Source organism: Balaenoptera ricei, chromosome 15 (genome assembly GCF_028023285.1).
Source record: "Balaenoptera ricei isolate mBalRic1 chromosome 15, mBalRic1.hap2, whole genome shotgun sequence".
Lineage (NCBI taxonomy): Eukaryota > Metazoa > Chordata > Mammalia > Artiodactyla > Balaenopteridae > Balaenoptera > Balaenoptera ricei.
This window is the reverse complement of record NC_082653.1, coordinates 38,333,445-38,469,487: the sequence shown is the minus strand read 5'-3', so window position 1 is coordinate 38,469,487 and position 136,043 is coordinate 38,333,445. Positions and strand designations below refer to the sequence as shown.

The 136,043-nt window shown below is 40.7% G+C and overlaps 1 protein-coding gene across 1 annotated transcript; it reads right to left on the bottom strand.

The window, feature by feature from the left end:
- Positions 1-28,243: 28,243 nt before the first annotated feature.
- SNAP25 (synaptosome associated protein 25) lies at positions 28,244-116,293 on the bottom strand. The gene is made up of 8 exons (XM_059897125.1): positions 116,190-116,293; positions 57,664-57,799; positions 55,705-55,746; positions 47,720-47,768; positions 40,740-40,857; positions 36,632-36,757; positions 33,613-33,757; positions 28,244-28,584 (listed from the first exon to the last, which is right to left on the bottom strand). The coding sequence occupies exons 2-8, from the start codon at positions 57,733-57,735 to the stop codon at positions 28,516-28,518; spliced, it is 621 nt and encodes a 206-aa protein (XP_059753108.1). The 5' UTR covers positions 57,736-57,799; positions 116,190-116,293; the 3' UTR covers positions 28,244-28,515.
- Positions 116,294-136,043: the final 19,750 nt, after the last annotated feature.

Here is a 136,043-nt window from a genome sequence, read left to right as displayed (position 1 = left end):
TATCCCCATATCCCCTCCCTCTTGCATCTCCTCACACCCTCCCTATCCCACCCCTCTCGGTGGTCACAAAACACCGAGCTGATCTCCCTGTGCTATGCGGCTGCTTCCCACTAGCTATCTATTCTACATTTGGTACTGTATATATGTTCATGCCTCTCTCACTTCGTCCCAGCTTACCCTTCCCCATCCCTGTGTCCTCAAGTCCATTCTCTACTTCTGCGTCTTTATTCTTATCCTGCCCTTAGGTTATTCAGAAACTTTTTTTTTTTTTAGATTCCATATATATGTGTTAACATACGGTATTTGTTTTTCTCTTTCTGACTTACCTCACTCTGTATGACAGACTCAAGGTTCATCCACCTCACTACAAATAACTCAATTTCGTTTCTTTTTATGGCTGAGTAATATTCCATTGTATATATGTGCCACATCTTTATCCATTCATCTGTCAATGGACACTTAGGTTGCTTCCATGTCCTGGCTATTGTAAATAGAGCTACAATGAACATTGTGGTACATGAATCTTTTTGAGTTATGGTTTTTTCAGGGTATATGCCCAGTAGCGGGATTGCTGGGTCGTATGGTAGTTCTATTTTTCGTTTTTAAAGGAACCTCCATACTGTTCTCCATAGTGGCTGTATCAATTTGCATTCCCACCAACAGTGCAAGAGAGTTCCCTTTTCTCCACACCCCCTCCACCTAAATAGACATTTCTCCAAATAATATATACATATTGCCAACAAACACATGAAAGTATGCTCAACATCACTAATCATTAGAGAAATGCAAATCAAAACTACAATGAGGTATCACCTCACACCAGTCAGAATGGCCATCATCAAAAAATCTGTATAATCCCTTTTACTCAAGTTTAAAAAAACAAGAGCTAGGAAGGGAAATGTTTACAGTTCACAACTCCGTTTTGAAAAAAGAGAGAGTTAAAGGACTTGGCTATTGAAAAAAATTTTTTTAATGTATTTATTATGATTATTATTTACAAAATCATATTATACCTGCTGTTTTTATCTAATTTGACAATCTTTATTGTTTTTAATTGGATTTTTTCTTATTATTGAGGTTTAAGAATTTTTTGTGTATTTTGGATATAAGTTCTTTATCAGATATGTATTTTGCAATTATTTTCTTCCATTCTGTCTTTCATTTTCTTAAGTGTCTTTTATAGAACAGAAATTTTAAATTTTAATAAGATCCAACATATCAGTTTTTCCTTTCATATATTGTGCTTTTGGTATTGCATCTAAACACTCATTTTCTCAACCCATAGAGATTTTCTCCATTTTCTTCTAGACGTTTTAAAGTTTTTCACCTTACCTTTAGGTCTATGATTCACTTTGAGTTAATTTTTGTAAAGTGTTAGGTCTATATCTAGTTTCCAATATCACTTATTGAAAATACTGTTCTTTCTCCATTGAATTGCCTTTGAGCCTTTGTCAAAGATCAGTTTGCCTTTGTGTGATAGATATTTGGCTATATTTTGTGGGTCTATTTCTGGGCTCTTAATTCTATTTCATTGATCTATGTGTCTATTTTTTTTTACTGATACCATGCTGTTTTGATTATGGTAGTTATATGGTAAGTCTTGAAATTGGGCAGTTTAAGTCCTCCAACTCTGTTCTTCTTTTTCAGTATTGTGTTAGTTATTCTAGGTCTTTTCCTTTTTGATATACATGTTAGAATAAGGTTGTTGATATCTACAAAATAGTTGCTGGGATTTTGATTGGGATTACAGTACATCTATAGATGAAATTGGGAAGAATTGACATCTCTGGCCAGGATTGTCCACCAATGACCCATGGGAGTTGGTTGATGAATGCCCAAGCTTTCCCATTGCTCAGGTGTGACATCTCTGTGCATGTTCCACAGAGCATCCCAGAGGTCCCCAGAAGGATCAAGCACCAGTTGCCCACAGTGGCAGCTTCTCATTAAGATAGCCTTTATTGAATATCTTCTCTTCCCTGTTCACTTTCCCATTCCTCTACCAGTTTTTCTTGTAATCACCTCCCAAATAAACTACTTTTCCTCAAAACCTCTTCTTAGGGTTTGTTTCTGGGGGATACAAACTACGACAAACCTGTGATAACACCCATATACTAAAAGGCAGGCTCAAATAAGACAACTCCATTTCCTACATGTACCCAGTTTCCAAAGCAGTACCAGGCCTAATCAATTTAGATAGAAATTGCACAGTCAGATAACTTAATGCCTACCCTGAGCATTCAAATTTATTCTGCAAGAGATAGAAAACAAGTGCCCCTCTCAAGTCTGCTCTCTCTCCAGAAGGATAAAAGGATAAAAACACATTTAATTTCAACAAGCATGCATACGTGAGAAAATCTACTTCAAAATAGCTAAAATGGTAAAATATATGTAGCTATTTTAAAGCCAGAAGATTTGGATTCTCCTCAGGCAGTTTTTAGCTTCTAGGGTTTTATGGCTCACTAGCTTTAGGTTAGAAAATTAGAATTGCAAAGTATGTTGTGGTTTTAGTCTCTGCCATTCTTTCATAGTTTTGTAATAGAAGGGTTTGGGGGAGGGGGGATATGGGAGGTGGGGATAAAGTTAGGGAGGAAGGAATGAAACGTACCAGGAGAACTTGTCCAACTATCTGTCTTAATTTTTAACAGTCTTCAAAGCAAGTCATGCACGCTGAGCACTGCAGAAACACCAGACGTTTGTTGGGGGGAAAAAAAGTCTTCTGGGAATGCACTCCTTGAGGAGAGAAAATGGCTTCATAAAGGAATGATGCAAACACTATATGCATTGCCCTGCCAGCAACTTCTCTCTTTATTTGCAATTGCAGAATGAAATATCCCCGACACCAAAGCCTCAGTCAGCTGCAAAAACAACGTGTTGTAATATGATATTTATTTTTGCTGAAATGGAGCCACAGCCTTGCCATTCCAGATTCTGCAGCTTTGCAAAAGCACCCAGAGAGGCTTCGCTGACCTTGGGGGAGTGCAGAAGGCTAATGAAACATCCTCACTTTTGCAATTTAATTTTTCTTCAAGAATCCAAGCCAGAGCTAGACGAATTTCCATCTAGCTTTTGGAGGGAAAAACAAAAATGAATTAATTAAGATTATCAGACAGCCTTTACAAAATGTAATATCAGCCCTTTATTATGATATAATATCAGCCAACACTTGCTTCACTTTCCCTGTGAGGAATCGGATTGGAGCTGCTGATCATGGAAGAAGTACTCTGTTGTCTCAACCCACACATTCAAGCAATTTAAATCTAGTCTCCCAGAGACCTGACATCATAAAGGGGAATTATGTTCAGGTCTTCTAATCTATGAAAACATTACCTCAACACTGTTCAACTCAGTCACTATCATGATTTTGCTCTTTCCCTGAATCACCAAAATTCACAGAAGAGAAATTATTGCTCCACTATTTCACCACCTAATATTTCCTTAATTCTGAGATCTGCTGCCATAGAACACTTGAATGATGCTGTTGTTTGGAAAGCCGTCAAGGGCTTCACCTTCTCCAATCTAATAAACATTTTTCCGTCCTGATGGACTGCACCATTGGATACTGCTTAACTACCTCTTCTTTCATAGTGAAGCCTTGTGTCTTCTTGCCTTTTGTTGACATGGTGCTTCTCTCTTCCTGTGCATCCTCCCAGCCCTCCCTTGTGGTCATTCTCCAAAGGCTCTTTCTTCCAACCTCCTATTCTTTATATTCGATAAGCATCCATTCTCATATTTTTAGTCATCACCTCCCTGATGGCTGGAGCTTCAGCAGCAATCTTGAATGATGAAATGCCCTTGAGGATGGAATTCCCCAGTAGAGGATGCTGAAGAGCACATTAGAAGAAACTTGGCACCCTGATGACTTTGTTGGAGGCAGCATATTTGTTTGGCCTTGCATACCTCCTGATTTCTTCTACATGCTAAAATAAACTCTATGTGTTTAAGTCATTGTTAATTCGGATTTTCTGTTATATGCCACAGAATCTAATTTAGGTAGTAAAAATGGATATAATAATGCCTTCTCATAAAGTCAGTGTAAGGTTGACACGATATAATATAGGTCATATGCCTGGTTCTTGTGCTTAGCGAGGCAGAGCCCTATGCAGTCAAAACATTGTAGATATTATTATTATAAACTCTATGCCTACACTCGCAACTTCATAATGACCATACCACAGAACGTCAAGTACATTCAAAACAAATCCCTTCCAAATCCAACTCCTCCTCCTGATTACTTTATTCTTTGGTTTATGACATTACTAATCTTTAGTTGTAAATCAAGGTTTTGATTCTCTTCATTCTTTTCCTCCTAATGTAGAATTAATTGCTAATCTTATTTATCTAGTCCTTCAAATTTTCTCCAATTAATTTCCTCATTTTTCTATTTCCCCTGCAAACACCCTAAAAAGTTGAAGCTTTTTTTTTATCACCTACCCAAACTATTGCAATCATCAACTCAGTTGTTTCCCCACTTCTTGCATTATCTTCTTATTCCAAGTTATCTTGTGGAAACCCTGAGATGACTCTTCCAAAAACACTGCTCTAATCTTGTTACCCTCCAAAGAAAAACCTGAGTGGCTTGTCATTGCCCACTGTGTTAGACAACACACACCTCAGACTGGTGTTTGAGACCTCAACCTATCTTCTGGTCCTCTTCTCCGTCTCCTTCCATGCTCATCAATCTAGACTCTTTGATTTTCCTTCTGCTTTCTTAATTCTGTCCTTTGGTTCACACTTCACTCACTCAGAATGTCCTCTTCCTATTACACTCCCTACATTTCAATATCTTACCTAACTTTCAAAGCTTTATGGAAATACAGTCAATCGTGGAAGTCCTCCTTCCAAAATAAATGTGATTTTCCCTTTACTCAAAGCACTTTGTATCTCTCTTTGGTGCTTGTGCTCTATTGCTTTACAGCAGTGACTCTCAAAATTTAGACAGCATCATAATCACCTGGAAGAACTGTGAAAATAGATATCTGGGCCTGACTCCCAGAGATCGTGATTCAGAGGGTCTGGGGTGGAGTCTGAGAATCTGCATTTCTAACAAAGTCTCAGGTGATGCTACTGCTGCTGGTCTGGGGATCACACACTGAGAACTGCTTTCTCCTTATCTGTATCTCATTGTCTCTCTACATTGTAAACTTCTTGAAATCAGACAATATGGTTTATTCTAATGTAGTATTTCCTGAGGCTCCCAGCACACGGTAGATAGTAACTTTATTTAAATGGAATCGAATAGAACAAGAAGCCAAGTTTCTGCTATTGAAGTTGGCATTATTTGGAGTTACATTCAATTGTTGGTGTCCATCATCTAAAAAGAGCACATCTATGTACTTTTGCTGAGAGCATAGCCAAATTCTTCCTGGTCTTTACTTTTTTCTTGGTCTGGGCAAGTGTGCTCATAGCATGTGCTTGGAGGATTGTTAGGTATTAAAGGCAATGACATGACATGGGATCAGGGGAAGCAGTAGTTGAAGGGCTCCCTGAAAGGAATAGGATGACAGAAGTTCAATATTTGGGAAATTAAGTGTGAAGTTTGCTATGGTAAAGTAACAACAGATTTCAAATCTATAATTGTACTTGGGGAGAGGCGTGTTAGAGACCCCTTCCTTTTACTTTTCTTCCCTCTTATGCTTTTAATGTTTCAGGAGCCAGTCACTGTGAATTCAAGTTGCGCTTCTAATTGCCCTTATTATTATTCTCAGAATGTTCTTTAGAACCAACATGATTTTTAGGAAAGGAAATTAATTGCTTTTCTTGGTTTGGAAATGTAGGTAACTAGGTATTTTGGCAAATTCATGTCCTGTTTTCCTCCTGTGTGTAGATAACAGACAGATAGTCTCCTTCTGCTGGTCTATCCAGTTATCCAGTTAAGGGCATTTTCTGCAGGGGGCGTGAGAGAAAATTTTGCATATGGAAAGTGTTTTTGAAATGACAAGAAAATAAAGGACAAGTCAGCCAGAGAAACAAAACTTCCACAGCCATCCCCCAAAGACCTTCGTCCTTAACTTTTAATATTTCATGTCATACTTCTCATGAAATAAGTCCTACAGAAAAAACGAAGGATGGATGGAGACCATTACAAGAAAGGATATATATCAAATAAGGATATTTTTTATTTTAAAGAAGCAATTCAGTTATACCCAGATGGAACATTAAAAAAGTCACAGCTATGCATCATCATTTTTCAGCAACTGAACAGATGGTACCTTTTCGTTTGCACCGCGTGCCAACATAGTCAGTGCGTTCGGCTGTCTGCCCCAACCGCATCATGATTCCGAGTTTGCATGTAAGAGGACATGTTGGTTAACTCAGAGACCGCTTGGGAGACTGCATTGCCTGGGGCCTTGACATTACTATTTTATAATATTTCCTTCTTCAAGGAAGCAGATGGGATAGTCAGACCATGACTTTTATCTACTGTTCTTGAGCAAGGCGCCCCAAGGCTTTCTGCCCTTTCCCAGAGACAGGCCACAGATCTACAGTGATGGAGAGAAGCAGTCAACATCGGCAGATCTTCTGTAAAAAGCTCTTGTTTACTTAAATGTCCTATTTCCTTGCTATTTTTGTTTCTAGAAATTAGGGAGATGCTTATCCTTTCTTGTCCCAATAAGGTTAAAAATTACAACTGATGTCATTAAGGGCCCACAATTTATGTCCTAAGTAAAAAAAAAAAAATCCAAATAAAACAGTGACAATACACCACCACCACCACCATCATCCCACCTGACTGTTGGAATGGTTTGCCTGGGGATAGTGGTAGAAATTCTGCTTCCTCTAGAGAAATTACTACAGTCTTTTGGGGGATGGGGGGCCCAAGAAAATCCCACTCAGGGAAGGCACCAGGTAAATAATAACTGAGAAGAAAAAAAGGGAGAATGAAATTATTTGCCAGGCTATCTCATGCTGTCCCTCAATTTCTGCTTCACTGTGATAAAATAAAACTGGCCAGAAAGCAGAGAATCCTGAATTTTAGCATACCCTTGGGTCCTAAGGCATTTCACAGTCTAGCATTTACTTAATCACTTTAATTCTTTGCTTCCTAAGTGATAAGCACTTAACATTTTCAACATTTCAGGACTATGTTAACCACTGCTGTCTCCTGTTCCTAGCTGTTAATGTAGAGCTGCCAGTCCTTTGAAAAGCTCTGCCTTCCTATTCTTCAGCCCTTCCTGTGTCCCTGCCGTTGGCCCTGTGGCTTTACAGCTCCTTCCCTCCAGAGGCTGAGCTTGTTTCCGTGCCCTTTGATTCTGATTTATCCATGTGACCTGCCTTAGCCAATGGGATATTAGCAGTTGTGACTCAAGCAGAGGCTTGAGAAAGAGCTTCTTCCTTTCCATTGTGGTTTGTGTCTCTGCTGTCTCCATGAATGCGTGCCCAGGCTATCTTGCTGGAGAATGAGAGATGTATGGAGTAAAGCTGAGTTGTCCCATTTGTCCCAGGTAAAGAGAGTCTAGATCAGCCAAGGGCCAGTGGACTCTAGTACCAATGCTTTATCTTTCAATCCATTGTCCAAGTCTGGTTTTACCTCCAATGTAATTCTCGAGTTTGCCCACTTTTCTCCACCTCCACAGTCATTGCCCTAGTTTAAAGCATCTGCACCATATTTTACCCGGATTTTGTAATGGCCTCTTAGATGGGGCCCTGCTTTCCCTCACCCTTCCCCACGAGGCTGTTCACACTCAGCAGCCAAGAGCTCTTTTAAAAACACAAATCAGAGGGTGTTAGTCCCCTGGGTAAACCCTTTGATGAATTCTCCTTGCTCTTAGAACAAAATCCAATATGTTAACACAACTCTCAAGGTTTGCATACTGTGCTTCCTCATCTTAACTTATAAAACCCTCTTCCATCCTCTTACTAGACTCCTATTCTACTGATCTGCTCATTTTTACCCTGAAATGAGCCAAGCTCCTTCCCGTTTTAGAGTCTTTGCCCGTAATGCTCCCTCTGGAATGCCCTTTCCCCAACAGTTCGAATCACCATGCCCTCCATCAGTTTCTGCTTAAACATACCTCCTCCTGCAGATCCTCACTGTCCTTTATCAAACAAGCCCCTCCTAAGTCACAATCAGACCATTTAGATGGTTTCTTTCATAACATTAATCGCAATCTATAATTATTCTATTTATGCATTTGATTCTCTGTTGGCTGTCTTCTTCTTAGAATGTACGTTTCTCATAGACAAGAGTTTGATTTTCTTATTTTCACTGATATTTCCAGCATCTCACCTATAATCAGTGCTCTGTGTATGTGTGTATGAGAGGTTAAAACTGGAGGACTCTCTCACACACACACACATACGATATACATATAATAATTATTTGTGTGTATATGTTAATGAGTATTTTATCTTTAACTTCACACACATATGTAATGCATATGTGGAACACACATATGTAATGTATACATTTGGGTATAATGTACATATCTATGTAATGAGTCCTTTGTTTTTAACCCGACACACACACACACAGACACACACAGACACACACACAATTTACTCTTCAGAATCTTGAACTATATAAAAATATAAGTTGAACATCTTTTTATAGCAGCAGATATAAGCCCACCTCATTCCTCAGGTTGCATAGTATTCCTTTGTACCACGGATGTACCACAGTTTATTTAGCCAGTGTGAGCTAGTACTAAGATTGTTCCCATTTCAGTGATGAGGAAACAGAAGCTGAGGGAAATCATTTGCTCAAGCAGCCCGTGTTAGATGTGGGGTCTGAATCCCAATGGTGGAATGGGGAAGTGCGGGCCTTGGCCTAGCACTCCCAGGGCATGAACACAGTTGGAGGCAAGTTTGTTGCGGGTGGGGTCAGTTCCTGTTGCTGTTGCACTTCTTTGTGGCTTTCTGTTGACAGTCCTCTCTCCAATCAATCCATCGCCCAACAAGTTGAATGAGAGATATATGCCAGTGGTTTCCAAATGTTAGTGCCCATAAAATCACAAGGAGGTCATGTTAAAACACAGATTGCTGGGCCCCACCCCAGAGATTCTCACTCAGCAGATCGGGGCTGTGGGCTGAAATTCTGCGTTTCTAACAAGTTTTCAGGTGATGCTGATGCTACCAGCCCATGGACCACACTTCGGGTATGTGAAGTGCTCTGTAAACTCTAAAGCCCACACAAACTCAGGTGAATGTGAACTTTGAGTCTTTATTAAGCCCCTACTGAGTGCCAACTATGGTGACAGGCATTATGGGGAAGAAAACCCTACCATGTGGGGCCTCACCACAAAGACTTAAGAATTCAGTTGGTGAAAACAAAACGTGTTGCAAAAACATAAATTTTCAGTGCAAGGAAGAGTGAGATAAGTGCCAAAGGAATAGTCTTTAATTAGAAACCAGTTCTTGGAAAAAGAAAAGACACTCTACTTTGTACAGACCGTCAAATTTTTGGCATCCACTTATTGAATATCAATTTCAAAACTTTCTTCCCTCATTTTAGTGAGTGCAGAATTAGCATTCTCCCAGAAGTCATTGACAGCTGTTTTGAACTTCTGCTTGCTGACCTGTCTCTTAGCTAAGATTGTCCTAAGATCCACATCACCACAAAGGGAAGCTGTCTTAGGTAGAGCCTGAGATGAGGATTCTTGTGCAAGTGATTTATTTAGGGAGGGCACTTAGGAGGAAACTGTGACAGGGTGAGGGGAGCAGGACAAGGCCAGGCAGGAGTGGAATAAGGATGTGTTCTCATCTGTAGCCTCAGCCTGACACCCTGGGGAGCTCTGGAGCATGAAGGGCACCAAGAACTGTCCCACTTTGAGTCAGGGGGCCACCCTTAATACCCCAATGTCAGTCAGGCATTGACAGTGGATTGCCCTGGGGTGGTGTGGCATCATCTCCTGGGTGGGGCATCTCCCATCAACACTTTCAGTAGGACCCTGCAGGCCCAGGGACACCTCCACTGAGGTTTACTGGCCTCCTGAATTTCCCCGATTTCCACAGTCTTTGTAAATACATGCTTTTCTTGTCTTATTTCACAAGCATGTATTGCCCACATATTCCAGGCACTGGGTATTTGTGAGATCCTTTCAGGGCCTTAACTTCTCTGTTTCAAAGCCCACGGTGATGTTAATTGATAATGAAACCTGACCTGGTGGCTACAGGGAGAACCCTGGACTTCTCTCTCTCCAGGGCCGAACATCTGTAATTTAGCCAGTGTGGGATTTAATGGCCTGCCTTTAGTCTAGCCCTCTCCTACCCTACTCCACACCGTTGTCTGGAGAATCCCCAGTAAAGAAAGTCTGACCACTCTCATGTAAAATCTTTAAGGGTACCCTATCGCCCTCAGAGTCAAGTCCAACTTCCCTGTTCTGGTCTGTAAGACCCTTCATGCTCAGATGTCTGCCTTCCTCATCTCTCACTCATTCTTAAGCTCAAGGAATGCAGAAATATCCACTCACCAGGGTCTTTGCATGTCCAGGTATTAGGTTGTTGTAGTACAGGGAATAATGGTTACTCAAAGATGTTAAGTACCAATCCTTGGAAATTGTTAGTCTTAGTTTATAAGGAAAAGTGTCTTTGCAGATATGATTGTTAAGGATCCTGACATGGAAAGATTATCTAGATTATTCAGGTGGGCCTTAAATGAAATTACAAGTGTCTTCGTAAGACAGAGGCAGAGGGAAATTTGACACCGTGAAGACAGAGGCAGAGATTGATATGGCCCTAAACCAAGGAATGCTGGCAGCCACCAAAAGCCTGAACATAATGTCCCCTAGAGCCTCCATAGGGAGTATGGCTCTGTCAACACCTTGATTTCAGACTTGTAATCTCCAGTACAATGAGAGAATAAAATTCGGTTGTTTTAAGCCACCCAGTTGTGGTAATATTTTAGAGCAGCCTGAGAAAACTATTACAACTGTAATATTACCTATTTATGGAATGACCTGCCCCCCCCCCCCCACTCTCTCCCATAACACATAATCCATCAGAATGATTCCTATCTCGGCAGCTCACATGCCACCTCTCCAGGTAGGCTCTTAGACCTCTCCTCCAGGTCCCATTCTGAGTAGACACGTCTCCTCTATTTCCCACAGTTCCTTGAACAATCCCCTCTTACTATTCTTGTCCTATTCTTTTGTATGACCATCCCTAGGTCAATCTCCCTGTTAAGTTCTGAATCCCCAGGGACCTTATTAATTTTTGTATTCCCTGGGTTTGGTACAATGCTGAGGGCAAAGTGGCATCTTGGTGAATGTATGTTTCTTGGCATGAAGAGGGGGTAGATGCTGCTGTTCAGTGGCTGAAGGGGAGATTTGGGGATCTGCAAGGCCTCACATCATTGGCCAGAGCCTGCTGTACGTAGGTGGGTGACAGCTCCCCTGGTGGAGTCAGCCACACGCAGGCTTCTCACCTGTGCACCTGCCCATCAAGACCTCCAGCTCAGCCTGCTCGGATGCTCTCTGAGGCCTCTGGCCTGGGATACTCCCCTCAGCTTTGTGTCTGCAGAGCCTGTGTTTATTTTCTGCTTTGCTCTTTTTATATAATCCTCCTCTGTCCACTTACCTTCTCCTGCCTCCCAAACAACTGTGACTCACAAGCACAAACGTTGCTCCCTTTTCCCATTATTTTTAGGAGTCTCACGATTTCCCTCATTATCACCTTTGGGCTAGAACAGGAGTTGGCCTGTAGTGTTTTCTGTCTCAGGGCCAAGCTGGGGAGAACAAAGCAAGTGACAGTTCAATAAACTGGGGGTCATGTTAGTGTTCTAGCAATCCAGTTGTTCTGAGGAGGTAGCAGCTAAATGTGGAACTTGAAAATTAGGAACTGGGCTTCAGTCAAAGGGATAATGTTAGAGTTTTTTCATTTCTCCTTCTACAAATTCGCTGTCCAACTCAGACTTCCTGGACAGCATTTGCAGTCAGATTTAACAGTTTCTCCTAAAACTTGATTGTTTTCTATTAGCCTCCAAGGAAGGTAGATAGTTATTTTGTCCTTTTTTTCCTTTTTTTAAACATTAGGTAAAGGGCTTCCAAGGAGAGGGTTTCATTGTTGTATTTTCTCCCCTTTATGCTGTTTAAAGCCATTGCAATGTTACAATTTGGAACCTGGTCTTTGGGGGAAGGTTCAATAATTTATTCACAAAATGGCTGAATTTGTTATCTGTTGCTGTGTAACAAACTATCCCCAAATTTAGCAGCTTAAAGCAACAAGCATTTATTACCTCACAAAGTTTCCTAAATCAGGGTATATTCTGGCTCAGGGTCTCTCATGAAGTTGCAGTCAAAATGTTGGTTGGGACTGCAACAGAGCAGGACCCTATGGGCCTTCCTGGGACAGACCCTACCCCCGTATCTTCTGCTGTAGCTCCTCTCTGAAGTACCCAGGTAATAGTATCTCATTCATATTTCTTGAGTTTTTCAGATGCTAAAAACCACCACCAAATGGAAGAAATTAAATACTTGATGATCATGAGCACATAACCTCCAGACCTTCTGGTGCCTAAGGATTAACAATGTTAACTGCTCTGTTACCACACCATCAACCAATCAGAGAACTGTGCATGAGCAGATCACATACCCTGTGATGCTCCTCCCTCACCTGGCCTTTAAAAATGCTTTCCTGAAATCCTTTGGAGAGTTCGGGGTTTTGAGGGGCATGAGCCACCCATTTCTCCTTGTATGGCCCTGCAATAAACTTTTCTCTGCTCCAAACTCCAATGTTTTGTTGTTTGGCCTCACGGTGCATCAGGCACATGAACTTGGTGTAGGTAACAGGACTACTGCAGTCTTCAGAAGGAGCTGGAGTATCTGCTTCCAAGAAGGTTTTTTCATGTGCCCATTGGCTGGAGGCCTCAGTTCCTTGTCATGTAGACCTCTCTATGTATAGGGTTGCTTGAGTGCCCTTATGACATGGCAGCTGGCTTTTGCTTCCAGAGCAAGTGATCCAAGAGAAAGAAAGGAAGAAGCCACAGGTCTTTGATAATCTAGTCTCAGAAGTTACACACTGTCACTTCTGCCTTATTCCATTCCTTAGAAGTGAGTCACTAAGTGTCCACTTAAGGGGAAGAAAATTAGGCTTCACCTATTGGAGGGAGCATCAAAGAATTCACATATATATTTTAAACCACCAGAGTGGCTTTCCTTCAAATAGCTCCAGAGAAGGCAAACAAATCCTTGTTACCCTGTGGATAAAATACCACTTGGTATTTGAATGTTCTGCTGAGAGGTTGCAAGAGACTTGGAAGTCTTACATAATAATCATTGGAATAGTGAAAAAATAATACTTATGATAATGGGTGAGAGGGTATTCTGTTCTTTTACGTATGGATAACTGGAAGAATTTGGGAAGAGTAGGGGATGCCATTGACTTCAATTTAGTACTTTCTGTTTAATATATTCAATATTAACTAGTTATCTCATTGTGGTCTTCCATTCGGCAATTCAATACCAAGGGCCATGATGAATGAAACAAAATCCCTGCCTTCAAGGATGAGATACAGATGGAGCAATGCTACCCCAGCTAAGCTGTCCAGCCAAGTGCAGCCCATATAGAACCCTATCAGACCCACAGATGCATGAGTGAGCCCAGCAGAAACCAGCAGAACCACCCAGCTCAGATCTGCTGAACCCGGAAGAAATGTGAGACATTAATATTTATTGTTGTATGCCATTGAGTTTGTGTGACTGTTTGTTACACAACAATAGTAATGGATACAAGTTTATAGTGTCATGAAAGAGACAAACATAAAGGCAAATTTTGCAATGCAATGGATGCATGTTATACTTGAAGATTTAATAGGGTGCTCTGAGACGAGTGAGAAGGTAGTGCTTAAATCTACCTCAGAGTGGTGAAGGCAGTGGAAGACTTCAGCTGATGCCTGAATGAAGTTCTAAGGATGAGCAGGTGTTTGCTAGAATGGGTTGTGAGACTGAGGTGGGGGTTGAGGAAGCACATCCTTTTCCGGTAACTGCAAGCCTCTTAGTAAGCTAAGGAGCAATAATAATAAATTGTTCCTAATTATTGGCAGCCACTGGATCGTGAATAGCTTCATATGTCCTGCTAAAGAGTTTGTTCTTTATCTTAATGGTAACCAAACCACTGAAGGACTGGAGATGCATAACATGAATGGATTGATGGCTTTTTAAGCTCGTTCTGTGAGTGGTGTGGACCCAGGCAATTCTTGGGGAGGCTAGTCTTGAATCTGTGTTTTTCCACATGTGGCCATAGGAAAGAAGGGGCAGAGGAGGAAGATATTAGGAGGCGGTGCAGACAAGGCTTGGCAACTGATTTAATGAGGGCATTGTATCTGGCTTCAGTCCTGAGGCAGAAAAGTTTGGAAGTGGGGGGCGGTAAGCATTTCAGTATGGGTCATGGTGAATTTGAAGTGCCTGTGGGTGAGCTGGAAGGAGGTGTTTAGTAGGCAGGCAGAAATGTGATTTGGGGCATCAGAAAAGAAGCTTGGAGTTCTAGTTTTAGGCATCATCTGCATGGAGGCTGTAGCTGAAGCTATTATAGGCAAGGTTGGGTTTATGCAGAGTGAGAAGCAAACCAAATTCAGTACTTCAGGGAAACACTAACACCTAAAAGATAGACAGAGGAAGAGAAACCGAAGGAGACTGAGAAAGAAAAAATTCAGAGGAAAGAGGTTTCTTATAAAACAAGGAAGGAGTTTTGAAGTTGGAGGTCAACAGTATCAAATATCCCAGAGAGGCTGGGGCATGGAGGATTGGAAAGTTTTCTCTTTGTTTTGTGCCCAGAAACTATGATGAACTTCATGGTGACCTTATCAAGTGTTGAATCAAAGGTCATGAAGGGTGAGAGAGTAGTACGAAAATGGAGAAAACAATGGCTGTTAACTTTTCCTTGGTGGAAGATCCATCCATGGTCTCTAGACCTCAGCTCTGATTTCAGCCATGGAGGGGTAGATAGTCCTGTGCAGTCTTTGACTCATCTCTAGCAGGCAGTGTCTTGAAAACTTTGAGTTTTCCCTTCTGTCCAGGGCTTCTCCAATGCCATGAGCATCAGTGAGAGCATGCTCAGCCCTGTACATGAAAGCTTGGAAGTATGGGGGAGTTAACACCTCTGTGGGGGAATCAACAATCCTCCACCTCTGTGGATGTGAGCTAATGAATAAATGATTCTGTCTTGCATTATTCACAGTAGCCAAGATATGGAAACAACCCTAAGTGTCCATCAGCAGATGAATGGATAAAGTAAATGTATTGATAGTATTTACACACAATGGAATATTATTCAGCCATTAAAAAGAAGGAAATCCTGCCATTTGTGACAACATGAATAAACTTTGAAGATATTCTGTTAAGTGAAATAAGTCCGACAGAGGAAGACAAATACTATGTGATCTCATTTATATGTGAAATCTGAAGAAAAGCTGAACTCATAGAAACAGGGAATAGAATGGTGGTTGCCAGGAGCTGTGGGTAGGGGTAATGGGGAGAAATTGGTCAAAGGGCACAAACTTCACAATTATAAAATGAATATATTCTGGGGATCTAATATCCAGCATGGTGACTATAGTTAATAATACTGTATTATATATTTGAAAGTTGCTAAGAAAGTAAATCTAAAATGTTCTTAAACAAAAAAAATTATAATTATGTGAGGTAATGGATGTGTTAATTAACCTTATTGTGGTAATCATTTTGCAATATAAACACATATCAAATATCACCTTGTACAGTTTAAACTTACAAAAACTGTTGCATGTTAATTATATCTCAGTAAAGCTGGAAAAAAAGAAAAGAAAAAAGAATGCTCTTGCCTTTCCTCTTTAGACTGGACAATTCTGAGAGGCATTCTGTAAAGTTTTCAGAGGTTCCCATGGAACTGAGCTCCATTGCCCAGAGCAGTGATCTTGACAACACATGCTTTGTATTGGCTTTTCTTCCTTACCAGATCCCTCACTCCTGCACACTGGGATTACCTCCCAAATAAAGTGTCTGAATCCAAATCCCTAACTCAGGCTCTATTTTGGGAGAATCTAAATTAAAAAAGAAATATTTTAGACTAAAGATTTAAGGTGAATATATTGATATCAATAGGTACTCACTCACTACACCCCCTTTCCTTAAAGCTCCTGCTGCTTAGGTGGCCATGTTTTGTGTCACATGACCTAACTCTCAAGCAATAGCTAATTGGAGCAAGAGTGAGCATTTGACTGAGCTCAGCCTCTCCAAACCAAATGTCAAAGAGTCAGCAACCTATGATGTTGCTTGTTGTGAAAACAAGGGAGGAGCTAATTGGATTCCCTGTTATGGGAATCAGACTGAAAAAGATCTAGGGAATGAAGAAGTGATGAGAGCAGAAGCTGAAAGGTTGAGATGGATGAGTTGGACGTGGTTGGTCCCCTGCAGCAGCGTTATGAGAGAGCAAAAGCAGTGAGCTAACAAAAGAATATAAAGACAGACAGAAGGGGAGCTTCCACAGGGCTCATCACTATGCTCCTTCTGACAACTTCAAAACTGACAACTTCAGTTTTTCTCTTGAAATGCAAGGTAAAATCATGCTAGGAGAGAGGAAGCGAAAAGGGTGGTTCAGAAGGGGTTCCTTTATATTTGAAAGACCCTTACAGCTGAAGGGAGAGCCAGATGAAGTTGGGGACTCTATGTTGTTGTTTTTATAACTCTTTTGAAACTTCTTGTTGAGGTGTATAACATACATCCAAAAAGGTGCACACATATCATATTATACAGCTCAGTGAATTTTTGCAAACTGAATACACCCATGTAACCAGCATTGATGTCAAGAAACAGGACATTATTAATGCCCCAGAAACTTCTCTGTGTCCTGGTTAAGTTACTAACCCTTCACTCTATGGGTAATAACTATCCTAACTTCTAACCCTATGGACTGATTTATTCTGTTTTTGAACTTTATATATGTGGAATCAAACAAAGTGTTCTTTATATTTGGCTTCTCTCACTCTGTACTGAACTAATAAGGTCTATGCACCTTGCTTTATCATGTAGTTGTAGTTTGCACATTCCCATTGCTGGAAGAATTCCATGTGTAAACAACCATAATAGATTTCTCCATTCTATTATTGATGGGCATTTGAGCAAATCCCACTTTGAGGCTATAATGAATACTTTCTGCTATGAACATTCTAGTACATGTCTTTGATGAACGAAAGTACATATCTGATGGGTAGATACCTAGGAATGGAATTGCTGAATCATAGTGTATGCATATATTTAGCTTTTGTAGATACAGTGATCCCTTTGTGTCCCTGGGGGATGGGTTCCAAGAACCCCTTCGGATACCAGAATCTGCGGATGCTCAAGTCCCTTACTGATAGATTTGTGGTCGGTTGAATCTGCAGATGCAGAATCCCAGATATGGAGGGCCAGATGTACTGCCAAATAGTTTTCTAAAGTGGTTGTACCAATTTACACTGTCACCTGCTGGGCATTAGAGTTCCAGCGGGACCATGTGTTTTTATTGGCACCAATCCAGGTATTTGCGTGATTTTACCCTGTGTTCCAAAGGACTTCGTACAAGTGGGATCAGGCAGAGGGCTGCATTTATCCAGAGTTTGGGGTTTATAGTCCAGGGTTGAAGGGCAGAAATTTACAGATGTTGGCACAAGAGTGGAGGAAGTTGTTGACCAGGCCTCTTGGTGACATTAGGAAGTTGGACTTAGAAAAAATGTAGGAGAAGCAGCTAGAAGTTTAGAAGAGTTTGAAGGGCATGTACAGATATGTAAGAACACGAGAGAATGGAAGTGTAAAATTTTTGGTCAGAGGTGAATTTTTCTCTGAACTTTGGAGCAATATTGGATGAGACTGAGGATGAGAGAAGCTTTGCAGTGTAGAAGCTTATAATCAAGGTCACCTTGATTGCTGTGAGAATAAAGGTAGAGAGAAGGACCAAGGACTGCAGGTAGGGTTATTTCCAGAAGATGAAAGAGAAATAGTAACAAGGAACTGAGTCCATAACCAGCCCTTGTCCTCCAATCCTTTGGGTAGTATTTTTATCCAAAAGTTCTCTTTCATATTTCTTTCTTATTTCCTTTTAACTAGTTATGTCATTCTCTGCTCCCCCACCCCCATTCCCTCAATCTCTTCTGTGTTGTCATTTTTGCCAAAATCTCTCAATACTATCTTCTTTGGTGTTCCTCTTCCTTATCTCCCTCCTCATGCTAAACTTTCTGGCCCTTTGCCTTTGGGTTTCCAGGACTCAAAAAACAAAAACAAAAACAAGCCTTCCCTGTTACTTTTCTGTTATCATCCAAAACCTTTGATCCATCACTAATATTTAGAACTTTATTTTTTCCATTTATTCTTCAGTTTGTCCCTTCTGTTGGTCCTCCAAATTATTCTAAAACAGAAGCTTTTAAAGGTTTCATCTTATGTTGTTTTTACATTTTCTTTTTTAGCAGTGGAATCTCTTTCATACAAAATCTCATTTGAGACCCTACATATAAAGCAGGGAAATATGGAGCTGCTATTATGCTGTGAATGGCACCCTCTAGAGTTGAGCAGTATGCAAACCGCACAACTGTATGCAATGCACATCAGATGCTTCTTAAACATACCTTCCAACTCTTTTGTCCCTGTCTCTTATCCCAGCCACAGCAGTAGTGACCAGTTTCATGCAGATTTCAACCAGTCTCATACACGGATGAATTGACAGTACCCACCTCAGTCCCACCTCTCACTTCTGCCTGGAGGTCTTTGATCTTCTAGGGCAGGACATCCTTGAAAAGAGCCCCTTGACATTCAGGTGCATCACCCAGAAGTATAAGGGAGTTGATGCCCTGCCCTGTGGCTACCCTTAACTAAAGGCAGATGGAAGCTGATGGGTAAATCTCCCCAGCTTGCCCCAGGAAGATGGTCCTGATGTGCATTTCACAGGGCTTCTCAGCTGCCCCATGGGAATCAACACCCAGGTTCCTGTATCTTGGCTAATTCCATATGGCTCCCCCTCCTTTGCTATTTCACTCTCTTATCCTTCTTTCCTGCTCCCTGAAATCACACTCCCAGATAAACTACTTAGACTTATGCATCTATCTCAGCTTTGTTTTCTGAGGAACCAACTTGGAATGACCCCTAATTCAGTCCCTGGAGGTTGGGGACAGCATTTCCAAGGCACTCCCTTGTTTCTTCTTGGCTTGAAATCACTGCTTTGGAATAAGATTATGTTGAGATAGTTGGTAGGGATATCTTGACTGAAGAATTAATTGTTCATTGTTCTCAGAGCTGAGTGGGCTCTTCATATTTAAGGTGCAGAAATGAAATTTCGGAGGCCAGGAATTCCAGTAGGCCATCGTCATGGTCAAATCGATAGGTATGGAAGGTAAAGTGGATTTTCAATGGAGACATATAAAAGCTCTAGCCCCTTAGAAAATCTCTTTGTCCTAGTTGGGGGTTTTGCCTTTAATAACAAATGAGGGTATGGGTTTAGCTCTGTAGAGCTTTCTATCCCCCCAACCTCTGAAAGTTCAAAAACACACACTGTTAGCATTTTCTCATCTTTCCTAAACTGGCGGTTGTCTTGGTTCCTTTAAAGAAGTTAAGACAGTGCCTGGGAAGACAGTAGTCACGTCCCACACCCCCACTCCCCCAGACAACCAGGATACATCTTGTGTGTACTTAAGCTGTCTCTGACACACATAATTTCTTTTTCATCCCTGAGTAATCAGTCTTTTTTATCCTTTTAGCAAAGAGAATGGTATATTTTTGTGCAGAAAAGATTGGGAGGAAAGGAAAATTAAAGAAAGCACCTGCCCTCCTCCTGAGAAATTTCCGTGTAAATTCCCACAAAATAGCAACAAATAAAAGATGGCAGGGAAAAAACCACAGACGTTTCTAGAATAAGGATATTTGTCAGGTGCTGGTTGAGGATCCAGTTCTATTTTGAACATTTTAAAATGTCTTCTTTCCAGTTCTGGTGTTTAGGGGTTAATCATGGTGCTGAAACCCCATTGCTTTGAATCGGAGGGATTAGTTTCGTTATTTTGGGATTAAGGTCAGTCTTATCAACTGGCTGCCACATCCTGTCAGCAGTGCCCAGTCCTACAATCACTCTGCTCGGGTTCTCAAATCCTCGCTTGGGCTGCTGCCTGCTGAGCCCTACAGTTTTTCTTTTGAATATGACTAAAGGGGAAGAATATGCGGGTGTGCTTACTCTAAGGCACACAGAGGATCTACCCTGATCTTTTGTTTCCTTGAGACGATAAGGACACAGAGGACAGAAGGAGAATTCCATAGGCCTCTTGGTGGGTGTAGTAGATTGATTGCCAAGATAGACATATAGTTCACCTCTCTCTGCATCCCTGTCCTTTGCAATATGACTTTAAGCCTTTCCCAATAAGAAGTGTATTTCCTTATCTCTTGAATCTGAACTGATCTTGTCACTTGCTTTGGCTAGTAGAATGTAGTAGAAGCAATGAGCCTAACCTCAAGAGGTTTTGCCTACTTCCACTCTTTTTCTTGGACTTTTTCTGATTTTGCCCTGAGAGTAAATCTTGGTTGACTTGTTGGAGAATGAGAGACCACAGAGAGAAAAGGGGAGGTTCCTCAGCAGACAGCTGGCCAACTTGCCCAGCTGACCTGCAGTTGACTGTAGTTATGTGAGGAGCCCAGCCTAGACCAGAACTGCCAGCCAAGCCCAGCCCCAAATGCCAAAATGCAGAATTGTTAGCCAAATGAATATTTATTAAGTCACCATGTTTGGGGGCAGCTTGTCATGTAGCAATAGCTAACTGTTACAGAGGTTCACAGCCTCCGCCATATTCTTTGGCTCCTTTGCCTGGTTTCCCTTATTATCATTGATAGTATTGGCAACAGTGATAATAATAGGTAATATTAAGACAGAACTGTAGAGTGTACAATTCATTTGGGTCTCACAATAACATCTAAGGGATGCCTTTTATTTTGTCTCTTTTTAAAAAAATTTTCAAATATTTTGGCTGTGCCACGTGGATTGTGGGATCTTAGCTCCACAGCCAGGGATCGAACTTGTGCCCCCTGCATTGGCAGCACAGAGTCTTAACCACTGGACTGCCAGGGAAGTCCCCAGGATGCCTTTTATTTTGGATGTGAACAATGGCAAAAACAGTGCTAACACTCTTGACTTTTATTACCTTTGGGTAAAGGCCAAAGAGACTGATGGAACTTTAATGGTGAAAAATTTAGCAGACTAACTGCTACAATTCAGAACGTGGAGATAACTGAAGAGTTTGTTGGTAGGTTTAACAAAGTATGAAGCATCTTTGATGTGAAAATTAATTTATTTAAACTTAAGATGAAGTCCAGTGAGTACACTGTGTGTGCACATATGCAATGAGTGAATTCTCTAACCAAAAGTGGCAAGGGAGGCCTGCTTTCAATCCTGGTGGTGCTATGTTCTCTTTCACTTGTCATCTTGTGGCACATAAGATTTACAAGGCATTTTAATGAACATGATCCCACTTGATAGTCTCAGCCATCCTGTGAAATAAGTAGGGCAAGCATCATTATATCTGTTTTGCTTAGACATATATAGACTAAGGCCCAGGCTAGTCTTAAGACTCCTGATTGAATTCTCTTTCCATAGCACATCCAAGCTACCCTTCAGTTTATAACTTTGTGAGAGGGAGCACATTGTCTTTTACTATAAGTTTTCATCCCTCCAACCCTTGTTTGGGGAAGGTGGGTGCTACACGAGGGGCAGAAGCCAGATTTCACAAATGAAGAGCCATGAGTTCAGACAATAATTGGTACTGCTTTGCATGCAGCTCCTTGCTCACCACTGAGGAATGCCAGTTTCTAGACACATGCAGTAGGAATTAAGGGGCATTTTATTGAAGAAGGATGGATCCAAAGAACAGTGGCAAGTAAAGAATGCTGGCAAGTGGGTGGTAGGCAGCGTATTTCTCTATGGAAGTGTTTTGGAGGAGATGATCAGAAGCTGGCATGAATCTCATAAAAACATGTTGTCGGGCTTCCCTGGTGGCGCAGTGGTTGAGAATCTGCCTGCCAATGCAGGGGACACGGGTTCGAGCCCTGGTCTGGGAGGATCCCACATGCCGTGGAGCAGCTGGGCCTATGAGCCACAACTACTGAGCCTGCGCGTCTGGAGCCTATGCTCCGCAACAAGAGAGGCTGCGATAGTGAGAGGCCCGTGCACCGCGATGAAGAGTGGCCCCCGCTTGCCGCAACTAGAGAAAGCCCTCGCACAGAAACGAAGACCCAACACAGCCAAAAATAAATAAATAAATAATTAAAAAAAAAAAAGTGTTGTCTTAGGTAGGGCTTCCCCAGAAGGGGACCCTGAGGCAAAGATTTGGGGGCAGGTAGTTTATTTGAGAAGAGATTTCAGGAAATACAAGTAGGGAGGTGGCAAAGAGGCAGAGAAGAGAAGACAGCCAATAAAGAAAGTGACAATTACCAGGCAAGATATCATGTGAGGAAGGTGAGATTAGTTCTACTGATGAACTCTGGGAGACTATAATGAGAACACACACCTCAGAGCCATCCCAACCTGGGGCTGAAGAAGCTGAGGAATCCACTCACCCAGCCCTAATCATCCTTGGTCGAGGACTGCTTCCAGGGGCATTAAAACTTCAGCACTTCTGGAGAGGGTGTGGAGAAAAAAGAACCCTCCTACACTGTTGGTGAGAATGTAAACTGGTACAGCCACTATGGAGGTTCCTTAAAAAACTAAAAGTAGAGCTACCATATGATCCAGCAATTCTACTCCTGGGCATATATCCAGAGAAAACCATAATTCAAAAAGAGATATGCACCCCAATGTTCATTGCAGCACTATTTACAATAGCCAGGAAATGGAAGCAACCTAAATGTCCATCAACAGACGAATGGATAAAGAAGATGTGGTACACATATACAATGGAATATTACTCAGCCATAAAAAAGAACTAAATAATACCATTTGCCACAACATAAATGGACCTAGAGATTGTCACACTGAGTGAAGCAAGTCAGACAGAGAAAGACAAATATCATATGATATCGCTTATATGTGGAATCTAAAAAAATGGTATAAATGAACTTATTTACAAAACAGAAATAGAGTCACAGATGTAGAAAACAAACTTATGGTTACCAAGAGGGAAAGCAGGGGAGGGATAAATTGAGAGATTGGGACTGACATATACACACTACTATATATAAAATAGATTAACAAATAAGAGACTACTGTATAGCACAGGGAACTCTACTCAATACTCTGTAATGACCTATATAGAAAAAGAATCTAAAAAAGAGTGGATATATGTATATGTATAACTGATTCACTATGCTGTACAGCAGAAACTAACACAACATTGGAAATCAACTATATTCCAATAAAAAATAATTAAAAAGAAAAAAAAGCTTCGCACTTCTGGCGTTCCCTGCCCCAAGGCAGAGAATTGCAGATTCTTCACTGCAAATCGCCTTTTGGGAGTAGAGGTAAGTGCTCAGAGGATGTGGGCAGGGCACTAACGACATCTGTTAGAAGAACTGTGGGTCAATTTCTCCAATTTGCTTGTGGAAAGAGAATCATGAACTCAAGGCAGCAACTCCCATAAACAGGATGGTCTTGAAGCTGTGTTATGGTGAGAGGCTGGAGGAGCTAAGGACTATGTGGTGGGTGGGAACGTTAGCTGGTGGCGCCCTGCCTGGGAGTGAGGCTCTAGAACAGCCAGATTCCTGGGATGTTTTGGCAACTTGTTCTGGAAATAACTGAGAGTACTAGAGTTAAATGACTTGTTCATGGTTTACTTTTTCTTAATTTCCTTGTTTCCCCTACATTCTAGGAGATGTATTTGAGTTTCCAAAACCTAGTTGGAGAGCCTGAGGTATATGACTAATGTGCTTGAAGGTAAATTCATAAGTTGGTGATTGGATGATGACCACTTAGAGCAAGAATTTCCAAATCTTGGATCATGAAGTCAACACTTTTTACTCTTCTAACAACATTTGACTGAATACTCATCTCTTGCACACTGTTTGTTTCATCCTTTGAACTTGCCTTCATGTTCATAGGGCCAAGGATTTCACAAGTTTCTTCTGGACAATGTAGGAAATACTTAAAACCAATATTGATTGAGCTGTAGAGGAGTACACCAGTACTATGAAATGAAAAGATACAGGTAGCTTGTATGTTTCTTCTATCACTCCCAGCCTCTGCTTCCCAAATGGCTTCACTCAGGACATATCATTTTAGTTACTCCCAACATTGAACTTCACCTTTTCTTCCTGGATCACTCTATTTCAAAATAACACCTTCTCTGCCACCTCCTACACTCTTTACCCCCCAGTATATAAAAATATACTGCTTTATATTTTTCTGGGGCAGTTACCATCTGATACACTTCATATTTTAGTTGTCGGTTTATCTGGATAGATAAAACCCCCAGCTTGAGTGTAAGTTCAATGAATCAAGGGAATTGCCCCTGCCCCTCCCACTCCCAATACTCAGAACAGGACCTGGCATAGAGGCTCAATAACCATTTCATGAATGAATGAATGAGAGGTAGGTTTACCAAGACCTTCTACTAAGAAGCCCAGCACATTTGTCTTTACTGTTCTTTGTGAAACCAAATGTCTCTCGGAGTTTCCTGACTGGCTGAATTGAGAGAAGCACAATCCTGGATTTATCTTCCAGGCCTCTCTACAGCTTTGGAAACACACACATCTGGCTTGAATCATGCCTCCATCACTTTTTAGCTTGAACAAGAGAAATCTGGTTCAAATAATCTATTAATTTCTTCTTCTGCAAAATGGGGCTAATAATGTCAAGTTTGCAGAGTTTTTAAGAGTGTTTAATGAGTCAACATAAATGAGGCACTTCACACAGCACCTGGAATGTACTAGCTGACCACAAGTATGATTTTTCTTCCATTTCTCTCAATTTCCATTGCCGTTATCAATGTGCTGACAAATCAGTGACACAAAGATTGGGGCAAGCTGGTCAAAGCAGATGCTGGGGGAGGATGTAGAAAAAGGAAAACCGGAACTAGAAATGGAGAGGCAGACAAGAGGAAAGGACTCTGTCACTAGGACACAGGACCACCTTTCACCTTCTGGTGTTTTGTCGAAGGCTCATGGATGAGAGAGATAGAAGACTTAGGCTTCGCAGTGTTCCACCTTGCTCCAGTAACTGTATTTCTACTGTACTTTCTGAGTTGGTGCATTACACAGATCTGATTCATTCCTGGGGAATATGTCTTCCTTTAGCCAAATGAAGCTGACTGCATTAACGCTGAGGCTAGACAAGCTCAATTATCAAAGGAAATATGCTTCAGAATGAATTATGTGATGGACTTTAAAGCAGGATACCCATGTCTTACTTTTCATGTATCCAGTGTGGGATTTTAATTACTCAAACAATGTGGAAACACACTCACTCACCTCACTGAGAACAGATGGAGTTTGGAAAAGAATTTTCTAACTCGGCCCATACACCAACCCCTTAGCAGCTTCAACATACACGGTATATTTATTCATCTCCATCTTTGAGCATCCTCTCTATTACCTTAATTTTAAGGAATAAATGTGTTGCTGGAGTTGGTCCTTAGAATAACTTCTCTGAGCACCTGGGTATCTCTAGAACCTGTTCTGAGGTTTGGGAACAGGGTAAAGAACTGCAAACATTTCCTGAGAATGATGAGCTTGCCATCACTGTTTTTACTTCTTAGCTGCTCTCACCAAACCTCCAGAGTTACTGGTGAAATGATCTGGCAGCCAACCAGAGCAATCAGGATACATTTGTCTGCATTGCCGTTATGGGGTAGGAGAGAGAGACAGAGGAGGTGGCAGAGGTGAAAGAGATAATAGTGGTGTTGGTGAAGGTGGTGGAGGAGATGGAGGTGGAGGCAACTGTGGTGGTGGCAGTGGTGATGAAGGAGATGGTCGTGGTTGGGAAGGTAGCAGTGATAAAGGTGGAGGTGCTAGTTAAGATGGTTAGAGAGGTGGCAGAGGCAGTGGAAAGGTCAAGGTGGTGGTAGCCGAAGCAGTGGTCATGGTGGAGGTAGGAGGGTATAGGTGATGGTGGAGGTGATGGTGGGAGAAGTGTTGGTGGCAGAGGCAATGATGGTGGTGAAGGTGGTAATGTCAAGAGCAATGAAAACTTATGTCTGCACAAAAACTTGAGCATGAATGTTCATAGCAGCATAACTCATCATAGCCCGAAAGTGAAAGCAATGCAAATGGCCATCAGGGGATGAATGGATAAACAAAATGTGTTTTCCATACAATGGATATTATTTGGCCATAAAAAGGAATGAAGCTCTGTTAGATGCTACAACATGGATGAACGTTGAAAACATGATGCTAAATAAAAGAAGCCAGTCACAAAGGATCACCATTATATTGTATAATTCCATTTATAGGAAATGTTCAGAATAGGCAAGTCTATAGGCAGAACTTAAATGAGTGGTTGTCTATGGCTGAGGGAAGTAGAATGGGAGTGATTTTATTAATAGGTGTGGGGTTTCTTTTTGGGATGATAAAAATAGTCTAGGGCTTCCCTGGTGGCGCAGTGGTTGAGAATCTGCCTGCCAATGCAGGGGACACGGGTTCGAGCCCTGGTCTGGGAAGATCCCACATGCCGCGGAGCAGCTGGGCCCGTGAGCCACAATTACTGAGCTTGCGCATCTGGAGCCTGTGCTCGGCAACAAGAGAGGCCGCGATAGTGAGAGGCCCGCGCACCGCGATGAAGAGTGGCCCCCGCTTGCCACAACTAGAGAAAGACCTCGCACAGAAACGAAGACCCAACACAGCCATAAATAAATAAATAAATAGATAGATAGATAGATAGATAGATAGATAGATAGATAGAAATGACAAAATTTAATTAAAAAAAATAGTCTAAAATTAGATTGCACAACTCTGTGAATATACTAAAAACTATTGGATTATACATTTTAAATGGGTGAATTTTATGACACGTCAATAAAGCTGTTAAATGAAGTGGGGGCAGCAGTAGTGGTGGTTGTGGAGGGCTAAGTTTGGTGGGGATACTGGAGAGAGGAAGGAAGATGAGAGTTGATTGACACCTGATATACCTCAATCAATGTACGGCCAAGTCTGAGTACCACGGATATTTTTCCCATGGAATTTTTTCTATGCCTTCTGGTTGAACTACATTTCCCCCACAGACAACACTGAATCTACACACAAGCATTTCTGAAACAGATTATAAAAATCAAGCCAAGTTTCGGCTGTCATTGGATCGTGTCTAGAAGGGACACCTTTGCTTTTTCCATTCAGTGTCTTCAGCACACAGAACTGGCTTCTTAGGAGCAATGGGATAGTAGCCAGATTTCTTCTTCTCATGTGAGTGCAAACTCAGATGGAGGTCCGTGAAGAAATTAAAACAGACATCTGGAGTCTATAATTTTTAATAATTTTAAACTAGCTACAAAATATCAATCACATCACAAACTGACAGAGGAGACAAGGGGGAATTTAATATTACATGCTGTAATGATATTTATCTCACAGTTTATCTATATTTCATTCATTTATATTATTTTTTAAAGGTTTCTTTATCAGCTACTAAACATCTCAGCAATTTGGTGTGCATAGCTCTAGATTAAGCAACAGAGAATTGTACTGATAACAAATCACAGGGGAAATGGTGATTAATAAGAGTCAGCCTTATAAAATTTACACCTCCACACTGTTTCACAGCAAGGTTGCTTTCTCCAAAACAGAGCCTTCAAAAGCAGCAAACAAACCCTATATTACATCCATTTGACATAGTTTCAGTCAAACATATATTTTGCTGGAAATGGTTAAATGGTGAGCGTGTTTAACCCATCTTTTTAAAAAAAATTTTTTTAAAAAAAGGATGATTATGATTAATAAGTCTAAATATTGACAGAAAGAAAGTGACACTATTGCAGTTTTGCTGGTATAACTTAATCTTGACAGTGTCTCAATACTGAGCATGCTTTGTTGTTGTTTTGCTGTTGTTGCTGTTGTTTTATGTGTGTGTTTTCTCATCAGTATGCTACTGTCATGGAAATATTTTGTTTAAGTAGGAATCTAAAAATCTATTTAGTTCTCATGCATAAATGCATAAATCACATCACTTTGAGTGCAATGCCTGTTATGTAATTCCACATTGTCTAATCATGAAATCATAAAGACAGATGACAGCCGTGAGGAACCAAAGACAGCAAATTTTGAGAGTTTCAGAGCCTGACACCCAAAGAAAGGACAGTGGCAGTAGCTCTGTGGAATGTCACAGTTTTACAAGAACAATACTGTGTATTGAAAGAATCAACAGCACATTGAGCATTCCTAAATCGTTGTCATTCAGTAAACGCCACTGAGGAGAGAAAAGGAAAAAATGAAACCCAGGACATCTTACGTAGGGAGTTAGAGCCACCAAATGACCACTATATACAGCCTTTGGGAAAAAAGAGACCCAGAAAGAACAAAAGACACATAGTATTGTTGGGCTGATGGATGACACAAGACAACATTCACAATGGGGGCAGATTGATGTGTGCATGTGTGCAGACCTACTAGGTAATACCATGAGAAAAGCATGAAGGTGCCATCTTGCCCGACAGCATTTGGAAGAGGACACAGGTGGGCACATTTAACCACTCCCCAGCATCTTTGTTGCACGTTGGTTGGCCTCATCAATTCTGGTTTTGTTGGAATCAGCCTGGAGAAAGGGGAAAGAAAACAGAACTCAGTTTACCCATTCACATTCCATTCATCCTTCTGGGTCTAGCTCAAATTCCTCCTGTTGGGTGAAGGCATCTTGAGACTTCCCTGATCAGAATGAACCATGCCTTCTTTTGTGTTCCCAGAACCATTGCTTATGCCTGGACTTGGACATAATCACAGAAGCTTGATCTTAGTTCTCATGACTCTTTTCCCTACTATGGAGAGCAGAGTTATATCATTTATCTTTCTCTTCTGGAATGACAACCAGTGACTTCTATGGCAGGCATTCACATCTGTTGGATTGAGTTGAATTCCTGCCATTTGTACAGTTATTAGCAGTGTCACTTTGGGAAAATTACTTAACATTTCAGGGCCTCAGCTTTCTCATTTATAAGCTGGGGATAATAAAGAACACTGCTAATGAGCACAGTTCCACTGATTCAACTTTGACAACATCAAGACTGACATCAACTATGAGGTATATCTTGTTATTAGCTCCTTTTTCCAAGTGAGGAAACTAAGCAGAGGGGATTTAGGCAATTTGTCTAATGTCACAGAACTAATAAATGAGGAAACCAGAGTCAGAAGGCCAGCACCCTGGAGTCAGCGTCCACACTGGTAGTCACTATGTTAGTCATTTTACTATTTAAGTTTGCTATGAGGATGAAATGAGTTTATACACATAATATGCTTAGAATAATGTTTTGCAAAAATTAAGGGCTCAACATATCGTATCTTGTAATTATTGTTATTGGGTGAAAACGTGGTTTGCTTTTAAGGATGTTTAATAATTTTTTAGCCCCATTTCTGAAGACTTACTCTTATGAGTTATAACTGGCTTGTTTTAGCAGGGGAACATTTACTATCATTTTGTGCCTTGACTGACCGCTTCACTGCTTGAGTTACCTTTTGCTCTGCATGCATCATGAAACCCAGGTCTGCTACCTGGATATACCTTTAAACTCCAGAAAATAAACTATTCCTGACACCATTGAGAAATGTATGAGTCAGCAAGTAGATGGGAAGACAAAAATTCTTTTTAGGCTGTTGTTTTGCTCTATTATGATTGGTAATGTTGTCTGTCCCTCTCCAGCCTGGGAAGAGGGGAAGGAAGCTGAGAGGCAGTGTAGGGAAACTGGACTGTTTTTATATCAACCAGTATTTACTCAACGGTTACTGATTTTGCGTCTATGACTGTGCTTGGTGCTTTCCAATCTCCACCAAGTTGTGTCTTCTTTATTCAGTTTAATTGTGAGTTCCCAGGACACTAGAGTTATCAATATTCAAATAGAAATTTGCCAAGTTAAAATAAAAAATAATTCTAGATTATTCATAACTCTGAATTATCTGGCAATGGCTCCCCACCATCTGTTTGGATAATTAAGAGTTGACTTCAAAACAGATAAGATAGAACACTAATTTTCCTTGATTGCCTTGATCTATAGATTCATATTTTTGACCTTAGGTTCCTAATTTGGGAAATGGGTATTCTCTCCAATTTTACTTGGCTCTTAAGTATTCCCTCTTCAGCTACAGAAATAATGACACTTTGGTACAAAGGAAAATTAGAGGCTCAGACCAATGTGAAATGCTCCTGAAGATTGGATTATTCCATTTTTCCAGACTTAACTTTGAGAACTGTTCAAATGAGAAAAATCATCCATTTAAAAATGGATAGCATTTCTGGAGGCAAACATTCTAGGATTTCTTACATTAAGAATGCACTGGCAAGTCTTCACATGATGGTACAAGGGATATTTTGAAGCAGAGCATGAGGTTACTCTTTGGATATCCTCAAAGGATCTGGGAGGAGCTGGAACAGACCTATCTTTAACAACCATCTGTGATGTCCTCCTGAATTATTTCTGAAGCATATCAAAATTCGGGCCCATACAATACAAAAGTGCCATATCTTTATTATATTATATAACAGTAGTGCTTTTAGAAAAAACTCTTGAGATAATCTTATTTTAGATGTCTTCCTGGTATTTGGAGAATGTGTCTGTGTTTATTCTACTTATATGCTTTTTAGGACTTTATTTATGCAATATATCCCATTCCAACTTTCATATTTCTATGTAGAGAATCCTAAACTTGCTAATATACTCAAGATATGGTACATGATTTGCCCTTGTGAGAAACCCAGGATGCCTACCAAAAAAGCCAGTATGAGAGGTAGAAGGAGCTGTTTAGTTCACCCTTCTGAACACTCTGGAAATCTCAACTTCAGATCATGACAGGTAGATTTTAGGCCACAGCTCAGACTTCCAGAAGTGGATACTCACTACCCCACATGGCAGCCTGTTCTGACCCTAGATTTGCACTGTTCTCTTATTATCTTTCAGGTGAGGAACCAGGTCATGAAGCTGGTGAGCAGGAAAACCTTGCTGGTACTCAAGATCTTAGTTTTCAAATTCCATGTTTCCTTGTTGATGAGAGAATGTGAGCAATGCTAAAGCTTTAACTTCACTCTATTTCAATGTATGCATAGCATCTTCCACTGACAACTTTAAATCCAAGTTTGAACATCACTAAGTTGTTTCCTTAGCAACAGTTCCCATAAAGATCTGATATAAACTTGCCCCATTTTAATAGTTTTCTAAGAGAATCATAGCTTTTTAACCTTAGAAGATTGTCTATATATAAATATCCTAAATCAGAAAACAAGGTTTTTAAATAGACAAAGTAATTTCTTGACAGTCCATAGGGATGTATTGAAAATTGGGTTGTTTTGGACTACCAAAACTTCACTGCTAACTGAAGTGATGAGAAAGGATCATGACTGATGAAGTTGGGTGAAGATTGCTGTTGGGGTCCCGAGAGAATATGGGAGTAACATCAGAAGATTCTCTTTTGTTCTACAGTGTGATTTAATCTTAGATATGCAGGAGACCTTTGCACACCATTTCCTCTTATCAGAAATAAGAACTTGCACAAGGTAGAAGTCTACTAATAATTGTGTAGCTCATGTAACATGTATCATTTGGAGCAATGCTGAGTTGAAATGGGCTTTATCTCAATCATATCCACATTGTTATTTTGAGGGGAAAAAAGGCTAGTTACTCAATGGGAACTAGACCCCTACCTTACTTCTTAAGCAATTCAGCATTCAAGGATGATATAAACTGTAATGACTATTTCCTATCCACTTGTCTGACTTTTGATTAAACCTTATAGCTGTACATGTCTTTGCTCTTGTAGCAAACTTGGCCCAGAATGAAAGGTATTCTCCTAAAGAAGAGAACTAGAAATACAAAGTGGCAGAATTAAGATGTCACTTGCCTTTCCAGGAAAACAACTTGTTTAAGCCCAGCTCTATCAATAAAGTTTTGACCCCTCTTTTTTAGTAGAACTTCTCCTTCTAGGACTCTAAGTGAGTTAGAGATATATTATCTCCCTACATCTGAGTCAATTGGGTCCTTTGATAGAAAATGACTACTCTTCATTTTTTTAAAATCATTTTCCTGTTGGAAGGTAGTTCAGCAATTATTTCTCAGTTCATTTTTTCTGGGCCGTAATGGTTAGGTCCATTTCTGTTGGCTCCAGTGCTTTATGAAACTCTCAATATTGTTCTGAAAATCTATTGATTTGCTTTAAAAGCTTTAAAAGCTTTAGCGTATCAAAAGCTCTTAACAGTAATAAGTATGTCATGACTTGTAAAGTAGGCAGAGCGCAAGTATTTTGTCAACTAACATTGACATCTGTGTAGCTCAATATTGATTAGCCAAAGTGTTATGCAATCAAATATTTTTAATATAAAGTGCACAGAACACAATAGGGCAAAACGTTCCCTTTATGTCTACTCATTCCTTTCTCAAGTCAGTGGAGAATGCTTAGGTACTAAGAAACTGAGTATTTAGCCTTATGATTCAAGAGATCTCAAAAACCACCCTTCTTCCCCCTACCAAAGTGGAATGATTTGTTGAAAAGAAACTCAGGGTTTCAGGCTCAAAACTTCAATATCTTCCAAGGAATAAACTCACACAATATAAGATTAGCCAAGTAGAATCGATTATAGATGCACAATTACCATTAAACCCATAATGTGTCTATTTCTCCCTGTTGGCATTTGGACACCTTTAAGAGATTATAAGCAATATTTAGGAGTCTACTGATTGGGGAGGGGGTGGAATACAAAGACATAGAGACTGAATCAGATTTGCATAGTGTAGAATACCAGGTTTGGGTGCCCCAAATCTTTATATAATAGCTTTCCAGTGTTTCTTTCTGTTTCCTCCTAATCTCAAACCCAAACCTACCTTTTTCCATTCTACTGTCTCCACCCTTCCTTATGCCTCTTGTTGACACTAGGGGGCTCAGTCTTAGCATGACACCTGGTGTCCTTATGTGAACGCAGCTTCATCAGATTATGTTCCCTACTTTGAGATCTGGACATGTGCACTGCTGAACTGGAAATGGAATCTGGGCCTTTTTGAACTGTCATTAAAGCTCTGGCACTTATAAAATCAAAGCTCATATTCATCATCTGGCTAACCTAAAATAACTATTCTTTCATCCATTTCCTGATTCTGTTCCTACATCATCTCCACTTGACAAGCTCCTAACCATCCTTTAAGACTCAATTCAAATTCAACCTTTTTTTTGGAGATTTTCCCATTCCCTGACCCTTGAAATCTTTCCTCATCTAACCTGATTTAGCATTTGATATGTGGCTTTCTTGGCAAATTATATTTTCATCTGAAGCTCACTGCCTTCTGTAGGCTGTGAGTTTCTTGGCAGTTGGGATGATGTCTTTCTCATCTTAACATGTCCTTTGATTCCTAGCACAATGCCTGAAGTAAAGGTGCCTCTGAGGAATATCTGCTAGATTAAATTCTACCCTGTTATTTACTTATCTGTTGCTGGATTTTTGTCTTAGAAAATTAAGGGGAAAATGTCTATCTACCAACGCCTGAATCCAAAGTCATGGTTTGAGGGTCTTGTTATGCCCTTCGCACTTCCTCGGTGGTTATTTCAGAGGAAGTGATAAGCAATGGAAACTTGCTGAATGCCACATGCTCACCTTCTCCATGATCCTGTCGATCTGGCGGTTCTGTGTATCGATCTCATTGCCCATATCCAGGGCCATGTGACGGAGGTTTCCAATGATGCCGCTCACCTGCTCCAGGTTTTCATCCATTTCATTTTCTCGGGCATCATTTGTTACCCTGGGCATCAAAGAGCAGTTTTTAGAAGATAGGAAAAAACTCAAATACCAAGGACCCAAAGTTTAGGGAAAACCTGTAGACCTCTAGGTATCAATCCTATCCTTTTAAAATTTCTATTCTATACAAGAACACATGTTAGCTTTTGTACATTGGAAAATGATGTTTTAAAGTGCATTATTGAACACTTACATTTCTATTTTTAAAGAAGGCATATTAAATAGATTAATTTATCTTCTTCTCTTGCTTCCACCAACACATCATTTCCTCCCTTCATATGTTTATCCCAATTTTCATTTTTTTAAGGGTAAAATCAGCTGGGAGGATTAGTTGGGAGGATTCCAGGTCAGAGAATGGAACTAGTTAGAAACTGTATTTTTCTTTCTGAAATGTCAGTCAAAATCTCCAACACTCAAATTTAGAATGAAATAAAAGCTACTGTACTAAGTCAGAGAATTTCTCCACTCATCTTCTTCCCCATTTGGGACCAACATCAATGGGAAGAGTAATGAGAATTACAGTCTTCCCCTTAATCCTGTTTGCTCCCAAGAATTCCAAAGGGAGCAAGATGACTGCTTGCTTGTTCAAGATGATTTTTACTTGCTCAGATTTCAATGCTATGGGGTTTTTTGGTGGCATTGTGAATGGATGATTTCAAGGAAGAAAACTGTGATAAAAGATTATTGTTTCAGTTTGAATGGGGAGGAAGGAGTTGGCTCTCAAAGTGCCTTATCCAAAGTGTCTTCCCATTTTTTTCATAGCTCAGCTTGAAAGTTAAGAAGGCACTAGCTCTTTACTGTAAACGGTAGGTACTTATTCCAGAATGTCTGGCTAACTAATATCTTTCTACAACAGATGGTGATGGGCTAAAATATGTTCAGAGGGGTTAAAATCCATCCCCCATGGTAAATCCCAATGCAGACTGCCCCTCTAAGGTTTTTAAAGCAGTCCAGGCCAGATAATATTAAAGGGGAACTTCCTAGATTTCTTCTGTAGAAAAGAAGCTTATTTAAATGATCTTCAGCAGCTAAGGCATACTTCTGGTTCCAGGGTTCCCAGCCCTATTTGCACATTAGAATCACCTGAGGAGCTTTAAGAACTACTGATACCTGGATCTCATTTGTAGAAATTCTGATTCAGTTGGTGTGGATTAAGTCCGGGCACTGATACTTTTTAAAAATTGCTCAGGTTATTCTAATGTGCAGCCAGGATTGAGGACCCCTGGTCTGGTTTCCGTTGGAGCAAATAGAAACATGAATAGAATTGCCATCTGTTATTTCTAGGTAGACATCTAGACCTTTATACACAAATGGTAGTGACTCATTTGAATCTGGGTTATTGGTTGGCAGTCTCAGCTACAAAGGACTGGGTATGGATGGCTGTACAAACAGCAACCCTAGTCATTGCTGAGTCCTAGTGTAGTAACCTGTAAAAAGTTATAGTTTTTTCCCTTTTCTTTTTAACAACAGGGATATTTGTTCTTATTATTATTTTCTGATCTCTTGAGAGCTTAGTTTTTTTTTTTTTTAACTTTGGGTTTATTTATTTATTTATTTATTTATTTATTTATTTATGGCTGTGTTGGGTCTTCGTTTCTGTGCGAGGGCTTTCTCTAGTTGCGGCAAGTGGGGGCCACTCTTCATCGCGGTGCGCGGGCCTCTCATTATCGCGGCCTCTCTTGTTGCGGAGCACAGGCTCCAGACGCGCAGGCTCAGTAATTGTGGCTCACGGGCCTAGTTGCTCCGGGGCATGTGGGATCTTCCCAGACCAGGGCTCGAACCCGTGTTCCCTGCATTGGCAGGCAGATTCTCAACCACTGCGCCACCAGGGAAGCCCGAGAGCTTAGTTCTGAGTTGGCAGATCTGTGTGACTTGAGATTTTTTAATAGATGTTTAAGTTAGCTTTTGCTTCCAGATCTCAAAAGAAATGATTAATAAGAATTCAGGTCTGCTCATTATTCTCTATTTGTACCCCCAGATCTGTTCTCTGGCTTCTTTGCTCTCTGCCCAGAGAGGCTGACCTCTCTACAAGCTTATCACCCAGGTTCTCTTACTCTGCCTTCCAGTAGGCTTTGTCCAATGGCCAGTGAGAGAGTAGAGGACAAGAGACTGAGGAGTTGGGGCATTTATTTCCCTTTCTAGTTTCCTGTTGGGTTTGACAGTGGCTGCATCTCAACCCACAGCGCCTGCCCATAGCCACAACTACAGTTGGGTTCTGGTGACAGCTCTCTCCTGTCCCTTCAGGATTCTTCCTGCTATTCCTAGTTCATAAGTGCTTCGCCATTCCTTGTTATTGACCCTGCCCACACCTCTGTAAATAATCTCTTTCATAAGTTCTGTCCAATTAAACTCACGGAATGAGACACCTGTTTACTGCCACACTGATGCTGGATGCGGTCACGTGACTTGCTTTGTCCAATGTAATGTGGGCAAAGGCTTGATAAGTGCTTGCTCATCAGGGCCTGCCCCTTGGGTTGCTGCCACCACCATGCAAGAAACCTCGGCTCTCCTGCTGGAGAGGCCACATAGAAAAGAATGGATGTCCCCTACCCACAGCCCCAGCCAACCACCAGACAAGCAAGTAGGGCCATCCTGGATCATCCCGCACCCAGGTGCATGTAATGAGTGAGCCCAGGAGAAGCTATCACAAGACCTACTCAGCCAACATAGAGGTTCAGAAGTAGAAAAATGATTTTTTTTTGGCCTTGACACGCAGCCTGCAGGATTTTAGTTCCCCGACTAGGGATTGAAAGCAAGGAGTCCTAACCACTGGACCACCAGGGAACTCCCTAGTTGTTGTTTTAAGAATCACTCAGGTTGGGGTGGTTTGTCACTCAAAAGTAGATAACTTACATAGCGCCAGCTGCACAAGGCTCACCTGCGGATGAAGCCACCACTGATGGCCATCTGCTCCCGTTCATCCACCACACGAGCAGGCTGGCTGGCCACAACTCCATCCTGATTATTGCCCCAGGCTTTTTTGTAAGCATCACTTGATTTAAGCCTATGCAAAAAAGAGGGTGAGTGACAAGCAAAGGGGGCAGAGCATCAAGCTCACAACAACGGTTACCTCTTCAAGCTAAGAACTGAACCAAGCAAATGAGTTTTAATTTGAGGCATTAGAGAATACCGATATATCATAATCTGGACCCAAAGAGTTGGCCACCACCATGCCTCAGCTACTCAGGATTTCATTTCCAATCAAGTCAATTGCAATTGTCAAGATGGCAACCTTTGCCCGCGGGTTGTTCTTGTTTTGGTTTGTTTTTGTAGTTTAGTTGGATTTAAGACAAGGATTAAGGTAGTTAGAGAACATTCAGTTCTATTTCAGTGACACAGTTATATTTTGAGACACAAAACACACAGAAAAAACATACTGGCAGACAGACACAAAACAAGACTGCCAAGTAGAGTGTGTACATCACACCACAGGAACACACTGTCATCAAGAAAAACATACTGGACCAAGTTTTTACACACCATCATGCAAAGATTCCCTGTTTAATTGTTTTCCCCCAACGCATGTGTGGAAACCAGCATTCCCACTCTGCATGGAGAACATAAAAGATTGGTGGTTGGCCAAGCGTGATGGTCTGTGAGTTGCCTCTAGAGTGATTTGAATTAGATAATATATCGGTACTTCCAAACAGTTACCATACATCCAGAATCGATGTACAAACCTTTGTCCACAGAGACAAAAAGTAAAAGAAGCATAGTGAAATGAATGCAGGAAAATAGAAGAGAGAACAAGCCATCTAGCACCAAAAAGGGAAATCCCTCTACATCTTCTTCATGCACCAGCTACAGGCATGAGTAGAAAGTGAAGCATTCTCATTTAAGCCAAACTACTCCAGAAGTTGACCATTCTCAAAAAAGGCACCAGCAGGACAGTAATAGCCTTCATGAGGATTTGAAACGCAGTTCAATAGCTTCTTTGTTGGGCTGAGGGGCAGGATGGGAGTGGTTACAGACTCCTACTTCAAACTATCCTGGGATGTGGTGGGGGAGAGTGGTCTGGAACTGGTGTGGTCTCCGTAGGCCATATTTCACTGAGCTGCCTTGGAGAAAAACTTAAAATCCAGGCATACCTGTTGTGCCCAATAGAAACATGTGCAGCATATTTTGGTGGGTGTGTTGTAATTGAGCAATCAAAGATGTTTTTAGGTTCTTTGCATAGTAGAAACCACATGCTTTTTAGTCCAAGAACAGAACTTCCTTTGGTCCCATTTTTACATTTTCTATGATGACACCAGAATTTAACCTTTTTTTTTCTTTTAGTGGAGGACCATAGCCATTTATTAAAACTGGCTCTAATACTAATATTTGAAGATTAGGGACCAAGAAACCTTGGAGACAAATTGGAAAATTGTACAAATGGAATTTCAGCAACTCCCACAATCTAGTGTATAATACCACAGCCTTAGAGCAGTCAGAATTCACTGCTCTAAAGAGCCAGGGGCCCACTTAGTGGGATAGGAGCCCAAAACTAATTTAATGGAGTTTAGAGTCTGGCTTTGTTGTTTTTGTTTTTTTTTCTTTCAAATCTCCGTCTCCTCCTTCCTCACATTAACAGAAGTTATATGGACCTTGTGATGCTTTCTGCTATGTAAAATGTCTGGTATACCATCTTTGGCAGAGTCAAGGGGGTGGGAAAGGTTGCGTTTCTGAACGAAGGCGAATCACTGCACCCACAATGCTGCACATAGACTCACATAACTGCTGGACATCTACCATAGTCCTTTGAAACATGCCGAGACAGGGCGAAGCCCTCAGAGAGTCCAGGGCACCACCAGCCACTGCGTTGTGACACATGGTTTTTAAAGCATTATTTACACACAATAGGGAACACTTCAGTCAAGCTTTGAAGCTCAGTTAGGGTCTCTTGTGCAATAAGGAATTAGTGCCAACTGGTATGTGGAATTCATAGGGGTCGTCATTTCATCTGAACACTAGAATCCATCCCAGGGAGGGAAGGGGGCCTGCCTCCACCTTTTCTCCACACGCAGTTGATGGATGGGGAAAATGTACCTGTGAAATTCATCACAAAGCAGGTAGACATCTCACCTGGGGGCAAGTGGCCACTGAAAAGGATATACAGTTAAATCTTGACTAACTGGAATGCTTAGCAATGTCATTTTGGTGAATTATTGGACTTTCTTAATTAGCAGTGGGCCGTGGAGGTACATTTTATTTCAAGGGTGATGGTTGAATATCTGTTAGATTCTTGAGCTACTTTCCTGACTCAGAGTGTTAGGGCATTGAACATGATCAAGTCATTCCTTGGTTATGGTTTCTCTTGATGTGTCTGATGGCCTTTCCTCTGCAGTTCAGCTCTTACTGTTTGGTTCTATTGGATGTAGAAGTTATATAGAATGGAGACTGAGTGAAAGAATGCAAACTGCCTAGATTGACCTTAAAGAGAAACACTTTAATATCCTTGATGGGATTTGTTCTCTCCTTGTTCATTTGTCTCTTTTTGCTAAAAGTGGAAAGGAGCAAAACTATAAATATACTCAAGGGTTCCAGTTAGCTAGATTCCAGTTAATCAGGCTTTACTGTAGATCATTCTTAAAAAAAAGAAAAAAAAAAAGTTTAAATTTATTTGTAAATCGAGCCCCTCCCCCTCCTAAGCAGGAAGTGGGATATTTTAAATCAGCCTCAAAGTTTAAAGGATGTGAATGGTCATATAATCAGCTAGAAATGACATCAATTTCTATTCTAAAAGCTAGGATCAGGAGAGCTTTTAGGAAAAAGGCTTCTGTTCAAAGGGAAGTGGGAGGGGTGAGGGGGATCAGGTAACGGGTTTAATTTTCCAAATGCATGTTGGACAATCTGCTCATGCATTTTTTTTTCACTGCTAGTCAAAGGAGTCTACCTTCCAGAACCCTTATTTCAGGTTCCTTCTGTTGCAAACCTTTATAACCACATGTCACATTTCTGCTACATTCCAAAAAAGCATTGCAGAACCTTAACAGTTGAATGTTTTGTGATGTTGTGCATGCAAAATCTACACATTTCAACATTTCGGCCAGTGTACAGGGAGGTCTTCCAAGAGGAAGAATTGGAGAGGGAAGGGTCCAATTTGGCTAAGGCTTGAGCACTTCTTGTTGAATGACTCACTGCCTCTGCGTTGGGTGCAGCTGCGGCATCTATGGTCTAACCACTGACACGATTTGGCAACTGGTGGGCAGTTGAAAGGGTGAATCGCTGTCATACTTTCTAACTTATGAAATGCTTGTTTGGGCCAAATTAACTGTTATTTTTGCTTCTGAAAAATCAAACCTTGATACGTGTTTCTCATCTTCTCAACTTACCCACAGTCTTTTCTAAATCTGCAATTTTGGCTTTTGGGATTTAGAGAACATAAAATCCCTCTTTTATGGGATTTTATGTTCTCTAAAGCGCCTCTTTCTTGAGATTAGTCTCTGTCTCGAGGTACACTTTCTGGAAAATGTTGAAACGTTCATCAATAAAAGTTGCTGACAGTGAAGCTTTCACTGTAGTATGCCTGATTTTTAATGCATCAACAGTAACTCCCACTAATATCATCTATGCTATGAGATGAATGCATTGGAGACGGTATTGATCTGTTCTGCATGCCACATACTCATCCTGCCTTTGCACCCAGCAGGAATGAGCTTGTCAAGGCTTGGAGATGGGCCTTGGGAAACCAAAGCTTCAGGCAGGCAGGCAGCACCTACTTGTTACAGGGACACACACAAAGCCCGCAGAATTTTCCTAGATCCGTCAAATTCTTTTCTGCTTCTTTCATGTCCTTATTGATTTGGTCCATCCCTTCCTCAATGCGTTCCAGTTGTTCTGATTAAACACAAGTATTTTATCCCCACAGAATGAAGCAGATGAAAAAGGACAAAGAAAAAAAAGACAAAACTTCAGACATTCACTTTGACATTAAAAAAGAAAAAAAAAAAAAAGAAAGAAAGAAAACTGGACGCCACAGATTAGAGCTGGTACCCAGTACCTACTTGTTACAAGGACATATGAAAAGGCCACAGCATTTCCCTAAATCTTTTAAATTTTTCTCAGCCTCCTTCATGTCTTGGTTGATATGGTTCATGCCTTCTTCGACACGATCGAGTTGTTCTGGTTAGGACAAAGGGATGACAGTGTGGAATGAATTTTTTGGGGGTTTCCAACAGAACATGAGAAATGTCTATGTGAAACGGAATTTGAAAAAGAAGGAGAGCTATTACAATGCATTGTCTGAGAGGATGCATTGCTGGAGTCGGCTGTTGCTCCCCTATGCAGCCCGGGGTGGAAGGAAATGAACAAAAATGATGCTCAAATAGTTTATAGTGCAGACATGATGGGATGGGGTAGGTAGGCCTTTTAGATTCTGAGGGTCCAGGAAAACAGCACAGCATATTCACTTACTCAGACACCAGTGAAACCCAAGAGAAAGAAAACAGCATGTTAGTTTATGTTTTAGGCATTCATATGTAATGCTACTAGAGAAAGTGTCTGCTTCAACTTTAACATGTCTCAGTCTTTTGGTTTTTAAGCATCCTCAACCAGCTAAGGGTAGAAAATAATCCACCTTCTTCTTTGGGAAAAATAACAACTACAGTGATAACTAGCAATGGATACCATATATTTTTTCCCCCTAGCAGTGGCTGTCTAGTCAAAGGCAGGCCATGGACAGCTCTTGGTTTTGAATACTCAATTAACACAAGCTCTAAGAAAAGCAACATCAGCACAGCAATGTTATAGGTAGTGGAACATTTAAATTCCTTTTATCCTATGACTTCCTTGTAATGAAAGCTTTGGAAGGCATTTCACTTCTCTGCCCCTGATTTCCCATTCTCCACAATGGGAAATGCTAGACCCCCAACCCCAGGCAGAGCATGGGGAAAATGAATGCCTGGGTCTCTGGAGGAAGGTGATGGATTGGAATGTAAAACAGTACCAAGTCTTCACTGCCAGGAAAGCTGGCTTTAGTGTACCTAAGACATAGATCAATACCCATAAAAAGGAATAATACTTCTAGGTCACCAGGGTAACATACACCAACTTGATTAATTTTTCAAAAGTTGTGTCATCAAATTGAGTAAACTATAAGTTCCATGAAGGGATTTTTAAAACAGCTTTTAAGACCATTAAGGCAGCAATGGGATGTCTTGGCTGTCTATTTACAAAACCTAATTACATTTCTATTCCTCCTTTCATCTATATTTTCATGCATGTATGCCTACGCCTCTGGGAAGGAAGGCATGATTAGAATAAAACTGGTAAATACATTTCCAGTCTAAGGGCATACATAATCACTTAAAAACAATTTCACATTAAATTGTCATTCCAGTAGAAATTGTCATTCCAGAAAACTAAGCTAGGTTCACTAGTGGCCCAAACTGGAGAGACTATCCATTTGGAAAATAAGAGCCTATTATGTTCTCTTGTGGGGCTGAGGAATAGAATTCAGCTTATTAGGAATCTGCTATCTCTGCTCTGCTTTTCAAATGACAGGGGAAAACAAAATGTTTATCCAACATAGCCTAGCCGGAGGAAATAAGGGTGTAGTGCTGGCAAACTTTTGCTGAATAAATATAGGTACAGTAATAGCTTAAGAGAAATCTCTAAAGGGGCTAAAAAACAAATGGATGACAATTCTATACAATCCAGAGAATTCTGTACTTTTCTGAAGACTTCATTCCAGTTTCCTTTAAGGAATGCAATAAATTAGTCTGTAGATCAAATTAGCTATTAAATGAGGGGATTGGTTGGGGGGAAAGGAGCCCAACATCCTCAAAACAAGGACTATGTTAAGTACAGACAGAATAGGGACGCCAAATTCCAATCGAGGAATTGCTAATGGATTCCTGGAGAGCTGGGTTGAGATGAGATTGAAGCATCTGGGTTCAGAGGGAAAACTTGCTGGACTCAACTAATGACAGCTGACATATGCAGAGGTTTTGGCATGGGGACACACATTCAGGTGTTTGCCTTTCCTAAGGAATTTCTCTTGAGTTAATATTTTCAGCTAAGATAACTTTCTGACATTTCAGGATCCCCACCCACTGTGTCTCCAGGGATTAGAAAATAACATAAATAAAAGTGAACTGGCCCACAAGTGTTGAATTTCTGAACCAGAGAATTCAAATTAAAAGATAAAAACAAACAGGCAGGTCCAAATCCCTATTTCTGAGAGCAGGTTTCGGCCATGGTTTGCCAGTTTGTTCAGCAAAGATCATAGCAAAGAGGAATTCTGGAGTTCTTTCAGAAAAGTTGATTCAGAAAACTATTTTATTGCTTCAATATTGGTTGAATGTTTCATTATACACAATTATAAGTCAAATCCTTAATTAAAAAAATATTGTGGGACTTCCCTGGGGGTCCAGTGATTAAGACTACACCGATTCCACTGCAGGGGAAACGGGTTCGATCCCTGGTCAGGGAACTAAGATCCAGCATGCCGCATGGCATGGCCATAAATAAAAAAATAAAAAAAAATTAAAATTAATAAAAATATTAAAAAAGAAATTAAAAAATATTGTGGAACCATTTTGTCACAGATATTCTGACAATAATATTAATTTTTTTTCGGTTTTTTTGGTTCCCTCTTTGAATGGCACATAGCAGGTGCTCACAATAATGTCAATTTTAAGAGTGTTACTGAGTTACGTTTGTGGATATGTTTGGTGTATTGGGACTTCACAGCACTTAAATGATTTCTGTGAAGATTTTTCTCAGGAAATGCTTGAAAGCAATCAATATCCTCATTCCATTCTGGCGTAGACAGCAGCATCTCAGAGGCTGATGCAATGCAGTGTCTAGGGTTGACTGCTCCTTACCTCCCTATACTTACTTTCTGGCTGTTTTCTGTTTACTCTTGGAGACTGGGTGGGAAATAAGATTTTGGATTGGGGAGGTATTCCAGTACATCACACTATATGTTGGGGCAAGAGATTGTTCTTTCTTTTGCTATGATATTTGGATGACTGGTTATTTGTAATGGATCCACCAACGGCAGGATGCTCAGGGATCTAAGTTTAGACATCTTTTCTACTAATATTACGTAAGTAAAGCAGCATGGGCCATTAGAATCCTAAATCTAGTAAAATAAGAAACAGTAGAAGAATAGCAAGAGGTCAATACTATTGATTGACCCAATGTGCAAGGCTTCATGAGTGTAACCAATTACAAGATGCTGCCTACATGATTTTCATTTTCCTTAGAATTGATGAACATATGGAAATTCATTTAAATAAATTTAAATAGCCACATTACTAGGGGCTACCATATTGGGCAATGCAGCTTTAGTCATTCATAAGAGATATTGGTGAGTGGACTTTAGCAAGAGGGATGTTTTCACAAATGTTACCCTGTAGTGCCATGAACCCTTTAAGAAAGTTGGCAGGCTCTGTGGATGAGGGTTTACTTTGCCTTTACTCTGCCAGGCAGTGGTCAAAGATTTCACTGTTTAGTTTGTAGCTGTTCCCATGGGATTGTCCCAAGAGCAACATTTTCAGCATCGAGACAAACATATAACCCAGCAAAGACCAACAAGGGAACAAGAGATATGGAAGTGAAAGGTTAAATCATCCCACATTAGGGTTAGAGGTTTTTCATGGGGATTTCTCTTGGAGACAAGAAAAGTCCAAGGACACAGGACATTTCAGGGCCATCTGTCATGCTCAGTGCTCCTTGGTGTCTCCTGACACCTGGGTGTAAAACAAGAATCCCATAAGGAATTTCCTAGCACAACCATTTAGCAGGACAACCTGGATTGGCTCTTTAGGCGGATGGCTGTTTCTTGAGACTTCTGTGCAGTTGCAGTCAACACTTTTGGTGTTCAGGCAAAGACAAAATTAGTAGAGCATAACTGGAGAGAAATTTTAAAGCAGTTGCTGATCTAAACAACTAAACACAGCATATGCAGTGTCAAAATGCATTTTCAATGGCAGTAAAGATAGTTGTTGACTCATCAGTCATTTCAAAAGTTCTAATCTCTTCTTACAGTATAAATGGAACATGTAGCATTTAAGACCAGGCAGAAGCTACCCACTTTTGAGGGTTTACAGTTGCATGCTTCTCATCAGTATCAATTATTCACCACGCATCTGGTAAACCCAGGTTATCCTAGGAAATATGTTCAACCGAGAAGTTAGCATTTACTGCTGTGTGGTCACAATTGAAATGTCTTAGCTGAGAACATTAACTATCTTGTGGGGGAAATCTGCAATTTTACTTCGTTTCTCAGAGAATAATGTAAAGATGTTCCTGGGAATCATTTGTGTTTAAGAATAATATATTTTTGTATTTTTTTGGAGATTTTGGCAAATTTTGCCTGTAGATTTTCTTCATCAAAGTACAATGAAATTTGAAACTCAATATCTTATTCACTTTCTTTTTGACTTCAGATTTGTATATGTTATTTTTCATGTCAATGCTTTATAATTAGGGGAGAAAATGGTATTATCCTGAACCTGTCTCAAACTTTTTCTCCTATTGCAATGCTCCTTTTCTACTCCCTTCACATGCAAATTATTAACTAAAAGAGTTAATAAGATAGAACTCCTTATTACCTGAGTTTATATGTATCAACTTAGCTCTGGAAATGAGGTACCACTCTTCTGTATGGGCATCTGCTGCCTAATTAAACAAATTTTTTAAAAAAGCAATGATTTGTTGTGTCCTGAGTTTCAAAGTCTGGGGCATTGTTAGACACATCAAGCCAGCAAGTCTTATGATTTACAGCAAATTCATCTGGAGAGTTCTGAAGACTGCCACAGCTATTGTAATTCCTTCAAAATACAACTCCACTACGCTCCATTATTTTTGTATTAATTTTGACAATTTATATTTTAAAAATGGGGGGAGAAGTATTGGGATTGATGTTCAATTGTTTTTTAAAAAAAAATTTCTTCTGATTTAAAAAAATTAGTCGGTGTATATTTATTGGAAAAGTTCAATACAAATAAATAATATAGAAACAAAGTCTTTATATAGCAGCCATGAGGGTGTACCCCTCAGGTCTCCCTTCAAGAGGGACCCTGTAGTTAGCTGACACCTCCAGCTGTTGCACCTATAGGATCCACTACATTTACATGGAAGCCATGCCCTCCCTGGGATGCTTCTAGACAACAGCTGAGCACAATTTACTAGAGCGGAGGCATCCCTGCCCATCACAGGGCTGCTCCATTGGGTTGTCTTTGCTCCTGCGCTGCCTGTCAGTCTGGCTGAGACTTTCTCAGAGCAGCACTACAGTATGAGACTCTTCCTACCCAATCCTCCTTCTGCCCCCCTCCCCTCTCACAAGTGTCAAGCCTGCATCACAGTCCAAAGACTCTCCTTGCCTACTCCTGCTTCCTCTCCCCTTCACCCATCGCAGACATTTCCTTAAGAAATCTCACACACTTCTAATTGATTCTTAGCAGTTGCTTCCCAGAGGACCCCAAATAATACACCTTCCTTCAGTCTCTCCTTGCCCTTGCTGTAACTCCTCAGAAGTCAGTAAAAATTGATCTCATATATTGTAAAGGTTGCAGAACATTTTATGCAGAATTTCTTTCCTGACCATATCATAATTGATTTGATCAGTCTCCCCACTGACAGACATTTAGTTTCCAGTTTTACACCATTACAGGTAAGGCATGTATATTTTTCTTCATGGAGTTGTCAATGAATATCTGCAGCGTATAATTCTATGAGTGGAATATCTTGGTCAAAGATGGGTGCACATCAAAATTTGGAGATATTATCAAAATACTCTTAAACTTTGTACCGATCAACAGTGCCCATCTGTAGATTGAGGGTTTCTGTTTTCCCAACATATTCACAGCATTGATTATTATCAATTAAAAAAAGTTGTGCCAATCTGCTAAAGAGTGGCATCTCATTACTGTTGTTGGGTGAAGCATGGTTTCATTTGTCTACTTGTAAACTGATGATTTACATGTTACATCCATTTTTTCTTGTATGTTGTTGTCCTTTTCTTTGATAAGTGCAAGATCTCTCTGTATTTTAGGGAAATGCCTTATGTCTGTTATCTGTAAGGCAGTTTCCCACCCCCCCCCCCCCGCCCCCGCCACACACAGTTTGAGGTTTATTCTTGGAGTTTGTTTATGGTGTTCCATGTTGTAAAAAATTTTATATTTTTATCTTTGACAAAAAATTTCTCGTGATTGCTAAGAGTTTTCTAATGTCTTCATAAGATATACATAAAGAGAAAAAATTCTGCTAAATCTGATTATTATGATAAGAATTCAGAATAGAATCGGGTAACTAACTTGTGGCTAGAATTAAATAAAGCATAGCTGTATGACAGTATGTATAACTCAAAGAAAAAAAATTTGGTATTACCCTTCTAGGTTCCACTGTAGACTAAATATGCTATACTAAAATGTTGGTACTCTGATGTTCACTGCTTCTAGTATTTCTGTAATAATTAAAAGAAAAAGTTCAAATATTTTAAGTGGTTCAATTTTCCATTTTACAATGATTTCCCTCAGCTTATGTCCTGTTAAAAACAGCTTCCAGTTATTCAAGGAATTCCCATAATGACTTGGAAATCAATATTGCCAGATGCTGAATTAGGATGGTCAAAAGAAATGGACAATATGGTATACTATTCTCTCATTCTATTTAGGAATTATCACATCATATTTATGGGAAAGATTGGGGATGAGGAGGAGAATTCTCAAACTCTCCAAAATCTTATCATTAAAAATTCAAACAAATGACTTCTGCCTTCAAAATTCTATTACCCCAACACATATAACAGGGAGCGTAGTACCATTTATTCAACCATGAAGATCTCAAAATTTCCATACATTTACCAATCTTTTCAACAGAAAAAGGAGAAAAAAAGCAAGATAAAAACTGTAGAACTCTTACACACATATATGTGCATAACACACATCAATGACCACCTGTAGATGCACAAATCATTTTTTAATGGACTTTATTCAGATGAGGAATTGTTCTTACTGAAGAAATCTGAACTTACCTCCTTGTTCATCCAACATAACCAAAGTCCTGATACCAGCATCTTTACTCTACATTCCAATAATGGTAGCAAAGTGGAAAAAGAGTTAGAGAGAGAAAAGAGAGAAAGAGAAATCAGTAAGGGGACCATTAGCCCTAGAAATGGAAAATGAAGAAGGACCAAAGGAAAAAGAGGGAGGAAATATGGCAAAGAGTATTAGGGGCTGGGGAGGAACTCAGAGAGGTGGGTCACCTGTGGACTTGCTTCATCAGTGATTCTCAGATAGAAGAGGGGGATGTAGCTCAGTCTCCATGGGGTGGGGCTCGGGATGGGGCTTGGCACGGACTTGAAATACACATACTTAATATTATAGTGAGATTTTATATCTGGAAAATAAAAAATGCCTATAGTTTTTGTAACACCAACCACAGAAAGCAAATCTTTCAAAATCTTCAAGACTAAATCTTCTCTGGCACGATAGATCAGAAAGTTTCCATAGGTGAATTGGGGAGGGGTACTCCACTGAAAAGATGTGTAAGAATCTTGGGGGTGGTGGTGAGATTTTTAGGTTTATCAAAAAAGATGACAGCTTCACAAAGGTTGAGAAACATAGCTCAAAAGGAAATTCAATCTTCCATTTCTTTCTCTATGGAGAGAAGTTCTGCAAGATTTAGAAAAGGGAATGACAGATGAGAAATAAGGGCTTTTTCTAATGAAATCTGAAATTCTGCACAATAATATGGTGTGAGAAAATAATTCATCCACAAGTTTTACTGCAGTTTTTTTGTTCACCCCTTATGATCTAAATAAACCAAACAGCCCTGAACTATTTGGTGGAGGGTAGTGGGAGTTGGTGGGTGGGAAAAAAGGAGCAGAGATATTTGCATTGCTCATAATCATCATTTCCTGGAATTCTAACTAGTTAAGTAAAGACCTTCTGTTTTATAGGGTGATTATTAATAGGTATTAAATGGCAGTGCTTACAGTTTGGATTAATTGTTTTTTCAAGAAAAGCTCATGGTGGTACCTAGAATAAATTCTAAAATACATCTCTCATGGCCCCATTTATTTTCGACTGACTTACATTAACCTAAGAGAGAGATATTAGTGGAGGTCAACAAAAGTGTTTTGTTTTGTTTTTTTTTAACAGTATTTCAACAATTTAATTCCAATAGTGCCTTTAAAAAATAAAATAAAACACTGAAAATTATTTCTGTGAGCTTTTATAAACTCACCATTTCAGAGAACATGTGCAGTTAACTCACCCAGACAGAAAAGCCTATTTTGCTTTTTTTAAAAAAATTGAATGAAAGATTCTTTAAGTTCTATAGTGCTTTATAATTTTCAAAACTTTCACATACATGATTTCATGTAATCACATAAGAACCCCTTTTTTACCCCTACACCTCTATGGCCCCTTCCCCCTTCCTTCTCCCCACTGGTAACAACTAGTTTGTTCTCTATATCTGTAAGTCTGCTTCTTTTCTGTTTTAGTCACTAGTTTGTTGTGTTTTTTAGATTCCACAGATAAGTGATATCATACAGTATTTGTCTTTCTCTGTCTGACTTATTTCATTTGATATAATACCCTTCAAGTCCATCCATGTTGCTGCAAATGGCGAAATTTCATTGTTTTTTATGGGTTGAATAGTATTCCATTGTATATATATATACCACAGCTTCTTTATTTATTCATCTGTTGATGGACACTTAGGTCATTTCCATACCTTGGCAATTGTAAATAATGCTGCTATGAACACTGGGGTGCATGTATCTTTTCAAATTAGTGGTTGAACACATTTTGATAAGTTTTAGTTGCAAAGTCAGGATGTAGTTTGGAGAGTGATGGCTCAGGATGACTTCAGGAGTCATTGACAGCACAGATTCTAGAGCTAGACTCTGCCTTGGAATCTTGGTGGTTTTCTTTCCTGGCTGCAGGACCTCAGGCAAATGTCTTAATTACTCTTTGCCTCAGTTCTCTCATTTGTAATACAGCGATCATAATAGTTCAGACCTCATTGAGTTCTTATGCAAATTCAATGAATTAATAGGCGGCACATGTTAGATTGGTGCCTGGCCTATAGTTAGCCTTACACCAGGGTTAATAAAATAAATATCTTCACAAAATGTATCTATAGCAGGATATCTGGGCAAACTAAAATATCATCATTACAGACTACCACCAGAAGTTTCTAGACCATTGCTCAAACTTTAATGTGCACATGAATCCCCTGCATAGAAAACATCTTGTTAAAATATAGATCCTGATTCAGTAGGACTGGGGTAGAGCCTGAGATTTTTCATTTTGAACAAGATTGTCGATGCTGGCTGGTGCAGGGTCATACACTGAGCAGCAAAATTCCAGACCCCAGAAGACATTTCAAAATCTTGTTCTTCAATGTGTTATAAATGGACATTTGTCTACACTAGCCTGTATTTTAACAACTTCTGTGCCCCTTTTCTGCAAATTTTAGCCATTGTTTATGAGAGGAAATTGTAAAAAGCAGATGGCTCATTCAGGCATATGGATGTGACAATGCAAGTTCCAGTGAGGACGGAATCATCTCAGAGAGCACCTTCTTCTCTAAGAAACCAACTCAAGGCCATGCATGATATCTCTGTTCCATTCTATTTGGGATGGAGGGTGGGAAACAGGTGAGTGACTTCAGTTTAGTCAGTTCAGCTCTCATCTGTTGACCCTTTCTGCTCTACCCATTTATTTAATATAATAAATAAAATAAAGTATAATTTCCTCTGCAAGTATAATTTCCTCTTTGTTCAATTTGGTGCTAAATGTTTCAGTGCTGGAATGATTCACAGAACCACCAAGAGTTTGCCCCAATTTGGGAGAACAGAAGCAGTGAGCACAGGTCAGAGAGTCAGGAATGCTGGATTATGTTCTTAGCTCAGCCAGTTAATAGTCTTGAGACTGGGGAAGAGTCACTTGACCTTTCAGGATGCTTTCCCATATTTAAGATAAGGATAGAGATACTAAATAAGATTGGGTAGTTGCTAGGTTGGTTCATTCACTTGTTCATTAGTTCATTCATTCATTCATTCATTCACTAAATGGTTATTGAGCTTCCACTCTGCCCCAGGCACTAAGGTAAGGGCCAGACAAATGCCTGGCTTCTAAACTGTGCTTCACAGAATGATAAACAGTTTGGTCAAGTGAACAGAGCTGGCATCTGGGAGTCAGTAATTCTGAATTCTAGACTTATCTTTACAGTTCTATTTCTCTAGAGTCACCTGCTCTGTGTCTCAGCTTTCCCAGCTGTCAGATGGGGACAGAAACAGCTCCCTCACTTCCCAAGATTTATAAAGACAAGATAAGCTACAGAACCTAAAAGCTTCTACAGGTTCAACTCCACTGGAAGCCGTGACTCAAAAACTGAGATAAAGGATTTCATTTGTGTGGAATCTGTCAGTTTAGGATGAGCTGCTATGTTTGTTTTCTTAGATCCTGTTGCTTTTTGTGGAATTCTCAAAATTTTTTAAAAATATTGTGGGAGTTGCTGGTGGAAGGAAATGCTGTAAGAATTCACACTCTGGAATCAGGTAGATCTGAGTTTGAATTTCATCTCTGTCTTTTGTGGCTGTGTGTCTCAAGCAAGTTCCTTAACCACTGTGGACTTCAATTTCCTCCTTGGTAAAATGGAGAGCAAAGCAGTAGAAAAAGTGACTGCAGAGATTAAAGTAGATGATACACTCTGAGCACAGTCGCTTGCATATAGTAGGTTCTCAATAAATAGTAGAACTTATATTTGGCTCCACTTTTTGCTGACAACTTTTATCAAAACAACTGGGTGGTCCTTTGGAGGAATTAGGACAGCAAGAGAGAAGGACAGGGATGGGACGATATCTTGGGGGAGGCAGAATATTACTTTCTCTGATTCCTTAATGAGTATTATGTTTTAATAGCTAGGAGGGAGAGGAGGTGGTTCTATTTTCGTCTTAGCTGAATTCCTGATTCCTGTTCAAGATCCCTGGGAAACTTATCTAACTGTGAACAGGGGGAGCTGGAGACATCAGTGATTTTTAAAAAAATATTTATTTATTTACTTATTTTGCTGCACTGGGTCTTAGTTGTGGCGTGTGGGATCTGCGTTGCAGCATGCGGGCTTGGGCTCTTTATTGTGGCACATGGGTTTCTCTCTAGTTGCAGCACTCAGGCTCTCTAGTTGTGGTGTGTGGGCTCCAGAGTGCATAGGCACTGTAGCTGCGGCACGTGGGCTTAGTTGCCCCGTGGCATGAGGCATCTTAATTCCCCAACCAGCGATCGAACCCGCGTCCCCTGCATTGGAAGGCGGATTTTTAACCACTGGACCACCAGGGAAGTCCCTGATTTCTTTTTCATTTCTTTCTTTTTACTTTTTATTTCTCTATTCTTATTTTTTTTTCTTGCTGATGATCTAAGACCATGTTTATAGAACATTTTAAAGTCTTTTGTCATCCTGAAATGCTTTTCCCAAAGTCCAATACACCTGAGCTAAAACTAGGCCAGTCCAGACAGTCTCTTAACCGCGAGAGTTCCAAAAGACCCCTACAACTGTCTACCTGAAAACAGCTGCTCAGCCTGAATTTTCCACCTTTAGTAGAAAGTCTGGCATAACAAAGACATAGCTTTAGAATACTTATCTTCTTCTTGTGGCCAACGTGTTTCGAAAGATAAGTTGGAATGAAAAGAAAAGATGCTGAAACACCCATAAATGTTGGGGAGCCCTCAGTAACCACCATTGCACGAAAGCTCTTTGTGGGGCTTTTGAATCAGCCTGCCCTAGGGCAGCGTGGCTTTTTCTGGCTTTGTTCCATAGCCCAAGGCATTAACGTGTAGACCTCATTTCCTGCAGTTAGTATTAGCAGAGTTAACTTTTTTGTCTGGAATCAAATAGTATTCATAATTCTCCCTCTAGAATTCATTGTCCGCTCCTCTGTGCTCCTGAGGCAGGTGTGGCCTTGAATTTGGAGAGCTATTTTCATATCTGTTTTTCTACATGATATCAATTTTGATCTTCCACCTCCAGCGTCAGGCATTCCATAAATATTTGCTGAAATGCATCCATCAAAAGAGCCAGTTCCGGGCTTCCCTGGTGGCGCAGTGGTTGAGAACCTGCCTGCCGATGCAGGGCACACGGGTTCGAGCCCTGGTCTGGGAAGATCCCACGTGCCGCGGAGCAACTAGGTCCGTGAGCCACAGCTACTGAGCCTGCGCGTCTGGAGCCTGTGCTCCGCAACAAGAGAGGCCACGATAGTGAGAGGCCCGCGCACCGCGGTGAAGAGTGGCCCCCACTTGCCACAACTAGAGAAAGCCCTCGCACAGAAACAAAGACCCAACACAGCCATAAATAAATAAATATTAAAAAAAAAAAAAAAAAGCCAGTTCCCAGCCCCAGGCTGGGAACCAAGTTCTCTGTGATTTCTAATCTTTTTACGTGTGTATGGTATTCAGCTTTTCTGAACTTTCTCTACTGATCTCTGTGTAACTTTACATTGTCCTTGATACACTGATGATGGCTTCTATTAAAAACCAAGCTTCCATGCCTTCCACTCTGTTACACCGTAAAGTCCATGAGGGATGGCACAAAGTCCTATATTCCACTGAAAGTGGGATTGTTTACCTCAGGGAAACTTCACAAGTTGAGTAACCTTTCCTGTCTTTGAGACTGAATTTCAATAAGCATTTAGCTCAAGTCAAATTATATGGCACTGATGGACTTTGGGATCATGGGCAAGATCCTGGTATTTCAATGCTCAGATTTTCCAAGTGATTTCTGCCCTTGATGAATATTTAATGCTGATTCTCTTTAAAGAGAATTTCCTTCTTGATTGAAAAGCAGAATATCATCTGACTGGACAATGCCCTAGACGTAAGGGATGTTTGACCATCAATATAAGATAACCCAGGAGGATGTAAGAGCAATCAATCTAGTCTAATAATGCCTTGCTCATAATTTCCTAAGGATGGAAAGTCTAATAGCCTCCTCTCATTTATTAGAGGCAGGAGACAGCATCTATCTGTTTCACCCCCTGTTCTAAGATGCAACTTCATGCTTGATCGAGAAACACTTTAGGAAAACCAAAAATGTAATATTTGAGAATCCTACTTCAATTAATAGAGTTTTTGAGATTTTTTTTCCCAGAATAAATTAGAGCAGACACTCCTTTTCCAAGACTGGCCAACACTGCCTGCAATTTAAGAAGACACAGAAAAAGAAGTCTCTGCGGCCCAAAGACTCTGATGGGGGAGGGGCTAGTTGGGAAAAGTGTGTTGGATGCATTCCTCCACCACTTTCCGTGTTCTAGGCAGTTTCAACATTGCACAGGTGGGCAAACTGCTGATAGATGTTGTAGTTTAGACATTCCCTTCACATGTGTACACACACAAATGAAAATGAAATATGAGCTTGGAGGCCATGGTTGAAGCTCATAAACACGCATCAAGATAATGATGTCAGCTGACTTCTGGGCTCCCTTCCTTCCTGTCACGGTGAGAGCTCATGTGTGGGTGTTACTCAGATTTGTTCCTTTTACTTGTTCTCATGACAAGATGAGGGGCAACATGTGGATTCTGAAAGCCTCACCGACACTATTAGATTTAGAATATCTGCCTCCTTTTTGGTCCTCAATACTTCCGCGTGAGTGGTGTTCCCAGGACAGCGCAAAGAAAACATTTCTCTTCATTAAGAGAGTGAAGGTTGCTTTCCTGTGCTGCCGAGGGCCCCTTGCTGGCCCACCTCCTGTGGGGGCTAATTTGTGCTACGTTGCAGGCTCAAACTGTCATTTTTCATGATAATAGATCTCCTTCAGTGAACCTCCTACCCTTCCCAGGGGTCCTCTGAGCTCTTGGTTGCCACCTTCTCCTCCCCCTCCTGTGGCAATTCACATTTAGCTGTATTCCATTCTTAGCTGAGAAGCTGAAGCTGCAGAAGTAAGGGAAAATGTTGGCTTCCATAGTGTGAGAGGCGGCTGCCCTTCCTTTTAGCCTTATAAAGTTGACCCTTTTCAAAAAAAAAAAAGAAAATTGACCCTTTTCTCCTTTCATGTCATTGCAAAAGCAATTTACAGTAGCATGAGGCAAGTAGGCTCATTTGATCATTCTGCTAGAAAACCCCCAAGATCTCTAAAGATGATAACCACACATGAATTTATACATTGATAAGCATTTTCAAAGCATAGATAAAACAGCATCTCACTGAATAAAAACGATTAGACTTGTTTTATTCAGTTAAGATAAATATAGCTCATCCCATTCTTTTTCCACTTCATCTCTCCCAACGGACAAGTTCAATTAATCAATTTATTCTTCCTGGTTGACTGCCGCTCTCCCAAATTGGAATAAATGAGGTTTATTGCAAATGCCCTTTTGATTCCATTATTGCTGTCTGCCCTATTTCACCCATTTAAAAATAGTCACGGATTCATTAACCATGCCTTGCAAATGGATGTTAAATCCAGAGTCAGGAATATAAAAGAGCTTCTATATTTACATGACTAGACTTGATGTTTCCCTTTATTAAAGGATTTTCCTATTATTTCATGAATTTTAGTGCCTGACTATAAATGTAACAATTTCTGAAAATTATGCCTCTATGGGTACATATTTTTTAAAGTGATATGTGGCTAAATTTAAAACAGAAGGCCAAGATTAGATGTAATTTAGAGGCATCAAAATCAGTACAAATGAGGATTTTATGTAGATAATTCTTTCGTATATTAAAAAATCACTCTGATTTGTTTTTGTGATTTCTTGGGAGCATTTATTTACTTGGAAATACCACTCTCCTCTGCTTCCCAGACTAGGAAGATAGGCTGGGCTGGAGGGAGAGTGAATACTTTGATGGCTACCTGGCAACTTAAATATAGCATCTCTCTCATTATGTGGCTTTCTGGTAGCTACATTCACACTGGAATCAATGGGACGGTGGTCTAGGGAAAGGCAAAGGGTCTAGGCAAAGAATATGTCAGCCAAAGGGATTAGTTCATCTTAAAATATAGTCACTGCTTACCTCTTCAACCAGTTGTAGCATACGACGGGTGCTTTCCAGTGACTAAGATAAAAAACATAAATATTATGAGTGCAGGATCCAGAGTTCTTGGAATATCAGAAAAACTTTCTTCACTTGGGAAACATAAAGGGTTGTTATCACATGTTCTCTGAAGTTTGTAACTGAACCACAATTTCAATCTCTTTCCTATCAGGCTTTCTACATAATAAGATTCCCTAAAGCAATTCCATTAAAGCTGATTGTCATAAAATCAAAACCAGACGAAGTTGATCTTGATATCAAAGACAAAGTAAGCTCGAAAAGGTAATTTTGCATGTGCAGGAGGCATGAAAAATTATCTCGAATACTCAGAGGACTAATTTGGCCTCCCTGGACCAGGAATATTGAATTTTAAAGGCAAATATCATTTGTCATGAATTGAGATGAATCTAACATCAATTTTCTTATAAAGCTCCTAGAAACACAATTGGAAGTTCTTATCAGTACAAATTAAGTTGTTGCCCTAGGGTGGAAAAAAAATCAAGCGTGTTTGAAACAACTAGTCTATAGGAGACAGCTATAATAATTATCTTCATCCTTAGATAAGAAAAACTGAATTCAGCGCTGGCCCCTTGGCCACAGTGTGGTCACTTTTTTCTAAGTTCCTTTTAAATTACTAGAATCCAGCAACCAGTGTAATTTCTCAAAAGCTGTGCTTTTCAATGACAAACTTATTTTGGACAAGAGTTTGCAGGAACATGAAACATGTTCACTTTCCTGGAAGCACCGTCAGCAGGCTGCTTTTTGAAATAGAATGGCTGTAAGCAGAGGTATGCTGGTAAATGTTAACAATGGGATCTACAGAAAAAAAATGCGTGTGTGTGTCTGTGTGTGTGTATTATTTTAATGATATAAAGGATGACTACCATAAAATTTACAAATAATAATAAAATACGCAACACTTTATTGCAAATTCTGTATAGCCAATTGATTTTCACAGAAAGCTTTTGTTGATTTTTGCTGAACTCTCGTGTCCACAGCTAAGCACGCATAAAACAAGTGCAGCTCTGGCATGAACGCTGGTTGATATTTTCATTTACGTGAATGAATAAAAGGCAAGTGAAAGAATGAAGACATGTTTTGGAACTTTATTCATTTGTCAATGATGCAAGTGGCTTCTCTGCTGAAGAGAATCATAGTTTTCAAATACTGGAAGATTTTCTCAATTCTTTTTTGTGTTGCTTATAGTGTAATGGCTGTGGATGTTCATACTTTTAAGTTTAATCTGCATTATTAACATTTTTCCACTTTCTTAAGTCTAGAGGATCAACAGAACAATAGGTCAAGCCCTGATTTGTAGTGTTTGCAAATTCCGTGGTGTAAATACTTTTTCCCTCTCTGATTTCTAACTACACTATGGTGTCACTGAAGGTGAACTTGTGAAGGTTCACGGTAACACGCCACTAGACGGTATCGTCACACTACAGATACAACACATGCCAAGAACTTTGAAAGCATAGATAGATAGTAGTAAAATCATTAGGATGTGATGAGATCTGAGTATTTATTACCTTTGATTTTAATATAATCTATTTAATTGTCAGTTTATAGAATTCAATTTTAATACCACCTTGCAAAGTTCTGGACAATGTAACAACCAGCTGTCAGGATTGAGCCAACTCTGGCACAACACTAGCTGTAAGACACCCAAAGACAGTGCTTTTCTTAGAGAATCTTGACTTCTCTAGATTTCTAGAAGTTGGAAGTTTGGGCTCAGCCACTGATCTGCATGCAAGTTTTATAACCAACCCATTCCTGTGTGCAGAGCCCTTAGATATATAGGAAATCAAAGTCATACTCCTGTTTTTTTTTTTTTTTTTTCTGAGACATGAGAAGAAGCCCTTTTCCCACCTCAACCTGAATAAGACAAACTACCCAGCTCTGCATCTTTTGCTCCCTTCCCAGGTCTCCATCCCTCACCTCATCAGCCAGCTGGTCAGCCCTTCGCTGCATCTCCTCCAGCTCATTGCGCATGTCCGCGTCTTCAGCCATGGTCGGAGTGGGGGTTGGCAGGGTGCCTGGGCTGGGGCGTCAGTGATGGGTTTGGCCACGGAACCTGGAAAGAAGCAGATTTGAACATGTGAGAGCTTACATGTGTACAGGCAGGTGTGCTCAGCTAGGGGAAGGTCTCAATGGTCCCTACTCTGTCTCCGTGACTCATCTTCTGAGCTGGAAGCCATACCCAGACAGGAGTCCGCAGAACTATGCTTTTTCTCCAAAAGTCACCATGAATGCTTATCTGCCTACTTTACAATGGAGATGGATACCTGTCTGCCTATGAAATATTTTTTAAGACACACACCACTCAAGTTTGAAATGTCAGTAGGGAAGGATGTGGTTCCGGGTTAGAATACCTTTAACCTCCCACTTATTTATTTCTATTTTATTTTTTAACAGCCTTATTGAGGTATAATTGGCATACAATAAATCCCATATCTTTGAAGTATACAATGAGAAGTTTTGACAGATGCATCCTCCCAGGAAACCATGACCACAATTAAGAAAATAAACATATCCATCACCCCCAGAAGTTTCCTCATGCCTTTTATAATCCTACCCACCCACGCATCCCATCTCACTGTAGCCCCGTGCCAAGACAACTGCTTATCTGTTTTCTGTCACTATAAATTAGTTTGCATTTCCTAGAATTTTATATAAATGGAAAGATACAGTATGGATTATTTTTTTCTGGCTTCTTTCACTTAGCATAATCATTTTGAGATTCATTCACGTTGTAGCATGTACTAATAGTGCGTTCCTTCTTGCTGTTGAGTAGTATTCCATTGTATTTAGGGGCATGTAGAAGCAAAAGACAGAAAATCTTTTGTCTCTTTCAGTTGTTATCAGAGGTTGCCAAGAGGGCTTATGCGGGTGTGCATAGGAATTTTTCCAAAGAAGGATGGGCCCTTGGTCCTGAAATGTGACCTGTGCATTTTTCTGGCTGCTCTCTTGAAATCCCGTTTGGTGCAAATTACAGATAACCAGACTAGGCTCCCTCCAGAGCCAATCAGCCCCTTTCTTTCCCTACCCACCTCCTCCATTCTGGCCACCAGAATATGTACTCATGATATGATGTAGAGTTTTAAATGCTTTGCGTTTTACTTAAACACAAGTCTCCATTTTAGAAATAGGGATCTAGGAAACAGAATTTGGAAGGAATTTATACCAACTCATTCCTAAACCTTGAGATGAGCAGAAACAAAATTCCTATATTCCTTTGAGTGACTAGGATCTGCCCTCCAGGATAAAACGGTGGACCAGAAATGCTGAGTAGATTGTGGGTCGTAGCTTTGATATTAGAAAGACCTAGTTGGACTGCTGGTTCTGGCACTCAGTTGCTGGGTGACTCTGGACAAGTTTATCACTGTCTCTGAGCCCCAGCTTTCTCAACAGCGTAAATAATACCAGACTCATTGGCTTGTTGAGGGGCATATATTATAGAAAATTCTGATCAACCTTGTTTGTAAGGATGTGGGAGCTTAATATTCAGAAATCTTGCTCATTCAGGATAAGCCTGTACCCTTTGCTAAGAGTGAAACAAATCCAGCGTTTGTTAATTAGCTTTCATTGACTGAAGGCTGGGCAAGAGGCATGTTGCTGCAGTGCTGATCACCCATGGAAGCCTGAAAACAGGGAAACCAGCCGAGTGCCTGAATCTCCAGTCTCCAAGCAGCACCTCTCAAAGGATTTCCAGGTGGAGACAAACAAGAGCGCCTTCTCACCCTGTTCTCCATCTTCGTATTTTGCTGCTGGGTTCCTTGGCAGAACTTCTTCCTTCAGTCTAAGCCAGCAAGTGAACTTTCCTTTTAATAGGCCAGTTTGTTAGAAGATAGAGGTCTTTGTGCTTTCAGACCTGTAGTGCTGTTGCTATTTCCCACTTCTCTACGTCTGTTTGCTGATGGATGTGCCCTCTCTCTCTCTCAATTACACACACACACACACACACACACACACACACACACACACAGGTCTCATGTGTTTCCTTGGCAATCTCCTCTCAAAGTTGCTATTCTCATCACTTGAAGAACAGCTGTAGGGCCCCCTATGTTCAAGCTGATGTTCACCTATAAGGAACTGGTTGATGGGCAGTTGGTTCAGTGACAGTGAAGTCATGCGGTAGACGCCTTGTTTTCATCACTTTCACGGTTCCCCCGGGGAGCTCCCACCCCTTGTCCTGCTCTAAAGGGTAGGGGTATGTCTGTGATTGGAAGGGCGGAGCGAGGAATCTGACAAACCTCAAATGCACGGCATTTCAAAGCCGAAAAAGTAATGTCCACTCTCCTAAGAAGAATGGGGGGAGCAAAGGCATGGAATGCATCTTGAAATCTTCTGTTGGGATGTTTATTGCTGGTGTTAGATAAACTGCCCCTACAAACTCCAAACCCATGCATATTAGAATTCTAAGAGACAGCACTTGAAAAAGCATACTGATGGTGATTAGCAGTAATTTCAGTAGCTGAAAGTGAAATGGCATTTATTATCTAGGTGACATGCAACACTTCACTTACATTAGCACATAACCTCCATCCTGTGTGTTGCCTGAGCTGGTAGTGTGGCCCCAGCCAGCAAAGCCTGATTGTTAAGTGAGGAAATTAGAAGCAGAACCACTCAAATCTATTCCCTGGGGCTCTGATGTAAGACTCTCCCAGTCCATTAAGGGCCCAACAGTATCTATTAATTAGCTCAAATCACCAGTGTTTAGCAAAGGATCTGGCCCCTAGTAGGTGTTCAATTCATGTGAATTGACTTGTTGAATGAATGAATGGACTGTTCTGACAGCCCTAGGTAGCATCCGATGTTTCCAAGACAGCAGTTTTCCAGGTGTGGTCCATGGCAGTGCTTCTAAAACCTCAGTGGCTTCAGAATCACCAGAAACCTTGTTGAAACAAATTGCTAGGTCTCACTCTCAGAGATTCTGAGTCAGTTGGTCTGAGATGGGGTCCCAGATTCTGCGTTTCTAACAAGCCCCAAGGCGATGCTGATGTTGTTGGTCCACAGACTGTAATTTGAGTAGCACTATCTACAGAACGCTCCCCTGGAATGTTAATAAGTGTCACCAGGTGAGATGGGGCAAGGTCCTGCAGTTATTAGGTTGGGGGAAACAGTGGGCTCAACAAGGGCTGCAGGGAATTATGGCCAAATCCAGATCACTGCCTGTTTTTGTACTGGCTGTAAGCAAAGATGGCTTTTACATTTGAAGATGGTTGAAAAGACTCAAAGAAGAAAAATACTTTGTACATGTGAAAAGTGTATAAAATTCAAGTGTCAGGGTCCATAAGTAAAGCTTTATTGAAGCACTCCCACACGCATTCACTTCCCTCTTATCCATGGTCCTTTCAGGTCACAATGGCAGAGCTGAGCGGTTGCTCTTTGAGGGCCACGTGGCCCTCAAAGCTGAAAATATTTACCCTCTGGTCCTGAACAGTTGCTGATCCCTGGGCTACATAAAGTTAAACAGAAATTCTTAAAGCATTTCCTGTCCACAGGGCACCGTATATTTGCTATAGACAGATACAAGGTGCCGTGTGTTTTTCTCTCTGTAGTTGTTTGTAGAATTCCCTTTGCCTGGAGTTTCCTGTGATGGGGTTTGTGTTTCCTGGACCATATTTTAAAACAAGAAATGATGCACGGAGTACAATATAAAAGTGAATTTGCCTTTGATGGACAGAGATTTAGGACTACAAGTCAGATTTAATCCATGTGATTAATCTGGGATGACTGTACAGCCCTCATAAAGATGCCTAATTTTCATGACCAGCTGACCAAGGTTCCTAGACTCAGCATCAGTACCGGGCCATCTGCATCAGAGACAGAGACGTCTGAAGATCTGTCGCTGTCAAGGTATGCGGTACAAAGTGGGTTGTCTGCAGTTATCCCTTGATGGCAGGTGTAATTTGTAAAGCTCTCATTCTCATTCTGTATCCAAGTCTATTTGAGACCCACATTGGACACACAGCAGACGGGCTCCAGAGAAAACCCTTTCTCCCACATCAAGGGGCTTACTTATTTACATGAATTAGCCTAAGACTGCTTTCTCGATGTAGAGTCTGAACTCAGATATGGGGTTAGGACTCAGGAAGAGCAGGCGAGTGTGCATATTTAGGTGTGTGCCTTTGATATACGAGGTTGACAGAGACATGGATGGCTATTATGCTGGGAACATCGGCTGTTAGTCCAAGTGCCATAGGGCAGGAATGTCATGGAAAAAGTGTAAGCAGAGTACGCCCTGAACTAACATCTATTTCTCTCCCTGTTTCACACTTTAATTAAAAGAACAAACCTATATACATCAATACCCATCGGCTGAATTATCATAGAAAGCTGAAACCTACATCTTCGTGTCTCCCCACACCGCTAACCATTTGAACAAGGCTTCTGTAGGACAGAACCCTCTCTTCCTGTAGACTCTGCCTGCTTTCTGGTGGAGATATGCTTTCAAATTCAACAGAAGTTTATTGAAGACTCACTATGTTCAAAAAGCCCAAAGAAGAACACAGGGACTTTATAAACCAAGTCTGACAACTCTCCTTAATTATTAATAAAATCACACTAACACTTAATGAGGGCTACTCTTCCTAGGGTGCTGTTTTCACATAATAACTAATGTAAACCTTAAATGACACGTGGTATGCATCCTGTTAGTATCCCTACTTTGTAGATCAGGAAACAGGCTTAGAGGCAACTCTCTACTGACACGCAGATAAATTTCAGAACATGAGTTTGGGTCATTTTCAAAAACATATTTTCAAAGCATATTTATTCTCAAGGCAAGTTGTGTGGCTATTTTGTCTTTTAATTAAAAACTGGAAGTGATTTTATTTTTAGTTTCATTTATATACCAGAAAATAATGTAGTGGTCTGACAGGTACATCTCTTTTTTAACTGATGTATAGTTGATTTACAAGGTTTCAAGTGTATAGCAAAGTGATTCAGAACATATATACACATATATTCTTTTTCAGATTCTTTTCCATTATAGGTTATTACAAGATATTGAATATAGTTCCCTGTGCTATACAGTGGGTCCTTGTTGTTTATCTACTTTATATATAGTAGTGTGTATCTGTTAATCACAAATTCCTAATTTATCCCTCACCCCCCTTCCACCTTTGGTAACCATTAATTTGTTTTCTATGTCTGTGAATCTATTTCTGTTTTGTAAATAAGTTCATTTGTATCATTTTTTTAAGATCCCACATATAAGTGATATCATAGGATATTTGTCTTTCTCTGCCTGACATTTCACTTAGTATAATAATCTCTAGGTCCATTCATGTTGCTGCAAATGGCATTATTTCATTCTTTTTTATGGCTGAGTAATATTCCACTGTGTGTGTGTGTGTGTGTGTGTGTGTGTGTGTATACACACATCTTTATCCATTCATCTGATGATGGACATTTAGGCTGCTTTCATGTCTTGGCTATTATAAATATTGCTGCTATGAATGTTGGGGTGCAGGTATCTTTCTGAATTAGAGTTTCTGTCTTTTCTGGATATATGCCCAGGAGTGGGATTGCTGGATCATATAGTAACTCTGTTTTTATTTTTTAAGGAACCTGACAAGTACATCTCAAGTATATTCCAACTTTTGATATTATTTATCATCCCTACTTATGTTGTTAATTTCCAGTTCTTTTTTCCCTTGCATTTATTCTTACTTTATTTCTCTTTTCTTCCTCAGATGTGTTATCATATTGTTCTTTTTCTATCTTCTTGAATTGACAAAAGATTCATTTTACATTTTTTCTTATTTTTGGTACAGTGTACTACTTGCTGCTATAAATTGTCCTCTGTGTGTTACTGTGGCCCTATCCTACATGTTTAGGCATATAGAATGGTCTTTGGCATTTATTTCTAAGTAGTTTTAGATTTCAGTTTTAATTTCTTCTATAACTCAGGAGTTATTTGAAAATATGGTTTTAAAATTTAAATAAGAAGGTTTTTTTTTGGTAATTTCTAATTTTATTTTCATTATGGTCAGTGAAGGGGACCCACATGATTTTTGCTTTTTGAAATCTGGTGAGATTTCCTTTGCACCCTAACGTCTGACCAATTTCTGAGAATGTTTAATTTGTGTTTGAAAAGAAATTCTATTCCATATTTGACTCTGTCTAGCTACCTACCTACATCAAATCAAGCTGGAAAGGAAGGTGTGTTATTCAAACTTTCTGAAATCCTTACTCAACCTGATCTATTGATTTCTGTGTATTCAAATTCTCCATTGGAACTATAGTTTTATCAATTTCATCTTATATTTCAGCCCATTTTTTGTTTTTCTATTTTGCAGCTAGGTTGTCATACTAATAGACCCCCAATGGCTACACATTCATGGTGGATTGTAACTTTTATCAATAGTAAAGAATAGTATTGTACCTGTATGCCCCATTTCATTATCTTATTTACATTACACAATTCTGGTCAAACTCAAGGGACTGGAGTATATGTCTTAGCCTATCCCTTTCATCTTCACAAAACAAACCCAAACAGCAACAACAACAAGAACAAACCAGTATCACACATCTAAACTGTGGGAGGTCTCATTTGGCTCATAACTCAGAAGCTAACAGAGGGGGCAGCCACCTGTTTTCTCTGGGCTTTCGTCCTCACCTGTAGAAGGAGCCAGCTCTTGGATGTGTTTGGAGGAAGGTCTCTTTCCCCAACTGTGATGATACAAGAATGTGATCAAGGATGGGTCTAGTGCTATTATTTTCACTGGTGAAATTTCTCCTTGAGGTTAATGCAACTGTAAGACTCAAAGTGCTCATTCTTTTTTTTTTTTTTTTTTTCAATTTTTATTAGAGTATAACTGATTTAAAATGTTGTGTTAGTTTCTGCTGTACAGCAAAGTGAATCAGTTATACATATACACATATCCACTCTTAAGATTCTTTTTCCATATAGGTCATTACAGAGTACTGAGAAGAGTTCCCTGTGCTATACAGTGGGTCCTTATTAGTTATCTATTTTATATATGGTAGTATGTATACGTCAATCCCAATCTCCCAATTTATCCCTCCCCACCCCCTTTTCCCCCTGGTAACCATAAGTTTTTCTACATCTGTGACTCTATTTCTGTTTTGTAAATAAGTTCATTTGTACCACTTTTTTAAGACCCAGGCTTCCTAAAGATTGCTCAGAATTACTCATTGATCAAAATTGATTAGGCAGATGGTCCCCAACCCTGGCTGCACAGTGGAATCAATCACAAAGTGCTCATTCTAAGGGAAGGGTGAGCACAGTTACTGCTGCTGAGACAAGTCCCTAAGTTTCCTCAAGCACATCGGAAGCATCATTTATTGTGAATTATCCGAATTAGGCCTAGGTTTGAAGCAGCCTTTCTCGATTAAGATAAATCAGCTGCACTTATCCAACATTCTGTGTCACATAACTCTTGTCAAAATATTAGGTGTGGACTTCCCTGGTGACATAGTTGTTAAGAATTCACCTGCCAATACAGGGGACACGGGTTCGATCCCTGATCCGGGAAGATCCTACGTGCCATAGAGCAACTAAGCCCGTGCGCCACAACTACTGAGGCTGCGACCCTAGAGCCCATGCTCCGCAACAAGAGAAGCCACCACAATGAAAAGCCCATGCACCGCAACGACGAGTAGCCCCCGCTCGCCACAACTAGAGAAAGCCTATGTGCAGGAAAGAAGACCCAATACGGCCACATATATATATGTGTGTGTGTGTGTGTGTGTGTGTGTGTGTGTGTGTATATATATATATATATATATATATATATATATATATATATATTAGGCATAGTAATAGTCATTTATTGACAACTTGCTCTGTGATAGGAATCAAACCAGGAACTTTATATAAAACTTGAGGGTTGGGCTTCCCTGGTGGTGCAGTGGTTGAGAATCTGCCTGCCAATGCAGGGGACACGGGTTCGAGCCCTGGTCTGGGAAGATCCCACATGCCACGGAGCAACTAGGCCCGTGAGCCACAACTACTGAGCCTGCGCGTCTGGAGCTTGTGCTCCGCAACAAGAGAGGCCGCGACAGTGAAAGGCCCGCGCAACCGCGATGAAGAGTGGGCCCCGCTCACCGCAACTAGAGAAAACCCTCGCACAGAAATGAAGACCCAACACAGCCAAAAATAAATAAATAAATAAATTTATGAAAAAAAAACCAAAAAACTTGAGGGTTTATATAGGATCCCCCAAACCTTTGCTATTCCAAGTGTGGTCCTCAGACCAGCAGAATTAGCTTCAATTGGGAGCTTGTTAAAGATGCAGAATCTTAGGCTCCACCCCAGACCTACTGAATCAGATCATCTACTGCACAAGATTACCGAGCATCAGAAGTTTGAGAAGTGCTGCCCTAAACCACATTATCTCCATGTTAAACGAAAAGAATGAAGTACAAGTTGATAACCAACCAAGATCACAGAGCTGCAGTGGAAGAGGCTGAGAGCCCCACCTTGGGAGCCTGACTCTGCCTGTCCCTCCACCCAGCACTGCATGCTGTTACTTCACTCTGCCCCTTCTACACGACCTGCAGACTTCCAGCAGCATTTGCTTCCCAAGAAGCTGAGAGATCCATGGGGTCATGGGTTCTAAATGTCTCACAACAGAGGAGTCTTGTACTCGGAGGGTGGACAAACTGGCTGATTTCCATGAGATTAAGTATTTCATTCAGAAAGCAAAGGGGAGATGCTTATCAGAAAAAGCACACTGGAGACTTTCCATCTTCCCCAAATAATAGAGTCTGTAAAGGCTAAGACTTATTATTTAAAATCATTAGAGCTCAAAAGGGAGAAAACGTTGAGGATTTTGAATATTGGAGACTCTATGGATGGTCCTGATAAATTCTTCTTCTTCTGAAAATGATGATAATTAAAGTTCATGTCTTAATGCTAAAACTAAGGACCTGAGCAAAGAATAATTTTAGCAGGTAACAGGTAGCAAGGTTCTGTTGGCACTTCTATGGTTAAAAATGGCCATTTCTTAAATCTGCTGTGTTCATGGTTGTGTAAGTTCTTCAAAGAATGGACTGGACTTGGCCCCCTGTGACTCTACTTTGAACATTCTTGTGCATGAAATTCAACGTCCTCTTTTCACTACTGGTTTTAATAAATTTCTTAGTTGAATGAAAAGAGCATCTTTCAAATATGAAGAATAAAGTGGCTCATGAATGAACTGATTTACTATCTTACATACATTTTATGTCCATTATGTGGTTCACAGATAAGTCTCAAGTGACTTAGGGCTTCTCGGTAGTGTGGTCTGAGGTCTCCTTGCATCTAAAACTTTTTAGCTGCTTATTAAAATACAGATTCCCAGTCACACCACCAATGAAAAGAGATTTATGAAGGTGGGGCTGGAATTTGCATTTTTGACAAAACCACAGGTCCTTCTTATGTGCCCAGAATGGGAGAATCCATGTGCAGCATCACGTAAGGCCAAAGGGCTTTGCAAGTATCCAGTGGGCTGACAGTCCTATGATGAAGCCATCTAGAAATACAAGTACATGGTTATCCAGCATTTAGGAGGCCATCTTGATCTGAGATGACAGCCTTCTTTTCTCCCCACCATGTTCTCCTCAATATTTGATGGCATAGTATGTGCTGGGTTAAACACCATGAATGCATTCCCTATAAAAGAATTTTGCTTAAGAACCATCTCAAGTGACAAATATTTCAACCAGCTCACAGAATTGTCATTGTCTCCCTTAGTGTTTCTGAGGGATGGCACTGACCACCATTAGAGCCCATTCTTTTCAAGCTTGGCTTATTTATTTTCGAAACCATTGCACCCCACCCCATTCTTAAATGGGACTCTATGTTCGTACATCTGGATATATAAACAGATACAGTTCTGATCTGGTTTCTTTTGATAAGGTAAATCCAGCTTCCCCAATGAGCCCCTTCCCTGGGCTATTCTGGGATTAATGACAGCATGGCTGACAGACAGCTTTGGCTTGGTTTTTGCTTTTTACCGACCTGGGTCAGGGGTGGCCTGGCATTTCAATGCAGCCAGCTTTGGCATCTCTTAATTGCAACAGGGCAGCCAGCCACAACCAACACTGATTATGCCTAAATTTCCCCTTTTCAGAAATGCCAGTGTTTCCTTTGTCTGTTTTGCAAATGTGGCCAAATGGTTATTTAGCACTGAGGTTTGTATTATGCAGCAGTTCCTGATTGTTTACTTGGGAGCCAAGCACAGAGGACTCACTGACCAGAAGAGAGGGAAAGGCAGAACTGAACCTCATCTCATTTACCCTGATCATAGTCAAAGCCAACCACAGTAACTTGTTGGTCCATTTAACCAATATTTACTGAGTGCTATGGGTTAGTGCAGCCACATCTGGCTTGCAGCTGGAGGGGAATGGCTGCCTCTAAAGGGTGGCTGTAGGAGCTTAAGCTGGAAGCCTTTGCTTTCAGTTCTCCTCCTCCATCTTGCCTTAAGAGAGAACTGATGAAAATGTTTGTATCCCAAGGTACCTGGCTTGGTTCCTGAGGGAAGAATGATATCCATGTAAGACTAACACTTGGCCACATGAAAAACAAAATGCCCTAAATAAAATGATTCCACTCGGGAGTGCAAGAACAGATAGAATCCAAGACCAGGCAGAAAAACCCTCCTTCTCATCGAAACGAATTCTTTTTGTGGCCACATGACCAATCAACAGAAGGAAGCCGCTGTATGTTCTGGCTGCTGATAACTTGCTTTCAGTTGTAGATGCTGTTGGTGCTCTGCTTGGCATCCCCAGGATTTCCCTCGCTTGGTTCCATGTGGTCATCCCCCAATTTCTGCATATTTTACTCTGACTCATGCATGTGACCCTCTTTGTAAAACTGCCTTAATGCTGCTTCACCTGATCCACTGAGAGCTGCAAGTCCCTGGGTCTCTCCAGGGCAGACCCATAGCTGGTGACCTGCTGGCCCAGGAGTACAGAAGCCCAGCTTTTTTTTTTTGCCTTCAGGTGAGACACACCATGAGATGCAGTGGACACTCCGAAAGTTCTCTCGAGGTCATGCCAAAGCTAGGACCTCGCCTGCCATCGCTCTACTGCCTGGCTTCCTCTCCACCTCACTGTCCTCTTCCTCCCTCTCCCTTTCTGGTTTCTCCTGGTAGCACCTCCTTAATAAATCACTTGCACACAAATACTTGTCTAAGGGTCTGCTTCTCAAGAACCCAACCTAACACAACTTCCATTGGCTTGTGAGCTATACTTTATCAGGTACAGATGATTGCAAATCAGGTACTGAAAGAATTAACAAATCACTGCATTAGGAAAGGTTGGGGGAGAACAAAAACTCCCTGTGTTCCCAGCCCTGCCAAACAATATGGGAAGTCCTGGCTGGACTTCATTGGATTTGAACACTCCACATCCAAAATATCACAGAGTGGTTAGATTTGAGGGTTATTGGAGCATCATCTTCACAGAGGGAAGCGAAACTCAAGGGTGGAGTAGTTTGTTGGTGGCTGCGTCATCACCTGGAACCCACTTCTTTTAACTCAAGAGCTAGGGTTCATCTTAAAGTATCACTGAAACAGGAAATATCAGAAAACTCGGGAGGGAGGAACCTGTCTTGTCTGTGCACATTGACTGTTTACAGAACGTATGAACAACAGCATGACTAAGGCCAATATGCCCTGTGCTCTTTTCCAACTGTTGATTTGAGGCAACCACTCTTTTTATCTGCCATGATATCATCCCTCCACTAACAAAACCCAAACTCTAGTTTCTTCTGGCTTAGGTCTTTTTGGTGGGTACTGGTCTTGGCATAGGATGTTTCCTTTCCTCAGTTGAAAGGAGGCATGTGAGCTATATGCGGTTTATCAAAGAATCAGTAGTGTTTGCATTGCTAAACTAATTGAGTTTTGGCATTTTCTGTTATTTTGCCTTCCTCCTGGAGACATGACGAATAGCTTAACAGGCAAATGATACTGGTTACCATCATCTCTGTTTTCCTAGGAAAGGTACTCATGGTGAAGACACCCAAGGCCAGGTCCTCCATATCACAGACCTATTATCCTTGTGAATAGTTTATCCAAAACCCTAGGCTTCCTGTGCCTTCACAATTTAAGCAAAAATACACACCAGGTTATTAACTTGATCTTTTTTAAAAATTGATTTTAATGGACTCACCTTTCAAACTTAGCCTTGTTCTAAGTAATAATGTCTCTAAAATCAGAAGTTTTATGTTTTCTTTAATAGACATTAAAATAGACACATGACTATTAAAATCTTAAGGAACAAACGTTTTTCATCATCCTCTTCAGCTCACTTGGAGAGCCATCAAGGGTGCGTATGTGTTATATTTGGGAATTCACTCACCCACCCACATTCTTGTCTGTATTTCCACATGTCTGAACCATGTAGAGAGGTCAGAGATAGGCAAGAGAAGCTTGGCAAAAAGGGGTTCTGAGTTTGAGCAAAACCAGAGCATGGATGTAGAATATTTGGGGTGTGTGTGAGTGTGAGTGTGTGTATGTGTGTATAAGTACCTTTATCCTGGAATCAGGGAGCCCACAGAACAAGCAATATCTACCAAAATTCATACTCATTAATTTGTGGTTAACTTGAAGTTGGGAGGAGTACAGGGTGGTCAAGGGCTTTGACATCATATTACAAAGGAAGGTATGAGGATGTTTAGCTGGGAGAAAAGAAAGCAGAACAAGACTTAATGGTTACCACAAGGAAGAGGCATGATGACTGTCTTTGTGAACCCAGAGGCCCACCTTCCTAAAACAGCTACTACAAGTGTTTCAGTGTCCTTTATCTGTGATCTACTGGGAGGTTTGCTAATTAACATAATGGATGTTAGGGATGCTTTTTAATTGGTGAATTGAGTGTTCAAAATAGTGTAATTGGCTAGAAATGTAGGCATTAACATCCCACATAATATGAATAGGGTGTGTGTGTGTGTGTGCGTGTGTGTGTACTCACTCAGTCCAGACCTACATCATTGGCTTAAGGCTGCAGTTTGGTCCTTGATTCTGTTATGGTTAGGGAATTGTCTTGCCCACTGATTCTCATCTGGAGAGCTTACTAAAACTCAGCTTGCTGATGCAGTATGTGATTCTGGAACAGGGTCTGATAATTTACATTTCTAAGAAATTCTCATGTGATAACTGTTGCTGATGGTTCACAGAACGCTCTTTGGGAATCACTGATGTGGTCTGACTATAAGGTCACCTGAATCCTCCTACTAGAATATTTTTGCAACTTCCCTAATTAAGCCTTTTCTGCAAGGTTCTTAGTGGAGTGTCAAAAAGAACAGAAAGCTGGGGCATTGTACTGGTAGAACAGGTTGTCCAACTAGGATTGTGTCTTCTTTCTAATAAATATTTGCATGAAGGGAAGACTTCATCCTGAATCTTGTTTTCCTTATAACATAATATCTAGTTTCAAAGTCATGGGAGAAGAGACCCACAAGCATCACCTACTCTAACTACTAGAAGCTGTGGCTATCTATGAAATAATTACTGAGAGATATCAAACTATGAGAAGACAATTTGCAACAGACTCCAAGGAACAAAACCATCAGCACTGGGGGGAAGTTATAGGAAAGTAGAGTTTGGCTCAGTAAAGAATCTTGGAGCCATCTGTCCAAAGTCTGAGTTGGACGCGTTGGATGAAGTGAGTTCCTGTTCTTGGAAATATTCAGGAAAAAGCTGGTGGCCTATGGTCGACGGATTCAGTTAAGAGAGGGGACACTGGATCAAGTGATATGTAAATTCCTTTCCAAACCTGAGGTCTCCGGCTCTATAAAGGATGTCAAGGTGGATTTATGATGTTGATGCTGCAAGGCCAGGCCCCTTGCAAGAGTGGGGTCTTTGCAGCCATGGCAATTGGGATTCGCTGATTCGCAGCACCATCGGCTTCTCCGTATTAAAGGATCCTTTGTGGGTAGAAACCAGGAACATATTTCCCAAGTGGGCAAGCTCCCAGGAAGGTGCTGATTCATTTGCAAAGTCTGCTTCATGGAGGTGAGAACCAAAAATGCCAACCTAATGATTATTTCTTAAATTCATTGACAATCTCATATCAAACAACACAGGCATTTGCCCTGGGCTTTATGAGTTTCACCTCTGATGGAGATAATGTGTTTTTTGTTTTTTGTTTTTTTTTGGCCTTAGATAACAGTTCTGTCTCTCCTTGAAGCAGCCAGCACCTTCAAACACAATCCCGCTCCAAAACACACCCATCGTGGACCAAGCTACTGGGCAGTTAAGCTAAGAAACTCACAGAAAATTACTTGCTTTAGAAATGAATTCACTGCAGGGTTTCTTTAAATAGCAAAGCTCCTAGCTTACATTCTAGCTTTTTCCAGATCATTAAGTATTTGACAGAGAGAGGGTGAACAAAAGATAAAAAAGTCTGGCCAAAGCATCAGGAATCTCAGCTAAAGGCAGAAGGGCTCCAAATGATGTGATTTGTAAAATGAGAATTTACTCAAATCTCCAGTTGCTTATAACTAACCCGTGTATAAATGTGATTTCTTCAATTACTCAATTTGGCATTCACTAACATTAATATGGAGTAGATTTAAAAGGCACTTTGGACTAAATCTTGTGGGCGGAGGGCCTGGGAATTTTTTTTTTTTTTTTTTTTTTTTTGCATGTACTGAGACCATCAGAGGGAAGGAAGCTTCCTGTGACCAAGTGCTAAGATGTTCATGCTGGATAAATCCCCACTCAATGTGAGTTTCCAACGTTCGCTTCTATCATTGTATCTGTGTTTAATCATGGACAGTTTCAATATACAATTCCAAAAAGTTAAAAACATGACTCTCATGAAAATATAGAGTGAACGTGTGTCAAAGATTTATTTAACTCATTAATGGGGGAACCAATTAGATGAAAAAGCTGGTCCACAGATAACTTGTATATAACGATGCTGGATTGAGATTGCTAATTGGATACAGAGCTCGTTTATATTTTACAGGGCAGTAAAACTGTAACTTTTCTACTAGACAGAAACCATTTAAATCTCTAGCACACAAAAATCTCCAAGTTAATGAACCGATAACTTCACAGGGTCTGGAGCCTGATCAGAAGTTAATAGTAAGGCAAACAAAGAGAATCAAGTAATCCTTGGGTGGGTCCCTTAGACTTGTATCCACCCTTTTGCCTTATTTCCAAGTATTGGATAATTTTTCTTAATGATAGAAATAATAGAAAGAGGTGAGTTTTGCCTTGGACACTACGCCAGGAAATCTGTAGCAGCCACCAGATGGATTTCTTTTGCTTTGGAAGGCCGAGTGCTTTCTCCTAGTGTGCTTAGTAAAGAGGATTTTTTAAAAAAAGGTTCTCAAATCTGGGGTGGGCGGGGGAGCACATTAAAATCTCCTGGGGAGCTTTAAAAAAATCCAGGTGCCCAGGAAACACCCCGGAAAAATTCAGTGAGAATCTCTGAGAATGGATCCAGGCAGCAGGATACATTAAAGCTGTTTGGGGGATTCTAATTGCAGCAAGACTGAGAACCAGTGAACTACGTAGCATCAATATATATTGTGTATCTCTAAAATAAATTTATCTTTAATTTAGGATCATACTGATATATATTCTTGTTTTTTCTTTTATTTAATTGTATTTTGAAAATTTTTCCAATTAATCATTAAATGTTTCTCAAATACCATTTTAAAAGACTATACTGTATTTCAGCATATAAATGTGTTATGATTTATTGGGCTTATTTCTGAACATTTAATGCTATTTTCTTTTTCTTTTCTCTGTTTTTTTTTTTTTTGCTATTATAAGTTAGACTACTATGGACATATTTATACAAAAACTTTATCTACTTCCTGGATTATTTTCTTATAATGGATTTCTGGGAGTGGATTTACAGGTCAAAAAAAAATTGTTTTAAAGACCTTCAAGACATATTACCCAAATTGCTTCCTATAAAGTCTCATCAGTGTATACTTTTAAACGGATGAGTTCTTCAATTTTTTAATTACAAAATATTTACATATTCTAATAACAGTCAAAAATTCATTTTCTTTTAGTCTTTCTCAATGGTTATTTTTAATTTAACTTTTTTTTTTAAATTTTATTTATTTATTTATTTATGGCTGTGTTGGGTCTTCGTTTCTGTGCGAGGGCTTTCTCTAGTTGCAGTGAGCGGGGGCCACTCTTCATCGCGGTGCGCGGGCCTCTCACTATCGCGGTCTTTCTTGTTGCGGAGCACAGGCTCCAGACGCGCAGGCTCAGTAATTGTGGCTCACGGGCCTAGTCGCTCTGCGGCATGTGGGATCTTCCCAGACCAGGGCTCGAACCCGTGTGCCCTGCATTGGCAGGCAGATTCTCAACCACTGCGCCACCAGGGAAGCCCTAATTTAACTTTTTAATCTGGCTTAAATTTATGTTAGAGTGTATACAGAAACAGTTAAAGCTCTAATTTCATATTTTTTTCCAAACAGCCCCTTTTTTCAACATCCTTTGTGGAATAATTCATTCTTTTTCCATTAATTTATGTGAAATAAAATATGTAGGTGAGTTAACTGTGCTTTGTAATGGTTGATAGACTCATAGATACACATGCCAGTTTAAACTACTAACAAGCTATTTTGAGTGTATTCTTGTCTCGATTTTAACCATCACTATTTCTTAGAAATGTCTAGTTCTGATTTTAACTCTCACTCACTTAGAGAACTCTTAGCTGTTGAAAAGCAACTCAGATCTCATCCTCCCTAAGATGGCTTTAATCTGTCTGCAAGCAGCTTGTAGCTTTGCCAATAAGAAGCCTGCCTAAATCCATCTGTTCTACTTTAAATATTCTCCCTCTGTAATATTGGTTATACCCTTGCATTATCTATGAAGAAAGATTTTTCTACACTATATCCCAGACTGACTTATTACCAATTCTGAATTTAGTGGGATCCATTTTCATATATTTTTGTTTGCATATATTTAATATTATTTCTGTAATAATTATAGCCTCATTGTTCTATGCTTAATAGCCCTATTTACAGTCATTAAATGAAGGCTGAAGTTATCAAAGCCACATCACACAAAAGAAAAGGAGGCCAGAATTTTTAATTATGCTCAAGAAAACAGAAACATTTTCGATGACTGCAGGACACAAATCTCTCCCTTCTATCCCTCAAGATTCCTCTATTAAATCGGAGAAAAGGTAGACTTGCCTACTCAGTTTTTTAATGAGCTAGCTTTATTACTCTTTGTTAGCTTTGTTGAGTCTGAGAAACCTTCACTGTGCATCTCTTATTTCCAGACATTGAACAGACCCCTAGTGACTGTGGGTTGCAAAGAGGAACGGCTGACCTTGGTGGATTTCCATAATACTGAGAAGGCAGAGGAAGTTGTATGTGTGTTAATTGTATGTTACCGTTCCAGAAACTGAGAATAGTTTACCCTGACTCATTCACCCTCTCCCACCCAGCCTCTGTCTTGATCAAGGAGTTATTTGCTCCTCTGAAACACACACGCAAGATGTTGGACTAGAATTAAAGGTGTTGTTTGTGGCCAGGGAAGCAAGTATCACTTAGAAGTGCTTCCCAGCACCAAAGAGTCCATGTGAGACCACCGAACTTTTGGAAACCTGGCAGGTTGGTGGACCCTTAGCTGGCAGATGGCTGGGCCGAGGAGTCCCGCTGAGTCTCAGCAATCTTCTTACTTCAAATGAAGAAGCAGTTGGAAGCCCAGACCCCCTGCTGTGGCTGAGCTGAAGGAGGAAGTTGAGCAAACTTTCCTGAGGTCAGTGAGGGGCAGAGCAGGCTGAACCTGTTTGCGGAGAAGTTCCTGAGGCTCTGAGACTGCCCAGTGCATGAGAAAAAGTGTCCAGTGACACAGGCCTGACTAGAACGCATCTTGCCTTGGGGACACAATGTTCTTCCTTGGAGGATTCTGAATGCTGCTTTCTTCACCCACTGCGAGCCCCAGGCCTACCTATCCTGCTTCTCCTCCTGCCCCCAAAGTGCTTACAAAACAAGTAGCTCGGGCTTCCCTGGTGGCGCAGTGGTTGAGAATCTGCCTGCCAGTGCAGGGGACACGGGTTCGAGCCCTGGTCTGGGAAGATCCCACATGCCGCGGAGCAACTAGGCCCGTGAGCCACAACTACTGAGCCTGTGCGTCTGGAGCCTGTGCTCCGCAACAAGAGAGGCCGCGATAGTGAGAGGCCCGTGCACCGTGATGAAGAGTGGACCCCGCTTGCCGCAACTAGAGAAAGCCCTCGCACAGAAACGAAGACCCAACACAGCCAAAAAAATAATAATAAAATAAAATAAATAGTCACTCACCAATTAAAAAAAACAAAAAACACACACACACACACAAAAACCAAGTAGCTCAGGGTGGGGCCAGTAGCTCAAAGCAAGCCCTGGCTTTGTAGGAACTTCAAGGTTGGAGCCCCCTCTTTTGGGGCTCCACAAGTTCTAGGCAGAGAGACACTTTTAGAGTTAAGAGTAAGGAGAAAAGGAAGTGGTCCTAGGCTGGCTTCCCCCAGGAGCCAGCCCTAAGCCAAGAATCTGTGTGTGCCAGAACCTGGTTTACTGGGGGAAGTGCCTCAGCAGAGACCAGGAAGGGAATAGAGGAAGTAGACTGAGGAAGGGGAAGAAGCAATCAAGACAAGATCATCCCACAGGGAGCCCTGGAGTGTAAGACGTACCTTAGAGTATGTGCTACCTCAAGGCCATGGAGCTGGGCTTTTGGACTCCCACACCAGTCAGTTATGGGTGAAAGCCACTGAGTAGGCTGGGGGCACAGAGACCCCCCCAGGTATTTCTGAAACTCTATTCAGGGGAGGCAGTCCTTAAGGGGTTACACACAGGCAACCCTTTGCATGGATGGAGTCGTAGGCTATCTGTAGCAGCAAAACCTGCAGACTCTGGGCAAAAAGCTGGTGCAAGGGATCCAGTGAGATCTTATGGTGGACCCACAGTGCCTGCTATAGGAGCCTCTGGGGACACATCTTCTTGCAGCTCTGGGTGGAGCGGTATCCCAGAACCAGAGAGAAGTCATCTTGCCAAAAGCAGGTGGTAAGACATCTGTGGGCTCTGTGGGAACATGAGGCACTTCCTGCTTAGGGAACCCTGCCAGTCAGCAGGGGGAAAGTCTGGCCAGGTCACCCTGAAACCTGCCTGGACGGGACCTTTGCACTGACAACACCTTTTCTCCAGTCCCAGGGGATGCGTGATGTGTAGATCACAGAGATTTTTGTGTCATTAGACTGTATGTGCAGCTGTCAGACAACTTGTGTTAGTAACACAAATACACCTTTGGAGTTATTATTGAATGACACCCCAAAGGGGAATTCTTCTGCATATACAAATTATGTATTCAATCCTTATCACTCTGAGAAGTTCAACAACACTCATCAGTTCTGCTAAATGTCCAGGACCCTTGGCTTCTCAGCCATTCATTCAAAGGCCCTAATAGTAAGGGAATGATCACTGAGCACTTAGTATCTGCCAAGCCCTGTTTAGATCCAGGGTAATAGTCCCAGCAGCTCTGCGAGGTGGGTGCCTTTATTTTCTCCATTTTACAGATAGGGAACCAAGGCACAGAGTGGTTGAGTGAATGGCCCAGTGTTCCCTACCTGGTAAGTGGCAGAGTTGAGATTTGAAACCAGAGAGTCTGAGTCCAGAGTCTTTGCCCTTGACCACTGGGCTACAGCATGGTGGACCGACAGCTCTGAGAGCTTATGAGTAGATTCTGGATGAGAAGAAGCCAGAATTCCACCACGATTTGGCTCAAGGCCCAGTAAGTCAATTCCACTTTAAAAGTTAGGCCCTGCTCTGGCTCTCATCTGTTCTTCTCATAGTTTATAGCTGAGGAATGAGAGATAAGGTAAAGGGAAGTGGTGTGGTCAAGATCACACAGCTCTTAGTATCCTTAGTGCCTCATTCTTTGTCTGTAGTCTTTCCATCCACCTTATTGTCTTATTCAGGTTCCTCAGCTATTTTCTTCCTTAGAAACGATAATTAAGAACAGTGAACATTCACTAGGTCCTCAATATAATATGTACCAGGTGTTTTGCTAAGCGTTCCACATGCATTATTTTCTTTAATCCTAGGTATATGCCTATGACATAGGAGGCTACTTTAATCTTCATTTTTTCAGACGGAGAGCCTGAGACTTAGGGAGGTTTAAATATTTTGGCCAAGGTCACACAACTAGCAGGTGACCAAAACCTAAATCCCTTTTATTCTAGAATCAGTTGCTCTAATTACTGTCAAGAAAAATTATCCAAAACTTGGAAATAAAGCAAAAGGATGATCACATCCTTTTATATCACACTGGGGAATTGTCTAATTGGCTCATGCAATGATAATCTAATTTTCTAGGGGAATGTGCCTTTGTTTGGCTTTCTATTTTTTCTCTTTCTCTTTTAACAGCTGTATTGAGGCATAATTGATATACAATAAATACATATATTTAAAGTGTACAATCTGATCGAATTTAATGTCATATGTACATCGCCTGTGAAACCAGCACCATGATCAAGGTAATAAATATACCCATCACCCCCAACAGTTTTTACTATTTCCTCTTAATTAGAGACCAGACTATCAAGTGAAATAGTACTTTATAGAAAATTGAGCAAATGACTTTTGTCCAATAGAGATGCAAATGATTCCTCTTTGATAGAAGAGATAACCCCAAGAGCTATAGTTTTATTGCCCTATAAGACATTAATCAGTTTCATACTTAACGTAACGAATTTATTCTAACATTCTTTTCCTGACTGTTTATATAAATCTTTGTTCCTCAGATGTTCTGTGAATGAGCTTTCCCAGTCTACTGGTTCTCTCACTAATGACGTAAAGGAACTTTTGACATATACTCACTATACATTGATAGGAGAGTCATGTTTTAACTCTTTGGATATTGCACTTTGCCACTACTGAGTTAGCATGTGTGTGTCTCAGAATGGGTCAATGTATTCCTGTATCCCCAGGCTCTTCCAGAGAGCAAATCAAGGCACATATTTTCTTATCCACCTAAGGACGGTAGAACTCTAGATGGTTCTAGATGGTCATGTCAGCCAAGGCAGAAAGCAAGCTTACGATCCTCACTCATTCTTATTTGGTGTGTGCTGGCGGAGTGTCTGGCAAACACAAGTGTACAGAGAATCTGTGCCTTGAATCTCTCCAGGTTCCTCTTCTTTCCATTTCCCGACGTTTGAGATTTCTTTTTCTGTAGCTGCACAAATATCTAAAATTTCCATAAATTCACTTTCTAGGAGGCAGGTATTACAGGCGAAAGGGCTTTTCTGGGCCTACAGTACACTAGAACCTCAAGGGGATGTGATGTGAAATGAAAGATTTAATGAATAACAAAAAGGAAACACAAAAGCCACCCAGGAAGTGTTGGCCTGTTTTAATCACAAGTGCAAACATGGCTCCCTTCAAATAGATTTATGTGTTCCTTTTCAGAGGTAGCAGCAGGTTTCTTTAACATTTTCCGAGGAATCAGATCTCATGCTTATTAATCATTGCTCCCTCAGGAGCAAACCTGATGAAAATGCTTACCTACCTACTTACTTTTACTGTAATCCTCCAAACCCCTGTGATCTCATTTGCCACAATATCACCTCTCAACCCTGCTCTGCCTTCTTTGTCTGGCCAGCTTCTACCCAGCCTTCAGAATTTAGCACAAGTGGCAACTCCTGGAGGAGGCTGGTGGCTTGGCCAAGGCCCCCTCTGGACTCCTGTGCGCTCTTAGGTGTCCTGTCCTAGTATTTCTCACTTCATGCTACATCAGTCTCTTTATGTTACCTACATCTCCCACTATCCTGCTACGGGTCCTCAAAAGCTACCCTTTTAGTCCCAGTGGCTAGCACACAAAAAACATCAAGTGACTGTTTTTGAGGACAAGGATCAGAGCTCACACTTTTTTTTTGATGTGGACCATTTTTTTTTTTTTTTTTTTTTGGTTTTTATTGAACTTGTTACAATTTTGCTTCTGTTTCTTATGTTTTTGGTTTTTTGACCCCGAGGCACGTGGGATCCTAGCTCCCTTACCCGGGATCGAACCCACACTCCCTGCATTGGAAGGCGAAGTCTTAACCACTGGACCACCAGGGAAGTCCCGGAACTCACACTTCTTTGTAACAGTTTTTGTTTGACTTGATGTTGGGCTCTCAAACATGAGTAGACTCTCACATACATGTTGCTTGTTTCCTGCAGTTTTTTGGTACCAATCTTCCTTTGAGCATTGAAGGCAATATGTCCTCAATTAATTTGAGCATTTATTGGAGAGTCCAATGAGCAATTTAAGAAATCACACACACACACACAAACACACACACACTATCTGACCTCAGAATCATAGAAGGTGGAGGGAAGTATTAGGCGAACATGTTAAGGCTTCCTTTCCAAATGACACAGAGACCACTCTTGGCAATTGGGTGTCACTTTTGTGGGGCCTGACAAATGAGCCCAGAAAATGTAGCCCCAGTGCTGTTTACCAGGGACTCTGGTTCTAATGGAACCAGATGCAAGGCCATCAAAGTCCCCCAAACATGAAATCATGAAGCTATACCTTACATAGCTTACACCCTTCTTCTCACTTAGACTCAGCTAGCTCTGTCAGAAATTCCCTGGACACCAGAACCAGCTCTGTTTCAAAACAGTTTTTGTGAACTTTGGTTAAGAAATAAGTTAAAAATAAGTGGTTTTCTGAAGAAAATGAGTTCCCTAATTAAGAAAATATCATTTTAAAATGTAACTATAGAATCAGAAATCTTGAAAAGTTCTTGAAAGTTGAGGTCAGTTGTTTTTTTTTTTTGAGAAGGATGTTGGCTAAAGGAGCGCGAGTTGGAATGGGGTCCAGGATTAGCATCATCAGCAGCCCCAGGGAACTCACTGGGAATACAGATTCATGAGCTCCACCCTAAACCAGCTGAATTGGAGCCTCATAAGGGTGCAGCTCAGGATTTTATGTTTTGCCAAGCTCTCCAGGTGATCCTGATGGTCACTAGAGGTGCTGACTCAAAACTCTCTAGAGGATCAGCTGTCCTCCTTGGGAAGCAAATCAATCCATTCTGCAGGGTTCTCAGTAGACCAGGGCTTCTAAAAATGTAGCTGCATCAAAATCACTAGGAGAGTTTGTTAAAATACCGATTCCTGGGCTTCAACCCTGGAGATTCTAGTTCAGTAGGTTTGGGGTGGGGCTTCTGAAGTTGCATTTCTTTCAAGCTGCACAGTGGTTCTGCTGGTCCATGGACCACACTTTGAGAAGCAAGGGCAGACATCCAGAGAGCAATGAGCTGATCATACATGGCTACAAAAGCTGTACTCCATGTAGTCAGGACATCATGAAGCCTTGGCAATCACGAGAGGTTTTTGTTTTTTCCCTGTAAGAAACTCAGTGAAATATTACTGGGCTCTTTGCTGTCTAAAAGCAGCATAGAAGACTTTGGACCAGGTTCCTTTCTGTATCTTCAAAAGGCAACATCTTTGTGCAATGTTTTCCTTTCATATCTTTTTTGATGAGGACAGTCACTTAAATATCAGTACTTAGAGGCTGCTGGGACAGGGCTCATAACACTACCCATCCCAGGGCTTCCCAGCTGAGCCCCTCACCAAGGAAAGGAATAAATGAATAAATGAATGAAGAAGGAATGACTACAACCTCCACATCTAACTGTAATGCCTGTTATCAGAGAGCCTGCATCTGAGTTCAGAACTGTCTCATTGAGCACCATAACCTCACCAGAAGAAAAGCATGGGCTATAAAATGAGGTGAAAATTACCCCTGCTTATTGTTTTCAATGAGAGTGAACTGGCAAAGGGATATAACATAGAACTGGCCAACTGTGTGTCCATTCACTGAAGCTCTCTGAACTTCCATCCTTTCATCTGTGAAGCAGCATTAACAGTACATACTTCAATGTTGCTGTGAACAGAGCTTGTGGACCAGTGTGGTTCATGGACCAGTGGCATCAACATCGCCTGGAGTCTGCTAGAAATGTAAATTCTTAAGCCCCACCCCAGGCCAACTGAATCATAATATCTGGAGGGGGGGCTCAGCAATCTGTGTTTTAACAAGTCCTCCAGGGGATTCTGATACACACTGCACACTAAAGTTCAAGTAACACTGGATATGAAGACCAACAGTAGATTCTCATGGTCAAGACTAGTTTAAGGAGTGAGGTTGCACTGCTGCAAATGCTGGCTCCACTACTTGCTGTGTGATCTCAGGCAAGATGTTTAGCCTCTCTGTGCCTCATTTTCCTCATTTTAAAATGGATTATTGTTGTAAGGATTAAATGAAGTAACACAGGTAAAGCAGTTAGCAAAAGGGCTGACACATAGGGCTCAACAAATGGTATTACTGCATATTTAAGTATAGATAGAAGCAAGGCCAATGTTATACCATATATATAGTATAATAATTATTTATAATTATTGCTTCTGGACCATGAGGTCATTGTTGACTTACTTTTTTATACTTTCCTTCACACTTTTTCTACAATTTATATGAATTTTTTTTAAACATCTTTATTGGAGTATAATTGCTTTACAATTGTGTGTTCGTTTCTGCTTTATAACAAAGTGAATCAGCTATACATATACATATATCCCCATATCTCCTCCCTCTTGTGTCTCCCTCCCACCCTCCCTATCCCACCCCTCTAGGTGGTCACAAAGCACCGAGCTGATCTCCCTGTGCTATGTGGCTGCTTTCCACTAGCTATCTATTTTACATTTGGTAGTATATATTAGTCCATGCCACTCTCTCACATCGTCCCAGCTCACCCTTCCCCCCACCCCTGTCCTCAAGTCCATTCTCTACATCTGTGTCTTTATTCCTGTCCTGTCCCTAGGTTCTTCATAACCATTTTTTTTTTTTTTTTTTTTTAGATTCCATATATATGTGTTAGCATACGGTATTTGTTTTTCTCTTTTTGACTTACTTCACTCTGTAACACAGACTCTAGGTCCATCCACCTCACTAAAAATAACTCAATTTCATTTCTTTTTATGGCTGGTAATATTCCATTGTATATATGTGCCACATCTTCTTTATCCATTCATCTGTCGATGGACACTTTGGTTGCTTCCATGTCCTGGTTACTGTAAATAGAGCTGCAATGAACATGGTGGCACATGACTCTTTTTGAATTATGGTTTTCTAAGGGTATATACCCAGTAGTGAGATTGCTGGGTTGTACGGTAGAACCTCCATACTGTTCTCCATAGTGGTTGTATCAATTTACATTCCCACCAACAGTGCAAGAGGGTTCCCTTTTCTCCACGCCCTCTCCAGCATTTATTGTGTGTAGATTTTTTGATGATGGCCATTCTGATTGGTGTGAGGTGATACCTTATTGTAGTTTTGATTTGCATTTCCCTAATGATTAGTAATATTGAGCATTCTTTCATGTGTTTGTTGGCTATCTGTATATCTTCTTTGAAGAAATGTCTATTTAGATCTTCTGTCCATTTTTGGATTGGGTTGTTTGTTTTTTGGATATTGAGCTGCATGAGCTGCTTGTAAATTTTGGAGATTAATCCTTTGTCAGTTGCTTCATTTGCAAATATTTTCTCCCATTCTGAGGATTGTCTTTTCGTCTTGTCCCTTTGCTGTACAAAAGCTTTTAAGTTTCATTAGGTCCCATCTGTTTATTTTTGTTTTTATTTCCATTTCTCTAGGAGGTGGGTCAAAAAGGATCTTGCGGAGATTAACCAAGATGGCGGAGTAGAAGGACGTGCTGTCACTCCCTCTTGCGAGAGCACCAGAATCACAACTGACTGCTGGACCATCATTGACAGGAAGACCCTGGACTTCACCAAGGAGGATACCCCACGTCCAAGGACAGAGGAGAAGCCACAGTGAGACGGTAGGAGGGGCGCAAGCAGAGTAAAATCAAACCCCGTAACTGCTGGGTGGGTGACTCACAGACTGGCGAACACTTATACCACAGAAGTCCACCCACTGGAGTAAAGGTTCTGAGCCCCACGTCAGGCTTCCCAACCTGGGGGTCAGGCAACGGGAGGAGGAATTCCTAGAGAATCAGACTTTGAAGCCTAGTGGGAATTGGATTGCAGGACTTTGACGGGACTGGGGGAAACAGAGACCCCACTCTTGGAGGGCACACACAAAGTAATGTGTGCATCAGGACCCAGGGGAAGGAGCAGTGAGCCTGGGGGAGACTGAACCAGACCTACCTGCTGGTGTTGGGGGGTCTCCTGCAGAGGCGAGTGGTGGCTCTGTTTCACCGTGGGGATAAGGACACTGGCAGCAGAGGTTCTGGGAAGTTCTCCTTGGCGTGAGCCCTCCCAGAGTCTGCCATTAACCCCACCAAAGAGCACGGGTAGGCTCCAGTGTTGGGTTGCCTCAGGCAAAACAGCCAACAGGGAGGGAACCCAGCCCCACCCATCAACAGTCAAGTGGATTAAGGTTTTACTGAGCTCTGACCGCCACAGCAACAGGGAGGGAACCCAGCCCCACCCATCAACAGTCAAGTGGATTAAGGTTTTACTGAGCTCTGACCGCCACAGCAACAGTCAGCTCTACCCACCACCAGAGCCTCCCATCAAGCCTCTTAGATAGCCTCAACCACCAGAGGGCAGACAACAGAAGCAAGAAAAACTATAATCCTGCAGCCTGTGGACCAAAAACCACAGTTACAGAAAGATAGAGAAGATGAAAAGGCAGAGGGCTATGTACCAGATGAAGGAACAAGAAAAAACCCCAGAAAAACAACTAAATGAAGTGGAGATAGGCAACCTTCCAGAAAAAGAATTCAGAATAATGATAGTGAAGATGATCCAGGACCTTGGAATAAGAATGGAGGCAAAGATTGAGAAGATGCAAGAAATGATTAACAAAGACCTAGAAGAATTAAAGAACAAACAAACAGAGATGACCAATACAATAACTGAAATGAAAACTACACTAGAAGGAATCAATAGCAGAATAACTGAGGCAGAAGAACGGATAAGTGACCTGGAAGACAGAATGATGGAATTCACTGCTGCGGAACAGACTAAAGAAAAAAGAATGAAAAGAAATGAAGACAGCCTAAGAGACCTCTGGGACAACATTAAACGCAACAACATTCGCATTATAGGGGTCCCAGAAGGAGAAGAGAGAGAGAAAGGACCAGAGAAAATATTTGAAGAGATTATAGTCGAAAACTTCCCTAACATGGGAAAGGAAATAGCCACCCAAGTCCAGGAAGCGCAGAGAGTCCCATACAGGATAAACCCAAGGAGAAACACGCCGAGACACATAGTAATCAAAGTGGCAAAAATTAAAGACAAAGAAAAATTATTGAAAGCAGCAAGGGAAAAACGACAAATAACATACAAGGGAACTCCCATAAGGTTAACAGCTGATTTCTCAGCAGAAACTCTGCAAGCCAGAAGGGAGTGGCATGATATACTTAAAGTGATGAAAGGGAAGAACCTACAACCAAGATTACTCTACCCGGCAAGGATCTCATTTAGATTTGATGGAGAAATCAAAAGCTTTACAGACAAGCAAAAGCTAAGAGAATTCAGCACCACCAAACCAGCTCTACAACAAATGCTAAAGGAACTTCTCTAAGTGGGAAACACAAGAGAAGAAAAGGACCTACAAAAACAAACACAAAACAATTAAGAAAATGGTCATAGGAACATACATATCGATAATTACCTTAAACGTGAATGGATTAAATGCCCCAACCAAAAGACATAGACTGGCTGAATGGATACAAAAACAAGACCCATATATATGCTGTCTACAAGAGACCCACTTTAGACCTAGGGACACATACAGACTGAAAGTGATGGGATGGAAAAAGATATTCCATGCAAATGGAAATCAAAAGAAAGCTGGAGTAGCTATACTCATATCAGATAAAATAGACTTTAAATTAAAAAATGTTACAAGAGACAAGGAAGGACACTACATAATGATCCAGGGATCAATCCAAGAAGAAGATATAACAATTATAAATATATATGCACCCAACATAGGAACACCTCAATACATAAGGCAACTGCTAACAGCTATAAAAGAGGAAATCGACAGTAACACAATAATAGTGGGGGACTTTAACACCTCACTTACACCAATGGACAGATCATCCAAAATGAAAATAAATAAGGAAACAGAAGCTTTAAATGACACAATAGACCAGATAGATTTAATTGATATATATCGGACATTCCATCCAAAAACAGCAGATTACACATTCTTCTCAAGTGCGCACGGAACATTCTCCAAGATAGATCACATCTTGGGTCACAAATCAAGCCTCAGTAAATTTAAGAAAATTGAAATCATATCAAGCATCTTTTCTGACCACAACGCTATGAGATTAGAAATGAATTACAGGGAAAAAAACGTAAAAAGGACAAACACATGGAGGCTAAACAATACGTTACTAAATAACCAAGAGATCACTGAAGAAATCAAAGAGGAAATCAAAAAATACCTAGAGACAAATGACAATGAAAACACGACGACCCAAAACCTATGGGATGCAGCAAAAGCAGTTCTAAGAGGGAAGTTTATAGCTATACAAGCCTACCTAAAGAAACAAGAAAAAGCTCAAGTAAACAATCTAACCTTACACTTAAAGAAACTAGAGAAAGAAGAACAAACAAAACCCAAAGTTAGCAGAAGGAAAGAAATCATAAAGATCAGAGCAGAAATAAATGAAATAGAAACAAAGAAAACAATAGCAAAGATCAATCAAACTAAAAGTTGGTTCTTTGAGAAGATAAACAAAATTGATAAGCCATTAGCCAGACTCATCAAGAAAAAGAGGGAGAGGACTCAAATCAATAAAATCAGAAATGAAAAAGGAGAAGTTACAACAGACACTGCAGAAATACAAAGCATCCTAAGAGACTACTACAAGCAACTTTATGCCAATAAAATGGACAACCTGGAAGAAATGGACAAATTCTTAGAGAGGTATAACCTTCCAAGACTGAACCAGGAAGAAATAGAAAATATGAACAGACCAATCACAAGTAATGAAATTGAAACTGTGATTAAAAATCTTCCAACAAACAAAAGTCCAGGACCAGATGGCTTCACAGGTGAATTCTATCAAACATTTAGAGAAGAGCTAACACCCATCCTTCTCAAACTCTTCCAAAAAATTGCAGAGGAAGGAACACTCCCAAACTCATTCTATGAGGCCACCATCACCCTGATACCAAAACCAGACAAAGACACTACAAAAAAAGAAAATTACAGACCAATATCACTGATGAATATAGATGCAAAAATCCTCAACAAAATACTAGCAAACAGAATCCAACAACACATTAAAAGGATCATACACCACGATCAAGTGGGATTTATCCCAGAGATGCAAGGATTCTTCAATATACGCAAATCAATCAATGTGATACACCATATTAACAAATTGAAGAATAAAAACCATATGATCATCTCAATAGATGCAGAAAAAGCTTTTGACAAAATTCAACACCCATTTCTGATAAAAACTCTCCAGAAAGTGGGCATAGAGGGAACCTACCTCAACATAATAAAGGCCATATATGACAAACCCACAGCAAACATCATTCTCAATGGTGAAAAACTGAAAGCATTTCCTCTAAGATCAGGAACGAGACAAGGATGTCCACTCTCACCACTATTATTCAACATAGTTTTGGAAGTCCTAGCCACGGCAATCAGAGAAGAAAAAGAAATAAAAGGAATACAAATTGGAAAAGAAGAAGTAAAACTGTCACTGTTTGCGGATGACATGATACTATACATAGAGAATCCTAAAACTGCCACCAGAAAACTGCTAGAGCTAATTAATGAATATGGTAAAGTTGCAGGATACAAAATTAATGCACAGAAATCTCTTGCATTCCTATACACTAATGATGAAAAATCTGAAAGAGAAATTATGGAAACACTCCCATTTACCATTGCAACAAAAAGAATAAAATACCTAGGAATAAACCTACCTAGGGAGACAAAAGACCTGTATGCAGAAAACTATAAGACACTGATGAAAGAAATTAAAGATGATACCAACAGATGGAGAGATATACCATGTTCTTGGATTGGAAGAATCAACATTGTGAAAATGAGTATACTACCCAAAGCAATCTACAGATTCAATGCAATCCCTATCAAATTACCAATGGCATTTTTTACGGAGCTAGAACAAATCATCTTAAAATTTGTATGGAGACACAAAAGACCCCGAATAGGCAAAGCAGTCTTGAGGCAAAAAAATGGAGCTGGAGGAATCAGACTCCCTGACTTCAGACTATACTACAAAGCTACAGTAATCAAGACAATATGGTACTGGCACAAAAACAGAAACATAGATCAATGGAACAAGATAGAAAGCCCAGAGATTAACCCACGCACCTATGGTCAACTAATCTATGACAAAGGAGGCAAAGATATACAATGGAGAAAAGACAGTCTCTTCAATAAGTGGTGCTGGGAAAACTGGACAGCTACATGTAAAAGAATGAAATTAGAATACTCCCTAACACCATACACAAAAATAAACTCAAAATGGATTAGAGACCTAAATATAAGACTGGACACTATAAAACTCTTAGAGGAAAACATAGGAAGAACACTCTTTGACATAAATCACAGCAAGATCTTTTTTGATCCACCTCCTAGAGTAATGGAAATAAAAACAAAAATAAACAAGTGGGACCTAATGAAACTTCAAAGCTTTTGCACAGCAAAGGAAACCATAAACAAGACGAAAAGACAACCCTCAGAATGGGAGAAAATATTTGCAAATGAATCAACGGACAAAGGATTAATCTCCAAAATATATAAACAGCTCATTCAGCTCAATATCAAAGAAACAAACACCCCAATCCAAAAATGGGCAGAAGACCTAAATAGACATTTCTCCAAAGAAGACATACAGACGGCCACGAAGCACATGAAAAGATGCTCAACATCACTAATTATTAGAGAAATGCAAATCAAAACTACAATGAGGTATCACCTCACTCCTGTTAGAATGGGCATCATCAGAAAATCTACAAACAACAAATGCTGGAGAGGGTGTGGTGAAAAGGGAACCCTCTTGCACTGTTGGTGGGAATGTAAATTGATACAGCCACTATGGAGAACAATATGGAGGTTCCTTAAAAAACTAAAAATAGAATTACCATATGACCCAGCAATCCCACTACTGGGCATATACCCAGAGAAAACCGTAATTCAAAAAGACACATGCACCCGAATGTTCATTGCAGCACTATTTACAATAGCCAGGTCATGGAAGCAACCTAAATGCCCATCAACAGACAAATGGATAAAGAAGATGTGGTACATATATACAATGGAATATTACTCAGCCATAAAAAGGAACGAAATTGAGTCATTTGTTGAGACGTGGATGGATCTAGAGACTGTCATACAGAGTGAAGTAAGTCAGAAAGAGAAAAACAAATATCGTATATTAATGCATGTATGCGGAACCTAGAAAAATGGTACAGATGAGCCAGTTTGCAGGGCAGAAGTTGAGACACAGATGTAGAGAATGGACATATGGACACCAAGGGGGGAAAACTGCGGTGGGGTGGGGATGGTGGTGTGCTGAATTGGGCGATTGGGATTGACATGTATACACTGATGTGTATAAAACTGATGCCTAATAAGAACCTGCAGTATAAAAAAACAAACAAAACAACTAATACTAAACTTTCATTGGGTTATTTGTATGGAAACATGTTAATATAAATGTTTCAGACATTACATGAAATTTCTAAAAATCTTATATTTGTATTTGTATGGAAATATGTATGGAAATATGTTAATATAAATGTTTCAGACATTAAAAAAAAAAAAAAAGGATCTTGCTGTGATTTATGTCATAGAGTGTTCTGTCTATGTTTTCCTCTAAGAGTATTATAGTGTCTGGTCTTACTGAATTGTTTTTATAACCAGAAGAAACACTATAACAATGATGTACATTAAAGAAGGGAAAGTGTTAACAGCTGAGTTGGATGAGTTATTGGGTTGGCTATGGAATATCTTATGGGTCCTCATGGGTCTCCCTCCATTCATGCCTTATTCTTAGAGCCAAGCATATCTTTTATTGGCTTCTGTACATACATGTGTGAGTTTGATCATTCCTATGCAATCAATCAGGAAGAAAAACCTCTTAGGCCTCATTACCCATGGGCCTGGGCTCCAGATGATTGACTGGATTGAGGTGATTTCTATACCTTCTTGTATACATGCAACCACTAGGTGAACAAACCCAGGCTGGCCTGGTGGGTCATAAGACAGACCATCTGGAACAGAGATAAGTCATCTCAGCTAAGGCCACTCTAGATCAGCTAGCCCCCAGCTGACCTAGCAACTGACCACAGATTGAGCCTAACCAAGATGAGAAAAACTGCCCAGCTGAACTCAGTCCAAATTACTGACTCAGAATCATGAGCTAAATAAATGAATATTGTTGAAGCCACTAAGTTGGGGGGGGTTACTTGTTACCCAGCAAAAGCTAACTGATACACTGGGTATACGTCAAGAGTTTGCTATTATGCCATCATCCTATTCTTCCCTCAATATCCAGCAGTCAAATTTCTTTTTACTCTTTTATGTTAAGAGTTTTACAGACAGTGGGACTATCAGGATAAGTACGCAGCAGGCAGCAAGTAGAGTGGAAATAAAGCATGCTCGGAGGACACATCAGTAATGGAAAGTGCTGTCTTCACGTCCTTTAATAAAAGAAAATAGGCCAAGAGGAAAAAAAGAAGCCTGACTTAATATAAATTTTTCACATGGCATCTCAGGAATAACCAGCCAGTCTATTCTTAGCCTTTTCCTCTATTGAAGCTGAAATTTATTTCCACTTTAATGTCTATCTTGGTCTGAAAGGCAATACTGAAGTTGTGGGCCAGGACAGGAAGAATGGAGTTGGGAAGATAAAGTGTTGGCATCTCATTTCTTTCAGGAGCCTGAAAACAAATCAATGTAGGGCTGGACCCAGATGTTACCACCAATCTATCTCTTTACTGCTCTGCTGATGGCCATTAATTAATGAGACCTCAGGTGCAGCATTCTGGGCAGAACCAGGGTGTCCTCTGCAGCTTCACCAATCCTTTAGGGAGTAAGAAAACTCCTTGCTTACCTGTTGAGAAATTGCCTATTCTGTTCTAACTTTTGGGTCATATGGGTTTTAATTAGGTGAATTTGGCCATCTTAAGTGCCTGGGAGCACCACAGTTGACACATAGTTGACTCACCACATGCCAGGTAGTGTCTGACCTATTTGTGTGTGTTAGATCTCAGCCAGATGACAGGACGGTGCCTAGGACATAGTAGATGTTCAATAAATACTGTGTCTGACTGACCATGTGAGCCCTAACAGAGATGTTGCACCAGGGGCTGGCAAGCGCTCCTAGAGAATGACTGTTAGTGATGGGTACTGATTAATTCTCCCCTTTTATCCCTACTTTTGCCTTTATAGGGCCACTCTTAGCACATCTATTCTTTATGGATTTCGAGGGGCCCATGAAATTCTTTATGGCTTAAAAGGTGGTGATTTGGTAGGAAGTTCAGGAGACTTGTCTGGAAAGTGAGATTTCCCAGCAAGCACACTGTTTTCACTCGGGTTCTGTGTGTGCTGTGGATGACAGCTGGGGTAGTGGTGGAGATTCTGGGCATGGTGGATAGCAAAAGCACCACCCCCTTACACACATCTGTCATTGTCAAGGTGGATTGCCTCTTTCCTTTCTTCTCTATGTTTTAGCCAAATGTCAACATTTCTTGGGCTCAGCTGATCATTTGGTCTTCACTGATAAGGAGAACCTTGCAAGTACAATTTGCTCCCCTCTCAATAAATTGGTCAGCCCCTTTCATCTCTTTCCTTTCACCTTCTGCCCCCACCCCACAAACACATACAAATGTGCACGGAACACACATACCCACCATACTTTCTTTTGCTCTCAACAAGGAAAATTCAACGTGAGACTCTATCTTTGAAATACAACCGCTCAGAATCAGCTCAGAGTCAACATGGCCCCAGTGAAACCCCTGAAATTCTGAGTTTTCCCAGCAGGCTTCAGACAGAAGTGGAGTCAACACAGTCAAGCGTAAGATGAATTCCAATGAGCTCCACCAAATAACGCCAAACTCGAGGACACTAGTTACCTGGGCTGAAGGGCATAGAGTTTTGAAGTCTCAGATGTCGGTAAAGGTATGTTTAAAATTTCAGTCATGATGTGAATTAACATACTTTATTCCCTGCCAATTTTGGAAGCAGAAAGATGATTTTATATGGGGACAAGACAGGACAAGGGAAAGGACATAGCTTATAATTTACACGTGCTCTTGAGGTTTCAAATATGGCTGCAATGGTAAAAAAGCAAGCCACAGCACTTCATCGTGAGTCTGTTTAATTATAAATTCATTTAAAAACACATATCAAGCACCTACTGTGTGGAAATTGTCAGTGCGAGTGTGTGAAAAATGAATAAGATAGCATTCCTGTTACCAAGAAGTTTGTAGCTGAGTTCAGGTGCAGGAATATGGATCTAGAGACATACCCAGGCCATGGACCTGGCAATACTTTGAAACCCACACTGACCAGAAAATAGTACTTATTTTTGACTCCCAAATTTAAATTAATATTCATTCTCCCGAAACATAATTTAATAGCTAATCTAAGTCTTCACAATCAGAAACTTCCTTGGCGTTACAAAACTCCTGACATAAAAATGAAGGAGGACAGATTGATTCTCTTCAGTGTGGAAGACAAGGAACAGGATCTGTTTTGAATGGTCCAGATTCTTTTATACTGACCACCAGTTTGAGTTATTGAAAGTGTCGTCCTCCCCACTCCTATCTCCCTAAAATCAAAGACCTACTGAATTTTCCCAAAGGCACATTCAAGAATTGAGAAAGCAAGGGAGAAGGTGAGAAAGCAAGAGAGAAGGAGACTTCCTGTGACAAGGATACTTAATGTCAGATGGCTTTGGGGGGAGCCAAATCTTTCCATACATCCCTGCTCTCCTTCCCCTAACCTACCTCCCAACACCCTTCTCTTGCCTGGTATAAATTTACCCAAGATTTCACAGATGCTTTCCCTGATGGGGCTCCCCTCCCCTGACCAGGCCATGCCCCATTTTAAACAGTCTCCCGACACTCTATAATTTTGTTTGTACCATTTAGCGTAGCGTAGTGGTTGCAAGCATGGACTCCAAAATGGGATTTCCTCAGTTCAGATCCTGCCTCTGCCACTTTCTGACTGTGTGCCTTTAGGCAAGCTGCTTAACCTCACTGTGCCTCAGTTTCCTTATCTGTGAAATGGGGCTAAGAGTAGTTCCTACCTCATAGGCTTTTTTTTTTTTTTTTTTTTGATAGATAAGAAGTGGATTTATTTAGAGAGAAACACACTCCACAGACAGAGTGTGGGCCATCTCAGAAGGTGAGAAAGGCCTCATAGGCTTTTTATGAAGACTAAATGAGTTAATATTTATGAAAATGATTAGAACAGTGCCTGGCATATAGTAAGTGCTAAATAAGTGTTCATTTAATAAATAAACATAGTGGAATGAGTTGTTTAATATGTTCCTTTCAAATATAAGTTCCAACTTATTGTTTTATGTCACTGGGGTGAATTATTGTGGCACTAGATGTCTGATGCACAAGACTGGAGTAAGGAAGGCATTACTATCCTACTATTATTACTACTGTTGGTACCTAACATTTATGGACTATTTGCTCTGTGTCTGGCACTGTAGTCAAAACCTTATAGGCATTGTCTAATGTAATCTTTACAACAAGTCTTAGAAATAGATACTCTATTGATACTCATTTCTCAGATGAGGAAACTGAGGCTCAGAAGGGACTAAACAATCTGCCCAAGGTAACATAGCCAGGAAGTGCTGATTCAATCCCAGGAGATTTGAGGAGTATTCCAAGTTCTGGATCATTTGAGGAGTTCACACAGTAGTGACTGGGAACTAAGGCAAAGAGATGGGGACAGTATGATGGCCATGGAAATGTGTCTCTCAGATTTTTCCCTATAGGTGGGGTTTGAGTACCATCTCCACCCACAAACACACACACACACACACACACACACACACACACACATACACACACATACCCCTTGAGGGTGGGCTAGACTCAGTGACACACTTCCAACGATACGAGTATGGAAAGGGAAAAATAGTAACTCTACAGGGGAAAGACCTGGCAAGCACGACCTTGGGCAAGTAGTATAATATCACCAGTGATGTTATATGGATTTGCTGTCCCCCCTGACATAAGGTGATGAATAGGACACTTCATTTCTGCCATATTCTTTCCAAAAATCCATAACTTGAGTCTAATGGTAAGAACGACAGCAGACAACCCCAGATTGTGGGACATTCTACAGGGTGCAGGACGCTGCTCCTCGAGACAGTCAAGGTCATAAAAAACAAAGAAAGATGGAGAAACTGTCATAGATCATAGGAGACAGGGAGAAATAACAACTAAATGCAATGTGGTACCTGGACTAGATCCTGGACCAGGAAGAGAACATTAATGGAAAAGCTGGTAGGATCCAAATAATATCTGAAGTTTGATTAATAGTAATGTCAGTTTCTTAGTTGTGACAAATGTACCATGTGTTCAAATGTACAAATGTGAAAATGTAAGGTGTTAACAATGGGGGAGATTGGGTGGGAGGTGTACCATATTTGCAACTTTTCTGCAAACCTAAAATTATTCCTAAATAAAAAGTTTATTTATTTTTTATTCCTAAATTAAAAATGCCTCCAGAAATTGTGATTTGATTGGTCTAAGATAAGGCCTGAGCTTTGGAATTTCTATAAGATCCATGGGGATTCTGATGTGCAGACAAGTTTAGGAAACCATTGATCCACATTCTTAAGAGCTACTGAGTTGAGTGGTAAAGCCAGTTTCTTTTAAGTAAAGTCACAAGGGGTAGCTGCTTTTAAGTAAAGTCACAAGGGGCAGCTGCTTTAAGGTGGCTCTACCCCTGAGCTACGGGTTCCTTCTCTGTGATCACAGTACAGTGGTTCTTTCTGGAACAGCACTCCTTGCAAATTTACTCTCACATTTATCCTCAGAAACAGAATCTTATCTCTTTGGTGGGACACTCTAATGTACTGGTTAGATTAATCCTAATCTCCTATTATGCTGGCTAAGTGGGTATTCAGACCTACCTTTGGAGAACCAAACTAAATGGAGTCACTATTGTCAGGGACAAAATGTAGATGGTCAATACAGGCATATAAAGGAAACGTAAACTAGTCTTACAGGAATTTACAGCTCTTCTCAGAAATCAGCAGAGGACACCAGCCAATCCTCAAACTCCAGGTCTGTTCATGCCAGCTCTGGATTTCCTCGTTCCCCTCATCCAGCTCCCCTGATCCAAATAAGAAAGAAGACCACTGGGCAACCAATCAGCTGAAAAAGACAAATAACTTCCCTATGATCCCATAAAAATTCCTTAGTCTGTGAGCAACTCAGAACTCATTGCTCCCGGAGTCTTGAGTTTCGCAGTTTGCATGCAGGTCAAAAGCCTTGCAATAAACTCATCCTTCTGCTTTGTTTTATTCAGCGGGCAGAGTTTGGTTTTTGACACCTTCTTGCATGCAAGGAATTTAATCCTAAGGAGCTGGGTGAATGAAACAGCTGTAAATCAGTTAAGTGCCTAGTGGGAGCTGACTGTTTAAAGGTTTTTTGAAGAGGACCTGTGGGCAATGAGAGGTTTCTCCTGTAACAGACCTCCCAGGTTAGCTCATTGAATTTCTTTACATTTGGGTTCAGTGTTTTCTGGCAGCAGGGCACTTCACAGACTAGTCATCTCCCTCCCTCACTCAGGAGAGTAATGGCTACCATAATGGATGCTGGAGGTGCCCTGCCCAGATCCCAGTTACTCTTTACTGGCAGGTGTACCAGTTTCCCAGATGCTGAGCTTGCTGTGGCTCACAGGTTACACCTGTGATTTCTCCTGAGTCCTGCTCTTGACTGACAGGGCCCACCTCGCCTGGGAGTTTCCTGGCTGCCCAGTGACTGACTGATACAGAGCTACCTCCTTGCCTCAAGGCAGAATGAACTGTGATGCAACCCACACTCCAGAGCTCGGGATCAGGCTGAGGCTAGTCCACAGCTGAGATGGCATCCTTGCTGGGCTCTTTCCCCTGCCCCATCCTGCTCCCCTCGTGTTATTATAGGCTGACCTGAAAATCCTTTCTCACTGAATCACTTGCACTCGAATTCCACTACAACCAGGGAATCAGACTTACATCAGCCTACATCCTGCTCCAGGCGGTGACTGAGGGGACAGCAGATAGGGTCCTCCAGTGGCCTCCCACTCCGAGGATGCACACCAGCTGGCCATCCCTGTCTAGCTGGGAGCCCCTAGTAAGTCATGTCCTCTCGCTGGGTCTCAATTTCTCCATCCACAGCTACCTCCTATTGGGCTCCCTGTTTCCGCTCTTGTTTCACCCCAATCCAGAGTGATGTTGGAAAAAGATAAGGCACATCAATCCCCTTCATAGAACCCTCCAGAGGCTTCCAGTGCTCCTCCACCAAAAACCAGACCCCTCACCAGGCTCTGCGGCCCTCGCTGATCTGGCGCTTCCTAACTCCCGGCCTCATTTCACACCCCATCTTCTCCAACAGCTTTGGCCACTTGCTGTGGAAAACACACCACCCTTCCTGAAATACTGGCCCCCACCAAGATGGTGCCTTCTTCTCCGGAGCTTGACTGCCATCCCCTCAGAGAGGCCCGTCCTCACCCCATCTCACATTTCCACCTCACACTATTTTAATCTCCTGTTTAGCCCCTGTTCCATCTGATGTGGTTCTTGTCTGTCTGCCTGTTTGTTGGATGTCTGTCTCCTCCCACTAAAACGTTATCTCCACGTGAGATCTTGCCTGACTTGTTCACCCTGTTTCCCCAGTGCCTAGAGCAGCACTAGGCATGTAATAGATGCTCAATAAATACATGGTGGCGACAGAAGGAGGGAGGGAGGGAGAGTCGACGGTGCTTTGTACTCCAATGCCACAACACGAGGATCTGAACCCACTGATGACCTCGGAGGCCCAGGAGGCTTTGCCGGGCTGCCTATAAATCATAGAACAAAGAGACCACCCTTACCCCACGATGGCACCCCTTGGCCAGCATGCCCCCTCGAGGTCTGTCCCAATCCCTGTCTTTCTGGCCAAGTCCTCGCTGCTCTTTCTGGTTCAGGGCAGCCCAGCTTTGGCAGGACTCAGCATGCTGAGGGCCCTACAGTCCACACTGGCCTCTCTTGAGCAGGGTGGGCTGCCCTAGATCTCTTGCTCAGCTCCATGGAAGCTCAGAGAGGCCGCGGGGCATCCCCATTACTCCCACCAGCTGCTTCACAGAGGCGTATCCGTAGCTCATGTCAAGGATCCCCAGTGCCCACAGTGATTGCTGGCTCCACAGAGCGAATGAAGTCATTTGCGTCAGTCTCCAGGGCTGCTAATAGCAAACTCTGCAAGTCGACTCCTCTAGAGGCCCCTGCCTGCTCTTCCAGGGCTCTGCGGGCCTTGCCTCTTCTGGAACAATGATTGTGGATTGAGGCAATCAAGGTCAGAAAAGTACACGCGGGCCCCAACTCAGGCTGGCAGGCAGGTCTGCAAACAACCAAATTATCCAGTTCAGAGCGAGAGCTGGCTGCTGAGAAAGGGTCATTTGGGAGGCCGCTGACTGCGACGTGGATCCAGGTGTCCTCTAGGGTAGGAGCCTGTAGATGGCTGCAGGAAGCAGAATTGGCCTTTACCCCAGTGTCGGGGCAGAACTCTAAGACAGCTCTCAAGGTTCCCACATAGCTCTGTGTGTAATCTCCTCTTATTGAGTGTGGGCATTTGTGAATAGGACAGGATGTCACTGTGATAAGCTTATGTTCAATAGAAAAGGGTAAAGGGATTCTGCAGGTGTAATTAAGGTCCCCAATCAGTTGATTTTAAGATCATCAAAAGGGAGATTTTCTGGGGTGGACCTGACCTAATTAGGCAAAAGCCCTTAAACCAGGGATCTGGCCCTCCCTGAAGAAATTCTCCTGCCGGCCTCGAAGAAGTAACCTGCAATGCTGTGAGAGGGTCTGCAAGGGGGCCGTGTGGCAAAAGGACCTGAGAATGGCTCCTGGCAACCAGCGAGCCAGGAATCGGCCCTACGATGCAAGAACTGAATCTGTCAACAACCCGAATGAGCTTGGAAGAGGACCTCAGGCTCCAGATGAGGATGCGGCCCAGCTGACCCCTGGACGGCAGCTGTGAGACCCTCAGCAGAGAGCCCGGCCACATGGTGCTCAGACCCTTGACCCATGGAATGTGTGAGATGTTTTAAGCCACTAAGTTTGAGGTAATATTGTTACACAGCAATAGATAAGGAATACACCTGGGTTCCAGAGAGGCCCCTGTGGGTTCCCGGTGCTGCCTCCCCCAAGTCAGAGGGCTTCTACCCCCTCTTGTCTCCCTCCGCTCCTCTACTTAGGGAAGGCTCACGGGTATCGCAGTGTAGTGCGGGGGCGCCACTTAGCAAGCGTTATAACAAAGTCACAACAGTGTCCTTACTTGTGAGAGAGGGGGTTGAGTTGAAGGCTTCGCAACATTTCTTCCAGCTCAACATTCCATGATTCTACAATGTAACCCTACTCCTGGGGGCACAGGGGTGGCATGGCACATTGAGTGGTTCAAAAGGCCCCAGAGCTGGGATCTAAGATGGGATTCAAAACTAGGTGTGAATGACCCAAGGCGCCCTAACCTTCATTCTCCATTAAAGCACTTTGGATTGTACCATTTAAATGGTCTCTTTGGACCCATGGTGTGAAATTTACACTCACTGATCTATACCAGGGCATTTTCCATCAAAGACCCCTTGTTTTGGTTCTTTCAAGTCTAACTTTAATTTGTTTTTGTCCCGTGAGGGGTGGAGAGTTTCTGCCACTCACCAATACTGACTTCAGAGCAGCAGAGTTCATATTGGCACTGATGCTCTATCGATAATGTTTTTCAAAGTGATAGCAGGGTTCCCATGAAGTCCGATATAATGGCTCTAAAATGGAGCTGTGCAGCATCATTTTGCACCCCACATGCTCCCCTTTATATTTTCTTGCCATCTGGAGGCTGAAGTTCTGTGTTGACTGCTGCGGTATCCTCCCTGGGACTGCAGGAGCTGCCGACTCCTTCCCACTCCCCTGCTGGCAGGCTGGAATTAATTATTCCCTCTCTTGTTCCTCACCCCACGCCATTTTATTTTTAAAATACCAACAACGGTAAAGTGGGACTTACATTTTTGTCTGATGCTTAAAAACAAACCATTTGATCCTGTTTGCTTGGGGCTCATGGGTGAAATCATGCTTAAAATCACAAGATGCCACAAAGAGATGATTCTCCGATTCCTTTAGTAGGAAACCAGAAGTAGCAGGACCTGCCAAAACCCCTGATACTGGTTGGAGGAGCACAGATCATGGGTGGGTGTGAGTTGAAGGTGTTTAAGGATCTGGAGATTCAAAGATGTAGTGAGCTTGGAGAAAGTGGTCACAGGGCCCAGGGTAAGGGGGGCCTGGAGGATGTGAGGGACAGTCCACTATCCTTAGAGAGGGTTTGCAACACTGAAGGGACAGGAGTTAACTCACTAGAGCCAACTTGAGAACTGGGCTGGGGTTACAGTGAATGGAGCTTAGACTTGGAAAATGGACCTGGATGAGAATCTTAGCTCTGTCATTTTCAAGCTGAGGGACTAACGTAATTTTACTTACCTTAAATTACTCACTGAATCTCAGTTTTCTCAGCTGTAAAATGAAACAAATAATACCTTGTAGGTTGTCATGGGAATCAAATGAGATGATGTATGCAAAAACCTTAGCTTAATGGCTAGCAGATGGGTGCTGAATAAATGGTACCCAGTTGGAGCCCAGTGAATACATGTTGAATAAATGAAGGGCTGAAATATCAATGTGCCAAAGCTGGAGACAGCTGTTTTGATGCTTGGGGTGTCTGGAGATGACAAGTTGCAAAATCGTAGCAGCCATTCTTGATGCTCCACCTATATTACCTTGGTACTCACCTCTCCTGTATATTCTGAGAGCCTCTATGACAAGCATCTATGACTCGGTGCCTTAGGGATCTCTCCAGTCTCAGGAGTAGGCTTAGCCTCTTACAGGGCTGGGTGCAACTTTACACTCCTGGGAAGAGCCCTTAGCCACTGAAGGATGGGAGTTGGTACATAAATACCCTAAATTCCTTGCCCTTCAGGTGGGGTAATTCAGGCATATTGTGCACTCCCTCTGAGAGAGGTCCTAGCAGGACTGAACCCCAGCAGGTGGTACCCTGCACTCTGATGCCCCCTGTATTTGCTTCTTTCCCACCCCATCTAGCTTCCCTGCTCACTGACCACTGCTTCCTAGGATCATCTCCCAAATAAAGTATGTGCACTACATCCTTCCCTCAGGGTCTGCTTCTGGGAGGACCCAACTTAAGAGGGCATTCCGATTAAATAATTTAGAAGCCTTTACATTTGTAGTTTCTTTTGTTTTTTTGCTTTGGGGGTTCAGTAACCTGAAGCCGGTAGAGGATTAAGCAAGTGGACAGCTCTTCTGCCCAGCGTGTGATCCTAGGAGTCTGCCATCTGATATCTGAAGTGATTTGAGAAAATGAACAGTCAGGTCTCAGAATGCTCTTTGAGAGTGCCTGACTAGATAGCTGGGTGAGCCGGGCGCTCTCTGCTAATCTACAGAAGAGCTAAGACGAAGGCTCTCGTGGGTCTGCTGCGAGGCCCCGATGCAGGTGCCTGGTTTGTTTCCGTGATGCAGCAGCGCAGCTGAAAAGGCTTCAGGGTTTTTTCCACTGTCTCATCCCTCGGGTTCCCATTTCCAAAGCACTCATTGGATAAAGGGTTGGCTGAGGATTGTTTCTACCATTATGGGGAGATCTTGCAATTACAGGAGAAATCAGGGTTTTCTTAAACAGGAGGGACTTCTGGAAGGACAGAGAAAAAACTTCAAATACAACTGCTTTCACCGAGACAAGCCCAAGTGAAATTTCAGATAAAGAAACATCATCACAAAACAGTAGGAAACATATTTTTTACCAGTTTGAGCCCAGAAAGGCTTACTCATCCTCAAAGTTCAGAGCAGAAAATTTTCCCTTTGACTTTCTCCTGAATTTACCAGACATCTGGGTCTGTGATTGCTTAGCTGCCTTGGAGAGATGCAGCAAGGTGTTCCAGGTGCCCTCTTGACCTAAGGATATCCAAAACTTAAGCCCAAGGGCTCCAAATCTGGCTGAGGAAGGAATTGGAAGGCTGACAGTGGCAGGGTAATAATAACGCATGCCAAGGTTTCGTGCTTTGTGGAATTTAGTGGAAGTTATGCAGCCCCAGGATGGACAGGTAGAGCCTAGAGCCAGCCTATGGCAGATGGAGGGGCTTTCTGTGACTTACACTCCCAAGACTGGGGGGCTGTGGTAGATACTTCTACAAAAATGGCTGTAATAATTCCCCTCTCAGTATCCATAATCTTGGGTGGCCCCTCCCACACTGATTCTGTACTTGGCCATGTGACTTACTTTGGCCAATGGGACAATAGCAAATGTGGCCTCACTGGACTTGAGAAGTGCCTACACCTGGTGGCTTGTCCTCTTGTGCTGTTTTTGAATGGTATGTGGTCTAGTCACCCCTATTAACCCCAGCCGAGAGCCAACACCAACCGTCACTCATGGAAGTGAGGATGTCATGGACCAACAAGACTCCAGCCAATCGACCAGCTGAATAAAGAACCGCCTAGGTCACCCACAGACCCATAAGCGGTAAGAAATAGTTGTTTCAAGCTCTTAAGTTTTAGCGTAAATCGTTACCTAACAAAGACCAACTGCTTCAGGGTCTCCCAGCTGTCACTGGCGCCTGGATGACATGAAGACACACCCCTCCCTCTACTCCGTCGACTTCACCCCACCACGCCACCACCGAGGGGGCGGGAAGAGAGCTCAAACCCTGATGAGCCACCAGTAGAAATCTCAGGATGTTTTCATATCACTTTATAGCTGTTGCAAATATCTCAGAATATCATATTCTCAGCACCACTTTGAAATTATGGTAGTTATTGGACCAAATATTATTATTTAATGCTTAATTTTTAAAAGATTATATATTGCTATCCACAATTTAAATATTTTGATAACTATACTTTAATATAATTGGTTTCCTATGAAATCCTTTGTGTTTTATTTTATACATTAAAAAATACCACTCTGCAAAGGGATCCAAAGGCTTCCTCAGACTGCCAGGAGGGTCAGTGGGAAGAACAAAAAAGCTAACTCTATTCAGATCAAAAAAAGAAAAAAACCCCGAAACTTGGTTGGTCTATTTAAGGCAACCAATCTTGTCTCCAAATACTGACTTAAGAAGACTAGGAAAAGTTGTGACAAAATAACCCAGGAAACTTCTAGCTGTATCTGATTCTGGCAGGATCACAGAACCACCAAGAATGCCACAACTTTGGTAAGCAGTGGAAACAAACTCAAATGCCTACAGGTGTTGGGAAGATAATACAGATGTATGGACTGAAGCAGGTATATGAAGACATGTAGTGTTAGGCTCTGTGGCAAATTGGAGAAGAAATACTCTGCCTTAAGGCATTCAGATTTAAGATGTTTGCAAACTCAGCATTGGCCAAATGAAACAAGTTTGTGGATAGTATTAAGCCTAGGGGTCATTAGCTTGTCATCCATGGATTAGGAGCAAAACTGAACATCTGTTCAATCTTCATCCTTTGAGCTGGCTCTGTCATCAACTTAAGTAGGTAGGTGATGTTTTCCAGGGCAATCAAATTTCTTAGGCCTCAGTTTGTATATCCACAAAATGGTTACTTTTTAAAAAATCATCTTCCTTTCCAGAGCTGTCATGAAGTTAAAAAATTAGATCATATTGGGGAAACAACTTGTAAAAAAAACCCAAAAAAATATCTTTAAACAAATACAAGTGTTTGGTAAGTGACCTGCTAAAAATTGTCTGTGTATATAGGACACATAATATGGCTTATTATGTCAACCTTGAACCTGGTTCTTCCCCCAACTGAAATGTGTGGCTTCAGCACATAAGACATACTGTTCTGTGATGCTCCACACCATTCGTGTGGAGCTTGGCATTCATTCAATTCATTGGTGTAAGCTTGGCACCTGGTCCAAGCTGGACCAATCAGAGCCTTTCCCTGAGATTTTTTAACATGGGGTGCAGAAAATGGCAGTCCTTTTTCTATAGTGGATGTGTAAGGAGTACAAATTAGGTGTACATGTTTCTGATATATAGAGGGAGGAAATGACTTTTTAACAAGAGAAAATGAAGTCAGTGTATAGAAAGAAGCACAGGGATGAGGGAGCACGAGAGCCTTGGTGGTGCTTGACTCAACTCAACTCAACCCTGAGTTGTTCCTGAATTCCAGCAACCTCTCTGCCCTTCCCATGGTTTGACTGTTCAACATTTACTCAGATTCTTTGAGCAATCAATCATCTCCATTTTTGCCTAAATCACTTATATTTGGGTTTTTCTGTCGTGTGCAAAACCCAAATAGACATAAGCAATATAGCCAATCATTTCAGGATGCTCTACCTGGCAGCTCAGAATCGTGGGAATGTTCCTAGAATGCTTTTATAAATGTTGGGTTACCATTTGAGGCTGGAGACCTCTGAGGGGAACAGCAGACTGAGAGATTTCCTGAGCAGGGTGTGGGCCTGTGCTGGAAAGAAAATGTGGAAGAGATGAGGCAGAAGTGGCAAGAAAGCACAACACAGTAAAAGAGCACTGAACTGTGAGTCAGGAGCCCTGGCTGTAATGCTCACACTGTGACTTTGGTAAGGAATTTATCTCTGGGCCTAGTCATTTGTCATTTTCTAAAAAGTGCTAATTTGTATGTTCTGCCCTAGCAACCCAAATCTATAATTCTATGTAAGATGAGGGCAAAAAAGAAGGGTGATGTGAGCCATCAGGATCTTTTTCCCAAGGGCGATTGGTGCTCTGATCCAGAGCAGAAAACAAAAAATTGCAGGATGAGTGGGAAAGGGTCAGGCCCCTTCTTGCACCTGGGGCAGTTTATTGAGGAGCCCAAAGCAAAAGCAATGGGATCTGCTTTGTCCTTTGCACAGTGGGTACCATTTCCCCTCTGGTGTCCGTCAGAGGCTGCAGGCCCAGACTGCAGAAAGAAGGGACTATCCTGTCATTTGGTGAGATTTTATACTTTGTTAAGTTTTGGGAGCAAGATTCTGGGAGCCAGAGATTGAGTCATTGTTGCAGGGGAAAAAAGATAACAAAGGAGCCCTATGTCCCCCACACACAACCCCCGTCTTCATTCTGTGGACACTAGTCTTCCTCGTCCTTCAAACTCATTCTGATGGACAATAGCATCCTTATAACTAGGTCAGAAGAGTGAGTGGAGACTTCTATCCAGTGCCCCAGGACAGCACTTCTCTCTCCAAATACCTAGTCACAGCCTTTGTAAGGCAGAGAAGAGGGGAAACACCTCATCCTCATCAGACCCAGCTCAAGATCAATGTGAACATTTGAAGGAGCTACCAAAGATCTCTAGGATATTGGTTCTCAAACTTGAGCACGCATCAGAATCACCTGGAGGTGATGAAAACAGAAAACTCTTCCCCCATCCCTAGACTTTCAGACAGTAGGATGGCGTGGGGCCTGAGAATTGCATTTCTAACAAACTCTTGGGTGATGCTCATGTTGCTGGTCCAAAGATCACAGTTTGAGAACCAATGTCCTAGAGTAAGGAGCCACTGATTCTGAAGGGTCAGTAATATTGCACTTGGGATCTTAAATTCAAACTCCAGTTCCCTCTTTTATTAGCTGTGTGGAAGGAGGATCCATTCTCTGCCTCTCTGACTCATTAATTCCTCCCTTGTCCCTTAAAATAGGAACCTTCACTCTTTGGGAAGATTAGTATTAGGAAGATAGTTTCCACCATCCCTTCCACCCCTTCCTTTATTTGCCCTTCCAACCCCCCACTTAAGTGCTCTGTGAGATGGGAAATGGGCAGTGAGCAAGCATACCTCATTCCTCCACGTGGCTTTTTCTTTTTCTTACTCATAGCAAGGTTGCATTTTCTGCTCCTCCAAGCTGCAAATCTTCTAAGGCATGTTCTGGGAGGGGTGAGTGGGGGAGTAGGGGCAGGACCTAAGGTATTCTAGCTGTGCTTGACTACACTTATCTCTGTAGCCCTTCCTCCTTTGGTGGGTCTCCATGTCTAGACTTGGAGAAGGACTAGGAGTAGAACTAGTCTGATTCTGGCTGCTGGTTCTAACCATTTTCTCCCAATCAAGCTTTGACAAAAATCCTGATATTTTCATCACTAACGTATATATCAGTTGGTTCATGAAGGGGGAGAGAGGCAGCAATTAGCACCTTGGTAGGACCTTGACCAAACAGTATTCTCTCCGAGTCAAGTGTGGAAAATTATGTTCACCATTTAGGAGGTTGTATAGAAATTAAATATAATACTACTAGCTACAATGGACAGTAATATAACAAGTAGAACATAGTAGGTGCTCAAAAGACAGTGTGGATTTCAAAAATCTTTCCCAGCAAGCTCTCCTGTCCTGTAAGCCTAGATTTGCAGGAATTCTCCCAAAATTTGAGGTCATTGCTGCATAGATAATTGCTTTGGGAGCATTTTCCAACTTTGGAGGGGAATCATTCTGTGAATGCAGCCTAGGATCATACATTTTGCAGTTCACATAACTTGCTCTGTTATATATATTTTATGTTTATTGGTTTATATGAATATGGCTAAAGGTTTTGACAATGAGGTGATGCATGTAGGAATCTTAAAGCTGGCTGTAAGCAAGAGTCTGTGTTTGCACCTCTCTGCCTATATATTGTGTGCACATACAAAAACACACATGCAATATTTAATAAGGAACCCAACACTCCCCGACAAAAAACATTACACTCAATACAAAATGAAGCCAACAGATGCAGCTTCAATAACGGTTCACTAAATAGCTCACAGCAAAATTATTTTTCTTAAGCTAAAGAAGGGCAAGTAATTTTGCATATCATTTCTTTTTAACTCCTCAAGGGCCTTAACACCCAATGCATTAAACAAGAGGGGACCAGTGTTTCATTAAAGCATAACCTGAGCTTCTTCATCTCCAAAAGTTATACTGAAAGTCACAAAGCCAAAGCAGAGATGCAATTCAAAGGCATTTAAAAAACCCTCCCACAAATAGAAAAATCAAAGACTGTTGACACATTTTCCCATTTTATCATGCATGCTGCTCAAGCTAAAAAATAGTGTGATGGCAGGACCTGTTACTTCTTTAAGCAAAATCCACATTATAAAGAGGAAAAGAAGCATATGGCCTGCAATAAGAACACTGGAAATCTGGCACGTCAAACAGCGGACAATGGAGCATAACAACAGTTCATTCTTCTCTCCCAAGTGGAGGTAACAATACTTCACAAGCATTAGCTCAGAGTCACATAACAACCACAGGATGTATGCATGGCAGCTATTGCTTTCTTTGTACAGATATGAAAACTGAAGCTCAGTTCAAGTTAGGTAAGTTGGTCAGGGTGATACAACTGAGGTGGCAGAGATGGGCCAAGTATGCAGCCCTCTGACTCTTAATCCAGTGCTCCATGAGTTTGTCTGGATATTTAGTTTCTCCAGGTAGCTCATACCACCACATCTCACCTGACTTTTTAGACCACAGGACTGAGTTCTTTGGATTTTGCTGACTCATGGTCTACATATCAGGAGCATACTTTCTATTAGAAGATCTCAATGGATTGTGTGCGACTCATGGGAAAATTCATGAGGTTGTGGGGAAAAACATGGGCTTTGTAGTCAGAGAGACAAGAATTCCAAATGCTTTTAAGGTTGCCATGGAAATTAAATGAGATAATGTATGCCGAGGGTCTAGCTCAGCATACTATGGGCATTCAATAAGTTAGTTACTTTTTTCTTATGGTCAACAAGTGGTACCTTCATTCTCAGCTGGAGAAAGTAGGGCACAGTGGTTTTAGAGTTGTTTCATAAGAAGGACTGGGGGGAAAAGTGCAACATTCAATGCTCCAATGGTAATGGCTTTTTCTCAGTGATAAATGGGACTGATTTACCACATCATGCCTCAGTTTATTTTTCTCTCCTAGGCAAGAGGACACTGGATGTTTGAAAGGATAGGTTAGAAATTGATGTGTTTGGAGGACATTTTCTAGGAAGCCAAATCAACATGGAGAGCTTGTATACACCATGCCACCAATTCTAACAGAGAAGCAGCAAATATGTGGCCCCAAAGACAAGAGATGGCTGAAGCCACCAATCTACTTCCCTGATGACTATATGTCTCAGTGAACATGTATGTGAAGAGGGGCATCAAAAATATTCTTTCCATATTAATGAAAAGTAAAGAATTTTAACTGCATTATTTTATATATGTTAAACAGCTTTGTTTTATATGTGAAATTGACCTAAATAGGTCATAGGCAATGGTTCTTCATTTCTTTATATAAACCTGCTTTTAGCAATGCTTTTCATGAGACTCTTCAGAGTCTTCATTAGCATTTTAGCCCCTGATGCATAGGCGATAAAACAGCAGGTCAGAAAAACAAATTATTTGCCAAAGTTTGGCAGCTAGTTGGGATGAACAAAGTGCTTCCTTGGGACATAATTTTATTCCAATATTTAGGGTGAATCTGCATTCCCAAGTTGTTCTGATCATAACATCTGACCAATTAAAGAAGGAATTACTTACAGTGGTAGAATTCTTTTCTCTGCAAAGGGGTAGCTGGTATCCCCACTCACTCATTCTTTTCCTGTATAGCTGGTGTGTGACAGGAACTGTTATAGGTACTGAGGATTCAAAGATAGTTAAGATATTGCCCTTGCTCTCAAAGACTTTTATATTCTGTTAAGGAAGAGAAATGCATATGTACATAATTACAAAGCAATGTGATAAATGGGAGCATTGCTCATTGGTAAGAAGAGGTAAATTTTGAAAAGCAAGAGTTGGGAGACTAATACCTTCTTCTATTTGATCCTGAATCTGTGAACTTGTTTAATGATAGGGAGTTTTCAGAGGAGGAACGTGGATTGGCTCGGGAGGTACTGTCATCCAAAAGATGCTGCCGTTTCTCTGTCATTCTATTCTTGCATTGCTTCATGAATTTTGTAGTTGGGACTAGGTTTTCTAGCCTAGGAGATACCATGTTTCTTGAAGCTTGACCTGTTCTCCCCATGAGTGGTGGGGAATGGTCTATATAGGGAGAGACCAGGATACTGGAATATAACAGGTAATGAAAGGACATTTTAGCAATACTGCCACATAAATAGAGGCAAATTTATACAAGGGCATATCTTAGATATTTACTAAGTTCCTTGATGGCTGAGGCTGGTTCTTAATTTACATTCTGTTTATGACAGCAACCTTTCCATGGACACTGATCACTCAGTAGAAACCTTTGGTCAATTGCATATTTTGGATAGACAGCCAAGTTCTTTTCTAAGTTGGGTTAATGTCTTAGAGTCTAAAAGGGATTCTATGTGAAACATGTCTTCTAAAATAATACCTCAAGAAGGGATGCCCATCAAAATACACTGAGGGCAGAATCATTCATGTTTTATTCACTGCTCTATCTTCAGTAAGCAGTACTATGTTTTCCTGGTACATGACAGATGCTCAATAAATATTTGTTGAATTAATTAATTAGTGAAGAGTGCCATAATGACAGCTGATTTATGTTTGAGGAATACAGGAATAGTCATCTTGAAACTGGAAAAAGTAGATATATTCAGCAATTTCTCAGGCATAAATTAGGAACACTATCTTGATTTCTAGTGTTATAATGAAGTTATAATGGACTTTCTTATTAAAATAAAAAAAATTCACTCGACAGGACTACTGCATATTGAAATCGTTTGCCAGTGTTCTTTCTAGCAGACTTACTGGCATTTATTTCCTTCTACTTTCTGTTTATCAACGGAAAAGCTGCAGTGTGATTCACCTGTAACTAGCTGTCAGACCAACCTCAGACTAACTTCAGGGAAATTTAAGAAATATATTGTTTTGCAATTTGTCAGTCACTATTCTATGAAATTGTACAAAACATGAATAAAGGTGATCAGCAATTTGGTCTGAGATTCTCCATGGAAGGGAATTCTGTTAAACTTGTAGGACTCTCTGAGCTGAACTGAGAGATTTCTCTAGAATAGGAATGAGGCAGGAGTACAGGGCGACTCTGGCCTCGGGGGGCACCTAAGAGGCTTTCACTTTCTTACATGTTGTCATCAGTAAAGGACAGAAACCACTCATTCAAGCCTGCAGGCATGAAAAGTCATCTCCTAAGTTCAAAATCTATAACTAGGGTCATTTGGATACAGGAAGTGATGTGGAAGCTGGGACCAGATGGTCATTTTGTCAGACCTACCATTCTAGCAGGAAAATAACATTGCTCTTCAAGTATAAAATGGGCCATCTTCAAGTATAAAATGAGGTGAGTCAGCAGAAAGTGCAAACAGTCTCAATTTAAGACATGAGAATTAGCCATCTTTGGGTAATAGGAACCAAATCAAATCAACAACAAAAACCCCAAAATAGAATAAAAGATAAGTAAGTTCTTTTAATTTTCCCTTCACAGGGATCATAATTCAGCTTCTTTTACAAGCTAAGAGGATCGAATTTATTTTTCCATGACCACAGAAAGCAGTTCATAAACCTAGCACAGCTGTCATTCAGTACCAATCTGGTGTGAACATTGTTAATTCACTTTGAGTTTCTCCAGAATGGTTGTTAAGCATTTAAAAGGAAGCACTAACCCTTAAACAGGATTTTTCCCATCTCTTTTTGGGAATACAGATTTGTTCTTCTCATCAGTTAATCACTACTGAAGCTAACCTCTGTGAGTCAGCAGTAAGAAAATCAGTTAGCAACTCCTCTTGTCAATGCTTTACTGTGATGGAAAGATGCTGAAATCTGCAGTAAGAATGAGTTTATAGCAACAAGGAGAACATGGCTTTTCTGAAACTTGTGAATTTAATTAATAAATATTGTACCGCCAACTGCTAGCCTCTGAACTTTATATCTCATAGGCTTTAAAGCTTCCTCCTCTCCTAGTCTCTTGTCCTTGAAGCTTTTTTGTAATGTTATCTTACCACCACCTCGCCATCCTCCAAATTTTATTAGTTTTTGAGCTGGCTACTTAAATCATGTAACTCAGGTCATATGGAAATGTTACTTTTTAAGTACTTAAGAGCTCACAGACTCTTTAAAAGCTTCTGTTTCCCCTTTTCTAAGAGGCAGAGAAAAAAAGAGGAATGAGGAAATAGCAGCTAATAAATTGCTTTAAGTCAGACATAAAGACATGATCAAAAGGGGGTCTAGAAAGAAAATTTTTAAAACAGTTAATTAGGTTGAAAAAAGAATTATAAAAAGTTTAGGCAGGTTGTAGAAAATAGTCTGTGCCAGACAGCAATAAATCCGATTGAGAAGGAGGGGAGATCCCCATAGCAGTGATGACTCAGATCAGGGCTTTGAGGAAAAAGTCAGGATTTCTTAAGTCTGACCAGAAAGACTTCAGAAAGATGATGTCAAAGAAATTACTGAGGGAAAAAAAGAGATTGCAGGGGGTGCTGTGGATATAATTAATCTTACAATGAGGGAGGGAGTCAGGTCAGTTACTGGAGCAGTATTAAGGCAGTGCCATCTGAGACCACCAGGTCACTGGCCTCAGACTTACTACCTAGAGTTTCCACCACCGATATCATTGACTTCTGAATGGCAAGGATACTGGAAAACATTAGTTCAATTCCGCTGTCATTCTACAGATGAAGAAACTGAGTTCAGTAGTGGTTGAATGACTTATTTAACGAAAATGACAAGCAATTTCTTCAGGGCTAGATCCAGGTCTCCTGGCTCCTGATGAGCATCCTTGCCATCATGCTCAGCTGTCCAACTGAAAGGGAAAAGATATTGCAAAAAAAAAAAAAAGAAAAAAAATCATATACATTCTCTGTGCCTTATTTAGCCAGTATGAAAAATGTGGATGATGCAAGAGGTAGCAGAGTATATAATTAAGAGCTTAGACCCTGGAGTCAGAGCGATTGCATTTAAATCCTGGCTCTGTTCTGTGATGTAAGGCAAGTTATTTAGGTTTTCTTTGCCTCAGTTTCCTCATCTGTAAAATGGAAATAATAATAGTACCCTGATTATAGGATTGTTATGAGGATTCAGTGAGCTAGTACAGGTAAAAGCTTTTAGAATTAGTGGTTCACTCTTCTCTCCCACAGACCTATTAATTAATTTAAAAAAAATCATATACATTCTCTGTGCCTTATTTAGCCAGTATGAAAAATGTGGATGATGCAAGAGGTAGCAGAGTATATAATTAAGAGCTTAGACCCTTAATCACTGCTTTGGGTATCTCTGTTCTAAATCAGATTTATGGCTTACTAAATGTTACCTAAATATCATATATGAAATGTTATCTAATATCATATATGACTATGGTTTGTACCATTCACTTGGAAATCAGAAACTGCTTGGACTTTTATATTGGGTGAAGTGCTTTGAGATTCTTGTGAAGAAAATTATGTAGAAACAAGTAGCTATTATCATTACAGCAATGACAGTAATTCTGAAGAGTTCATAGTGCAGATAGCATTCTCTGGAAATTTCTCTGAAGCCTCTTTCCTCTTGTAAGAATAATTTTTTAAAACCTCTTTCTCCACTCATCATGTCCTGCTTCCTCAATGCTCTGTCATATCTCCTCCTTCCTACTTAGTAACTTGGAAGGCCTTCTGCACTCGGTTTAATAACCACCAGTCTGACCTCCTAAAGCATCAAACGTCACTACCTCCAATTTTGCCCCAGGGAGTCAGCTTAGAAATCAACAAGTTATCCTATGGATGTCTCTCTTGCCAGTGTTTTGGTGAAGAACAGATGAGAATAGTCCCTTGACACTTCAGAGTGAGAATTGAAATGGCAGCAAGATCTATGTCTGCAACTGCCATTTATTCCTCCACATGAAGCCATTTACTCTTTCAGTTCAGCAGTTCTGTCAGAATTTGGAATTGTGAAGCTCTGCTGTGAGAGTAGTAACCACAAGATTAAAAATGAAATGGGTATAGTTCAGACCTCAAGCAAGCCCTGGAGTGAGGGTAATCAGCAAAAGTCAGCTAGAATGCTAGGATGGTAGGGAAAGAAATATGATATACTGCCCACCTCACCTCAGTTTTTCAAAATTTTACCATAGTATCTTTTTCTTTCTTCCTTTCTTTCTTTTTTCCTTTCTTCCTTCCTTCCTTTCTTTCCTCCCTCCTTCCTTCCTTCCTTTTTTTTTTTTTTTTTTTCCAGTTTTAGCCACTTGGAGCTGGTTCTATGTGTCATGCTGCCTGAAACATGAACAGAAAACCTGGCATCTTTTTTCATCTATCCAGTCAGTGTATTTGACAATGCAGAATGCTCAGAGGGTCCAAGAGAGTGTTCTGCATGTTTATTATTCAAGTGTACCTGCTGGACACCTCTCATCCCCAGATGCCTGACCTGATTTTCAATCTTCTTGGTAGGCACTCATCTTGAATAATTTGTTCTAGTCAATAATGAAAATTTGAAACTTACAATTAACTTCTGGGTAGGACTTGGAAGCCCATGTATATACTGAAGGGTGGTAATAGATGACTAAATGAGGACTGGTTATTATTTTTTAAATTAATCATCCTTTATGATAACAGTTTGCTTCCCTCTATTTCTGGAAGAATGTAAATTTAATTCCACTCAGTCAATAGCAATTCCAAGATGCTAAAAAAGACATGGTTAGTTTGTTATATCAGCTTCTGCTCAGAAATCAACTTTAGAGGATAAAGCACTAAGTACTCAGTGTGGCATTCAAGGCTTTTCATAGATGGCTCCAACTCACAGTTCCAGCATATTCCCCTTTATAAGCGTCCCACTTCACCCAAATGCATGGGCATTTTTAGGGTTTGCTGACCATAACTTGGGCTTGCCTAACTTGTAGTTCTGCCTATGCTATAACTTTTACTTAGCAGAGTCCCCTCACTTCTCTCCAACCTCCAAAACCAGCTCAGGTCCTGCTTCCTGTCTTGGATCAATCTAGTCTACTGAAATATTGTCCTTCTCAGAATTTGCATTCCTTATTTTTGGTCGCATTGACTTGGCAAATAATTATACACTCCCTCATGATTTTTCTTCTACTGTTTTATTGCATTTTCCTTCTGGTATTATTAATTTTTATTGTTTGTTGTTTTCATTAAGAGTACTAGATGTTAAACTTATTGAGGTCAAAGACTATATAAGCATGAGATTTTACATCCTCAGTGGGGTTCATTTATGTATCTGGTGCTCACTGATTGATCAATATCTTCCAATCAGGTTGGTCCCTGCTGACAAGAGATGACACTGCAGAAATATATTTAGCACTGAGGTTGAAAACACCAATCTCCTTACCTTTATAGAATTGTAAAGCAGTTCCATGATGTGAGAAAAATAGTTTATTCATAGTACATCATATAAAAAGCAGATTTATCTATTTTTATCTTTCATGTCTCCTTTGTCAACCTCTTTCTCAAATTATCTCTCATTTCTCCTAATCGTCAAAACCTACACGCTCTGCTGAAGGCTGGCTGCTATGAGAAGAGGTGCTACTGGCAGACACATCAATCTTCTGGTTGATAACCATCACTCTGGGGTCAACACTTAGAGTTTAGAAATGTCTTTATATAAGCTAATTCAGAGGCAGTTTGTATTGTGTTTGTGCATGTGTGGTCGTGCATGTTTAACGAAGTAAAAATAAAATTGTGAATTCTTGGGAGATTTTACCATGGAGAGGTTAATAAGATTACAAATTGTTTCATATTCTGAATGCCAAGGTGGTAAAGCAGAAAATGCCAATGAGCAAACAAGCAGGTACCATTGGAGGGTCTGTGTGAGTGTTTCCTGGCACATCTCTATGTCCATCTGCTCCTGCCTCTGCTCACCATATTGCCCTGGATTGTTAAAATTTAAAACTTAAAATAGGAAATCTCTTGATTTTTTTCCTGAAGCTTATCAATAATGTAAATGTTAAATTCATGTTTCAATTACATTTTTTAAAAAACTTTTCAGTAAGCTATTAGCTCCATAATTGTGCACATCACCACTTCCTCCCAGATTTGTACCCTTTGCCAGCTTCACTGCAGTCCTCTACCTCTGCCCCCACTACTCCAGTCTTCCACTAGCAAACAAACCCAGCAGTAATTACTAATATCCAAGCACATAATTCCGGCAGCGTTAGGCTTTTTCATTTGTCGCAACTACGCAGAGAGCTGTCTGGACATGCAGCATGAAGTCAAAGCATTTTTCAAGACTCCTACCCATCTTGTCTCCCCTCCTCCTATCACTGAAACACAGTTATTTATTTCATCTGCAGATTGCAGAGTTGTAAAATTCTTCCATGCAGTTACATACTCTTGAATAATAATTTTACATCCATATCCAGCAACAGATCAGTATATACTTATATGGAACCACATGGTTATCCGTAAAAAAACACTAGGAAATAAATAGCTGGGGATGAAAGTACCTTCTCTATGTGGACATGGCATTGGAGTACCTCTAATATATAAATGATTGGAGTTAATGACTAACTAAACCCAATCCAAGATCTTATTTTAAGGCTTTTCAGGGAATCATGAGAGCATTTCTTTAATGCGTTGTATAAACATTCTTACATATGACGCTATTACTCTTATTTAACAACTACTCAAATAGCACAATTTTGTTCCTGGTCATTTTATGTTGATTTTATCTATATCAAACAGCTGGAAATATCCCTGTGATAATTTTTGTTCACTCACAGGCTCCAAACGTCAGAGTAGAAAATGGTTAAAGTACTTATTACTGCCTCAGCAAAATCCCGCAATGCTGTAATGGAAATTGCAGTAGATCTTTAGGTCAGAGTCCAGTTTCAGTCTAACACCATGGGTCCTTTCATCTGCATCACGCTGAAGGACACAGTTAGATTCCCCTGAGGAAAGCCAGTCTTAATGTTGTCAAAATCAGAAACTATCCTGAGATAACCAATGTCCATAGGAAATACTTCTCCTCACTCTGAAACTATGGCCAAAGAGGTTAAATCTATACCCTGTAAGACCTGTAATATTTCTTAGAGATGTATTTTTATGGGCGTGTGCTTGTGTCAATGCCTAATTACAAGGATGGGGAAGAGGAAGAAGGATTCATTATTAAAGTTGATTCTGCTTAGTTCAACTACCCCTACATTTTTTATCAAATAGAAACATGTAGAAAGATATGTTGCTCCTATAAACAGATTGTGTTGGCATCTTCATATATACATCATTCATGACCACCCAGGATCTGTAGACAGATCTATTCTGTGTTAAAAAAAAAAAAAACCAGAAATAAACAAAACCCTTGATTTCTGACTGGAGGATAAATGCAGAGTTTTAAAAATGTGTTTGTTTTTTACCTAAAAAGGGGGGTGGAGGAGAGAGGGCAACATAGAAAATTTCCACAAGTAGACTTTTTTCTTTCTTTTTTTTTTTTTAGGCTATGCAGGAGCTAAGGATGGGAGCTGGTAATTGTTTCCAAAGGAGTCCTGTAGGCAGGATTTTTTTTTCCTTTGCTTTTTTCTTTTAACCTACTACACCTGCTCTATTAGGGGTCTCCGTGAGACCTAAGTCTCAGAGAAGCAATTTGGCCTGCAGCCCTGGAACATCTAGCCGCGGCCAGGCATCTCTGCCGCAGGTAGGTGCGCCGGGGCGGCCGGACCACTATCCGCGGTGCTGAAAGGTCGCGGGCTCCAGTGCAGTCCCTTGGTATTGCTGTCCAGGGTGCTGACCGCTGGCCGCCGCAGTCCGGAGGCGAGCCCGAGCCCCCGCCCCCGCCAGCCTTGCGCAGAGCCCTCCCACCCAGCACTACCCGCCCGCCTCCCGCCAGCCTGCAGTTGACGTGGAGCAGGCGGCATAAATCAAGTCCGTGGGGCACGGAGGCTGCTGTGGCGGCTGCAGCTCAGCTTGCCCGGGGCGGGAACTCCCCCTTCTTTCGCCTCCCCAGCGCCCACACCCTGCCTTCTCCCTAATTCTTCCCTAGATAATAGCGCCCTAACGACAAGTCATAATAATCGGGTCAGAACCACAGGGTTTGTTTGTCTTGATCTACAGAAACAAAACAAAACAAAACAAACAAAAAAAACACCCCAAACCCAGCAGCCGAAACATCTCTTAAAACTGCATCGCAAAATGGAAGAGACAGAAGGTCCCACTACTGTTTCAAGAGAGTAAGTTATTATTCCGTACGTATTCTTGCGCTTCCTCCCCATCGCTCCACCTGCACTGTTCCCATTCATCCCTTCCCCAAGCAGCTCACCTCGAAAATACTTTATAAAGCCCCAGGCGGGAGTCTAGCCAGACGCGCACACACGGAATACCGCACCCTAGGTGCACAAATTCTTGTATTTGCCCAAGCTCACTTGGTCTGCCCAGCTGTGGTCCCCTCTGGGTATGTAGCCATCTAGAGCCAGAACCACGACCTGGGGAGGGGGGCTCCTTACCTTGCCTTCTCCAGAGGGTGGTGTTCGCCCGGTCCCTGCAGGTTCCAAGTGTGGAGGAGCCGCCGAACAGGGAGGGAAGGAAAGACAGCGCCTGACCTCCTCGAGGTTTCGTCTTCAATGCAACGTGAGCTCTGCCCTCATCAAAGATGGCCGTCCCTTTTGACGTCAGCAGCTTTTAATAGCCATCTCCCGGAGAGGCGGGGAGGAAGTGTGTTAAGGGGAGGGCGGAGGGAGGATGGGGGCGGGCGGTGGGAGGGGAGGAGCCGCGAGGTGCCGAGCGCTTGACTCAGCTCCCAGTTCGCTTTACTGCAAACCTTTGTATTTTAGTCTTTTTTAAACACCAGAACGGGACGATTCTTATGACTCCATTTTAATACCCGGTCACGGGCAAACTCATTTATCTCGCGACTGGTCGTCTGATATTCTGTTTTTTTGTGTGTACGTGTGTATGTATATGTATATATGTGTGTGTATGTATGTATATGTGTGATATATATGCAATATATTTGCGAGTATATATACAAAAATTTTCCCCTGCTGAGTTCAGTCTTTGGTTGAGTCATAGAAGGGGAAGGGAAGGCAGAGGAGGAGTAGACGGTAAGGGGGTGGGGGGAGATTTCAGCTGCGATTTGCTTTTTCTAAAAAAGATAGTCCAAAGGGGCATCCCTGTCAACTCTCACCAGCTCCATATATGGCCAAGCTACGTGGGTTGCTATTTTTATGAGTGATTTCTTCATTTTATCAAAGTAGCATTGAGGCTTGGAGTTCGCCTTAATGTGGTCAGTTGGGGAAGGAGATTAGTACACGTTATTTTAAAGTACGTCAGAGCAATTATCGCTGAGCGATTTCAAAGGAATTGGGGGAAAGGGGAGGGAAGGGTAGTTAACCCAACCAGCGTGGGTTTGCTGGAGTTCAAAGCTTGGGGTTGAGAGTTGTTTGCGGAGGGCAAAATAGGTGACGCTGTTTGGGTTGAATTTGCAATCGGAGCCTGGGGTTTTATGTTGGGTTTCTTAGGAATAGTTCCCAGAGGCGCGTACACGCCTCCTAGGACTGACCAGACTTCGGAGGTGGGGGTGGGGGTGGGGGTGGGATAATGTGGGGGGGCTGCGGCTTCAAGGATTGCTGGGACGCTACAAAATTCTGGTGCTTCATTCAGTGCACACACCCTGGGTACCAGTCGAGGCTGGCTTGGGGTCCCTCTGATGCTCAAAACAGGACGTGGGCGAGAAGCTACTAGTGCTGGTCATAGGAGAGATTAAAAAGAATAATCATAAAGCAATAATCCTGTCCTCCTTTGTTGTGTGCGTTAGGCACCAAGGAAGGGGGATCATATGCAAATTGTGGCAGCCTCTCGGATGATTCACAGGTGTTGGGTAGGCTGTCGCGGGGCACTCCGCGGGGAGGGCGAGCTGGGAGCGCGTGGGACGTGGGGGCCCTAGGCTGAGGATCTGTTTGTACTTTTCCGGGAAGGGTGTGAGTGGAAGTCGTGTCTCTCAATGTTAACACTTGATGGCCTCTTTTAGGCAATGGAAAATCCTTGCCTGGGGCGGGGGAAACGAACCTCACCTCCCCGCCCCCAACACACACCCCTGCTCTGTGGGCTGAGAGCGAGCTTAGGTTTTTAACTGCACGCGATGAGACAGAGAGAGAGAGAGAGAGAGAGAGAGAGAGAAAAGGGAATGGAGAATGAATCCCAGGAAAGAGAGGAGGAAAAGTTGTAAAGGGGGCATTTATAGCGAGCAGAGCTGTAAGAATTTAATAAACAATGCCTTTCATTGAAATAAGTAGAAGTCACTGTTTCTTTAAAGATTCCTTGACCCAAAGGGTATTTTGAAATATTAATGTTTTCAATAATAATTAATGAATAGTGTTTGGATTTTTATTAAAGCTGGATTCTTAAAACATGGCATGTTGCTGAAATTTGTTTACTTCATTAAACATTTAAGATTCTTATACAATAAAGAAGAAGAAAATCTGCCTGGTCCTCTGATACTTGACAATAAAACTCCTAGCTATGGTTCTCACTTTCATTATAGAGCAAGCTGGAATGGGCTTGGAGAAGTGGCAGCGAATGCGGTGATGTCACTACAAAATCCTTTATAGTCAGGATTTTTTTCCCCCAAATGTGACACTTTTTCAGCATGTAGAAGTCTTGGGGGGGAAGCCTGAAGTGGAGAGAAACGAAATATGTGTTTGGCCTTCAGTCTGAAAATCATTCAGGCAGAAAGTTTTGTGCAGGAATAGAGGAGGTGGGGGATTTTCCAGATTAAAAATATAATAAAACTAAAAAAGTAACTACGTCAGTGATGCAGGCTCAACTGTAGGCAACAGCTCTGTGGCAGTCACAGGGGAGGACTGGCTTGGTATTCTGAATTTTCAGCTGCTGATGCCCCACATTGACATCTTTAAAAATTACACAGTAGAGGATAGAGTCAGACTGATTCAAAGCATCACAGAAAATACCACAGGCTCTACAGGATTATGCTGTGGTGACGGTAGCATTTCTCATTCTCCTGTGCTTATGTTAAAAAGATGCTGTTTGAGAGCTTCTTCACCTTGCTCTGGGAAAGGTAGCAGAGTCTAATTTAGAAAACATAAACATTGGATAAATATATAAGTCTACTCAGGAAAACCAGACATCCTTAAATGTATTTTAATAGGATAATGAGATTTTTTTTTTTCTTTTTTTTCTGGCTGGGTTGGGTCTTCGTTTCTGCGTGCAGGGTTTCTCTAGTTGCAGAGAACAGGGTCCACTCTTGGTTGAGGTGCACGGGCCTCTCCCACTGCAGAGCATGGGCTCTAGGTGCGCAGGCTTCAGTAGTTGCAGCATGCGAGCCCTAGAGCATGCGGGCTTCAGTAGTTCTGGCACACGGGCTCTAGAGCGCAGGCTCAGTAGTTGTGGCGCACGGGCCCAGTTGCTCCGTGGCATATGGGATTTTCCCGGACCAGGGATCAAACCTGTGTCCCCTGCATTGGCAGGCAGACTCCCAGCCACTGCGCCACCAGGAAAGTCCCTGATAATGAGATTTTTTTCCCCCTAGTGTTTTCTCATTGCTTGATTAAAAAAAAAAAAATCCATAGTCATCTTTGCCAGTAGGGAACCAGCAGATTTATGTTATTCAGGGTCTATAAAGGCCTAAGCCATACAGAGAAGAAAGGTGATGGAAAATTCACTCTGAAATGATTCAGCTCTTGTGAGTTATTTCTACAAAGATCCAACGTGTAGAGTAACGAATGCTTAGGAACTCATTTGATGAGTAATGAGAAAATGACCTGCTCTGCTGGAAGGATATTTACACTATGCTAATGTAGTCTCTGAAAGCTTTTTCTGGTACACCATGCCCCAAAGTACTCTGGTTTGCAACAACTCCAGATCTAAGATATTTAGCTTGTATCTCCCAGGTAAGGAGCAAGATGCATGGCTGACTCAATAATTACAACTTCATGAAGAATAATTATAAAAGTTTTTATAAAATGTTGTAAGATCTTTCCAAAGTCAGTTTGCAAGTAGTTTAGAACTAGCCCAGCTCAGAACCCCCTTCTCCAAGGTCCTCCTTTGGGTCATGCCAGGCACCCTGTGACAATATTTCGAAACATTGTGAGGGCACAAGAAAACACAATTTGACAGATCAACTGTTTTAATTCCTTGGGTTTTTTTCCCACATGGTTTGCTTGCCACTTTCTCTTTATATGTTCTTCTAGCCCTTATCCCAGGCCCCAACCCATTTATAGATAGTGACCTAAGAGTACCTGGGGAAAACTTAAATGCTGTAGATCTAAACTCCTTTTTCCCTGAAGCCTCTGAGGCAGAGACATATCCTGTAAGAGGTAAAAGCAGAACTAGGAATATTGATTTCTGTTTCTGGCTTGCCATGTTGAGAAAAAATAAGACTGCACACCAGAATTTTAAATAACACCTCGTTCCTTACTAAGAACAGCAATGCAGGATGGAAGGAGAGGAGTGCTCAGCAGCCAGATGCTGGGTGCTTTCAAACTCCTGTCCCTTAATGCATCAAAATTATAGGGTCTCTTTTGTATGTGAATGCATCCCAGGACCCTCTCCAATACTGAGATATGGAGGTGGTCAAGTAGGGAGGAAGAACCCTGTGACAGTCAGGGACAGAGGGAAGGAGAAAATAGTAGTTGAAATGAGCAAACTTCTAAAAGGCTATTTGAAAGGGATCACAGTATTCCTTTAGCAAGTCTTTCAAGAATCTTATTAGCTCTCTAAGCTCTCTGTACCTCAGTCATCTCATAGGTAAAATGGGGACAGTAATTATAACCAACCCACAAAGAAATTGTGAAGTCTTGGTTAAATAAATCTCTCAGTTTGATGAGACTTTTAACTTTTCCTCTGAGTAGTGAAATGTAACTCTGCTTTCATATGAAGGGTTGATTTTTTTTTCATTAGCTACTAATGAAATATGTAACAATGAATGGCTCTGGGCCTTGGTTTCTTCATCTGTATTAGTTCATTCATTTACTCAACATTTACCTGCCGTATGCTTGGCACTGGAATATATTGGGATTTAAGTAAAACAGAGGAGGGAACTAAGGATTAGAGAGGTAAAATAACCTGACCAAGGGCACAGCTAATAAATGGTACAGCTGGAATTTGAACCCCAGGGCCCAAGCTCATAATCACTGTGCTTTAGTACAGGCTCTGCCAGGCTCATTGGACTTAGCCCATCTGTATCTCTCCAGAGAAACAGAACCAATAGAATATGTATATATATCTAGACACACACATTCTCTCTCCCCCATACTACCCTCCCCCTCTCCATATATATATATATATATATATATATATATATATATATATATATGCAAAGGAATTTCTTATAAGGAATTGGCTCATGTGATTATGGAGGCTGACAAGTCTCAAGACCTGCAGGGTGAGTCAAGCTGGAGACCCAAGACACCAAGCCAATGGTGGTATATAGTTCTAGACCAAAGGCCAGCAGGCTCAAGACCCATTGTTTCAGTTTGAATCTGAAGGCAGGAAAAAGCCAGTGTCCCAGTATAAAGGAAGCCAGGCAAGAGGAATTCTCTCTTACTCAGGGGAGAATCAGCCTTTTTGTTTTACTCAGGGCTTTAGCTGATTGGATGAGGCCCACCACATTAGGGAGGGCAATCTGCTTCATCGGTCTATTGATTTAAGTGTTAATCTCATCCAAAGACACTCTCATAGAAATGTTTGACCAAATATCTGGGCACCCTGAGGCTCAGTCAAGTTGACAGATAAAATTAACCATCACACTCTCCCTTCACAGCTAACCTCAACATGTTGTGGCTTGTGTATGACTATTTTCATTAGCAGCTTTAGGGTTCCACTTGCTAATGGGATGAGTCTATGGATCACTGACCACAAAGTGTGGTTGGGGTGAATTTCAAGAGAGGATCTAGGCTGGCAAGATGATTACCTGGAGCAAACAGAAGAAACATATTCCAAATAAAAGAGTGCCAAGTACAATCAAGAAAGGAATTTAGAGATCAATATTTAATAAGGAGCATAAATAAGAATTGGGTCAGAAGATGCACTCAAAATATACTTGAGAGAGTCAGCCAGAAGTCAGAACAGAACATCAATGTCAACTACTGGTTTTGAGGGGATGATATGAGATCTTAAGTCAGAATTGATTCCAAGAGCCAGGAACTCTGGCAGTGAAAATCAGGTTGAGATGGGTTGATGTGAATAATTCAGGATATGGCTGGGATGGAGCAAGGCTATCTGGCACAATTCTATTAGTGTTGACGGTGAAGAGCAGTGCAGTTCTGCCAGCCAACAGGTACCAGGCTGGACAAGGCACTCTAATATCTCAGCAGATAGCATCAATGATCTCTTGGTCATAACCAATGGACTTCCCATCTTTTTAACCTCTGACTTCACTTGACAATTTGTACCACTCATTCCATTTTTTAAAGTGCTCTATCAGGTGCTCTCACCTGTTTCTCCCTTTTTTGTTGGCTCCTCGTTTTCCATAGCAGATGGGTTGAAGCAGTAAAATTACGGTGCCCAGCAGGTTAAGCTGGACATTTCCCTGAGCCCCACACAAACCCTCTGGGAGCTCCATATGTCCATGGATCATGTCCTGACTCTCCACCACGAAAACTTTGGTACTCTAAGTCAAAGAGAAGAATATTGAATAGTTCATGTTTGTACAAATTGTAAAACACTGTCACACACGTGATCTCATTATATTCTCACCATTCTCTGAGATATGTGTAAAAGTAATTATTATTTTAATCCCAGTTAATACATGAGAATTCTGATTGATTTTCCGGACTCCTGAACTGACCACAATACATCAAGAGAACTGAATGTCCTATTCCTTCCTTCACATGTTGTCTTAAAAATATCTGATCCATACCCTTAGTTTAGCCATTATTTATATATGACTCTTCATTTTATATTCCCAGTCCCACCTTCTCTCATGAGCATCAGAAGCATCTTCCTAGCTTCTTACTGAATACTCTTACCTGAGGAATCAAGGTGTCTTAAACTCAACATATTTATGCATCAGTTGATTTCTTCCACTCTCCTCCTCGTATATTCTTTATTTTTTTAATCTTTTCTTTGAAGGGGATCTTCAGAGGTATTTATCTGGTCCAGCCTTACATCTGATGCATATTCCTATTAGTGGTTTACAATTATTGAGTACTGGTTCTACTCTTAACTGTGTGACTTTGGACAAGTTATTCAACTCTGTTTTCTCAGTTTCCTCATTTTTAGCTTGAAGTATAGTTGACCTACGCCACTATGCTAGTTCCAGGCATACAACATAGTGATTCAATATTTCTATACATTATAAAATGATCATCATGACAAGTCTAGTTATCATCTGCCACCATACAAAGTTATTACAATATTATTGACTATATTCCCCATGCTGTACATTTCATCCCTGTGACTAATTTATTTTGAAATTGGAACTTTGTACCTTTTAACCTCCTTTACCCCCTCCCCTCTGACAACCTCCTGTTTGTTGTCTATCTATGAGTCTGTTTCTGTTTTGTTATGTTTGTTCATTTGTTTTGTTTTTAGATTCCACATATAAGTGAAATCATACAGTATTTGTCTTTCTCTGTCTGACTTATTTCACTTAGCATAATGCCCTCTAGATCCAGCTATGTTGGCACAAATGACAAGATTTTAGTTTTTTAATGGCTGAGTAATATTCCATTATATATGTATAAAATATGTAACATATATATGTATGCACATGTATACACACACACACACACCACATCTTCTTTATTTATTAATCCATCAGTGGACACACTTTGGTTGCTTCCATATCTAGGTTATTGTAAATAATGCTGCTCTGAACATAGGGGTGCATATAACTTTTTGAGCTCCAGGAGTGGAATTGCTGGATCATATGGTAGTTCTATTTTTAATTTTTTGAGGAACCTCCATACTGTTTTCCATAGTGGCTGCACCAATTTACACTCCCATCCACAGTGCAATAGGGTTCCCTTTTCTCCACATCCTTGCCAACACTTGTTACTTCTTGACTTTCTGATTATAGCCACTCTAACAGATGTGAGATGGTATCTCATTGTGGTTTTGATGTGTTTTCCCTGATGATTAGTGATGTTGAGCATTTTTTCATGTGTCTGTTGGCCATCGGCATGTCTTCTATGAAAAAATTGTTTATTCCATGCAGTTTTTAGCTGCATTGTTTGTTTTTCTGATGCTGAGTTGTATGAGCATTTTTTATGTATTTTGAATATTAACCCTTAACAGATATATCAGTTACAAATATCTTCTCCCACTCAGGAGACTGCCTTTTCGTTTTAGTGATAGTTTCCTTTGCTGTGTAAAAACTTTTTAGTTTGATGTAGTCCAATTTGTTTATTATTGCTTTCGTAACCCTTGCATGAGGAGACATACCTCCAAATATATTGCTGAAACCAATGTCAAACAGCATTCTTACATTCTTAATTAACAGTATCACAAGATGTCCTGTTTACTAACCTAACACTCAGAAGCATCTTAGCATTCTCCTTTTCTGGCTTTTCTTCATCTTCCCAACTCTATGGGCTCAGGTCAAGGCCCTTTTCTCCTCTCTGTACACTCATTTCTTGGTGATTTTATCCAATTCTAGAACATCAAGGAGCATATACCTATTAATGCTCTTGTATTTACATGTTTAGTCCTATTTATCTCTTGAACCTCAGCTTGTATATTTAACTTCCTACACAATACTTGCACTTAAATGTAAAGCAAATATGGATGTATAACCTAGCATAGATGAAGTAGAATTTGTGATTTTTAGCTCGAAAATGGCTTCCCTCCCAGTGTTCCCTATGTTATAAATGGCAACTGCATTCACCTACTTTCTCAGGATAAAAATCTTATTTCACTCATCTCTGTCACATGTACGTCTAACCCATGAGTAAATGTTGTTCTACTTTCAATACATTTTTAAAACGCAACCATTTCTCAACCGTCCATAGACCCTATATTAGTTTAAATCACCATCATCTCTCACTGAACTATTAACAGTAGCATCCTAATTTGTCTCCTAGTCCCTATTTCTCCACATAGCTGCCGCAATGATACTTTTAAAAGACAAATCTTTCTCAAAAATGTTTAATGGCTCCTATCACACTTAGAAATTCTTCCCTTAACCTGTAAGATCAGGCTCCTGGCCACCTCTTCAAATTTATTTCCCAGTGCTCTCTCTCCATTTATCTTCATTACAATCTCATGGGCCTTCTTGTTGTTCACTGTACAAACTCACTCCCACCTCAAGACCTTTGCATTTGCTATTAACTTTACCCAAAACACTCTTCCCCAGATCTTCTCATGTCTCATTTCCTCAAATGCTACTTTTTCAAAGGAACCTTCTCTGACAATCCAAACTAGCTAAACTTGGCTAATATCCAATTCACTACCATTCTGTATTCTTTTACTCTGAATTATTTTTCTTTATAGCACTTTTCTCCTCTTGATGTTATCTGTTTATGTATTTATCTATATCCTATTTTGAAGAGGTAACAATTGTCAATGACATTATCTTTTCCTTTGGATAAATTCTTTTTTGTTTCTAAATAATATGCAGACATTGTTAATGCTTTTTAAAAAAATTTATTTATTTATTTTATTTTTGGCTGCACTGGGTCTTCATTGCTGCACGCCGGCTTGGCGCCGGGGGCTACTCTTTGTTGTGGTGCGCGGGCTTCTCATTGCAGTGGCTTCTCTTGTTGCGGAGCACGGGCTCTAGGCGCATGAGCTTCAGTAGTTGTAGCACGTGGGCTCAATAGTTGTGGCTCACAGGCTCTAGAGTGCTCTAGAGTGCAGGCTCAGTAGTTGTGGAGCACGAGCTTAGTTGCTCTGCGGCATGTGGGATCTTCCTGGACCAGGACTCGAACCCGTGTCCCTGCATTGGCAGGTGGATTCTTAACCATTGCACCACCAAGGAAGCCCAGACATTGTTAATTCTTGATTTATAAAATAGACTATCATTTGACTTCCTCTTATAGTCAATGATAAACAAGCTCTCTTAGATCACCCCTTTTTCCTCTCCCTATCCTTTCAATATCATGAGTTTTCTTTACATAATCACTCAGCCATTAACACAAGTATGTAAGTACTCTTCACTGACAAGTTAGCACCACACAATTAATATGCTGCTTCTTTTGAATAATTTTCCACTTTCCTTGGGGAAGATTTTAAGAATTTCTGTAGAGGAGAAAAGGATGGTTGCTTACAAAGAAACATGAATCACATCAACATCAGACTTCTCATCAGTGAATCCAGATGGTAGGGTCAATGGAATAAGTCTTCACATGTTGCAAGAAAAATAAATTTTAGTCTATAAGTCTATACCAAGCCAAATGTTAATAAAGAATGAAGGGCAAAATAAAGAAATTTCCAAATATACACAGAATCAGGAAGTTCACTTGTGCTTTGTCTGCAAATCAAAACAATTTCTGAGCATTGTACACTAGCAAAACAAAAACTCACAAAGGAATCCACCAAATGCAAGAAGACTAAAAATTTAGGAAATATTAGAACTAATATAGAATTTCTTTCCTAGTATCGAAGCTAGGAAGCAAGTATAGAAATAAATCAGTGCAAATTAGATAATCTAACAAATAGTGTGATTTAAAAGGTGGATGATCCTAGTATTGGTCTGACAATGGCATAGATCTCTTCTAATGGCAATAAAAATAAAAAGCGCCTATTTAAAAATGCCAGGAAAAACAAAGCTATGCTATAAATTTTTGTTTCAAATATGACACAATTTTGAGAAATTTTTGATGGAGCTTAAGGAAAGATTTTCCATTTGTTCTTTCTCTTTGATTATTTTCTTGTTATTATAGTGAAGATTTAGTGCCATAGGAATGTTTAAAAACATACTATTCTACCTAGTTCTGCAGTGAATAATATTTATATAATCATAATGCTGTAAATATTATTTATTAATTTTCAAAGTTTATAATCAAGTTGTAGATCAAGCACAGAAGTTTTAATTAAGTTTATCTAACAGAATCTAAATGTTATAGAAAAGTGATGGTAGAACTTTCAGAATGTGATCGTTAAAGGAGGGGCTTGGGAAGGGACAAGGTGGAGAGGTTTTATTTAATGTACAAGCTCCAATTTATCCATTTTTATATGGTAAAGGGTTAAGTGAATGGGTGTAAAGTTGATAGAAGAAAAAATAAAGTTTAATCATATTATATGATTAAACATACATTTATATACAAAATTAACCAACAGAAAACCAAAAATTAATAGAAGTAACAAAGTTGAGGTGTTAGAATAGGAAGAAAGGGCCAATTAGATCATGTTCTAGTCTTTAATAAGAGAGAGTTAATAAATATTATTTAAAGTTGATAAATCAAGAAATAGGATTATATCATTTAAAATCAAGGTTATAAACACTAAGAAGAACTTAACAACTGAAATATTTAAAGATGGTTACTTTGAAGGAGGATAAACACTAAAATGCATGATTTGATTTTATTTTTAAAACTCTATTGAAGCATAATTGACTTACAGTATTATATTAGTTTCAGGTGTATGGCATAGTGATTCAATACTTCTATACCTTACTAAATGATCACCACAATAATTCTAGTTACCATCTGTCACCATACAAAGCTATTACAATATTATTGACTATATTCCCTATGCTGTACATTACATCCCCACGATATTTATTTTATAACTAGAAGTTTGCACCTCTTAACCCTCTTTCCACTATTTTGTCCGTCTCCCCACTCTTCTCCCCTCTGGCAATCACCAGTTTGTTCTCAGTATCTTTGAGTCTGCTTTTCTTTTATGTTTGTTTGCTTTCTTTGTTTTTTAGATTCCACATATAATATTTGTCTTTTTCTGTCTGACTTATTTCACTTAGCATAATACCCTCTAAGTCCATACATGTTGCCACAGATGACAAGATTTCATTCTCTTTTATGACTGAGTTTATCCATTCATCTAGCAGTGGACACTTAGGTTGCTTCCATATATTGTCTATTATAAAGTTGCAATGAACATTGGAGTGTATATATATATTTTGAATTAGTGTTTTTGTTTTCTTGGATAAATACACAGAACTGGAATTGCTGGATCTGTCCCCTCAGGCAAGGACAACAAAAGCACATGTATATAAATGAGACTACATCAAACTAAAAAGCATTTGCACAGCAAAGGAAACCATCAACAAAATGAAAAGGCAACCTACTAGATGGGAGAAAATTTTTGTCAAAGGTATGTCCGATAAGGGGTTAATATCCAAAATATACGAAGAACTCATACAACTCAATATAAAAAAAAAACAATCTGATTAAAAACTAGGCAAAGGACCTAAATAGACAATTTTCCAAAGACATACAGATGACCAACAGACACATGAAAAGATACTCAACATCACTAATCATCAGGGCAATGCAAAGAAGATACTCAACATCACTAATCATCAGGGCAATGCAAAGCAAAGCCACAGTGAGATATCATGTCACACCTGTCAGTGTGGCTATTATCAAAAAAGCCAATAAATAAATAGTGTTGGTGAGGATGTGGAGAAAAGGGAACCCTATTGCACTGTTGATGGTAATGTAAATTGGTGCAGCCACTATGGAAAACAGTATGGAGGTTCCTCAAAAAAATAAAAATAGAACTACCATGTGATTCAGCAATTCCACTCCTGGAGACTTTTTAAATTTTTATTTATTATTTATTTATTTATTTGTATTTTTTAAAAATAATATTTATTTATTTATTTATTTGGCTGCATCTCGCCTTCATTGTGGCGTGTGAAATCTTTAGTCACGATATGCAGGCTCTTAATTGCAGCATGGGGGATCTAGTTCCCTCTCCAGGGATCAAACCCGGGCCCCTTGCATTGGGAGCATGGAGTGTTAACTGCTGCACCATCAGGGAAGTCCCGACTTTTTAATTAAAAAAATTTTTTAATGTGACTGTATTACTCTTCTTAAAAAGAATGGAGATATCAAAAAATTTTTAAATGCTTTTAAGCAGGCACTCCTGATTTGGGTGGGCTGCAATGTTCCACCTGAAATATCTGTCTCATAATGCCTTGGCAATTCTAAAAACTTGCTTGTTCAGTCTGTCAAAATGGCATCCACTTTTAGAGTGGAAAAGAAAAAAAGAACTCCCTGAATTGTATTTTTATCTCTTTGTTCTTCTGGGTAATGCTAAATAGAGAGTCTGGATTAAATGTGAGATGTGGGAGCTGATGTCTGGGCAGGAGTCCTGTTGGGGTCAACGTTTTAATAATAAAATAATGATCATAGACAGTCACTTTTGGAATCATGGAGTAGGGACCTCCAAAATCTGCTCTTTGATAAAGCAATGAGAGCATTGGCAAAATTTTTCAAAACCTTTTTTTTTATAACCTCTGGAAATTAACCAAAGGTTTATAACAATCTGATTTAAACAATTTATCCAAGAAAAATGATTGAATCTAGGTAAGAACAGCAAACTTTGTAGCGTTTAACTTTTCCTACTCCCATCCCCCTTTCCACAGTTCTGTAGTACCCTTGAAAACCATGAGCCTAGAAGCCAATGGAGGGAGGCATAATTGGTTTGGAGCTCCCTAGAAGCCCCACCCAGAGAGAACTGTCACTACTTGACCTGTTTGAAAGTTCCCTGGAAACTACTACTCTCAGGGCTTGTCTATATTTGACATGTATCAGAACGCAATCAATGTGAACAGACTTTTCCCCAGGGCATTTGTCAAAAACAGTCAGCAGCAAATGTTTAACATAGCAGCTGCCTGAGGCAGTGATAACTGTTGGGGCAAACAAGGCACTGACCAAAAAACTTAAAAAGAAATGCTGAGAAATGAGATGTCCATAGGGCCTTTGAAAAGTTCCAATATATTCCTGGGAATCTAGAAGATCATTCACATGCATGGGGCTGTGAGCATGCCCACAAAAGATCTGAGAAGGCCCTATTCTCTGAATGTTCTTGAGACTCTGCAAAAACAGGAAGCAAAGGCTAAGGCAGCCTTGTAAACTGCCTGCCAGAATGTTGAAGCACTACCCTAACACACAGACAGAGCCTCTCTGCAAGTACTGTGAGACTTAGTGGTGCAAGGAATTTAAGGAAATCTGTCCATTCATTAGCTGATCACTAAGTTAACTGAGCAGAGACTTTAGGACACACACAACAAAGAATATAGACTTTATAGAAGTAGTTTGGAAAAGCCACTAAACAAACAAAGAGTGGCAGCAACAAATGATAAGGATATGTGTGGCAGAATCTGATTTCCAGAGTTGCTTCATTATACTGTTTTAAATGTTCAGTTTTTGACTAAATATTGAAACATGCAAGGAAATATGACCCATAAACAGTAGAAGAATCATCAGCAGAAACTATTCCTGAGGACACTCAGGCATTAGACTAACTGGATAAAATTTTAAATCAGTGATTAGAAATATGCTAAAGAATAAACAAATTCTAAAGAACTAAAGTAAAGTATTAGGTGACTCACCAAATAGAGAATATCAATAAAGAGATAGTTATTATTTTTAAAAGAACCAAATAGAAATATTGGGATTTAAAAGTATAATAACCAAAATGAAAAATTCACTAGAGGATCACAATAGTAGATTTGAGCTGGTAGAAGAAATAACCAGCAAATTTAAGGATAGATTAAATTTAGATTAAGATTAAGATTATTATTATTATTAAGATTATTTATTTATTTATTTATTTATGGCTGTGTTGGGTCTTCACTGCTGCACGTGGGCTCTCTCTAGTTGTGGCCAGTGGGGACTACTCTTTGTTGTGGTGTATGGGCTTCTCATTGTGGTGGCTTCTCTTGTTGAGGAGCACGAGCTCTAGGTGCATGGGCTTCAGTAGTTGTGGCACATGGGCTCAGTAGTTGTGGCTCATGGGCTCCAGAGCGCAGGCTCAGTAGCTGTGACGCATGGATTTAGTTGCTCTGCAGCAAGTGGGATCTTCCCGGACCAGGGCTTGAACCCGTGTCCCCTTCATTGGCAGGCAGATTCTTAAACACTGTGTCACCAGAGAAGTCCCTATTATTATTATTATTAAGATTATTCAGTCTGAGAAACAGAAAAAAGAATGAAGAAAAATTAAAAGAGACTCAGAGACCTATGGGGCACTATCAAGCATACCAAATATCCATATAGGGAGTCTAAGAAGGGGAGAAAAGAAAAAGAAAGAATATTTGAAGAAATAATGGCCCAAACTTCCCAGTTTAAGGAATAACATTAAACATCCAAGAAAATCAATGAACTCCAAGTAGGAAAACTCTGCAGAGATCCACACCTACATGCACCATGAATTATCAAAAGCAACAGACAAAGAAAGAATCTTGAAAACAATAAGAGAGAAGTGACAAGGGATCCTCAATAAGATTAACAGCTGATTTCTCATCAGAAACCAGGGAGGCAATGGGATGACATATTCAGAGTGATGAAAAAAAAAAGACTTTTATCCAGGAATTCTATATTCAGCAAAACTATCCTTCAGAAAAGAAGGAGAGATTAAAACATTCTTAGATTAAAACAAAAACAGCAGCTGAGAGAATCTGCTGCCAGTAGAGTGGCCTGACAAGAAATACTACAGGGAGTGCTTTGGCTGAAATGGAGAGACATTAGACAGTGACTTAAATCCACATGAAGAAAAAAGCAAGATTATCAATAAAGGCAGATACATGGTTAAATATAAAAGCCAGTATTTTGGGACTTCCCTGGCTGTCCAGTGGTTAAGATTCCGAGCTCTCAGTGCAGGGGGCCCGGCTTCCATCCTGGTCAGGGAACCAGATCCTGCATGCCGCAACTAAAAGATCCCACATGCTGCAACTAAGACCCAGTGCAGCCAAATAAATAAATATATATATATTTTTAAAAAGCCAGTATTTTTTGGTTTGTTTGTAACTCTTTTCTTCTCCTACTATGAGAAGACATCTGCATAAATCAATAATTATGAGACTGTGTTGATGGGTTTATAATGTATAAAGATGAAATTTGTATGACCATAATAGCATAAACGTGGAGAGAGGGAATTGGAGGTATATCAGAAAAGTTTTCGTGTGCCATTGAAATTGTTTCAATATTAATTAATATTAATATTAACTGGTATCATTAATTAATATTAATCTCAACTAGATTTTTAAAGTTAATATGATAATTGTAAATCTCAGGGCAATTATAAGAAAATACCTAGAAAAGTATAGTTAAAGAAGAAAATGACAAGGAAATTAAAATTGTATACTGGAAAATATCACTTTAACACAAAAGAAGGCAGTTATGGAGAAATAAAGGGAAAAGACAAAAGATATAAAGAAAACAAATAGCAAAAAGCCAGACATAAATTCTACCTGATCAGTTATATTAAATGTAAATGGACAAAACACTCTAATCAAAAGGCAGAAGTTGGTCAAATGGATTTTAAAAAACATAATTGAACTATATGCTGCCATATAAACTGCCAGACCCAGTTTACAGTCAAAGACATAAACAGGTTGAAATTTAAAAAGATGGAAAAAGATAAACTATGCAAGCAACCAAAAGAAGTATGCAGTGACCATAATAATAACAGACATGATTTTTCAGATAAAAATTGCTACTAGAGACAAAGAAGGACATTTTAATCATAAAAGTGTAACAGTAAAGCCCGAATTTGACAGATTGAAGGGAGAAATAGACAATTCAACAATAATAGTTGGAGACATCAACACCCCACTTTCAATATGGATAGAAGACCTACACAGGAAATCAATAAGTATCAAAGACTTGAACAACACTAAAACACTCTAGACCTAACAGACTTCTGTAGAACATTCCACCCAACAGCCACAGAATACACATTCCTCTTGGGTTCATATCACCTTCTCTGTGCACCTATGTCCAAATCTCTCCCTGCCCTCTTTATAAGGATACATGCAGCCTGATTTCATTTAGGCTTCACCCCAGATAATCTAGGGTAATCATCTCATCTCAAGGTCTTTAACTTAATCATATCTGCAAGACCCTTTTTCCAAATAAAGTAATGTTTACAGGTTCTAAGGATTAGAACCTGATATCTTTGGGGGGCATTATTCAGCCTACTACAGGGAGCTTTAAAAAACATTGGCACTTTGGTACCGTTTCCAAAAATCCTGATTTAATTGTGTTCAAGTGGGCCCTGGACACTGAAAATGTTTTTAAAGCTTCCCAAGTGTATCCAGTGTTTCAAACTACTGCTGTGGGTAAGCCACAGATAAACTGATGAACAAGAATTACTCTGCTTATTTCCTTTTGGTCCTTTCCATCCACTCAATCCTTTTTTATTCAACTCCCTTCTCCTTCCTCCTTTGAGCTAACCTGCTGCCTCAAGTAATTTCTACCAAGAATAGATTATCAGGTAATTAATTCATTTTAAATTAACTCATATTCACCATGCTAAAAAAATCTAATTAATTTAAAAAAGAATTTAGTAAGGCCTAGTTCAGAGACATTGCATGGTGACCAAAGAAATCTTGAAGGAAAGGAGGGACAATTCTGGCTCAGGAGTGCTGGGATGTACCACAGAAATCACTCAAGGCAGGGAGTCAAGATTTATTTTTATTTACTTAACAAACATGTATAAAATGTTATATGTTTCTGGCATCAATTTAAACACTACAGATTTAATTTCCTACAACTTCATGAAGTTTGTACTATCACAAAGCCCATTAAACAGATGAGTAAACTGAGATACAGAGCAGTTAAGCATTTTGACCAAGGACACCCAGTAATAAGTACCAGGACCAAGGTAGCCCAGATCCAGAGCACAAGTGCTCAAACACTATCCTTTGTTCTTTTGTTCCTTCTCAGCTCTATCTTCTCATCCCTGCTCTGCTATGTCTGTACTGTGTGACTTTTTGAAAACCTCTTAACCTTTCTGGGCTTGTTTTCTCATCTTTAAAATAAAAAATGGTTTCTAAATGGAAGTGGATGTCTTGCCACACACAGTGTTCAACCAATTGTTTTCTGACTGATAGAGACACACTTTTGTTTTTCTGCCCCCTCTTTTCCTGTTAATCAGCGTGCAAGACTGTCACAATCTGTTTGAGTAAGGGTCCCTAAAACATAAGAGTCTTAGAAAGTCCAGGCTGGAGTAAATCTCTGAAACAGTCTGCCCTGTTCATTTCACAGGTGAAGAAACTGAGAAAAAGGAAGAACTTTGGAGGACCAGTCTTCTAACTCCAAGGCAGTAATGTTTTTCTACTATGTGATATGGGTTTTAGAGCAGCACTTCTCAACTTGTGTCCATGAATTACCTGGGGATTTGTTAAGATGCAAATTCTGACTCAGAATATCTGAGGTGGTGACTGAGATTCTGCATCTCTAACAAGCGCCTAGGTGCTGTTGATGCTGCTGGCCCACACTCTGAGTAGTGAGGCTCTAGATAGAACCTAGCACTCAGGTCATGTCACACTTGGGAAGAATTACATCTCCCTCAAATCACTAGGGTCATACCCAGAATTATATCTTGAAACCCCATTCTTCTTGTGACCATGGCAACACATACAATTATGAACATTTTGGAATTTAGATATTGGAAAATGACCATGTTACAGGTGATGGGGAATAGGAGACTGGCAGTTAAGCTAAGGACTTGTGTGGATCAGCAAGCTTGAAACATGTGGTGGCTTTTGTACATCAGGACTATTTTGCTTTCAAGTTATAGAAATACAAATCATAACAATTTAGGCAAAAAAGGGAACATATTGACTCACATAATTTTAAAGTCTGGGGTCAGGTCTGGCTTCAAAGAAGGCTGAATTCAGGTGCTCAAACAATGTCATCAAAAATTTATCTCTTGTCATCTAAGTGTTGACTTTGTTCTCAGATAGATTCCACCATCTATAGTCAACAGCAGAAAAGAGCATGCCACTTTCCCAATAGTTCCAGAAAAATCCATGACTATTTTTTTCTTTGGCCAGGTCTGGGTCATGTGTTCCTTCCAGAACCAATCACTGTGGAAGGGTTTTGTACTCTAATTGCCTAGCCTGGATCACATACCTATTCCTAGAACCAGGATAAGTCCCATCCAGAACACATGGAGGTGAATTGTCTCAAAGAAAAATCAGAATGAGGTAAAAAAAAAAAAAATGAAGAAGAAGAAGAAGATGGGGAATGCATGTAGAACAAGCAAAAACAATAGATGCTCATTCCAGAGAATGGGGCCCATTGAGCAACTGAAGGTGTTAAGAGCTTGGGTGGGAGGTCAGAGACTCAACAAGGTGCTGGGGCTTGAAGAGTAAATTTACCTACTAGAGAAAATCTGGCTACAAATGCTATTTCAGTAGTGTGACCTTGTTGTGATTCTTGCTGAAGCAGTGCTTCTCAGGTTTGGATTCAGGAGGTCTGGGTTGGAGTCCAAGAGTCCACATTTCTAACAAACTCCCAAGTGATGCTGATGCTGATTGTTCATGGACCACATATTGGCGTGGAGCTGGGCTGAAGCATCAATGGTAATCATCTCCAACTGTGGTGAATTCTCTGGCTTGATTGCCCTTCCCTTGAAATGGTGGGGGTTGGAAGCATCTGTACACACTGTCTGTATGTCCTTAGTAGCTTCTGTCCTGCTATCAGTCATCTCTCTCAGGATAACATGAAGATGGAGGCAGCCTTTCTATTAGAACCACAGGCTTCCTCATTTCCCTATTCCAGGACTGCTTGGGTTTAAGGCATTGGACCAAAGGAGATCCCTGGCTTAGGGCTCAGGGAAGGTTAGTCGATGTGTCCATGGTCACCATTTTATTCAATAAAGGAGCCAGAGATCACTCTACTTCCTGCTGCTTATTTATTGTTCTTTGGCTATAGACCAGAGAGATTTGCCAAACTCCAGATGACTGTAGCTGCATGGTTGGGCCCTGCTGAGGCCACCTTAAGTCAGCAGGACTACCCGGTTGACCCACAGGTTGATGAGCCATACCAAATGCTGTTATTATGAGCCACTGAGTTTTGGGGATGTGTGTCATATTATTGTGGCAATAGATTACTAAAAGACTATCTCGTGAACTGGGACAAATTTTTTATTCTCTGTAAGCCTCTGTTTCCTCTGTAAAATGGGGATAAACTTATTTAGAATTATTTTGAATAGTACATAATAAAGGAGGTAAATAAAACCTCACACTATTCCATTAAATGGCAGAATAACAACTACAGTTTGCCCTCCTACAGCTATCTTCAAGAAGCCTAATGGAGAAACTTTCTATTAGAATTAAGAAGAGATGGTATGAAACAGACAAAAGAAATAAACATTTAGTGATCTCTGCTTGGTGTCAGATAATTTCCTAGACTGTTAACATATTTTATGACCTTCTGTCTTCCCTAGCAACTTATGTGGTAAGCTGTATTATTCCCTTTTTATAG

Excerpts from the sequence above, each read along its gene's own strand:
- SNAP25 (XM_059897125.1), bottom strand. The coding sequence starts at position 57,735 with ATGGCTGAAGACGCGGACATGCGCAATGAGCTGGAGGAGATGCAGCGA. Across the intron at positions 47,769-55,704 it reads TGCTACAACTGGTTGAAGAG|AGTAAAGATGCTGGTATCAG; the intron begins GTAAGCAGTGAC and ends ATTGGAATGTAG. Across the intron at positions 36,758-40,739 it reads TTCATATGTCCTTGTAACAA|GCTTAAATCAAGTGATGCTT; the intron begins GTAGGTACTGGG and ends TTTTTTGCATAG.